The sequence below is a fragment of the Dendropsophus ebraccatus genome, chromosome 7 (genome assembly GCF_027789765.1).
Source record: "Dendropsophus ebraccatus isolate aDenEbr1 chromosome 7, aDenEbr1.pat, whole genome shotgun sequence".
NCBI classification, from domain to species: Eukaryota; Metazoa; Chordata; class Amphibia; order Anura; family Hylidae; genus Dendropsophus; species Dendropsophus ebraccatus.
This window is the reverse complement of record NC_091460.1, coordinates 105110435-105220431: the sequence shown is the minus strand read 5'-3', so window position 1 is coordinate 105220431 and position 109997 is coordinate 105110435. Positions and strand designations below refer to the sequence as shown.

General features: G+C 43.8%; 4 protein-coding genes across 5 annotated transcripts in view; 2 read left to right on the top strand and 2 right to left on the bottom strand.

Annotated features, from left to right (window-relative positions):
* Positions 1 to 30539: 30539 nt before the first annotated feature.
* On the top strand, positions 30540 to 77244 carry LOC138797644 (17-beta-hydroxysteroid dehydrogenase 13-like). The gene is made up of 7 exons (XM_069978063.1): positions 30540 to 30844; positions 63198 to 63305; positions 64936 to 65067; positions 66813 to 66919; positions 71834 to 71971; positions 72348 to 72464; positions 73981 to 77244. The coding sequence occupies exons 1-7, from the start codon at positions 30635 to 30637 to the stop codon at positions 74069 to 74071; spliced, it is 903 nt and encodes a 300-aa protein (XP_069834164.1). The 5' UTR covers positions 30540 to 30634; the 3' UTR covers positions 74072 to 77244.
* Positions 77245 to 84442: 7198 nt separating this feature from the next.
* On the top strand, positions 84443 to 95369 carry LOC138797645 (flavin reductase (NADPH)-like). 2 transcript variants are annotated; one of them, XM_069978065.1, is made up of 5 exons: positions 84443 to 84548; positions 87964 to 88111; positions 89042 to 89243; positions 91899 to 92066; positions 94931 to 95369. In XM_069978065.1, exons 2-5 carry the CDS (start codon positions 87977 to 87979, stop codon positions 95089 to 95091), a joined length of 666 nt encoding a protein of 221 aa, XP_069834166.1. In that variant the 5' UTR covers positions 84443 to 84548; positions 87964 to 87976; the 3' UTR covers positions 95092 to 95369. The 2 variants fall into 2 exon arrangements, with proteins under 2 accessions (XP_069834166.1, XP_069834165.1); XM_069978064.1 differs by lacking the exon at positions 84443 to 84548 and adding an exon at positions 85347 to 85480.
* Positions 95370 to 98677: 3308 nt separating this feature from the next.
* On the bottom strand, positions 98678 to 99574 carry LOC138796943 (transcription factor Sox-3-like). The gene has a single exon (XM_069976689.1). It carries the CDS (start codon positions 99572 to 99574, stop codon positions 98678 to 98680), a length of 897 nt encoding a protein of 298 aa, XP_069832790.1.
* An 8992-nt stretch (positions 99575 to 108566) lies between these two features.
* The window catches only part of METTL18 (methyltransferase 18, RPL3 N3(tau)-histidine), a 3876-nt gene continuing 2445 nt past the window's right edge, over positions 108567 to 109997 (bottom strand). Inside the window, exon 2 of the mRNA XM_069976687.1 lies at positions 108567 to 109730. Coding sequence (XP_069832788.1) covers positions 108614 to 109666 — 1053 coding nt within the window. The 5' untranslated portion in view covers positions 109667 to 109730 and the 3' untranslated portion in view covers positions 108567 to 108613. The remainder of the gene's footprint in view (positions 109731 to 109997) is intronic.

Below are 109997 nucleotides of genomic sequence, written 5' to 3'. Positions count from 1 at the left end.
AAAAAGATAATATAAAAACCCAGGCAGTAAAAAGCAGACAGCAGTGGTGGAAAAAAATCTTTATGAAACAGATACACTACTCACGTACGTGCGAATGCAATGAGTCATTATATAACTGGAGAAATTTACATAACCTGAGGCCATTCTTAGGCCTGTAGTTGCCATGCTCACCATCAGCACCCTAAAATTTCTATGTGGGAGCTGATGGAGAACAGAGGCCAGCAACCTTTCTGCTGGTAAGTACTCTCTGTTAGCTTCTGTTTCTCCCATTCAGATCACAGATGGCTCCAAGGACTTTCCCTAGAGCCATCTGTGATCTCAATGTGAGACACAGATGCAGATTCCCCCACACACTTACACCATTATACCTTGGGGGGCAGGACAAGTTAGCCACGTCTCTGCAGTAGGCCATATGATTAGATTGCTGCCTTTGTCCATCTACAACAAACATGCATGAGACATAAGTTGCATTTACCACAGGTATATGAGTGATGATGAGCATCCATGGGAATACACACAGTGGTATACACAGATATTATGCTATCCTGTAACCCTGCTATCCATGTAACAAGCATGATCTCTAGTTGATAAATATAGACTGTAAGATAACAGCAGGAAACATGAAAACACATCGATATACAGAAAGATGCAACTAAACATTGCTGATTAATTTGAACATACTGGCAATTCTAGTGTGATCTAGATGATGACTTTAGATGAAGCTGGCGCTTCAGTTGATTATGAGATTAATGATTGAAGATAATGCAGACTACAGTGTATGCAAATGACCACTAGATGGAGCTATTATATACAGAACCATTACAGCATGAATACACGGTACAGTAGGTAATAATATTTATTTGTATAGCACCAACAAATTCTGCAGTGCTTTTTTATACATACAGTACAGAGGTTACATAATACACAGTTAAATAATTAAAATAAAAATACAAAGTGTATACGTGACCTGCTCGTTGGAGCTTACAGACAACAACTGGGGTTGACACCAGGCACAAGTGCTTTATTTGTCCACGGTCCAGCCATTGTACATAGTCGGAAGGAACAGGATGAGCCAGTGACACACCAATGTCTGATTGCAGGTAAAACGTATAAAGTGCATGGAACCGTCAGAGATATAGAGTGAAGGGGGAACAAGTTTAGGGAATGTTATAAGCTAGCCTGAAGAGAGAAGTTTTCAAGGCACGCTTGAAACTGAGTATTGGGTATGAGTCTGAGGTCTTTGGGTAGGGCGTTGCAGAGAACTGGTACAGCACGAGAGAAGTCTTGGAAGTAGGAGTGAGAGGTTCTGATTATTGAAGATGTTAAGGTTAGATTATAGGTTAGGTGTACAGCATTATTATAGCACACAATGATTTTAAATAGCAAAGACAGCTAAAGGAATGACAGAAGCAGTACTCATTGTCACCTATGGAGAACAAAATAACACATTTCCCATATGTGATACAAGTCTTTGGCGCTAATACATCTGACATATCCTTTTGGGTACTTCACAGTTTTAACATCTGTAAGAGAAGCAGCCTTGCATACAAAGTAACACTTGTTCCTTTACACCTTGTAACCTCTAGCACAAATAATTAACATTGGAAGGTTGAAGAACCCCTCGGTAGGGAGGGGTGGGTGAAAAAATAACAAGTGAACTCATCCGTTCCTGTGCCTCCTTTGCGCCGCTTTGGGTTCCCGTTCACTGCTGCCAGCTGTCATCTCTACCACCCTTCCCCTTTAAAACATTTGAAATTTTTTTGGTTCTAAAGTAATAATAATTCCAAAGGCTTCAACAATGCAGATCAATGATGATCTTTTGGTCCATACAGGTCTCCACGGGATCCAGAAAAGGTTTAAGGTATCCATAAAAGGCTTTAAGGAGAAGTCTGGTGAAAACTTTTTGTTAAAGTATTGTATTGCCCCAAAAAGTTATACAAATCACCGATCACCTATTACGGGACATGCACGTACAGTGCTTTTTTCCCTGCACTTACTACTTCATCAAAGCTTTACTTCCTGGATAAAATGGTGATGTCACGACCAGACTCCCAGAGCTGTGCGGGCTGTGGCTGCTGGAGAGGATGATGGCAGAGGGATGCCCAGTGTCACTCCAGTGCCCTGTGTCCCTTAGTGTCCCCCTGCCATCATCCTCTCCAGCAGCCACAGCCCGCTCAGCTCTGGGAGTCGGGTCGTGACATCACCATTTTATCCAGGAAGTGAAGCCTTAGTAAGTGCAGGGAAAAAAGCACTTTGGGGAAGATTTATGAAAGGGTGTAAATGTGGTGACCCCCCGTGCGGAGGAACGGCTGGTCACTTGACAGATGGTGAGGTGTGACGCCAGTTTTATGGTGGTTGGCCGAGATACAGCCGGGCCCAGTGATGTTGTGTGGTGACGCCAGTGCCGGTTGGGCACACAGGTATGATAGCACACCTGCTTTTAGTTTAAAGGGCCGGTTGTGCCTTGTTCCCCTTTGGACAGTGTCCTGCCGGGCCGCTGCGGGGTTCCTTGGGTTGATATCATGGTGGGCCAGAGTGGTGTAGTGACCCTCCCGGACTATCGGAACTGCCACCTACAGAAAGGGAAAATGTCCCAAGGCTGTAGTGTACACTGTGTTGGTGTGGGGCAAAGAATCACAGAGTCTCTTCATCATAAATAATCTAGTTTTACTTTGGAAACTACTTGTGTGCAGCAAGTTATACAGCTTTTCCTTGACAGGGTACGGTACACTTGATGAATCCCTTGATAAGACACTTGATAATACAGCAACCAGATCTGTAATAGGGATAAAGTGAGGAGTACAGTCGTGCTGACTGAGTTGCATGCTGAGAAATACAGAGAATCAGAGTAGCAGAGAGGAGAATGTCATGAGAGTACCAACCTAAGTAGTACTGTGCTCTGCTGGGATGTTGGAGAATGGGGTAAAGGAATACTTAGAAGAAGAAGAGAATACTTGTGCCTGTGTTTAACCTTTGGGTCTTCACACCACCTAATGCCCTACCAGTGTCGGGGGACCCATCCTAGTTGGTTATACAAGGCCCTAGACCTTGTAACCTGGGATGAGCGGAATGCTGAGGATTTCCTGCTGACATCCGTGCTGCGAGATAGAGATCCTAGGCTCTTACCAACTTTGCTCTATCGGGATCAGTGTCTAGCTTACTGTTGTCTGTGGATACTGTCCTGCACTGTGACTCTCCTAGTCCATGGCAGGGGTTGAGATGATCTCTGACTTGTCCTCTCCTGTAAGAGTTTAACACTGCATAGTTTTGTGTTGTGTAAACTGAGGAGAAACTGTTAGCTGTGTCTTGTCTTGCTTCCTACTCATCCAGGAACCTGACTAAGACTGAACTCTTCAGAGTAAGGGGTCTTGGCAGAGGGCCAGGGCCCAAGAGGACCACTGTAGGGAGCTTTCTAGCTTGCGTCCTTCCTCTACAACGTCCAACACAAAAGACTTATGCACTTCCTCTACCGATGTGACTTTGTATCCCAAGCGTATCTAAGGTGTGCTGTGAGTGGGTGAAGAGTGCAGTAGAAGAAGTAAAGTGAGAGATGATAGGATAGAAGAAGAAAAGATTCCCATAGGTTCACAGATCCATGTGACACACACACAAAAAAATAACCCTTTACATACTTCAGCCGTGCAGCATGTAAGTACACATACCTAAAAGCGACATCTAGTGGTGAAACTTTATCACTACTTTATCACCACTTACAATAAGTACAGGCTTTTACGAAGGGTATAACCAATAGCAACACCCCTGGTGGGACACCACATAGATATACACCTAGTGTAAACTGCCACAGCAACCAGTCACAGCTCAGTTTCCAGCTCTGGTAGACTAAAAGAGGAGCTGTGATTGGCTGCTGGAGAGGATGATGGCGGGGGGGGGGATGCTCAGTGTCCCTCCAGTGCCCTGTGTCCCTCAGTATCCCTCTGCCATCATCCTCTCCAGCAGCTACAGCCCGCACAGCTCTGGGAGTCGGGCTGTGACATCACCATTTTATCCAGGAAGTGAAGCCTTGATGCAGTAGTAATTGCAGGGAAAAAGCACTTAATGTGCATTTCCCGAACTAAGTGTATATTGGTGATTTGTATAACCTTTGGGGGGCAAAAGTCTGGCGAAAATTTTTATTAAAAGGTATCAATTTAACCCCTTCACATCAGCCACATGGCTATATACATTGCTGCTACCAATGCCCCACGCAGTAGGAACATGCGTGGTGTCCCACCACGGTTGTTGCTATTTGTTACACCCTTCATAAAAGCCTGTACTTTTAAGTGTAAGTGGTAATGTAGTAGTACCAGAGTTCTGCCACAAGATGTTGTTGTTATAACTGTGTGTATTCAGATATTGCACAGCTGTAGGAACCAAAGGGTTGTTGTTTGTGTATCACAAGGATCTGCACACCAATGAGAGTCCTTTATTCTCTTCACCTATCCTCTCTCTCTTTACTTCTTCACAGGCACTCCTTACCCACTCACAGCACACCTTACATGCTCTTTAGAAAGGAAGTCACACGGGTAGAGGAAGTGTAGGGTTTTTTGCCTTTAGACTCTGTAAAAGTAGAACGCTTCCTAGAGTTTCTTCTCAAGCAGCCTCACTACACACAGAGGACAAGCCAGGGATCATCCTAACCCACGCCTGGGACCAGAGGAACACAGTGCAGGACAGTATCCACAAAGAAGTAAAGGAACTGATTCAGATAGAGCAGCATCTCGCAATGTGGGTGTAAGCAGGAAACCCTTAGCATACCGCTAATCCCAGGTAAAAAGGTCTGGGGCTTATGTTACCCTCTAGGACGGGTTTCTTGACACTGGTGAGCAATAGGTGATGCAAAGACCAAACAGTCAAAACACAGGCACAAGTATTCTCTTTACTCTCAAGTATATTTTTATTTCTACCTCTGAAGTTCTGACAGAGCACAAAACTACTTGGGTTAGGACTCTCTCGACATCCTCCTCTCTGCTCATCTGATCCTCTCTTCTACCTCTCATCACGCAAATCAATCAGCACAGCTGCATCACTTCTTCTACTCTCAGGTTACTTAATACTATCAAGTGTAAAGTATTGTATCAAGGCAAAGCTGTATTATCTGCTGCCTACCTCAAGTATCTTCAGAGTAAACAAGATTATATTTATGCTAAAGAGACTCTGTGATTCCTTGTTAAGCACCGACACAGCACACACACCTTCCTTGGGTCATCTTCCCTTTCTGTGGGTGGCAGTGCCAATAGTCCGGGTGGGTCACTATTCCACTCCGGACCACCGTGATATTTACCCAAGGGACCCCGCAACAGACCGGCAGGTCACTGTCCACAGGGAAACAAGAATATGCAAAAGAAGATCCCGTGGAGCCTCATTAGAGAGTCTCGAAACACCTAGCACCTAGGATTTCACTGCATTGAGCGCTTTCACTAGCAGCCGAAAGTGTTATCGTTTGGCTGGTCTCCCTGAGATCAGCGATCTGATTCTCACAGGGCAACAAGGTATAGTCAGCCCACTAAAATAAAAGCAGGTGTGCCACCATACCTGTGTGCCCAATCGGCACTGGCGTCACGACAAACTACCACCGGGCAGAGCTATACCTCAGCCAACCACCACAGGACTGGCGTCACGCTTAACCATCTGGCAAGTGACCGGCCGCACCTCCGCACTGGGGGTTACCACACATGTATAATAATAATGCTTTTATTTGTATAGCACACACAGATTCCGCAGCACTTTACATAGTTATGCCAATTATTGCTCCCTGTCCCCATTAGGGCTCACAATCTAAATTCACCTATCTGTATGTTTTGGGTGTGGGAGGAAACCCACGCGAACACGGAGAGAACAAACAAACTCTTTGCAGATGTTTCCCTTGGTGGGAGTTGACCCCAGCGCTGCAAGGCTACAGTGCTAACCACTGAGCCACCGTGCTCCCCTATAATATTCTTGACATGAGGAAGGTTTTAATGTGTGTGGAGCTGCTTCAGTGTGATCAGCCCCGCACAGTGTCACAGGAGCCGGAGATAATGACATGCAGCCACAATCACTGAGCTGCCTGCCAATAACCCCTTAAACCCCTATAAATAGAAAAGAAAGAAAAAAAAAACTTTGGTAGCGGTAAAGTCTTCTGTGTGAACTAGTCCTTAGAAATGGTGAACTTACCACTTTTCACCACTCCTAAAAGTAACACCCAAAGATAATTATGCAAGGCTCGCTGCGATCCTCCCGGTGTGAACTCCCAGTTCCCCGGTCTCCGAAATACCAAACAAAAAAATATAAAAAAAATAGGAGAGCGAGCTTTACATCTGATAAAATCATAAATATGTATCGTTAAAAAGGGAGCACAGATGTTACTCACGCTGAGGAGGGGAGTTTTGGAACGCTCCCCTCCACCTCCAGGTTCTCCTTCAGAAAGATCTCAGCAGGCATCCAGATCAGTCTTTGTTTCTTGTAGCTACCTTTCAGCATCTGGAGAGAAACACTGGGATTCCTGTATCGATTTCTCAAGTAAATTAGGGTTCTGTATACACTTTACTAGGTTTTATTCATAGCCCAACGCATATCGAGATATCAAATCTCTTTCTCAAGGACAATGTTCAACAAACACACATGCAAGCTTAACCCCTTAACGACATCGGGCGTAAACTTACGCCCTCGCGCCCTGGTACTTGGCGCATCAGGGCGTAAATTTACGCCCGATGTTTCCCCGATCGCTGCGTGTTCACACACAGCGGTCGGGGAAGATGGCCTGCTATAAATCATAGCAGGCCATCTTAGCTTCACGGCACGGGGGGTGGTTAACACCCCCGTGCTTACGATCGCCGCTATAGGTTGATCAATTCAGATCAGCCAATAGCGGCGATCGGAACCTTTCCGGGTCATCGGCGACCCGATGACCCGGAAAAAAAATGGCGGTCGGTGCTGTCCGAGGACGGCACCGACCGCCATTACTGTAAAAAGTAATGGTGATCGCCGTGCCACCGGCCCGATCGCCATGAACGGCCGGCCGGTACCGGCCGGCCATTCACGGCGATCGGGCCGGTGGCACGGCGATCAGAGTCCCACAATATAGTAAATACCTGCCCTGGACCCCTCAGCTAGGTAGCCGAGGGGTCCAGAGCAGGTATTTGTACATTACTCACCTGTCCCGGGCTCCTGATCGGCGTCTTCCGGGTTCGCGGCATCCTCGTCTTCGTTCGGGTCTTTGGCTTCTTCCGTGACGTCACGTTCGGCTTCTCTCGGCTATTTTCGGCTCCAGCGTCGGCTCTTTCCGTATTTTGCGCTCTGCTGCCCTCTAGCGGCTGATATGTGTAATACACTTATCAGCAGCTACAGGGATGTTCAGAATGTAGATTTTTTTTTTTTTTTTTTTTTTCAAATTTTTTTTTTTCTATTTTCCGCACCCTATCGCCGCTGAGTGTTGATCAGCATCGCACGAAAGTGCGCTGCTAATCAGCAACTCCTCCTTTTTGGCGTAGGGTGTTTTTTTTCTATATTTTACTGCCACAGTCTGCTAATAAGTGCCGCACATAAGTGCGGCATTTATCAGCAACTCCTTTGTTGGCGTAGGTTTTTTTTTTATACTTACTGTAAAAAAACACGTAAAAAACACTATATTACACCACACTACATTGAATAAAGTTTGACACTACACCACTACATACCCCATATACCAATCCCCGTATACAAATGGCCCCCAGGGTGTTTTCGGCGTCAGAGGGATACGTTATTATTGCCTCCGACACCGAAACAGCCAGTGAGGATGAATGGGGGGGATCCTTCTTTCCTCCATTCATCCTCATCATACTCATCATCCAGTGACGTGTCTGGGGGTAGCGTAGCGTACGCTGCCCCCCAGACACGTCTTTTCCGCCAGTACCGTCCCAATAAGAGATGACGGTATGGTGTGAAATTCTACACACTCTGTGAGAGTACCTCAGGGTACACTTACAGATTTAGGGTACGTGCACACTGCGGAATGGAGAAGGATAACCCTTCGTGCATTCCGCAGCTGGCACCCACCGGCGGACTGATGGAGGCGCGCGTCTCCACCCGTGTCATAGACTCCATTATATGCACGGGCGGATTCCGTCGTCCATCCAAAGAATGAATACGTTGGACGGAGAGCGGAATCCGCCCGTGCATAGAATGGAGTCTATGACACGGGTGGAGACGTGCGCCTGCATCAGTCCGCCGGTGGGTGCCAGCTGTGGAATGCACGAAGGGTTATCTGTCGCGATTCCGCAGTGTGCATGTACCCTTAGAGTGTATGTAGGAAGGGACACCCGAATCCAGCCCCAGATGCCCCCAGATGCCCCCTCCACCCCCCATCCTCTGAGTTAGTGGGGAGATCGTTTGGGAACTGATCTTCCCACTGCTGGATAAAGGTCACCACCTGTACGGGGATAACTTTTATACCAGCACCCCCTCTTCTGGTCCCTCGCTGCCCTGTAGCTTGCGGCACGATCCGAAATATCAGAAGTAGTAATAGAGCCCTAATATTTAGCAGCCATGGAGCGGACCCAGCGCTTCTGGATATGAAGGACCCCGTATCGCACCAGGACAACATTTTCCAGGTGACGTCCCCCACACTGGAAAACAGGAGACCCCAGAAGAAGTGCAGAGTGTGGCGTAACAGGGGGATCAGGAAGGACGCCATTTTCCCGTGTGACACCTGTCCTGATCCCCCCGGCCTCTGCATACTGGATTGCTCCAAGGCGTACCACACGTCATTGGGGTTCTACATTTTCTAAATTCTGTCCCTTATTCCTATTTTAGGGGTCACGTTGATCCGGGGATTATTCTGATCGCCATTATGGAGTCGGGAAGGAATTTTTCCCCTGTGATGAGGCTACTGTCGTCTGCCTCACGAGGGTTTTTTGCCTTCCTCTGGATCAACACAGGTTGAGTTTGATGGACACCTGTCATTTCCAACCTTATAAACTAATAATTGGCATAATACCCCCAAATAAATTAGAATGGTCCCTTTTCCCCAGCTAAGTAGGTATGGCCGCCATTCCCATTAGAGGATGCCATGATGCAATTACAAAGCCTCTGTGCGGCCAGGACAGTAGAAACCCCCCACAAGTGACCCCATTCTGGAAACTACACCCCATAAGGAATCTAAGAAGGGGGGCAGCGGGGATATGGCCCCCTGGTGACGGCCACATTTGGGACGTGAAAATGAAAAAAATTGTATTTTTTATTTTCTCGGCACATGTTCTACGTAAGTGCCCGTCACCAGTGGGGTCCATATGCTCACTGCACCCCTTGTTAGATTCCTTATGGGGTGTAGTTTCCAGAATGGGGTCACTTGTCGGGGGTTTCTACTGTCCTGGCAGCACAGGAGCTTTGTAATTGCGACATGGCCTCCATCCTCCATTCCAGCCTCTAAATGGCGCTCTGTCCCTTTGGTGACTTGCCCTGTGCCCATATGGCACATTATGCCCACATGTGGGGTATTTTCGTACTCAGGGGACACTACCCTACACGTTTTGTGTTCATTTTCTTTTTTAACCCCTTGTGGAAATGGAAAAAAATCAAGGCTAGACCAACATTTAGTGTAATTTTTGTAAAATTTTTACTCTAAATCATTAATCTTGTCATGTTTTTTCATTTTCACAAGGGGTTAAAAGATAAAAAAAACATTTAATGTGTAGAGCAATTTCCCCTGAGTACGGAAATACCCCACATGTGGACATAAAGCGCCATGCGGGTGCAGGGAAAGCCTCCGAAGGGAAGAAGCGCCATTTGGTTTTTGAAGGCTGGATTTGGATGGAATGGATTTCGAGGGGCCATGTTGCATTCAAAAGGCCCCTGTGTTGCCAAGACAGTTGAAACCCCCCACAAGTGACCCCATTATGGAAACTGCACCCCTCAAGGAATGTAACAAGGGGTGTAGTGAGCATATGGACCCCACTGGTGACGGACACAAATGTGGAACAATGTGGCGTGAAAATGAAATATTACATTTTTTACACTATAATGTTGGTTTAGCCTTGAATATATCATTTTCACAAGGGGTTAAAAGAGGAGAAAAAAAAGAAAATGTGTAGAGCAATTTCCCCCGAGTCCGTAAATACCCCACATGTGGACATAAAGCACCATGCGGGTGCAGGGTAAGCCTCCGAAGGGAAGGAGCACCATTTCGTTTTTGAAGGCTGGATTTGGATGGAATGGATTTTGAGGGGCCATGTTGCATTCAAAAGGCCTCTGTGTTGCCAAGACAGTTGAAACCCCCCACAAGTGACCCCAATATGGAAACTACACCCCTCAGGGAATGTAACAAGGGGTGTAGTGAGCATATGGACCCCACTGGTGACGGGCACAAATGTGGAACAATGTGGCGTGAAAATGAAATATTACATTTTTTACACTATAATGTTGGTTTAGCCTTGAATTTATCATTTTCACAAGGGGTTAAAAGAGAAAAAAACACACAATATGTGTAGAGCAATTTCTCTCGAGTCCGTAAATACCCCACATGTGGACATAAAGCGCCATGTGGGCGCAGGGCAAGCCTCCGAAGGGAAGGAGCGCCATTTGGATTTTGGAGGTTGGATTTGGCTAGAATGGATGATGAACGCCATGTCGCATTTACAGAGCCCTCGTGCTGCCAAAACACTGGAAACCCCCCACAAGTGACCCCATTCTGGAAACTGCACCCCTCAAGGAATCTAACAAGGGGTGCAGTGAGGATATGGACCCCTTGATGACGGGCACATTTGTGCCATGAAAGTGAAAAAATGAAATTTTTCCCTTTCACGTCACATTGTTCCACATTTGTGCCCGTCACCAGTGGGGTCCATATGCTCACTGCACCCCTTGTTAGATTCCTTGAGGGGTGTAGTTTCCAGAATGGAATCACTTGTGGGGGGTTTCCAGTGTTTTGGCAGCACGAGGGCTCTGTAAATGCGACATGGCCCTTGAAATCCTTTTCAGTGAAATTCAGCTTCCAAAAGCCAATTGGCGCTCCTTCCCTTTGGAGGCTCGTCCTGCGCCCCCCCTGGCACTCTATCGCCACATGTGGGGTATTTCTGTACTCGGGAGAAACTGCGCTACACATTTTTTGTCTTTTTTTGCCTCTTATCCCTTTAAGAAAATGAAAAATTGAAGGCTAGAACAACGTTTTAGTGTAAAAAATAAATTTTTCTTTTTTCACGCCATATTGTTCGGAAAATCTGTGAAACACCTGTGGGGTCCAGATGCTTACCGCACCCCTTGTTACATTCCTTGAGGGGTGTAGTTTTCTAAATGGTGTCCCTTTAGGGGTGTTTTTTAGGTTTTGACACCCCAGAGCCTCTGCCAACCTGAAGTGGTACAGTCAAAAATGACCAAATATAACAGAGGCGTTGAAATTCACTAGGCGCTCCCTTATATCTGAGGCTTGTGGTTGCGTCAAATAGCGCAATAGGGCCACATATGGGGTATTTCTATAAACTGCAGAAATGGGGCAATAATTATTGGGGTGCATTTCTCTGGTAATAGGTTTATAATTATGAAAAATATTGGATTACAATAAAATCTCTGCACAGAAAATTAAAATTTTCAAATTCCTTACACACTTAGCTTTTATTTCTGTGACTCCCCTAAAGGGTTAAAACACTTTCTGGATGTGCTTTTGCAGAGTTTGGGGGGTGCAGTTTCTGAAATGGGGTGCTTTGTGGGGCTTTCTAACATACAGGCCCCTCAAATACACTTTAAATCTGAACAGGTCCCTAAAAATATCTGATTTTGAAATTTTACTGAAAATTTGGAAATTTGCTGCTAATGTTTTAAGCTTCCTATCGTCTAAAAAAAATGAAAGATAGTTTAATAAATGCCGCCAACATAAAGTAGACATGTTGCTAATGCTATTTAATATATAATTTATGTGGTATAACCACTTTCTGTATACGCAAAGAAGTTTCAAAGTTGGAAAAATGCATTTTTTCACATTTTTTCACATTATTTGGGTTTTTTTCATAAAGATTTGTTATGAGTATCGACTCCAATTTACCAGAAATGTAAAGTACAATATGTCACGAGAAAACAATCTCAGAATCAGCCGGATAGGTAAAAGCATCCCGAAGTTATTAATGACTAAAGTGACACTGGTCATATTCATAAAATTTGTCTCTGTCATTAAGGCCATTTCAGGCTCTGTCCTTAAGGGGTTAAAAAGCCCTCCCTTTGCTCCTCCCTCTCATGACCTCATACTGGAACCATTTTACAAAAAAAAACCACAATGTTAAAAAGGTATAAATACATAAAAACAATAAACATCTCTATTCTTATCAATGTGGTTACACTCTTTCCAACATTTCATTTAGACCATTTGTTGTTAGTGTGTTAAGCCTAAAAATCCAATAACTCTCTCGTTTGCATAACTTTGCAAATCTATGTAACTGGCTTTCTATTCTTTCTACTGGATACACTTTTAGCAGGCTGGCGTCGGCATTGTGGAACTGAGCAAAATGCTGTGATACACTATGCTTGGCAAATTTGTGTACTATGTTAAATCTGTGTGTATTTACTCGCTTCCTCAGAGTCTGACACGTCCTACCTACGTACTGTAGGCCACAAGGGCACTCCAGTACGTATATAACAAAGTCACTGCTACATGATAAGAACTGTGAAATTGCTATTTCCTCTCCTGACACCTTACTTTTTAGCATTTTTGTTTTGTTAGCAATATTCGGACAGGTTTTACACACTATTTTTCCACATTTGTAGATCCCTGAATTTTTTTAAAAACTTCCATTTTTAGATTTTTGGGTTTTTAAATTGGGATAAGATGGAGCTATCAGTTGTCCTAAAGTTTGAGATCTTCTAAAAATCATACGTGGGCCCTGGGTCACTGATTCTGATAAAAATGGATCTCTAAGTAGAATTTTCCAGTTTTTTTTTTCAGAATTTTTTCAATACTTCTATGGTTACTTGTGAACTTAGTAATAAATGAGACTTCTTTTTTCTCTCTTTCACCTTCTTTTTCCTCCTTTTTCCTTCCTGTATTCATTACCTGTAGCTTTCTATCCAAACCCTCTGCTCTTTTCTTTGCTCCTTCAATAATTTTTTTGGGATAGTTTTTTTGTTTAAATCTTTCTTCCAGTACTTTGGTTTGTTCTTCAAATACTTCCTTTTCTGTGCAGTTCCGCTTTATCCTTAACATTTGACCGAACGGAATATAAGTTTTCCAGTCCTTTTTATGTTCACTGTGATAGTGTAAATATCCGTTCGCGTCAATAGGTTTAAAATATGTTTTTGTATTAATTTTACCATTCTTAATATAGATATTCAGATCCAAAAATGAAATTTCAGTATAGCTACAATTTTCTGTGAACCTCAGGCCCCATTGGTTATTATTTAAAAAACTCATAAAATCCATCAATTCATCTTTAGTACAGTTCCAAAATATTAAAAAAAACATCTAAAAATCTTCCATAAAAATTAATATATTCCATAAAATTACTGTTGTATACAAATTCCTGCTTGAACGCTCCCATATATAGATTCGCGAAAACTGGCGCGCATTTCGCGCCCATTGCGGTCCCGAGATGTTGAATAAAAAACTTGTTTTCAAAAACAAAATAATTATTTTCTAAAATGAACTTTAAACCATTTAAAATAAATTGTTTCTGATTATCTGGCATTAAAATATCTTCTTTCAAAACCTGGCTTACTGCTGCAATTCCTTTATCGTGTGGTATATTTGAATATAACGATGCTACATCTAATGTAACAAGCAGGTCTCCTTCCTTCCAATTCACATTTTCCAGTTGGGATAAAAGATGTCCTGAGTCCTTTAAATATGAAGGTAAAGTAATTACATATTTTTGTAGCAATCTATCAATGTACTCACCCAAGTGACTGCTGAGGGATTCGACCCCCGCAATAATGGGTCTTCCCGGGGGACATTTCTGGTCTTTCTGCAGCTTTGGAAGAAAATAAAAATAAGGAACAGACGGATTTTTTACCAATATATACTCTTGTTCTTCTTTTGTGAGGGCTTCCATTTTTTTGCCCTCTTCCACTAATCTTTTTAGGTTTTCCTAAAATATCACTAGGATCACTATCTAATTTTCTATAATATTTTTCATCTCTTATTATCCTATATGTCTCTTCTAGATAGTATTCTTTATCCATTAGCACAATCCCCCCTCCCTTATCAGCTTTCTTTATCACTATTTTTTCATTTTTCCGTAAATTCTTCAAAGCAACTCTCTCCTTCCTATTTAAATTGGACTCTTTCATTCCTTCTTTTTTACTTTCCAGCGTTTGGTTTGAACACTCCAAATCTCCGAGATCTGCTAGCACCATCTCATAAAATGATTCAATATAGTGACCTTTACTCTGATTCGGATAAAAGGTAGATGTCATGAATGCAACTTTGGCGCAGTCCTCGGTGCGTAAGGTGCGACCGAGACTGCGATTTTGGCCATAATCTTTCATTTATTCTGTGTTTTGTTTGCCTTTGTTTGTGCCCTGTCTGAACTGTGTCTTATTCCTTCTGGTCTGCTAATTGTTTTCCCTGCCCCACCCGTGTCTGTTCTGCTAAGTTTCTTCTGGTCTTGTAACAGTTAACCTGCCTTTGCCTCAGTGATTGACAGCTGGTCCCTCCTATCACTTTCTGGACATGGTTCCTGGTGTCCTATTTAAGATTTCAGCTTCTGCCTGTGCCTTGCCGGTTATTGACTTAGTCTTTGCCTGCTTGTGGTTCTGTGTCTTTGCTTCTCCTGATTTCTGCCTTGTATCTTTTGACCTCTCTTGCTTGCTGCCTGCCCCCGACCATATTGCCTGTTATTCGATTACTCTTTTGAATCCTGATTTTGTACCTTTGCTGCCAGACCGTTGTGACCCTGATTGTTGACTATTCTTATTGTGTTTGTTTGTTTTGTCTTGTCTATTGTATCACGTATCCAGGCCAGGGATCGCCGCCAAGTTGTCCGCTGCCATTTTAGGGCAGATTGCGGCAATTAGGTAGGGACAGTGGGAGGGGCTGAGCTCAGGGTTCACTGTCTCTTTGTGTTTGGTGTGACTGGTCGTGACAGTAGACTTGTTTTTCAAACCTGAGGTGATAGGAGTATTTAACAAAAAATCTGCAGTTTGTTCTGGATTCATATTCTCTACAATGCTTTCTGTCTTATTCTGTGCAAAAATCGGGCCTTTTTCCTTTTTCCTATTCATTGCAAAAAATCTCTTAAGTGTTAATTTCCTCACAAAATCATTCAGATCAATAAAAACTTCAAATAAATCCATATTAGTTGATGGACAGAATGAAAGTCCTTTTTTTAACACTTCCAACTCATCCCAAGTGACCTGATGGGAGGAAAGATTAAAAACTCCTCCTCTCCTTAAATCACTTACTTCTGGGAAGACCTCCTCGCTTCTTTGTCGTTTCTCTTTTGCTTTTTGGACTCGCTTGCCTCCTCTTTTCCTTTTTCTTCTCCTTCTTCTAATTCCAGTTCCAATCTCTTCCTCGTCCTTATTCTTCCCACCGGAGTAAAAAACTGAGTTAGTTTCTTTGGACTCCCTAAAAAAACCTGCATTTTTCCATTTTTTCAATCACTTTAAGGGTAGGTGTATTTTTGGTTTCTTCTTCCTTTCCTGCTGGCACTTCTAAATTTCCTTCTAGGATATCTTTCCTTATTTCTTTCTCTTCTGTCCTTATAGGTACTTCCAATACACTGCTTTCACTTTGTGGAGAATGATCTCTGATTTTCTATTCTGAGAGGGTTAAAGGCAGCCTTAAAAAGGATGATGATGAAGTATTATGGACTGATGTTTCTGACAATTCTCCTGGGGAGGTGGTGATTACCTTTATTTCTTGAGATTCAATGGGGCTGCTAACTATCTCTCTACTATTTTCTCTTCCTTCCCTTGGTTCATTTTAAAATGTTGCCACCTCTCACTATATTGTGTATTATAGAAAGTTCTTGTGTAAATTGTTTGAGAGATTCTAGCATTATTTTTATACCTACATTTTCTGATAGTCTGAACAGGGCACTTATATGGAATGCAGTTTTTCTTGTGAGTGCAATTATTTATTTTTCCATTTGCTTCTATCTTTATATTCCTTACACTTTCTAACTGCTCTTTCCTTTTACTTTTATTCACATCTTGGTTTCTTTGTACTTCTGTCTTCCATCCAAAATCCCTATTAATTTTATTTATCTTTTTATCAATAAATTTCCTCTCTATTTTCCTAATTTTCTCTTTTCCTTCATTACTAAGTGAGACCCCTATACTTCTTATTTCTAAAAGCAGACTTTTACATAATGCTTGTCTTTTTGCCAACAATAAATGCATCAGATTCTCAGATAAAAACCTAAACTGGGTGTGCCACCAATAGGAGAAAAAAAAGCATCATTCTCAAAGCTTGATTTCACATTAACCTCTTAAAGAGAACCAATCACCTAAATATAACTGTCCCTATTATGACAGTACATCTCTCCCTAAGTCTATTCATGAAGATACAGACTGCCTTTGCAGTCTGTATCTTTATACTTTACCTGATCCTCTGTTCCCTGGCTGTTCCGGTGAGCGCCGCCATCTTGATGACGTCACTTGCGTTCCAGCTGTGCGTTCCAGCGTGACGTCATCAAGATGGCGGCGCCGCCGGAACAGCCAGGGAACAGAGGATCTGGTAAAGTATAAAGATACAGACTGCAAAGGCAGTCTGTATCTTCATAGATAGACTTCATGAGGATACAGACTGCATTTGCAGTCTGTAGCTTTATACTTTACCAGATCCTCTGTTCCCTGGCTGTTCCGGCGGCGCCGCCATCTTGATTACGGGCCTTGCGTTCCACCGCTGGAACGCAAGTGACGTAATCAAGATGGCGCCGCCGGCCTTGCTGCACCGAAGAAGAGGATTAGGTAAAGTATAAAGATACAGACTGCAGAGGCAGTCTGTATCTTCATAAATAGATTAGAGAAGAGGGATTTTAGATAATACACAGCGATCTTGCGCTGTATAGCGCGAGATCACTGTGTGTTAACAGAGCGGCAGGCAAAGGATCATGGGAACCTTTCCTGCCACTCTGCATGAGGGGAGTTTCCTGTCTCGCGCCGGCTCTTTTGAAAAGAGCCGGCTCGAGACAGGAAAGTAAAAAGGGAATAATTCAAAAACGTGACAATAAAAATAATTAATTATATTTGCAAATGTCAATTAAATTATGATTTGCATCTAATTAAGGAATAAAAAAATTTTAACTTTCGTCCATGATTGGTTCTCTTTAATGACGCATGACGGGTATACCCGTCATGCGGCCGTTAAGAGTAAACAGAGAGAGCTCCCAGCGTGAGCCCTCTCTGCAGCGCGCGGTCCCCGGTTGCTAAGTGCAGCCAGGGACCGCGTGTATTAGCCGTCGCGGCCGATCGCCGCGGCCGGCTAATTAACCATTCAAATGCCGCTGTCAAAGCTGACAGCTGCATTTGAACAGTGAATGTGGCCCCTCTCCCTGGTGTCTAGTGGGGGATCTCCCCCCCCACGATGCGATCACGGTGCGGAGATCCGTTGTACTGAGCCGGCCGGGGCTCAGCGTCGCTCCGACGCTGTTCCCGGCTCGGCAATCTATTTAGATGGTCTGCAGCAGACCATTATAATAGAGCCATGATCTGATGGATCATTGCTCTATTATATACACAGGATTGATCTCAATGGGAGATCAGTTCTGTGTATATAGAAGTCCCCCAGGGGGCTTCATATTACTGTAAGTGAAAGTAAAAAAAAAGTGTTTTTATTAATAAAAAATCCCCTCCGCTAATAAAAGTCTGAATCACCCCCCTTTTCCCATTTTAGAAATAAAAACAAATAAATAAATAAACAAACATGTTTGGTATCGCCGCGTGCGTAATCGCCTGAATTATTAATTAATCACATTACTGATCTTGCATGGTAAATGGCGTAAGCGCCAAAAAATCCCAAAGTGCAAAATTGCGCATTTTCGGTCGCATCAAATCCAGAAAAATTGTAATAAAAAGCGATCAAAAAGTCGCATATGCGCAATCAAGATACCGATAGAAAGTAAACATCATGGCGCAAAAAATGACACTTCCCTCAGCCCCATAGGCCAAAGGATAAAAGCGCTATAAGCCTGGGAATAGAGCGATTTTAAGGAACATATATTTGTTAACAATGGTTTTAATTTTTTACAGGCCATCAGATACAAGGAAAGTTATACATGTTGTATATTGTTTTAATCGTAATGACTTGAGGATAATATATAACAACTAAGTTTTTCCATAGGACACACGGCGTAAAAATGAAGCCCCCCCAAGGAAAAATAATTGCAGGTTTTTTTCAATTTCACTGCGCATATAATTTTTTTCTGGTTTCGCAGCATATTTTATGGAAAAATTCAGCCTGTCATTGCGAAGTACAAATAGTGACGCAAAAAATAAGGGCTCATGTGGGTCTGTAGGTGTAAAATGCAAGTGCTATGGCCTTTTAAGCACATGGAGGAAAAAACGAAAACGCAAAAACGAAAGTTAGCACGGTCCTTAAAGGGTTAAACTGCAATCCTTTTGGGACTTTGTTATGAGTTACATAAAATTCTAGATAACACACATCAATTTTATGTCGCAAATAATCTTCCATCTTTCTAATAAGTCTCATTTCATCTCTTTCTACTAGTATACATGTATTTTTCAGCACTCCTTTTAATTTGTCCATACACAGCATACTTAATCCTTTTGGTTGTGCTGTGTCCTCACATTCAGTTCTTACCCCTCCTTGTGCTGTTAGTACAAAGCGATTTCTCACATTCAATAATTTCTGTAAAATTTCCATATTTCTTTTCAGTCCACAATCGTAGGAACAAAACCGCTTCTACCAGGTAATCCAACAATTCAAATGAATTTGGAAATGGTGCTAAAAATAGAAAAGAAAGAAAAAAAACTTTGGGAGCGGTAAAGTCTTCTGTGTGAACTAGTCCTTAGAAATGGTGAACTTACACTTGGTGAGTGGTGAGGATTTCACCACTCCTAAAAGTAACACGCTCTCAGGGAGGAGCAAAGGGAGGGCTTTTTAAGCTTGCATGTGTGTTTGTTGAACATTGTCCTTGAGAAAGAGATTTGATATCTCGATACGCTTGGGCTATGAATAAAACCTAGTAAAGTGTATACAGAACCCTAATTTACTTGAGAAATCGATACAGGAATCCCAGTGTTTCTCTCCAGATGCTGAAAGGTAGCTACAAGAAACAAAGACTGATCTGGATGCCTGCTGAGATCTTTCTGAAGGAGAACCTGGAGGTGGAGGGGAGCGTTCCAAAACTCCCCTCCTCAGCGTGAGTAACATCTGTGCTCCCTTTTTAACGATACATATTTATGATTTTATCAGATGTAAAGCTCGCTCTCCTATTTTTTTATACTTAAACCCCTATAGCAATCATAGCATTTAAAGTGTCGCTGTTGGGGGCTTGGCCTGAAGCTCCTGGAGTGAAGACGCGTCTCCTCTGAGCTCCCGGGCTGCCTTGCTTCATACGCCTGCAGCACCCTGCTCACCGCTCTCTTATGGGGAACAGGCGACATCAGAAGCCTCCCAAGACCCTCCCTACCTCCCGGGCAAGCCGTTCCGCGCAGCTGACGCTCCTCCGGTTCCTGGCCCCGGAGTCTTCACCCGCGGCGCCGTGTTCCAACATGGCGCCTGGCCCGCCTGAGGCACCAACAAGGTCTGAGGCGGACGTTTCCACCGGCCAGCAGCCACCACAGGACCCTGCAGATCCCCGGGACCGCATTCCTGTCACCAACTCCACTTGCCGCGGGCGGCAGGGCGACAACCCGCAGGACATCAGGAGTGAGTCCACCATTACCTTCTCCCCCAGCCCCACGTGCTCCAGTTATGAGGCGCAGTACCCGCCGTTGGAGCAATGGCACTTCACCCGCAGGCAGGTGTCCAAGGAAAGGGCTGCCATACACAATGCCACAGCTCAGCACCAGTAGGACCCTCCACCTGTCACCCCTGTATCACCTCATCTGCCCCTGCTGACTTCACACTGACGCCCGCCATTTTGCAGACCCCGAGCGGCCCTTGGTCCTCCCCCCTCCTCTCATTCCTCCATGGAAGACTACTCTGTCCTACCACAAGACGCCTCTGCCCCCTGGGCACACTACCTAAGAAAAATCTGCCCACTAAGCAGGACTTACAGGCTCTGATATCTGAGGTCAGCTCTGCCTGTAGGGCAGAGATTACTGCTGTGAGGAATGACATAAAGGCCATTTCTGACCGTGTAGAAATGCTTGAAACTGACCACGAGCAAACCAGAGCACTAACATCTAACCTCCGCAACACCTCTGAGGCCCAAACACAAGCTCTTAGAGAAATGCGCTGACGGAGGACCTCGACAACTGTGGTCTCCGCCACAACATCAGGTTGAGGGGCTACCCCGAGGCGTCCGGACCCGAGGACCTGCATGTTATTCTCCAAAAGTTGTTTAACCAAATCCTGGCTCTCCCAGCAGACTCCCCCCTGAAACTGGAACGTGCTCATAGGGCTCTGCACCCAAAGGGAAGCTCTGCCACACCCCGTGATATTATCTGCTGTGTTACAGATTTAATGACTAAGGAGGACATCATGCCCAAAGCGCGACTGTCGCGCACTATTGTCTTTGAGGGATCTGAAGTTCAGCTTTATCCGGACCTCTCCCGCATTACTCTCTTACAACGGCGCCTGCTGCGCCCCCTCTTGGACACTCTGAGAAACAACGGGATCCTCTATCGCTGGGGTTTCCCTTTCTCCCTCACTGCTAGAAAGGACGGTCGCTCTGCAACGCTTTCCTCTCCTGAGGACCTCCCCAAGTTCTGCGATGCCCTCTAGATTACACCCCCATCGCTCCCAGACTGGGACCAGCTTACTCCGCCCCCCCTGGACTCCGGCTCGGCATAGGGGGAAGAAGACCCGCAACTCCGCCCCCTCCTGCCTCGATCCAGCTTGACTGATGGGAGACCATAAATGAAATTGCCAGGAGGCGACTCCTCAGTAGCCTCCACCTTTTTTTTTTAGGGTCCGATCGTTCGGGTCCATAACTGTTACATACTTATTTTTGCTGCATTATTCTGTGGTTGCCTACTAGGCTGCATATGTTGTTCTATGCTGTCCCTTATTGCTCAGTTTGTACCTTAACCTATTTCCTGCCCCCTCCCTCTCTCCCCTCCCCCATTTCCCCTCCCTTCCTTCCCTCCCTCCCCCCCCCCACACTCCTCATTACTTAGTTCTTATGGCGAATTCTATCCCCTTCCCCCCACCCTCCCCCCCCTACCTCACCTTACCCTTCTTTCCCCCTCTGCCCTGCCCCTTTTGAGACCACATTTTGGGGGGGGTGTTTCTTGTGACATTGCACTGTTTTTCCTGCCATTATAGCTGTGTTGCAGGCTCTTCTTATCCTTGCCTTGGGGGGGACGGAACTCGACCTGTTGTTGAGCTCCCCGGCTCCTTCCACGTTCCCCACTTGATACAAGTGGACCGTTCTGTTTGTGCTCATCACCTACTTTTCACTATTGTGGACTGTGTTCATAGCTGTTTGACATTTTCCAGCAATGGTCCGGTATCTCACGCCTGGCTGGGCGTACGGTTACTCAATTGTTTTCTATGTTTCTTCTTTTTCCATTTCTTCTCCTCCTTTCCTTTTCCCCACCCTCTATTCCTCTACCTCCCTCTCGGACGCTGTCCCTCCTGGCTCCGCCGGCTACTTCCTCTAAGGGGGGGCTCTCTGGCATCCTCGGGCCCTGACTCGCACCACACCCTCCACTTTGGGACCACTATATCCATGTGCAACCCCGCTCCTCTTCCCCCTATGACAATGGTTAAGCTGGTCACCCACAATGTTAAGGGCCTGAACTCCCCGGCTAAACGCAGACTCGCCCTTCAGGAACTGCGCCGCCTTAAAGCCGACATCGCGTTCCTGCAAGAAACGCACTTTGATGCTAGCTCCTCTTTTGCCTTCGCTAAGAGCTGGTATCGCCGCGCTTATCATGCCTACCTTTCTACAAAGAGGGCGGGTGTTGCCATATTGCTGGGGACTTCTTGCCCTTTCCAAGTCCTTAAAGACATAACCGATCCGCAGGGTCGATACATCATCCTACACGGCTCACTTTCAGGGACTAAATTTACTCTCCGCAGGGTGTGTCGGCTGCTCGAACCTTTTCGTGATACTATACTAATAGTTGGTGGTGATTTTAACCTTGTCTTTTCTCCTACTGCAGACAGACACGCTCCATTCTCTCCACTCCTTCCCCCCCCCCCCCCCCCGGGTCTCCCAGCAGTCGCAAAGTTTCCGTCAAGCCGTCCATGCCTTCCAGCTCTTTGACCTCTGGTATATCCATAACCCCTCTGCCCGCCAATACTCCTTCTACTCGCAGCCCCACAGGACGCACACCAGGCTGGACCACTTCTTTGGTAACGTACTTGCCCTGCGCACCCTCACCTCCTCCCACATTGAGCCCATCACATGGTCAGACCACGCACCTGTGCTCCTGGACCTTGCTACCTCCCACCAAGCATCGCGTAGATGCCACTGGCGGCTAAATGAGAGACTTCTTAAGGTCCCGGAGCACAGAGACGTCCTGGAACAAAACTTATCTTCCTATTTCTCCCTAAATGGTCCCTCGGTCTCCTCCTTTGCCTCGCTATGGCAGGCACACAAGGCGGTCATGAGGGGTCACTGCATCTCCCTGGCGTCCCACCTCAGGAAGAACAGGCTAGAACAAATGGCTGACTCACCTCCGGTCCTCGGAGGCTCGGATGCTTCTGCGCCCCGCGGTCCCTGTCCTGCGTCAGATTGTGGAGATTAGGGCGAAGCTTAAAGATCTGGCTATGTAGCAGGTCGAGAATCTCATGCACTATTCTAGACGCCTCTACTACGAGAGGGGTAATAAGGTCCACACTCTCCTTGCAAAGCAGCTTAGGGACCGCCAGGCGCAGACAACTCCTTTCAGTATCCGCTCCCCGTCTGGAACCCATATTTATGACCCGGATGGGATAGCAGACCTCTTCCGCGATTACTACACCTCCCTCTACTCTCTCCCCTCCTCCCTACCAGACGACCCCCTTGAGCGACAGTCCCTTATCTCCTCATTCCTTTCTACCCTCCCCCTCCCTAGCCTCCCCTCGGAAGCCCAGGACCATCTTAATTCAGCCATTACCTCGGAGGAGCTGGAGGAGGTTATTAAAGCCCTGCCCAACGGCAAATCTCCCGGTGCGGATGGGTTCCCTTACTTGTATTACAAATGTTCGGAGAGGTCCTCAACCCACACCTCCTGAAATTGTTTGCTTAATTTTTTCAGGGGGACCCCATCCCAGACACTATGCTCTACTCACACATTGTCGTAATCCCCAAATCGGGAAAAGACGGAACAGTATGCGCCCATCACTCTCCTCAACTCTGATTTGAAAATTTTTGCTAAAATACTGGCCAATCGCCTCAATGCTTGGCTTCCCCAGCTCATTCATCATGATCAAGTGGGTTTTGTCCCTTTCCGCCAAGCAGGAGACAACACTCGTCGGATGATTGACCTGATTGATGTAGCCGATAGACAGCACTCCTCCATGCTCCTCCTAAGTCTTGACGCCGAAAAGGCCTTTGATCGCCTTTTGTGGCCGTTCCTCTTTACCACCTTGCATCACCTGGGCTTCCGGGACGAGTTCATCACCGCTCTCCATGGACTATACTCCGCCCCGATGTCTGCAGTCCGGCTCCCCCACGCCACATCCTCCCCCTTCCCTGTGCGTAACGGCACACGCCAGGGATGTCCGCTGACCCCATTGATCTTCACTCTATGTATAGAGCCCCTTGCGGCTGCTATTCGAGCGCACCCGGACATCCATGGGGTCCGACTACACGACAGGGAATTTAAAATCGCCTTCTATGCGGATGATGTTCTCCTCACCATTACTCAACCGTTGATCTCCCTACCCTCCCTGCACAACCTCATTTCCTCCTTTGGCAAGCTGTCCGGTTATAAAATTAACACTTCCAAGACCGATGCCCTCCCCATTAATATCCCTAGTCCCCTCCAGGCCTCCCTTCAACAATCCTTTCCGTACACCTGGCAATCTTCTTCCCTCTCGTACCTTGGGGTTCAGCTTACTCCCTCATACTCTCTCCTCTTCCAGGCCAACTTCACTCCCTTAATCACTGAGGTTTCTTGGCTACTAAACTCATGGACACACCTTCCTATCTCACTCATAAGCCGCATTAACACAATAAAAATGGCAATCCTGCCCAAATTCCTCTATCTCTTTGAGACCCTCCCTGTTATGGTACCCTGCCCCACCCTCCGACGCATCCAGGCTCTTTTCCTCAGGTTTCTTTGGAAGGAGGGACGCCACAGAATCCCTCTCTCGGTCCTCACCTCGCCGCTTCATAGGGGCGGGCTGTCGCTACCTGATATATCTCGCTACTACCTGGCCGCACATCTGCGCACTATCGCTGCCTGGGCGTCCCTCCGCTCCTACAAGAAATTTGTGGAAATTGAAAAGCTCTGGATAGCCCCTATTCATCCCTGCGCCCTCCTTTGGGCACCACGACGTGTCCTGCCGGACTCTGCGCATCTGGCTACCATGGCCTTCCTTGTATCAATTTGGTCCCAATGCCGCTCTAAATATGACCTCTCTGCCCCTTCTTCCCCACTCGAACCTTTCCTCTTCATTCCCGACTTCCCAGTCAGTATCACCTCCTCCATGACCCAACCCTGGTCTACTGCAGGCCTGTTCAGGTTCTATGACCTAGTCAACCCGGTCACCCGGACATTCCCAGACTTCTCAGCACTACAGGAAAAATACGGTTTAACACAGCGCACCTATTTTTCCTACCTACAGGTCCACCTCTTCCGCTCCCGTTTAGGCTCGTTGACCTGCCCGCGCCCTAACCAATTTGAGCTCTGCTGTTTGAGAGGTGCATCCTCCAAAGGGCTGATATCAGACCTTTACCGTCTGCTCTTTCCAGCAGACCCCCCCCCCCCAGGCTTGGACATGGCTATATGCACAAACGGGAGTGGGACCTGGGGCTCACGATCACGCCATCCATGTGGCAGGTCGTGTGGCATAAAGCGGCCAACTCTTCCTTATGCACACAATACAGGGAAGCTCAGTACAAACTGCTCACACGATGGTACCACCCCCCCACCTCCTCCATAAATTTAACCCTGCTTTTCCCAACACATGCTAGCGATACCTGTCCGTCCCCGGGACACTACTCCATATATTCTGGGACTGCCCCCTGATCACTCCGTACTGGACGATGGCACGAAACACTATACGAGATACAGGTCCCGCTGACCCCCCTACACCTGCTCCTTAATGTCCCCCCGAGGTCTATCAGGGCTCGCACTGCCAGGATGCTCCTCCATATCCTCACAGCTGCAAAGTGCCTTATTTCTCTTCACTGGAAGAGTACCTCCCCCCCGTCCTCGCTGGATCTGCTGTCGAGGGTTAGAGATGTCCGCAGTATGGAATCCCTTACGGCCATCTTGAATAATACAGTAGACAAATTTAACAAGGTTTGGGCACCGTGGGACGCGTTCTGGGACAGACGTCTGAGATAACTCCCCCCCTCTGCCCCTTTCTCTCCCCCTTCCCTCTGATATTACTATTAACCCTTTTCCCACGCTGTTCCCTCTCTTTTCTTTCTCTTCTCTTCTTACCCTAGTCTTACCCGGAGTCGGGTCTGCCCTTACACTGCATTACCTGAGGGGCCTTGGTTGATCCCCATGCTCTACTATCAGTCGTTGGGTCAGTTTTGCCCCCCCCCCCCCCCCCGGCCCACCGGGTCATGCAATCTCTCAGTGTCTATCAACCCGGGCTTCTGCCCTTGACAGGCCCTTCTCCGGACAATCGCTTGGTTCTTGTTTGCAAATTGTTTTTGTTCTATTGCTTGACTAAAAATCTGCCTTCAGGAGACTGGACCTGGATTTTTGGTAAGTATAGCTTTGTTTACAGCATGATAGCAACAAAAAAATAATGTAAATTGCAAACTTGCTTTATATTACATCTACTGTTGATTTAGATTTTGAAAGTTATAACGACAGGTACACTTTAAGTGAGTCAGGACTCCTGCAGTGTGATTGCAGGGATCCTGATCACTTATACTGACATGTCCTTAAGTGTATATGGGAAAAGGAGCTAATGCGTAATATTAATCTGTAGAGAGGTGAAGAAGTGGTGACAGTATGGAAGAATATAGATATGGATGACATGACAAATAGACAAAGAAATGTAGTATGGATGAATGTACAGCGCGACCTGCCCGTCAGAGAAGGTTATAAGACCAGTTTCGATGTGATGAAACAAAAAAAAATAATTAAAACTTCTTGTTAACTTATACCATGTTTGTCCAAAAATAAGGCTGTGTCCTATATTCTTTTTTGCTCCCAAAGATGTGTTAGGTCTTATTTTTTATGAAGAATTCAGGAATTTTCAGGGTATGGCCAAATTAACACACTGTCTTTTTTAAATAAACAATGTTGCAGGATGCAACAACAGCCGTTGTTTATTAACAGTTTGAAATTACAATAGGGTGTATGGCTCAACTACCACAGTGTATACACTCTGTATACACTACGGTCGGTGTTCTCTACGGCTGCACAAAATAATTGACAGGTCTATTTTGTGCGGCCACTATTCAGTGAACAGCAGCCGTACAAAATAGCCTGTGCTCACAGTGTAAAGTAAGGCCCTCCCGGCCGTACTTTACATTGTGATCTATGGCTAATTGGAATGCGGGCACACCCAAATGTGCCTGCATTCCTTTATAAATAAAGTGGTGTTCATCCGGCTGATACTACAGTATCGGCTGGATGAACATGTGAGTCAGCCACCGTTGTTGCTACCTGCACTGCAAACAACAACTGTGTCAAATAACCTGACATAGATCCATAATGTGATTGACTGGTGCCATACACACTTATGCTGAAGTTCTAGGTGTGTTGCAAAGAAGGGTTCCGTGGAGCCTTAGTTACGAGTCTCAAAACACAGGAATAGCCAGATATCCCTCTCTCCAGAGAAGGAAGCCCGTTGCCAAGCGGTGCCTCCTAGTGGGGAGAGCACCAAACCACCCTGATACGTTTTCCCTCAGGTCCTCACTCTGTAGCGAGCTTTGGGACCTAAATAGGGAAACACCAGGGTGGCCCCTATAAGTCAAAGTCTAACTCTGTGGTGAGTATAACAACATTAGACAAGGGTTACCAAGGCTAGGCATCCATCCACAGACTGCAGTTTTGTGGTATTTACCCCTCGTCAGTGTGGAGTAGGATTCTGGCTACCGGGGGCAATGAAAAATAGACCAACAAAACACAACAATCACTGAACTCAGGGAGAACAGTGAAAAAAAATCCAATGGAGTACTCATTTACGAGTCTCCACTGATTGCCCCCTACAAAATTTGAATATGCAAAGAAGGGATCCATGGAGCCTCAGTTACGAGTCTCAAAACACGGGAATATCCAGATATCCCTCTCTCCAGAGAAGGAAGCCCGTTGCCAAGGGGTGCCTCCTAGTGGGGAGAGCACCAAACCACCCTGATACAGAGTCCCTCAGGTCCTCACTCTGTAGCGAGCTTTGGGACCTAAATAGGGAAACACCAGGGTGGCCCCTGTAAGTCAAAGTCTAACTCTGTGGCGAGTATAACGACATAAGACAAGGGTTAACAAGGCTAGGCATCCATCCACAGACTGCAGTTTCGGGGTATTTGCCCCTCGTCAGTGTGGAGTAGGATTCTGGCTACCGGGGGCAATGAAAAATAGACCAACAAAACACAACAATGACTGAACTCAGGGTGAACAGTGAAAAAAATCCAATGGAGTACTCATTTGCGAGTCTCCACTGATTGCCCCCTACAAAATTTGAATATGCAAAGAAGGGATCCATGGAGCCTCAGTTACGAGTCTCAAAACACAGGAATAGCCAGATATCCAGAAGCCCGTTGCCAAGGCGTGCCTCCTAGTGGGGAGAGCACCAAACCACCCTGATACGTAGTCCCTCAGGTCCTCACTCAGATTTTTTTCGCTGTTCTCCCTGAGTTCAGTGATTGTTGTGTTTTGTTGGTCTATTTTTCAGTGCCCCCGGCAGTCAGAATCCTACTCCACACTGACGAGGGGCAAATACCCCGAAACTGCAGTCTGTGGATGGATGCCTAGCCTTGGTAACCCTTGTCTTATGTTGTTATACTCGCCACAGAGTTAGACTTTGACTTACAGGGGCCACCCTGGTGTTTCCCTATTTAAGTCCCAAAGCTCGCTACAGAGTGAGGACCTGAGGGACTACGTATCAGGGTGGTTTGGTGCTCTCCCCACTAGGAGGCACCCCTTGGCAATGGGCTTCCTTCTCTGGAGAGAGGGATATCTGGCTATTTCCGTGTTTTGAGACTCGTAACTGAGGCTCCACGGACCCCTTCTTTGCATATTCAAATTTTGTAGGGGGCAATCAGTGGAGACTCGTAAATGAGTACTCCATTGGATTTTTTTTCGCTGTTCTCCCTGAGTTCAGTGATTGTTGTGTTTTGTTGTTCTAGGTGTGTTCCTTTTGGTGCAATAACTATAGCTGTTTAGTGTTTTACAGATACGTATGAGTGACTGTGTAGATAAAAAGAGTATCCCCCCTTTGCTGGGGGCTGCAGAGATCCTCCCAGCAGCATGCGAGGCTCCTGGATTGTGCAGGCCCATTACAGTGGACAGGCAGCAGGGATTGAATGCAGCAGCTTGTGTGAGATATGGTTTGGCCTATAAATGATGCAGGGGGCCCCTTAATTGGGAATCACACCCAGAAAGGTGTCACTACAGCCCAGGAACTGTGGTTAATATGGACCTGAACAACCTCCTGATGCCCAGATAGCAGTAATTTGCACAGGGCGCAAGAGATAATAAAACTGCCATCTAGAGCACTAGCAGGGGCACGGACTGAATACATAGTGGGACAGATTGTTATAATGTTTAATATTCCTTTTTCTTAGTTTACAAGCCAAAAATGTGGTGACTAGTTTCCTTTAACCCCCTACAAGACAGAGCCCCTTGATTCACGGATGTCCAGGTCAAATTAATGCAATGTTCCTCCCCGCCTTCTAAGCCATAATGCTTTTTTTCCCACCTACAGGGCTGGTTAGGGAGTCATTTTTTTGCACCAAGATCTCTGGTTTTTATTAATATCATATTGGTGTAAAAGAAAAATTTTAATCGTTTTATATAAATTTTTTTCTGAGAAATAATTTTTTACAAATCTGTAATCCTGGTGTTTCTTTTTTGTTTACACCGTTCTCCGTGCGGGAACAATAATGTTATATTTTAATAGATCAGACAACAATACGATCTACAATATTTTTTTTCAAATATTTTTACTTTTTAATGGGCAAGGGGGTATTTCAAACATTCAAAAACACTGAAAAATGCAACAGCTCATGGCAAGATACAAACCCGCTACAGACATGAAAATAGTTAAAAGCAGCCCCCCCCCCCTTCCGACTGCTAAAAAAAAATTCCCACAAAAATAATGAGGCTCTTGGTTACCATTTGCAAACAGCGTAAACCACCCCACCACATTACGGTGGCCTCATGCTCGGGGCAAACCCTACACTGTACTCTCGCCTCTCCATGGCATGTAATACGCCTATGCTCTAGGCATGCAAGATCCATCTTATACTTAAAAAGTAATTACACCACCTCGATGGGATGGGTGGGTGGAGTGCTTGACCAAGTAGAGGCAGCCACTCACCCCACCTGGAACATAAGAAAAAAGACACATTTGGTCAGCTCTCCTAGAACACCATTCATGCTAGGCAGGACATGTTGATATGGCTGAAATTGCAACCACACAAAAACACAGAAAAATGCAACAGCTCACCGCAATGGCAAGATACAGGCCCACTACAGACATGAAAATAGTTAAAAGCAGCCCCCCCAACTGCTAAAAAAAAATTCCCTTAAAAATAATGGGAGTCTTGGTTACCATTTGCAAACAGTGTAAATCACCCCACCACGATAAGGTGGCCTCATGCTCGGGGCAGACCCTACACTGTACTATGGCCTGAGAAATTTGACTTGGTAAATTTTGCCTTTGGAGCACTGGGGGCGTTCCTCAGCCCCCTAGTGCACTGTTCAGCGTGCCACTACCTTTCAATACTTATGCCTACTTATGCATATTCAACAATGCATAGGCAGGCCGGTGCATCAGTAGGCGCGACCTAAGGAGCTGGCTAATCGGTGCACTGGGGGGCCTTTAATGTAACTATGCTTAAAGGAGATGTCCCACAAAGCAAAAAGTGGTAAAAGCAAATGTGTACATAATTTCATTGAAGTGCATATGTGCGGTTTTGAAGCAACTATTTTTGTCCACCATAGCCAAAAATATTTAAACATTTTTCTGCTCACAAAAGGCAACTACTTGTATAGCAAAATGATAAAACAGCATTGTGATCATTTGGTAAGAACCAAGGGTATACAATTCCCTTAGAAATGTTTTTGTTTGTTTGATAGATTTCAAAGCTCTTTTAAAGAATGTTCTACAGTAAACAGATGATTATTCCAGTGTCTGGTGACTAATGGTTACATGGTGTACCTGACTGCACTAACATTTTGGCACCATCACAAGTTTATTCAGGGAAGGCAGTGCTGTTTTATAATCCAGCTAAAAACCTCTTGACGTGGATATTTGTGAGGTTAAACTTCAAGGGGAAACATGAATGTCATACTAGATTATATAGCTCTTTTTTTCATTGCAATTTACTCGTATCTGGAAGCACTTATCAAGTTGTTTATACCAGAAAAAAGGAAATCTGTCAGTGGAGAGATTGTCTTGATCACCGGATCTGGTCATGGTATTGGACGACTAACTGCCCTTGAATTTGCCAAATTGCAGAGTATTCTGGTTTTATGGGATGTCAACAAGGTAACAATATTTTATCAACTCTTCAAACACTCTTATTCATGCATTTATATGTACTATCTACATTTGTACATTCACTTACACTCCTTTTATCCTTGTTAGTTACAAGCACCTTTGTTTCATAGTTTACCATGTAATATGGGAGATAATGTTTTCAGGCTTATAGCACCAAGAGAGTTTACACTCAGACTAAGGGAACTTAAGGGGTTACGGGGGAGAGCAGAAAGTTAAGTATCTTCTTTATTGTTTGATTTACACTTGCAACGTTATAGAGAATGTTTATTTTTATCTGGATAACCCCTTTAACCAGGTGCGTAACTACTTCTGTAGCAGTCATAGCAGCTGCTACAGGGCCCGCCTCATCATGGGCCCAGTGGCTCATTCCTGCAATACACTCGGCTAGTGAAATGTCATCATTTGCAGCACCCAGTGACCAAGCAGATTTCCTGGGTTCTGCAAATATCCCTTTAACTGCAAGCTCTCCTGATGAGCACTTGCAGTCAAATGTTAAAGGTTATGACTACAATTGATGTGTTTGTAGTCAGTCGGGGGGCCCAATCAAAGGTTTGCTATGGAGCTCAACTATTTCTATTGACACCCCTGCCTTTAACTGAGCTTTTTAGAGATTATCATTAAATAAATTTTTATCCTTTAATATGTTTCTAATGATGTTGTAGTATAATTTACATGTGGCTGGAATGGCTGCTGGTTGAAAAGGTAGAATATCAACTGTTGTCAAGTGTTTTTTTTTAAGATTGATGACACAGCTATGCAAGTTGCATATGTAAGCTTTTAATGGCGTCAAAAATCTGCATGCATAGGCAGATAGATAATGGGAAAATATAACAAATGCTACCTGTCCTTTAGGCCATGGCTGTTTGCAAAGTTATAAAAGCAGGTTTTCATTCCAAGCGCAAGTGTAAAAGAGGGGTGTTGAGCTTCAATATGCAAGCTTCCTCCCTCCTCTACTCCTCCATGCACTCCATGATTGATCTACAGGGTTGGGCTTCCAGCACTCAGCCTTGTACATAATATGTGCATGACAGAGAGCATTGGAGGAGGGAGTAGGCAGGTATGCTGCAGCTTAGCACAGTCTCTAGGACACACTTGGAGGGAAAACATGATTTTATAACTTTGCAAGCAACCATCAGCCAAGGGATTGGTATAATTTGTTTTCTCTCCTTATGAACACACATCTGCAACTCTGACCAAGATAGAACCAAGAGATACCCTTAAAGGAGAAGTCCGGAGATAATTTTTATTAAAGTATTGTATTGCCCCCCAAAAGTTATACAAATCACCAATATAATATACACTTATTACAGGAAATGCTTATAAAGTGCTTTTTTCCCTGCACTTACTACTGCATCGAGGCTTCACTTCCTGGATAAAATGGTGATGTCACGACCCGACTCCTAGAGCTGTGCGGGCTGTGGCTGCCGGAGAGGATGATGGCAGGGGGACACTGAGGGACACAGGGCACTGGAAGGACACTGAGCATCCCTCTGCCATCATCCTCTCTAGCAGCCACAGCCCACACAGCTCTGGGAGTCGGGTTATGACATCACCTTGATGCAGTAGTAAGTGCAGGGAAAAAAGCACTTTATGTGCATTTCCCGTAATAAGTGTATATTGGTATTTTATAGAGATTGTCACGGCCGCGGCGGCGTCCCGTGTTCCGGGCCACCGCCGCAACCTCCTCCTGACCCATGCAACCGCCGGCGTCCTGGTGCGGGGACCCGGCGCTGCTGCTAGTTCGGCCCCTGGGGGCGCCTCACCTCTCCTCCGCTCCTGTCTCCGTCTGTGCCGGCCGGCGCGCGCGTCCCCGCCTCCTAGGGCGCGCGCGCGCCGGCTGTCTCAGTTTTAAAGGGCCAGTCCGCCCTTAATTGGTTAATTGCACCAATCACTCCCTATAAATCCCAGCATGCCCTGTCCCTCGTGTTGGAGCCTCTACATGCTTCCCATAGCGTTTGGCCCAGCCCCCTGTTGTTCCTGATTCCTGTCCGCTACTTGGTCCCTAGTCCTTGTTCCTGATACCTATCCGCTACCTGGCCCCTAGTCCTTGTTCCTGGTTCCTGCTCCCCTGTTACTCCATTGCTCCTGTGTTCAGCCTGTCACCTGCGGTCACGCCTACTGACCTCTGCCAGTACCATCTCCTGCCTACTGCTCCTGCCACGCCTCGCCTGCCGTCACCAGCAACCAAGCCAGGGGTAGCGACCTGGGGGTCGCCTGCCGCAGCAAGTCCATCCCGCCTTGCGGCGGGCTCTGGTGAAAACCAGTGGCCCCTTAGACTCCGCTCCCTGGTGAGGTTAGTGCCATCGCTGGTGACGGTCCAGTGGATCCACTACTCCAGGCGTTACAGTAGGCTCCAACCATGGATCCCGGCGAGGTGCCTGATATCCGTGACATAGCCCGAGTGGTCGCCCAACAGGCGCAACAAATCCAGCAACAGTCGCAGCAGATCCAGCAACTCACTGCCGCCTTACAGCAGCATACTACAGCCCAGCGCACACCACCTCCTGCTGCTTTTTCTACACTCCGACTGGCTCTCCCAAGCAAATACTCTGGTGACTCCAAGTTGTGCAGAGGATTCCTGACTCAGTGCACCATGCATATTGAACTTTTAAGTAGTCAGTTTCCCACCGAGCGCTCTAAAGTGGCTTTCATCATCAGCTTATTGGAAGGAAGAGCTCTGGCCTGGGCCACACCACTGTGGGACCGTGATGATCCTGTGGCTGCTAATCTCCGAATTTTCCTGGCCGAGTTCCGCTCTGTCTTTGAGGAACCTGCCCGTGCCTCTTCAGCTGAAACTGCTCTCCTCAACCTCTCTCAAGGGAGCTCCTCTGTTGGTGACTACGCCATCCAGTTCCGCACCCTTGCGGCAGAATTAGACTGGAATGAGGCCGCTCTTATAGCCACCTTCAAGAGGGGTCTGTCCAGTCGGGTGAGAGACGTGCTTTCCGCCCGAGACCTACCTACCTCCCTGAACGAACTCATCCTACTGGCCACCAGGGTCGATACTCGTTTTTCTGAGAGGGAGGAGGAGGTCTGGCATGAACGGCGACTAGGCCTGTCCCGTCGCCATCACCAGCTGGCGCCAGTCTTCCAGTATCCTGACGTTCCGGAGTCCCAGTCGACTCCTGAGATTCCTATGCAGGTGGAACGGGCTCACCTGACGCCTGATGAAAGACTTCGTCGTCTGGAGCTGAATCTCTGCCTCTACTGCGGTGGTTCGGATCACTTTCGGCTGAGATGTCCCCAACGTCCTCAAGCGTCCGGGAAACTCCAGCACCTAGGTCCGGTGGGAGAGGTCTCCCTGAGTGTGAATGCCACCTCTCCAAGTTTGTCTGTGCCAGTTTCCATCCAGACACCCTCAGGACAAACTCACCAAACTACTGCCTTTCTCGATTCTGGGTCAGCAGGCAGTTTTATTGCGGCTACATTGGTCCAGAGATGGCGGCTACCCGTGACCCCACTAGCCAGACCCCTGTCTATCTTCTCGGTCACGGGCGAGATTCTTACCGACCATGTGCACTACCAGACCGCACCTCTAGTCCTCCAGGTGGGCACTTCACATCTGGAAAAGATCTCCTTCTACGTCCTGCCCCATTCTTCTTCCACCATCCTCTTGGGACTCCCCTGGCTGCAATTACATGCCCCTAAACTGGACTGGAGAGCCGGGAAGATTCTCAGTTGGGGTCAGGACTGTTCCAACCAGTGTCGGAGGTCACCTCAGCCTAGGCATTCTGTGTTGTCACCCGAGCCCGCCAAGCCTTTGTCCGGCCTACCGGCAGAATACCAAGATTTGCCTGATGCCGCCTTCTGCAGGCAAGAAAGAGGGGGAGGCCAAAGGGGGGGGGGGGGGGTACTGTCACGGCCGCGGCGGCGTCCCGTGTTCCGGGCCACCGCCACGACCTCCTCCTGCCCCATGCAGCCGCCGGCGTCCTGGTGCGGGGACCCGGCGCTGCTGCTAGTTCGGCCCCTGGGGGCGCCTCACCTCTCCTCCGCTCCTGTCTCCGTCTGTGCCGGCCGGCGCGCGCGTCCCCGCCCCCTCGGGCGCGCGCGCGCCGGCTGTCTCAGATTTAAAGGGCCAGTCCGCCCTTAATTGGTTAATTGCACCAATCACTCCCTATAAATCCCAGCATGCCCTGTCCCTCGTGTTGGAGCCTCTACATGCTTCCCATAGCGTTTGGCCCAGCCCCCTGTTGTTCCTGATTCCTGTCCGCTACTTGGTCCCTAGTCCTTGTTCCTGATACCTATCCGCTACCTGGCCCCTAGTCCTTGTTCCTGGTTCCTGCTCCCCTGTTACTCCATTGCTCCTGTGTTCAGCCTGTCACCTGCGGTCACGCCTACTGACCTCTGCCAGTACCATCTCCTGCCTACTGCTCCTGCCACGCCTCGCCTGCCGTCACCAGCAACCAAGCCAGGGGTAGCGACCTGGGGGTCGCCTGCCGCAGCCAGTCCATCCCGCCTTGCGGCGGGCTCTGGTGAAAACCAGCGGCCCCTTAGACTCCGCTCCCTGGTGAGGTTAGTGCCATCGCTGGTGACGGTCCAGTGGATCCACTACTCCAGGCGTTACAGAGATGAGCGAACCTCGAGCATGCTCGAGTCGATCCGAACCCGAACTTTCGGCATTTGATTAGCGGTGGCTGCTGAACTTGGATAAAGCCCTAAGGCTAAGTGGAAAACATGGATATAGTCATTGGCTGTATCCATGTTTTCCAGACATCCTTAGGGCTGTATCCAAGTTCAGCAGCCCCCGCTAATCAAATGCCGAACGTTCGGGTTCGGATCAATGGAACCCGAACCCGATTCGCTCATCTCTAGTATTTTATATAACTTTTGAGGAGCAGTACAATACTTTAATAAAATTTTTTACCAGACTTCTCCTTTAAAGAAAAGCCTAAAAAATGCCAGTATTTTATTTAGTACTAGAAGATTCATATTGTCATGATCGCGCCTGAAAAGGCATCAGTGCCACCCTCTGCGCCAAAGACTGCGCTTTTGGCATTAATCCGTTCCTGGTTTTACTATGTTCTCTGCTTATGTCATCTGTGTTCCGGTCCATGTTTTCTTAGTTCTCCCTGAACTTTCCTTTCTGTGGTCTGTTAACTGATTGTTGTCTGCTGTGTTGTGATGGACAGGTCTCCTCACCTCCTGGCTTTCTGTGATTTCTTGTGTGTTTCTCCTGTTCCACCTATCAGCTTGGAGTCCGGGACTTCTGATCCCTTATACCTGTGCCTCTCCCTTCACTCAGGGCTCTTGATAGCACTGTTCAGCTTGTCTGTCAGCTAGATCCTGCCTTTCCTCAGATTGTCTGTATTCCTGGTTTCCTGATCCCTTGCTTATTACCTTCTTTGTCTTTTGGTTCAGTGTTCTCCTTTAGTCCTCAGTGTGCCTTGCTTGTCCTCAGTGTGCCTTGCCTTGTCCTCTAGTTACCTGGTTATTGTCTCTGGTTTCTGTTTCACCGTGTACCTTGTTTACTGTCTGTTATTGCGTATAGTTCCTTGTACCTTTTCCTTGTATCTCCGTTCCGTGTTTATTAGTGTTTCTGACCTGGATTTCGTGACCTCGACTTTGCTTGTGGATTCTGACTCTTTACTTCTGCTGCCCGTTTGTTGCCAACCTTGCCCGCCGACTATTCTTTATTGTGTTAGGTTGTCTTGTCTTGTTTTGTATTTGCGTAGGGAACGCCGCCCAGTTGCGGACTGTCGTTTAGGACCTGCACTGCAAGTAGGTAGGGACAGTGTGGGGGGTTGTCAGCCATAGGGCCCACTTGTCCAGTGTCTTTGTTCCCTGGGGCCCTGACACATACCATTATTGTCGTGTTATTCTAAAATAACAAAAGAAGAAAAAAAAGAACAAAGGAAGTAAAACCTTACAAAAAAAGCATTGTAGGTAGAGAGTTTCAGTTTGATGTTTTGGTGTTTTTTTTTTTTTCAAACACATTTTTATTAAGTTTTACAAATTTACAAAACATAAGGGTAAGTTGACGAAGGAAGCCTCACGTCTGGGTCCTTCTAGGCATATACAAGCGGTAACAGAGCAATTTAGCATACCAAAACACAATAACTCCCATCCCTCCCTCCCCCCCCCCCCCCCCGTCCCCCCTGCTCGAGGCCGAAGGCTCCCTAGCTCCATAACTATCAAGCTAAGCAAAGCTACCTAATCAGAAGGACGTAGTCTGCCCGAAGTACCAGCGATATCAGCCCTCATATACCACTTTGTATTGCGAAAAGGTCTAACCACCTTCTGCCTTCCCGCCACATCTAGGAAATTCTCTATAAATGTCTTCCATTTTCTAAAAAAGGGCTTAGCCCTCTTCTCTCTAGATGGCTCAGCCTCTAATTGTTCCATTAACAAATAATGTTTGACTTGCTGTACCACATGCTCGACCGTGGGCACAGGGGCGGATTAACTTTACCATAGGCCCCGGGCTGTTCACCAAGCCTGGGCCCCCCAACCCCACTGTAACTATGGCAGCACTAGCCTGGCGTTCATAGTACAGGACAGATAATGTCATGATGTCCTGATATGTGCAAAATTGCCATAAAAAAAACCTGTGATTTTTGAAAATCATGGCGGAAGTGTAGCCAGGAGACAGTACACCACTGAAAGTATAAGTCTTTTTGGGTGGTCATGGGCCTCCCAGGAGCTCAGGGCCCAGGGCTGCCGCCCGAAACGCCCCTTTTATAATCCACTACTGCGTGGGAATATCTGGGATGAGCCACCGAGACAGGGAACAGCGTTTTGCTACTAGTAAAAAGGTGTGATCAATAGAGGTACCTTGCCCTCTCCGGGTGGAATATGCAGAATCATAAGATGAGGGTCTATTGGAACTGTGCAATTCAGTTTATCCTGGAGAGAGACCACCTCGCCCCAAAAAGTGCGTACCAGGGGGCATGTGAAGAGCCGATGGTATAAATCTGTTCTATCTTCCCCACAATTTGGGCAAACGATAATACGGTCCGGATGCTCAGGGGTTCTAGGGAACGTAAACCCGTATGTGGCATGATGCAAAATACGGAATTGCGATTCCCTCCATTGTTCGCAAATGATGGCCCTTCGCACTGTGGCCCACCCCTTGAGAATCAGAGCGTTTAAATTAAGTAAGGGTAGTTTGTCTCCCCAGTATTTAAACAAGGAGGGTTCTATCCCCTTCAGTGCGGCTTGACGTAATGTGGTATGCAAGTAGGCCACAGAGTGAGTCGACATAGAAGTCCGTATATATACTGATATAGGATTGGATGTCAACTCACTCTGCAGGTCTCGCAGTCTAGAGGATAGGAACCCATGTATCGGTCGATAAACTAAAAAGTGGTTCGGGGGGGAGAGAAAAAGCCTCTTGTGTTTCCACAAATGACAGATACCTGTGTTCCGAGGTTTTCATGAAGTCATAAGCCGTTTTTACTCACCTCAATTTCCAAATCCGGAACATTGGGTTAAGTTGTCCCTGGGTAAATTCCAGATGTCGCCATAAGTCCATATGCAAACTCATCAAAATAGGGAGGCCCAGGAGCTTCCGACTTTGTTGCCAAGCTTTAACTGTATCCTGGAGGAGTTGGCTCTGTTTGACTATTGGGGGTAGGGCGGCATATCTTGTGTGTAATAGGCCATTGAGTGACCAAGGGGCCGCCAGTTGAGACTCCAACTCGTAGTTAGAGTATGAACTAGTGCCCTTCACCCAGTCTATCCCGTGGCGGAGTAGACAGGCCAAGTTGTAAAGGTGGACATCGGGGCAGCTGAGGCCTCCTTTGTCCTTAGGGAGGGACAGCTTTTTCTGGGAAATACGAGGCCGTTTCGAAGCCCAAATAAAAGTGCTAAATGTTTTCATAAGCAGCTTGACATCAGTATGTTTAAGAAGTAATGGGACTGTCTGTAACGGGTAGAGAAGTTTGGCAAAGCCCATCATTTTCAGTAGAGAAACACGCGCTAGTAAAGAAAGAGGCAATTTAGACCATCTCTGGAGATCTCCCTGAATTTTCCTAATAGGGGGGAAGTTCATAGTGTAAAGAGAACTCGGATCTCTACCCACCTTAATTCCCAAGTAAGTAATTAGTGTTGAGGCCCATTTTACTGAAAGATGGAAGTCAGGTGGGGGGTGGCGTCCTTGGGGACAAGGCTAATAATTCACTTTTGTCAACATTGACTTTAAAGCCTGAGTGACTACGAAATTGTTCTAGATACTGTAATACAGTTGGCAGATCTTTCCTATAGTCATTTAAGAATATTAATAGGTCATCTGCGAAGAGCTACCCGCTGTTCCCTTCTATCCAACCTCAATTCCTCCCACATCAGGCGCAGATTGTAGTCTGCGGGATAATGGCTCTATAGCCAAGTTAAAGAGCAGAGGGGACAGCGGGCAGCCCTGGCGCGTCCCTCTAAAGAGAGGGAAAGAAGGGGAGAGAAACCCCGGGATATGTATCCTCGCCAAAGGGGCAGAGTACAGACTTTGTATATAAGTAAGGAAAGATCCAGTAAAACCCATCTTTCCCATTACCTCCATCATCCATCCCCAGCTCACACTATCGAAAGTGTCTATGGATAAGAAAGCTGGGAATGGATAACTTTGAGGCCTGGATCTGACTTCATCTAGTACTGCCAATACTTTTCTAATATTCATGACTGCTGCTCGCCTTTTTATAAACCCCACCTGGGCTGGTGAGATAAGGCCTTGTTACCATGCCTAAAAAGAAGGGCATCAAAATAAGATCTGTCAAGCGCCTCCTTCCTTTCCATCCATTGTTCATAATCCGTACATGTTTGTTGCCACTCTTTCCTAGCCTGGTCAGATGGGGCTGTCAAAAAACCTGTATACGCACGCCTAAGGGCGAAGCTAAATTTGTCTATGTTAGCAGAGATCTTCTTTTGAAGGGAGTATTTATACGCCATAATTCGACCTCGCAGGCCAGATTTGGCAGCGTCCCAGAACAATTGTGGCTGGTCAGCGTGGGCCGAATTATGGGTAGAGTACTCCAGCCACCATCCCTTTAAGAGGGTTTTAAACTCATCATCCTTGGCTAACCCTATAGGAAACCTCCAGAGAAAGTCCCGCCCCCTAGGAATAGTCGTTGCAAAGGTACATAGTAATGGAGCATGGTCTGAGATTATCAAGTCCTCTATCGTGTGAGATATCAATTTAGGGAAAAAGGTGGATGAGGAAAGTACATAATCAATTCTGGACCAAGAATCATGGTAGGCGGAATAAAAAGTATACTCCTGTGAGTCCGGGTGTAGGTGTCTCCACGTATCAGACAGTTCCACAATCTGGGTCATTACTTCTAACGGTGAGGGTCGATGGGGTGATGAGGGTGGGCCTGACAGTTTACGAGACCTATCTTCCATTACCGACATTACTTCATTGAAATCCCCTGCCACAAATTTATTGGGGGCAGGGTCCGCCAGGAGTTTGGAGGAAAGCCTAGTAAAGAAAGCAGTGTTATTCCCGTTAGGGCCGTAAATATTGTATATCTTTACATCTTCATGAGGCTGGGTTCACACTACGTATATTTCAGTCAGTATATGTATATTTCAGTCAGTATATATCAGTCAGTATTGCAACCAAAACCAGGAGTGGATTAAAAACACAGAAAGGATCTGTTCACACAATGTTGAAATTGAGTGGATGGCCGCCATATAATGGCAAATATTTGCTGTTATTTTAAAACAACGGCTGTTGTATTGAAATAATGGCCGTTATTTACTGTTATATGGCGGCCATCCACTCAATTTCACCATTGTGTGAACAGATCCTTTCTGTGTTTTTAATCCACTCCTGGTTTTGGTTGCAATACTGACTGAAATATACTGACTGAAATATACATAGTGTGAACATGGCCTCAACTGTAATTTCACATGTAGGGAACATAACCGACCCTCATCATCATGTTCAGAACCCAGTATTTCACCCCTGAAAGCTCTACTTATCAAGATCACTACCCCTCCCTTGCGTTCCACTGCAGGAGATCCATATACCTCCTTTACCCAGAATTTTTTCAGGCGGCAGAAATCTTCCTCCTCCAGATGACTCTCCTGCAGTAGAACTATGTCTGGTTTCAGTTTTTTTTAGACGTCTGAGGATCATGACCCTCTTTTGAGGGGACCGTAGCCGCTTTATATTCCATGAGATCAGGCGTAACATTGTCTCTGGTCAATAAGGATGTGAAATCTGCTGGAACTATGTGAAAACCTACCATCCGCGAGCATCCCGAACCCCCCATCCCCTCCCCAGCCCAACTTCTAACATAAACAACTTGACAGGCTGCTCCGATGGCTGTGCCACAAGTACCGCGGATGGAGAGCAACGTCTGCTAACTTCACTTCTTTCCATGCCGTGAGGCATCGACTTACACATGTTACCTCTACCAAACCTGCCGCCGCCACCCACCACTACCGGCAGCCGGCACAGAGGAAAGAGCATAGCAGATAACAACTATAGTTACAATATAACAACTCAGTGTAGTAAAAGAAAAAAGAAAAAAAAAAACAATTAACTAGGGAACCAGGTGGGCAATGTCCCAGGACATAGATCATGTAATTCCTTCACAGGGGGGACCACAGGGAATCATGGTGGCAGGGAGGACCTCCTGCGTCGCTGCTCTTTAGGAGGATTAAACCACTCTGAGCCTCCTGGGGAAGTGGGGTCATCAGCGTCTATACGACGTCCTGGAGAAAGTGACGTGCGACAACTGGGGCGCCTCCTTTCTTCGGCTAGCAAAGGATCATCATAAAGTTGTAGGTCCTCCCTGGCTTTATCCAGGGATCGGTATGTGGAGTAGGAGCCGTCTTGGTGAAAAACACGAAGTATTGCAGGGTAAAGCAGGGCAAACTTAATCTTCTTCCGATATAAAGCAGAGCAGACAGGAGAGAACATTTTACGCTGTCTAGTGGTTTCAGCAGAATAATCCGCAAATATGAGTAGCTTGGTGTTCTCATATACTATAGCTTCACGCTGACGGCGGAATGCTTGTAGGATTTCAACTTTATCAGAGTAGTCCAGGTATTTGACAATAACCTGACGAGGATGGGACCGCTGCTGGAGAGTCGGGTGAGAGACCCCCCGGTCCACACTTCTCCTGTCCGGTCCAAGTCTATGTGCCCGCTCTACTTTGCAATCATGGGAGAGGCCCAGGAGGGAAGGTAAGGTGGACTCGCATAGCGAGAGAAGATCTTGCTGGGCCACCGTTTCCGGGACCCCTATAACCCGAAGGTTGTTCCGCCTTGTGCGGTCCTCAAGATCTTGTAGTTTGTACCAAAGTTTGCGGTTTTCTGCTATCAGATCTCTAGAAGTGGGAACCAGAGAGTCCATGCCTTCTTCTAGCTGCTGAATTTGAGTCTCCGCCTCTTCCAGGCAGTCGCCATGTTGCGTGACCTCTGCCTGTAGATGCTTCAGGGCGACATTAACAGTAGCCGTGAGTGTGGACTGGATCGTGGAGGAGAGGCGTTTAGCCACCGCAGCGGCCAGGCGGTCATAATCTATGTTTAGAGGATCCTCTCCGTCCGACACATCGCTGCCCGATCTGGCTGGTGAACTGCCTCTGCACTCTGCCGCTGGCGGGCCTTTTCCTTCACTGGTCTCCCCGGCGCATTGCCGCGTTTCCTGGGACCCATCGCCTGCACAAAGTGGTCCATACAGCTTAACTGAGTTGTGCTGGTAAAAGTTCACCAAGCTGTGGGCTGTTGTGCGGGTATGAGGCGGCTTAACCAGCGCGGCAGGCATGGAGATGAGTCTCCGAGCGTCCTCACCACATGGCGCCGGAACCGGAAGTGATGTTTTGGTGTTTGGTCTGTGGTGTGAACCCTGCGTTACAAACTTAAAGGGTTAATATATTTGTTGTTGTTTTTTTTAGCGGAATCTTCTCAGTATGTTATATTCCATGTTCACAAACAGTAGTATTCTTTGTAAAATGATTGTGTTCCCAGCCATAATCCCTAATCCATTCTTTTCTTCTCATTTTACACTTTACGCTTGGTTAAAAATGACACGGCTATTACTCTGGATTGCTAAACCGTGATATTTGAGATATTTTTCTGTAATCAAATGTGAGGTGTGCAAAGCAAATAAAATAAAGCCATTGATTTAGGATAGACGAAAGGGCATCTAGGGATTGTACTTGTTTGTTTTCAGAATGTCAAATATGACTGTAACCACTTCATGACCAAAGGTCATTGATGCACAGATGTCCAGATCACACTGAAGCACTGTTCCTCTGCGCCTTCTAAGAGCCATAACTCTTTTATTTTTCCACCTACAGGACTGGTTGGGGGCTTATTTTTTGAGCCATGTTATAATTTTTGGTATTGTACAGTGCAGATGGGAATTTGTAATTGCTTTTTAGTAGTTTTTTTTTTTTTAGATATATAATGTAATTAAAAAAAGTGCAATCCTAATATTTTTTTCTTTATTTTCTTTTAGGCTTCTTGACATGCTGTAACAAACAATCTCATAGTTTTGGCAATTCAAGACACTGCAATACCAAAAGTTTTTATTTTTATTTTTTTATTTATTTTTTTGTTTACACTTTTTAAGTATCCCTAAGGGAATTGTATAAGCAATTGTTAGATTGCTTATACCGATTGATGCTGTTGCATAGCAGTGATCAGTGAGTTTGGACAGCATAGACATTGGTAAGCTACAGTGAGTACGATATAGTTCAGGGTTTTATATCATATTGGGTGGGGGATCATAATGTTTTATATCTAATAAACTGGGGGCATTGTATATTACATCTCATTAAGGGGCCCCACAGTGCATTAAAAAGCAAGGGAAACTGTCAGCACCCAGGCCTACCCGAGGTGCTGACAGTGTGCTGTAGTAGATTATGCACAAACTGTGATATGACTGCATTTTGATGGTTAGAACTGACAGTGCTGTTATTTTGGTAGGGTAGTGCTCTGCCATTCAGCAGTTGGAAGGAGGGAAGCATTCACGCTATTCGACTATAGATTTCTTGATACACAGTTTAGAAAACTAAATGTATGTGTATTGGCCTAAAATGATCTGGTTGTGAGTAAAATTTACATTCCATCTACTTTTCATCCACAGCAAGGGCCAAAGAAACTCACACAGGATTCTAAGTCTTCCAAGCTGTCATCACCAAACCCTACAAAGCGTACATTCACACTATTTATTTAGCTTATCGTTTCCAGAGTGATTTATTACTTTCTCCAGTAATATGAGCACTGGCATGGTTTACTTTTCATTATCCCTGCACTATTACACCTAGGAATATCTAGACAAGCATTGCAAAAAAAGACGGTTGAAACAAATAAATAACGTTTGTCAGAATTTTTCATGTGTTTAACCCCTGACAAGCATATTAAACTGATAATACATTTCAACCTATATTATAAAAATGAATGACTGTCCATCCTCTATAGGCATACATGCTGTGCATTTAAAATTATCATTAGGTGCAAGTGCCTTTTAGGTTATGTTCACACACCGTATAAATTCACAAGACAACGGGCATTCTTTTCTGAATTTATTGATTAACATTAAGTTCAATGGGAACTACGACCGCAGATTTACATAGTGCATTGAACTACTGCCGTTGTTCAACTGTGGCCGTCAAATTAATGTTAATGTCTATTTTCTACGGCCATGGTTGCGCGAAAAACAGTTGTAGTTGTCACACACTTCCTTTCCCATTAAAGTCTATGGACCTTTTTAATTAGACACATCCAAAAGGGCCTATTAGTAAAATAATGTTCCTACACCTGATATTGCCGATAGGAACATGCAATATTTGGTACGCAAAATGTATGTCCGTTATTTGTACATAAGGTGAACATAGCCTTATATTGATGTAGTGTGCAGCATCCAAAAAGCAGCATGAAATTTGCAATGGATTAAGTATGTGTAAACAAACCCTTAAAGCGACTCTGTACCCACAATCTGACCCTCCCCTTGTACCTTCAGATAGCTGCTTTTAATCCAAGATCTGTCCTGGGGTCGGTTCGGCAGGTGATGCAGTTATAGTCCTAAAAAACAACTTTTAAACTAGAAGCCCCGTGCCCAACGGCCGGGGCTTAGATTGTGTATGCATTAGGCTGGAAAAACCTCTTTGTCCCTCCTCACCGCCCTCCTCATCATAAGGAATGCCCCAGGCAGATTTTCTACTATTCCTCACCTGTGTCAGTACGGCACATGGGCTGGATCGTTAAGGCACCTGTTCAATGTTCAGACAGGAGAAAATTTTCTAGGGGCATTCCTAATGATGAAGAGGGTGGGGAGGATGGATGAAGGGGTGTCGCAATGCTAAGGCTTGTGTACTCATGCCGGCCCCCCTCTGCCGAGTCATAACTGTGCTCAGCTGCGATTGGCTGAGCACAGTTATGCTCAGCCAATGGCGGCTGAGCAGCTGATGGCGCAGCAGAGGGGGGCCGGCATGAGGGACGGCAGGAGCGGGTCGGCCGGCCTCCTGAAGATTACATCACTGTCAGAAGAAATGCGGAGGGGGGTGGACACGAATCAGGTATGTATAGTGCACCACACTTCCGGTTCCAAGGGCGGGGGTCGGGGAACACGGGGAAGGGGGCCATTCACATACATAACATACATTACAAAGTTGTATAACTTTGTAATATGTGTTATTTTGTGAATAATTTCTTAGCGCCACACTACCCCTTTAATTGCTTCAGGGGTGATTTTATAATGGTAGAGTAGAGATGAGCGAACCTCGAGCATGCTCGAGTCCATCCGAACCCGAACTTTCGGCATTTGATTAGCGGTGGCTGCTGAAGTAGGATAAAGCCCTAAGGCTATGTGGAAAACATGGATATAGTCATTGGCTGTATCCATGTTTTCCGGACAACCTTAGAGCTTTATCCAAGTTCAGCAGCCCCAGCTAATCAAATGCCGAACGATCTGGTTCGGATGGACTCCAACCCGAACCTGGTTCGCTCATCTCTAATACATAGTCATTTGCTAATTGCCAGGAGACTGCAAATAAGTCACTTTGCTTTTACCCTGGGTGAAGAAAAGCTTTTTGGCAGGAACTCGTGCTGACTAAAACCTAGAACTAGTGTAAATATTTAATTTTGTATTTCAGTGTTATCAGCCATGTTCCTGCCTCTTTATATCTAATGATTACAACGTCCTGGATACAGTACCTTACACAGAAGATGGCCTTTGTCCTGAAATCCTAATATTTAAAGCAACTACTTAAAGCGACTCTGTACCAATAATCTGACTTCTCCAACCGCTTGTACATTTGAATAGCTGTTTTTAATCCAAGATATGTCCTGGGGTCGGTTCGGCAGGTGATGCACTTATTGTCCTAAAAAACAACTTTTAAACTTGCAGCCCTGTGTCAAATTGGCGTGGTCTAGAGTGTCTATGCCCTAGGCTTGCAATGCCCCTTTGTCTCTCCTCCTTGCCCTCTTCACCATTAGGAATGCCCCCTGCCAGCATTTCTCCTAATCATCACTTGTATGAACACTGCACCTGTGCTGGATTATTAAGGCACCTGTGCAGTTTTCAGACAAGTGATGAATAGGAAAAATGCTGCCTTGGGACATTCCTAATGGGCGGGGAGGAGGGATGGAGAGGCGTTGCAGATCTAGGGCATAGCCACTCTAGGACATGCAAATTGAACACATGCGCTGCAAGTTTAAAAGTTGTTTTTGAAAGATGAGGGTGAATAAAGCCTGAGGACCGCCTGACGTCATTTAAAAAAAATAATAAACAGAAAGGAAAAAACGTCCTGTGAACATAGCCATAATTTGCTTTGCTTCCTTCTGTCTAATATCTATACCTCTCTGTCAGCTACACTTCCAGTCTCTTTATACCTCCTATAGGCTGACTTTTTTCCGTTACTATCTCTACTAAACCATAATGGTTTCTTCTTCCTTTCACTTTGGCTAATTTCTTAAACTTATAGGGGGAGATTTATCAAACTGGTGTAAAGTAGAATTGTCTTAGGTTCCCCTAGCAACCAATCAGATTCCACTTTTCATTTTTCACAGTCTTTTTCAAAAATGAAAGGTGGAATCTGACTGGTTTCTTGGGGCAATTCTACTTTACACCAGTTTGATAAATCTCCCCTATAGGCCTCATTCACACCGCTATTTATTGAAAGTATGAAATGACATTGTGTTCTATGGAATCCCAGGCAGAGTGTATACTGTATATATTCCAGCCAGGATTCCATGTGGCCACACTGACAACTGATGTCAGTTTTGTGCGGCCGCTATTCATTGAATAGCGGCCACACAAAATTGACTGTGCAGACAATGTAAAGTGTGGCTCCCGCCGTACTTTACATTGTCTCCTATGGTTAATTGGAACACAGGCACACCTGAATGTGGCCACATTGCAATTCAAAAAAAGTGATGTTCATCCAGCCGGTACTGCATTACCAGCCAGAGTGAACCTCACAGGCAGCGGCCGTTCTGTGACACAGCCACTGTCTTACAGCATGTAAACATAGCCTAATATGGCATTTTTAAATACTGCCCCCTGAGCGCTTACTCACAATGTTTTTTTCTCACCCTTTTAATTCATTATTTAAATACTCCTCCAATTCTTTGTCTTTCTAAAATCCAATATTGCGTTATAGTGTAGGATTAGTGTTGAGTGAGCATGCTTGGATACTGCTTGAATACCTGATGACAAAACAATTGTTCGTCCGTCAGTTATAGCTCCGTGAAAAAAAAAAATTTTTGTTCTTATATTTGTATATTTTGTTCCTTCGGGGGATGCTTTTTGAACGAAAGCATGTGATAGCTTTATGCAAAAAAACATAATGCTATTGTAATGTGCTTTGCATAAAGCTATTTATTTTTTTTGTTTGTTTGTTTTTTGTTTTAATTTTTGCATATTTTGTTTAACCCCTTAGTGACCGCCATGCTGCCTTTTCACAGCGGCCACTAATGGGCTTTATTCTGATGCGTACGCCTTTTAACGGCGTACGCATCGGAACGAACTGCCGCCCGGCGGCCGCGGCAGTGCGGGGGATCAGCGGTCAGTGTGACCGCTGACCCCCTCCTGTAACTGCCCGGAGCAGGGGATTCTCCGCTCAGGACAGTTTAACCCGATAAATGCCGCTGTCAAAGCATGACAGCAGCATCTAACGGGTTCCGGTGTGTACCGGACGGCGCCGCAGGTCCACTTACATGATCGGAGGTCCCGCGGCGCCGTCCGGTCCCCCCGACGTCTCCATGGCAACTCCAGGGGCCTAATGAAGGCCCCCGGGCTTACCATGGATAAGCCATCCTGCTGACAGGGGTGGCTGTGCTACTGCCTGTCAGCAGGATGGTCACATTATACAATACACTGTACTGCAGAAGCAGTACAGTGTATTGTATAATGTGATCAAAGTCTTACACTATTGTACAGTAATGTACACTAGTGTAAAAAAGTAAAAAAAGTGCACCAAACACAATCCCCCCCAGCCCCCCCCTCCCCCATAATAAAAATGCATTACATTCCCCATACACTATAAAACATTACATAAAAGTGATCAAAAACACTAATCCTATACATATTTGGTATCGCCACATCCGTAACGACCCAATCTATAAAACGATATCAATAATTATATCGCACGACACACGCTGTAAAAAAATAAATAAAACAACAGTACCAGAATAGCTGTATTTTATCAATCTGCTTTAGAAAATACGTCATAAAAGAGATCAAAAAGTCATATACATATAAAACTTGGTATCAATAGAAAATAGAGCTCTTCCCGCATAATATAAGCCCAAAACAAGCTCTGTCGCGCAAAAGATAAGAACGCTATGGATCTTGCAATGTGGCGACAAATATTGCGCCAAAGTGGTAATAAAACCTATACAAATGTGGTATCGTCGTAACCATAGTGACCCAGAGAATACATATGCCGATATGAATTTTTACGGCGATCACTAATGGGCTCTATTCTGCTGCCATCAGCTCTTTATGGCGATGGCGCAGAATAGTGCAGCAGCGCCGGTAATGCCCGCAGCCCCCTCCTCTCAGCTACCGGAGGTCGCTGAGAAATTGGGGCAGAGTGTGGGCTCAGTCCCGGCCAGTCCCCGCACCGGTGATCGCCGTTATTACCAGTATAACGGCGGCCACCGGTAACGGGCATTGCATGCTTTCATGTCCTCTCACCGTTAATCCACAGTGAGAGGAGATGAATACATATGTCCCCCCCCGTCCCCCCCGAATAACCTTAGCGTTCACAGTGATTAATTCCTTAGGGTGCAAACACACTTGCCGCATCGGCAGTGAGTTTCTCGCTGCGTATTCGCAGCGAGACTCGCTGAGGATCCTGGCCCTGTGTACTCAATGGCAGACAAACTCGCAGCCGGGATGTACATCCCTGCTGCGAGTTTGTCCAAAGGCCGACCCGTTAACCCCCGGCCGCCGGAGACTATACATCACCTGGTCCCGACTATACATCATCTGGTCCTTCGCTTATTCCCGGCACGTCCCGCTCAGCCAATCAGTACGCTGCCCCACCGCAGCACTGATTGGCTGAACGGCCGTGAAGACGTCGTGAGCCCCGTAGCCGGGATTAGCTGGTGTATAGTCTCCGGCGGCCGGGGAGTTAACGGGGTGAGCTGCGGACAAACTCGGAGCAGGGATGTACATCCCTGTTGCGAGTTTGTCTGCCATTGAGTACACATGGCCGGGATCCTCAGCGAGTCTCGCTGCAAATACGCAGCCAGAAACTCGCTGCAGATACAGCAAGTGTGTTTGTACCCTTAAAAAAAGATCAAACTCTCATTCTCTCCACTACCAGAGGTGGCGGAGAGCATGGGGCAATGATCAGGGACTAGCCGATGTGGTCCTGGTACAAGTGATCAGCGGTATATACTATATACCACTGATCACTTGTTTCAAATGCTGCCGACACTTTTTGTCCCCTGTCACCAAAAATCATTGGTAACAGGATAAAAAGTCAAGTGCCCCGGATTACCTGTAACCACCTCGCATTACCTGTAACCACCTTGCATTACCTGTAACCACCTCGCATTACCTGTAACCACCTTGCATTACCTATAACCACCCCGCATTACCTGTAACCATCCCGCATTACCTGTAACCATCCCGCATTACCTGTAACCACTCCGCATTACCTGTAACCACCCTAGATTGCCCGTAACCACCCCAGATTACCTGTAACCACTCCGCATTACCTGTAACCACCCCAGATTGCCTGTAACCACCCCGCATTACCTGTAACCACTCCGCATTACCTGTAACCAACCCAGATTACCTGTAACCACTCCGCATTACCTGTAACCACCCCAGATTACCTGTAACCACCCCACATTACCTGTAACCACTCAGATTACCCGTAACCACCCCAGATAGCCAGTAAACACCCCCAGATTGCCTGTAACCACCCCAGATTACCTGTAACCACTCCGCATTACCTGTAACCACCCCACATTACCTGTAACCACCCCGCATTACCTGTAACCACCCCACATTACCTGTAACCACCCCACATTACCTGTAACCACCCCGAATTACCTTTAACCACCCCACATTACCTGTAACCACCCCACATTACCTGTAACCACCCCACATTACCTGTAACCACCCCGAATTACCTTTAACCACCCCACATTACCTGTAACCACCCCACATTACCTGTAACCACTCCGCATTACCTGTAACCACCCCAGATTACCTGTAACCACCCCAGATTATTCATAACCACTCCAGTTTACCTGTAACCGCTCAGATTACCCGTAACCACCCCAGATAGCTAGTAAACACCCCCAGATTGCCTGTAACCACCCCAGATTGCCACAGGCTACCCATAACCACCCCAGATTGCCCGTAACCACCCCAGATTGCCCGTAACCACCCCAGATTGCCCATACCCACCCCAGATTGCCTGTCGCTCCTCCCCCAGATTGACCATCACCACCCCAGTTTGCCTGTGACCCCCCCCCCCCAGATTGCCCGTCACCAACTCAGATAGCCAGTAAACACCCCCAGATTTTCCGTTATCACCCCATATAGGCAGTAAACACCCCCATATTGTCCGTTACTACCCCATATAGCCAGTAAACACCCCTAGATAGTCAGTAAACACCCCCAGATTGTCCGTTACCACCCCAGATAGCCAGTAAACACCCCTAGATAGCCAGTAAACACCCCCAGATTGCCCGTAACCAACCCAGATAGCGAGTAAACACCCCCAGATTGCCCATAAATACCCCAGATTGCCACAGACTGCTTGTACCACCCCAAATTGCCCGTCACCACCCCAGATTACCTGTAATCTCATTTAAAACATTTTTTTTTAGCAATTGCGCTAATTTAATAACCAATACTAGCTGCGGTTTTGCACCAGCAAAATGACGCTCTTTCCCTTCTGAGCCCTGCTGCATGCCCATACAGTGGTTTATACCCACATATGAGGTACCGTTGTACTCAGGAGAACCTGCTTTACAAATTGTGTGGCGCATTTTCTCTCCTGTTTCTCAAGAAATTGAGAAATTTCAAACTAAACAAACATATTATTGAAAAAATTCATTTTTTTCATTTTTACTTTCTAATTTTTAATCCTTTCCTCTAATACCTGTGGGGTCAAAATGCTCACTGCACCCCAAGATGACTTCTTTGAGGGGTGCCCTTTCCAAAATGGGGTGACTTTGGGGGGGTTCTCTTCTGCGGACACTACAGGGGCACTGCAAACGCACCCGGCGCTCAGAAACTTCCTCAGAAAAATCTGCACTGCAAATGCTATTTGGCGCTCCTTCCGTTCTGAGCCCGGCTGTGTGCCCATTCAGTGGTTTATGCCCACATATGGGGTACCGTTGTACTCAGAAGAACCTGCGTTACAGATTTTGGGGTGCATTTTCTCTCCCTTTCCTTGTGAAGTTGAGAAATTTCAAACTAAACAAACATATTATTGGAAAAATTCAAGTTTTTCATTTTTACTGTCTAATTTTGAATACTTTCCTCTAATACCTGTGGGGTGAAAATGCTCACTGCACCTCAAGATGACTTTTTTGAGGGGTGCACTTTCCAAAATGGCGTGACCTTAGGGGGGTTTCTCTTCTGCGGACACTACAGGGGCTCTGCAAACGCACCTGTCGCTCAGAAACTTGTTCAGCAAAATCTGCACTGAAAATGCTAATTGGCGCTCCCTTCCTTCTGAGCCTGGCTGTGTGCCCATACAGTGGTTTATACCCACATATGTGGTACAGTTGTAATCAGGAGAACCTGCGTTACAGATTTTTGGGGTGCATTTTCTCTCCCTTTCCTTGTGAAGTTGAGAAATTTCAAACTAAACAAACATATTATTGGAAAAATTCAAGTTTTTCATTTTTACTGTCTAATTTTGAATACTTTCCTCTAATACCTGTGGGGTGAAAATGCTCACTGCACTCCAAGACATATTCTTTGAGGGGTGACTTATGGGGGGGGGGGGGTCACTCTGCTAACCCTACAGGGGCTCTGCAAACGCACCCGGAGCTCAGAAACTTCTACAGCAAAATCTGCACTGAAAATGCTAATTGACGCTCCCTTCCTTCTGAGGCCTGCTGCGTGCCCATACAGTGGTTTATGCCCACATATGAGGTACGTTTCTACTCGGAAGAATCTGGGTTACAGATTTTGGCGTGCCTTTTCTCACTTGTTCCTTGTGAAATTGAGAAATTTCAAACTAAACATACATATTATTGGAAAAATTCTAGTTTTTCATTTTTACTGTCTAATTTTGAATACTTTCCTCTAATACCTTTGGGGTCAAAATGCTCACTGCACCCCAAGACGTATTCTTTGAGGGGTTAATGTTCCAAAATGGGCTGACTTATGGGGGGATTTCACTCTGCTGGCACTACAGGGGCACTGCAAATGCAACTGGCGCCTGAAAACTTGTACAGCAAAATCTGCACTGAAAATGCTAATTGCCGCTCCTTCCCTTCTGAGCCCCGCTGTGTGCCCATACAGTGGTTTACGCCCCCATATGGAGTATCATTGTACTCAGGAGGACCTGCTTTACAAATTTTGGGGTGCTTTTTCTCTCCTGTTTCTTGTTAAAATTAGATACTTTAATCTGAACAAACATATTATTTGAAAATTTCTATTTTCTATTTTTTTCCGGTCTAATTGTGAATACTTTTCTCCAGCCACTGTAGGGTTAAAATGGTCATTATACCCCTAGATTAATTCCTTAGGGTGTGTAGTTTCCAAAATGGGGTCATTTATGGGGGTTTCCAGTATATAAGCCTCCTAAACACACTTATAAAAAGAACTGGTCCCTAAAAAAATTAGTTTGGGAAATTTCATGAAAAATTGATAATTTGCTGATACATTTCTAAGCCCCGTAACACCCAAGAAAAGTAAAATATGTTTACGAAATTATGCCAGAATAAAGAGGACATATTGGTAATGTAACCTAGTAACTAATTTATGTGATATGACTTTCTTTTTTTAGAAGCAGAGAATTTCAAAGTTTGTAAAGTGCAAATCTTTCTAAATTTTCATGATATTTTTATGTTTTTTACAAAAAACACACAAGACAGTGACCAAATTTTGCCACTAATATAAAGTGCCATATGTTACAAAAAACAATCTCAGAATCGCTAGCATATGTTAAAGCATCACTGAGCTATAAGCGCATAAAGTGAGACAGGTCAGATTTTTAAAAATGAGCCTGGTCATTAAGGCTCAAATAGGCTTGGTCCCTAAGGGGTTAAACATCCCCTGAAGGAACAAAATAGTCAAAAAAAAGAATAAAGAAAGGGAAATTCTTCTGGGTAGACTCAAGTATTTTACTACTCGCTCAACTCTATATAGAAAAGCCCACAGTCAGTTTGTATGTCCAACAATAAACACTGGTGATCCCTGGAACATACATTTTCTTCCACCTTAGGCTATGTTCACACTACGTAAAACTACGGCCGTAGTTCTCGCCGCAGGGGTGGGACATAGCCTTATTTTCAATGGGATCGTATGCGCTCCGGCCGGGATCCCATGCGGCGTCAGAAAAAACTGACATGTCAGTTTTCTGCGGCCGAAATTCAGTTAATTACGTCCGCAGAAAGCAGAAAGACCTGCCAGTTCACACAGTGAAGCAAGCGGCTCCGGCCGCTTGCTTCACTGTGGGCTGTGGGAAGCTCTGATGCCGGGCTGGCGCACGCTGGTCACGGAACGTCCGGGTGTTCACGTTGTGTGAACATGGGCTAAAGCGGGAAAGCTTCCCTGTTTCCCTGCACGGGCACCGTACTTGGAGCCCACTATGCATATATGAATATGCATAGTAGGCGGGAGGGAAGGAGACGGGCTGGGCGGGAAGCGGCAGTGCTCGGAGCCTGCAAGCAACGTCTCAAATGATCTTAAGCAAGTAATTTGCATGAGAGCAATTACCGATTTACTAAACAGTACAGGGGAGCAGGGCCGTATTTACCACTAGGCACCCGTGGTCCGGTGCCTAGGGCAGCACCTGTCAGGGGGGCAGCACCAGGGAGAAGGGGTAAGGGAATAACTTTTTGTTTTGTTTTTATTTTTTAAGTCTCCCACCTCCTATACAGACTTGCCAGTAAATCTAGTGTCTTTTCGAGGTAGGGATGGGGGTATGGTGGTATTGGTCAGGTCTGGTATGGCGGTGTTATCCAGTCACAGTGTGGTGGTATTGATCAGGTCTGGTATGGCGGTATTATCTAGTCACAGTATGGTGGTATTGGTCAGGTCTGGTATGGTGGTGTTTAATGTGACTCCTGGAACTATTAACAATATGATCAATACGATGTTCAGAATCTAGAAAATCCTGATGCTAATTGGTGAGTAAGGCGTCTTCAGGTTTAGTGCCTAGGGCAGCAGCAGCTGGTAATACTGCCCTGCAGGGGAGCAGAGACACCTAATTATCAGCGATCTGCTACTGAGGGACACAGCTACTGCGGCATATCAGCAGGTTCTCTGGGAAGAACCTGCTGATAGTGTTTAACTTCAGACACCCAATCTTCATTTATTAATATTAAATCTAGAATTCTCTCTGTCCTGTTCTTTCCTGTAGAGAATATATCCTGGTATGGTATATCCCCATCATTACAGTCTTTGAACCATGTCTCCCTAGATATAACTGCTGTTAGCTCACAGATTGTGTTGCCTAAGCTTTGAGCATTTGTACACATTACACATTATCTCCACCCGCATCCACCCTATCAACAACCATGTCTTCAGAAATCCCAGTACACTTATTTAATCTTCACTGGTCAGAGACAAAAAAAAACTTAATCAATTATATTTCTGTCCCTTTATCTAGTTTAAAGCGACTCTGTACCCACAAACTGAGCCCCCAAACCACTTGTACCTTCGGATAGTTGCTTTTAATCCAAGATCTGTCCTGGGGTCCGTTCGCAAGGTGATGCAGTTATTGTCCTAAAAACAGTTTTTAAACTGGCAGCCCTGTGCCCAACGGGCATGGCCTAGGTTGTGTATGCATTAGGCTGACACACCCTCTCTGTCCCTCCTCCCCACCCTCATTAGGAATGCTCCAGGCAGATATTCCCCATCTGTGTCAGCCCGGCACATGGGCTGGATCGTTAAGATACCTGTGCAGTGTTCAGCATGGAGAAAATAGAAAAGAGGGTGAGGAGGAGGGACTGTGGGGTGGTGCAAGGTTAGGGCACAGATATTCTAAGCCACGCCGGTTGGGCACAGGGCTGCATGTTTAAAAGTTGTTTTTAGGAAAATAACTGCATCACCTGCCAAACAGATCCCAGGACAGATCTTGGATTAAAAGCAGCTATCTGAAGGTGCAAGTGGTTTAGGGGGGACAGATTATGGGTACAAAATCACTTTAAAATGAGCATACCACTTTGATTAGTAATAACATTTTTTCCTACTTTCTGATCGCACTGATACGCACATCCCAGTGGCGCAGTCAATTTTTCAAACCACCTCTGCTGTCTGTGCCAGTGTCTGATGCCCCTAGTTCTCTGATATCCCCTACCATTTGTGACGTGGCCAAACCTGACCAGAAAATGGCACAGATGGCAGGAATCGGGTGGCATTTTTTTAAAAATATACCGCACCACTGGGATGTATGCACTGGTGCTGACCAGGTAGTATGAAAAACAAAAATTCACTAATGAAAGTGGTACATTCACTTTAGATGTCTGTCCTATAACAATCTGAATTTCTCACCAAGTACATGTGTACCTGTATATAATGGATGCAAACCATCCCTTGTATATATCACCTTATTGGACCACCTGCTAGAATCATGACTAGCATTTTTTTTACTATACCTATGTAAATTACAGGGAAAAGTTATCATTGACAAAAAGTAAAACTCATATGACAGATACAATAACCTATGTTGCAACAGTTGCCCAGGATTAGAAAAAACACAGCTGCTTTTTTGAAAAAACAAAACAAAAAAATAGTGCCACCCCTGTCCTCAGGCTGTGCATGGTGTTACAATTTGTTTCCATTAACTTTAATAAAACTGCAGTGATGCTGTTTTATTAAGTCTGGATAATTCCTTGAAGAATAAGAGTTTAAAGCAAATGTATCACAAGAGTTAGTCAATAAAGATTTCCATAGAACTTTATCGGTGCCGCTGCACACACTGTAATGGTGCCCTCTGTTCCTCATACCGCAGCACAGTTCCAGAGATCTCTCTCAGTTTGTATATCTGCATAAGTGCTAGTTTGGTGCACTGGAGGTGGGCCCAGCACCACTAGTGCACACATATCTCCTCACACAGTGATGTACCACCTTCAGAATGAATTCTGTCCCCGGCCTGGTGCATCACTGAGGGAAGAAGCTATTAATGGGTGCTGGGCCCATCTCCAGTGCACCAAACTAGCACATATGCAGATATAGAAACTGATAGAGGTCTCGGGAACTGTGCTGCGGTATGAGTAATGGAGGGCACCGTACAATGTGCACAGAGGCGCCAATCAGGTTCTATGGAAATCTAGCGGTATATTCGCTCCCAGTAATGTCATGACATCGTTAATAAAGGGGAACTCCGGATAAGAAAAACTTGTTTTCTATTAAAAGTACATTAAAAGTTATCCACATTGTCTCCTGCTCTTTCTGCTGTCCCCCCTTAGGAGACAAATCTTCCATGCCTCTGTCTCACATTGTGTGTGTTTGCTGAGCACAGGCTGATGATGCAGACAGGGGGCAGGGCGTGATGTCCCAGGAGGCTTGGCTGGATTCCCCAATCCCCTGAGTGATTCACCATCTCTGACCGGCCAGAAGCAGGTGCTGCACTGATTTCTCTAATTGTGCAGAAGTGTGCAGTGAAATTAGGGCTGTGTTCACAAGATGTTTTTGATCCTACATCGGCCTCCGTATCCACTATAGTGACGTCACTCAAACGTGGACTCCTTTGGACTCACTCTACCACGCCGGGTGTTAGGTAGTAGCAGAGCCGCCGGCCGGAGCTCACTCCCAACTCCGACAGCAAGAACTTTCTCCTGTACATTTGCAAGACTCTCTAACTACAAAAAATTGCAACTAACGGACATCGCAGTGGATGACAGGTAGGAAACTGCTGCATCACTGAATCATATACACCAGTGTATCGCTATCTTTAGATCTAGCACCACGGTCAATGCGGCAGGACTACATGAAGTTTCTACTTATTTAAACTTATGAATATTCTATATAGGAATTCTGCAGCAGCTATTATTACACATATATCACCTCCGTATCAGCTACAGCGCTAAAGATCATCATTTTTTTCACTTGTTTGTATAACTATTTATTGAGGAAACGGAATCCTCGAGATCTACACAGCAGCATAGTAGCCAGATATCTGCAGTGCAGCGCCGATTAGTGTGTATCTGCACGGAAGTACACACTTTTTGTATTTAATTCTGTGTTCACACATGTTGGTGTGTCATTGCAGTACTGCAGCGTATTCACAAAAATGATGCAGTAACACAAGTAAATGATGCTAAACGCCAGAGAGGATCAGAGCCTTATTGTGGGGCTCAACTTCAAAGATTGAAGATCATAATATGTACGTGGAAATGAGAAGAAAAAAAAATTCAAAAAGTTCTTTATTCCAATATCAGCGTTACAGGTAGAGAATACAGTGTGCTGTGTGGTGTTACAGGTAGAGAATACAGTGCTGTGTGGTGTTACAGGTAGAGAATACAGCGTGCTGTGTGGTGTTACAGGTAGAGAATACAGCGTGCTGTGTGGTGTTACAGGTAAAGAATACAGCGTGCTGTGTGGTGTTACAGGTAGAGAATACAGCATGCTGTGTGGTGTTAGAGGTAGAGAATACAGCGTGCTGTGTGGTGTTACAGGTAGAGAATACAGCGTGCTGTGTGGTGTTACAGGTAGAGAATACACCGTGCTGTGTGGTGTTACAGGGAGAGAATACAGAGTGCTGTGTGGTGTTACAGGGAGAGAATACAGCACTGTGTAATGTTACAGGTAGAGAATACAGCGTGCTGTGTGGTGTTACAGGTAGAGAATACAGCGTGCTGTGTGGTGTTACAGGTAGAGAATATAGTGTGCTGTGTTGTGTTAGAGGTAGAGAATACAGCGTGCTGTGTGGTGTTACAGGTAGAGAATACAGTGTGCTGTGTGATGTTACAGGTAGAGAATACAGTGTGCTGTGTGGTGTTACATGTAGAGAATACAGCGTGCTGTGTGGTGTTACAGGTAGAGAATACAGCGTGCTGTGTGGTGTTACAGGTAGAGAATACAGTGTGCTGTGTGGTGTTACAGGTAGAGAATACAGCGTGCTGTGTGGTGTTACAGGTAGAGAATACAGCGTGCTGTGTGGTGTTACAGGTAGAGAATACAGCGTGCTGTGTGGTGTTACAGGTAGAGAATACAGTGCTGTGTGGTGTTACAGGTAGAAAATACAGCGTGCTGTGTGGTGTTACAGGTAGAGAATACAGAGTGCTGTGTGGTGTTACAGGTAGAGATTACAGTGCTGTGTGGTGTTACAGGTAGAGAATACAGCGTGCTGTGTGGTGTTAGAGGTAGAGAATACAGCGTGCTGTGTGGTGTTACAGGTAGAGAATACAGCGTGCTGTGTGGTGTTACAGGTAGAGAATACAGCGTGCTGTGTGGTGTTACAGGTAGAGAATACAGCGTGCTGTGTGGTGTTACAGGTAGAGAATACAGCGTGCTGTGTGGTGTTACAGGTAGAGAATACAGCGTGCTGTGTGGTGTTACAGGTAGATAATACAGCATGCTGTGTGATGTTACAGGTAGAGAATACAGCGTGCTGTGTGGTGTTACAGGTAGAGAATACAGTGCTGTGTGGTGTTACAGGTAGAGAATACAGCGTGCTGTGTGATGTTACAGGTAGAGAATACAGCGTGCTGTGTGGTGTTACAGGTAGAGAATACAGTGCTGTGTGGTGTTACAGGTAGAAAATACAGCGTGCTGTGTGGGTGGGTCCACAATGAAATAATAAATTACTGCAAATAATTCAGTAACACAATGAAACTGCAATGTGTGAACACAGCCTAGATGTTCTGCAACAGCTTTGGGCGGGGAATAGGCAGGATGGAGGACTGTGATGAACAGCTGAGGGAAAGCATTGCATTCTGGAACCTGTAGTACTGTGTACAACTGATAAACCAGGAAGTGCAGAAACACAAAACAGAACAAAACCCCCCAAAACAAATGGATTTTTGGTAGTTTCAAAACTGGAATAGATAGGTAAGTAATGCTTCATGTTTCTGCAGAAGTTTCATTTTTTTTAGTCTCTACCTGGAGTTCCCCTTTAAAACTTGTGATACAGAAGATAAAATTTACACATCTTTGTAGGATAAAACATGGCCATGGCCTTTTTTTTTTTTATTAAAGGTTAAATTAATTACAAATAACTTTGCATAAGAAGCATGAATACAACAGGTATATTCTATCAGAGCATGAGAGCAGGCATTAGTGCTTAGAAAGTCCTGCAGTTCCAAACACATACGTTGGTGGCTTTATAAGAGCCAGTGTCTCCCCTTTTGGCTGCCACTTACACTACCGTTCAAAAGTTTGGGGTCACCCAAACTTTTCTATGAAAAGTCACACTTATTCACCACTATACGTTGTGAAATGAATAGAAAATAGAGTCAAGACATTGAAAAGGTTAGAAATAATGATTTGTATTTGAAATAACATTGTTTTTACATCCAACTTTGCTTTCGTCAAAGAATCCTCCTTTTGCAGCAATTACAGCATTGCACACCTTTGGCATTCTAGCTATTAATCTGTTGAGATAAGCTGGAGAAATTGCACCCCACGCTTCTAGAAGCAGCTCCCACAAGTTGGATTGGTTGGATGGGCACTTCTGGCGTACCATACGGTCAAGCTGCTCCCACAACAGCTCAATGGGGTTCAGATCTGGTGACTGCGCTGGCCACTCCATTACCGATAGAATACCAGCTGCCTGCTTCTGCTGTAAAGAGTTCTTGCACAATTTGGAGGTGTGTTTAAGGTCATTGTCCTGTTGTAGGATGAAATTGGCTCCAATCAAGCGCTGTCCACTGGGTATGGCATGGCGTTGCAGAATTGAGTGATAGCCTTCCTTATTCAGAATCCCTTTTAGGCTGGGTTCACACTACATATATTTCAGTCAGTATATTTCAGTCAGTATTGCAACCAAAACCAGGAGTGGATTAAAAACACAGAAAGGCTCTGTTCACACAATGTTGAAATTGAGTGGATGGCTGCCATATAACAGTAAATAACTGCCATTATTTCAATATAACAGTCGTTGTTCTAAAATAACAGCAAATATTTACCATTAAATGGCGGCCATCCACTCAATTTCAACATTGTGTGAACAGATCTTTCCTGTGTTATTAATCGACTCCTGGTTTTGGTTGCAATAATGACTGAAATATACATATACTGACTGAAATATACGTAGTGTGAACGCAGCCTTACCCTGTACAAATCTCCCACCTTACCAGCACCAAAGCAACCCCAGACCATCACATTACCTCCACCATGCTTAACAGATGGCGTCAGGCATTCTTCCAGCATCTTTTCATTTGTTCTGCGTCTCACAAACATTCTTCTTTGTGATCCAAACACCTCAAACTTGGATTCATCTTTCCACAACACTTTTTTCCAGTCTTCCTCTGTCCAATGTCTGTGTTCTTTTGCCCATCTTAATCTTTCTTTTATTGGCCAGTCTCAGATATGACTTTTTCTTTGCCACTCTGCCCTGAAGCCCAAAATCCCGCAGCCGCCTCTTCACTGTAGATGTTGACACTGGTGTTTTGTGGGTACTATTTAATGAAGATGCCAGTTGGGGACCTGTGAGGCGTCTGTTTCTCAACCTAGAGACTCTAATGTGCTTATCTTCTTGCTTAGTTGTGCAACACGGCCCCCCACTTCTTTTTCTACTCTGGTTAGAGCCTGTTTGTGCTGTCCTCTGAAGGGAGTAGTACACACCGTTGTAGGAAATCTTCAATTTCTTAGCAATTTCTCGCATAGAATAGCCTTCATTTCTAAGAACAAGAATAGACTGTCGAGTTTCAGATGAAAGTTCTCTTTTTCTGGCCATTTTGAGCGTTTAATTGACCCCACAAATGTGATGCTCCAGAAACTCAATCTGCTCAAAGGAAGGTCAGTTTTGTAGCTTCTGTAACGAACTAGACTGTTCAGATGTGTTAACATGATTGCACAAGGGTTTTCTAATCATCAATTAGCCTTCTGAGCCAATGAGCAAACACATTGTACCATTAGAACACTGCAGTGATAGTTGCTGGAAATGGACCTCTATACACCTATGTAGATATTGCACCAAAAACCAAAGATTTGCAGCTAGAATAGTCATTTACCACATTAGCAATGTATAGAGTGTATTTGTTTAAAGTTAGGACTAGTTTAAAGTTATCTTCATTGAAAAGTACAGTGCTTTTCCTTCAAAAATAAGGACATTTCAATGTGACCCCAAACTTTTGAACGGTAGTGTATATATAAATAAAAAATTGTAAATCTATTTTAATGCATGAGGCAGCTGCAATGTTACTCTTGGAAACACTTTGATTAAATATATTTCCTTTTTGCTTCACTAATATTGTGGTAAACACCCCTGGTATGGAGGCGTTATGGACGGTCACTTGCCAGATGGTGAGGTGTGACGCCAGTTCTATGGTGGTTGGCCGAGGGATAGCCGGGCCCAGTGATGTTATGTCATGACGCCAGTGCCAATTGGGCACACAGGTATGGTGGTACACCTGCTTTTATTTTAAAGGGCCTGTCATACCTTGTTAACCTGTGGACAGTGTCCTGCCGGGTTGTTGCGGGGTCCCTTGGGTACTTATCATGGTGGTCCGGAGTGGAGTAGTGACCAACCCGGACTATTGGTACTGCCACCCACAGAAAAGGGACATGACCCAAATAGTGTGTGTGGACTGTGTAGGTGCTTGACGAGGAATTACAGAGTCTCTTTATCATAAATAAAATCTTATTTACTCTGAAGATACTAAAGGTAGGTAGATCATCCAGCTTTGCCTTGATACAACACTTTACACTTGATAAGACACGTATCACATTGGGATCCAGATCTGTATTGAGAGTAGAAAGAGTTGTACAGTTGTGCTGACTGAGCTGCGTGCTGAGAGGTCATGATCATTATTTACGGCCGTAATTGTCAAATACAGCTGTATTTTTGCTTAAAAAAATGCTGTGTAAACATATCCTTAAAATGACTATGCAAGGTATTATAGTTATGTCTAGATCAAATGAATGTGAAGAAGCTGCTGTGCAGAATGAATCAGCATATATAAGAAGAGGAGACAGCACCCACTGGAGAACTTCCTCAAATAGCAGACCGTCAGAGAGTGCTAAGATTAAAACCTCCACTCTACCTATATTGATGGTTATTAAAAAAAAGATAACACCTTTAGTTGTTTTTTTTAACTCTGGCCCCTTAAAGGGGTACTCTGACGACTTTTTTGTCTTTCGAATCAACTGGTGAAAGTTATGTAAATTTGTAATTTACTTCTAGTTAAAAATCTCCAGTCTTCCAGTACTTATCAGCTGCTGTATGTCCTGCAGGAAGTGGCGCATTCTTCCCAGTCTGACACTGCACTCTCTGCTGCCACCTCTGTCCATGTCAGGAGCTGTCCAGAGCACTAAAGGTTTTTTTTTTTTTTAATAAGGATTTGCTACTGATCTGGACAGTTCCTGTAACGGACAGAGGTGGCAGCAGAGAGCACTGTGTAAGACTGGGAAGAATGCAGGACATACAGCAGCTGATAAGTACTGAAATACTGGAGATTTTTAAATAGAAGTAAATTAAACATCTATTTAACTTTCTGAAACCTGTTAATTTGAAAGATTTTTTATGCCAGATTACCCTTTTATGCAATTTCCACTGTGTTCTATATACTATACGGTACATGTATTGTAAAGGAAAAGTTGCCAAAAGGGGTTAATGTATATTAAAATGTTTTTCTACAGAATGGGATAGAAGAAACAGCAGAACAATGCAGGAAACTAGGAGCTAAAGCTTTCACATTTGTGGTAGACTGCAGTAAAAGGAATGAGATTTATGCCGCAGCAGAAAAGGTGGGGATCCATATTTTGCAAATACAGTGATATTATTATATGTCTATAACTAATACCCTGTTTCTATGATATTATTATATGTCTATAACTTATACCCTGTTTCTATGATATTATTATATGTCTATAACTTATACCCTGTTTCTATGATATTATTATATGTCTATAACTAGTACTCTGTTTCTATGATATTATTATGTCTATAACTAATACTCTGTTTCTATGATATCCAAAAATGTAGAGGAGACAGCACATCCAAAGAAAATCTTCACTTTTAATCACACAAGTGTAACGTTTCGGCTATAACACCAGCCTTTCTCAAGCAGTGGCTGGTGTTATAGCCGAAACGTTGCACTTGTGTGATTAAAAGTGACGATTTTCTTTGGATGTGCTGTCTCCTCTACATTTTTGGATATCCTAACACGGACCTAGGTCCGGTCCGGTAAGACAAGCACTCTGACCCTCATATTGTATCACTGGTGCTGCTTCAATATTTGTTTGAGACTGTTTCTATGATATTATTATATGTCTATAACTAATACCCTGTTTCTATGATATTATACATCTATAACTTATACCCTGTTTCTATGATATTATTATATGTCTATAACTGATACTCTGTTTCTATGATATTATATGTCTATAACTAATACCCTGTTTCTATGGTATTATTTTATGTCTATAACTAATACCCTGTTTCTATGATATTATTATATGTCTATAACTAATACCCTGTTTCTATGATATTATTATATGTCTATAACTAATACCCTGTTTCTATGATATTATTATATGTCTATAACTAATACCCTGTTTCTATGATATTATTATATGTCTATAACTAATACCCTGTTTCTATGATATTATTATATGTCTATAACTTATACCCTGTTTCTATGATATTATTATATGTCTATAACTAATACTCTGTTTCTATGATATTATTATATGTCTATAACTTATACCCTGTTTCTATGATATTATACATCTATAACTTATACCCTGTTTCTATGATATTATTATATGTCTATAACTAATACTCTGTTTCTATGATATTATTATATGTCTATAACTTATACCCTGTTTCTATGATATTATACATCTATAACTTATACCCTGTTTCTATGATATTATTATATGTCTATAACTGATACTCTGTTTCTATGATATATGTCTATAACTAATACTGTTTCTATGATATTATTTTATGTCTATAACTAATACCCTGTTTCTATGATATTATTATATGTCTATAACTAATACTCTGTTTCTATGATATTATTATATGTCTATAACTAATACCCTGTTTCTATGATATTATACATCTATAACTTATACCCTGTTTCTATGATATTATTATATGTCTATAACTGATACTCTGTTTCTATGATATTATTATAAGTGTATAACTGATATACCCCATTTCTATGATATTATACATCTATAACTTATACCCTGTTTCTATGATATTATTTATTATATCTATAGCTAATACACTGTTACTATATTATACATCTAGACCTTAAACCCCGTTTCTATGATATTATACGTCTATAACTACTAACTAATACAGTGTTTCTATTATATTATTATATGTATATAACTAATGCCCTGTTACTATGATATAATGAAGGTGAAGACAACCATTGGGGATGTGGATATTCTGATAAATAATGCAGGAGTAGTGTTTGGTGTAGAATTTCTGGAACTACAAGATCATCAAATTGAGAAAACTTTTGAAGTTAATGTTCTTGCACTTTTCTGGGTAAGTCATATAATGATTAAGTTTTAAAGATTGGTAGTTTTGATGTTGATCTAATATTCATGGCCTAGTTTATATAGGAACTACATATAAAGAGCATGAACCTGATAAGGACAAGGGGCCTCCCATATGTTGGTTAAAGGAGAACTTTGGTCCTTGGTGATTTTTGGCAGAGTGCTGGGGGAAGGAAGAATAAAAGATTTTTGGCAGAGTGCTGGGGGAAGGAAGAATGAAAGAAGTAAGGGAGCCTTTACACAGAGAGGTTTATCTGACAGATTTTTGAAGCCAAAGCCATAAATGGATTTTAAAAGTGTAGAAATCTGTCTTTCCTTTAAGACCAGTGCTCTGTTTATAGTCTGTTCTTGGTTTTGGCTTCAAAAATCTGTCAGATGCTAACATGCTCTCACCTCCCCCGCTCCAGTGCTAGTGCCAGTATAATGCAGCTCCGGTCCCTTGGTCCTGGTCGCTTCTGGGTCTGAAAAGGGGACCTGGGACCTGATGTGTTAGGCCTGCTCAGCCTGTTAGCGGCTGAGGCAGGACCCTGCTACGGCCATTGATTGGCTGAGTGGGCCTGGCGTGTCATGTCCCAGGTCCCCTCTCTTACCATGGAGTGGCCAGGGACCATGGGACTGGAGCTTCATTATACCAGCACTAACACTGGAGCGCGGGAGGTGAGATCATGTGACTTCTTTCATCCTCCCCAGCACTCGCCAAAAAATCACCCCAGCCCTAAGTTTTCCTTTAAAGAGAACCTGCTTGCTTTTAGGTGTAGGTTGTATGAACATACAGACCTCTGCAAACAGCATATTCAAGGCCATGCTTACAGCTTGTGTTGCCCTACGCACTGGATACACCTCGATGGGGTGATTATACAAGCGTCAGAATTTTTTACATTTTTATTTGTACAATGTACCATAAAGCAATGAAAGGTCATCTGATCTGATGACTCATAAGAGCCTGCAAACTTCCTTTGCTCTATAGACTACAAAGTCCACAGTACACTCAAAGTGACATAGATTTATTCACACGTGATTTTCACAGTACATTACAGTCTTAGTACATCATGCACCAATCCGGTGCTAAATGCTTATAATGGAAAATTGTGCATATTAGAATGCAATATGTGCTGCTCTGTATGCTGATAAAGAATGTAGGAGTCAGTTGTAATTTTTTTCTCAGCTTAAAATGTATTGAGGCTGTGGGACCAGATCCTTATTAGACTGAACTTAAAGTCAGCCTAAATGGCTGTCTCCCTTGCCAGGAGGCATCTAGTTATCTATCAGACAGACTGTATACAAAGTTGCTACAAAGTTGCAGATAGTTTACATCAGCTGTCTCAGAAGGGAGGTGGGAGACACAGAGAAAAGCTCATATACTTTTTTTGTTGTCTCCAGCAGAAAGCAGCAGCTCAGAACTAGAGGAAAGAGACTGAATAGATAATAACAAGTATGGAGGGAATTGTTGGTCTCATCATGGGCAGCAACATATGAAAAGTCATGTTTAAATGGAATACCCCCTTAAGAGCTCCTAAATGTGTATTGTGTAGGTGTCCCAATACTTTTTGTCTTTATATTCTATTTGAAATCTGTGACATTTCAGGCACCCAGACGTTATAGTAATTCAGTTATGTTTTTCATGATAAAAGTGTTTATTAAATTTGTCATCTGCTTTTTCTTTTAGATTTATTGCATTAGTGTATTCATGTATATGCCTAGATATTTAGTAAGTACTATTAATTTCTTTTCAAGACTACCAAATCTTTCTTGCCCGCAATGATGAAAAACAATCGTGGTCACATAGCTACAGTGGCTTCTGTGTGTGGTCATGTCGGCTTAACGTATCTGGTAGATTATTGGTGAGTTAAATTTATTTTAGTGGAAAACCATAACTCTTTCCTCTACCTGAAAATTACACTACATCAAAATGACTACAGAAAAAAAGGATTTTTTTTAAAGATTTACCTTAGTTTGACTGTGTTAGAACTTTAAAAACGTAGCTGTTTTCTATGCTTCTCCTATTTACCATTGTGAAGAATTTTTGATCTTGATAACAGACTTGGTCCACACCAGAGAGCAGAGTCTAAGTGCCCTCTATGTTTTCACCCTTTTATCCTGGATGTAGAAGCTGGACCTCTGCAGCTAGAGGAACCAGGTCACTCCTAAAGTGTGGTCTCGATGTGAGCAGCAACTGGTTCCCAAGGAGTCGGTGCAAGGCTTCGGGGAACAGGCTGAGTATACATAGTAAGCAAGCTGGGTCAGCGCAGTACCAGGGATGAGACAGGAATCGTAGTCAGACAGGGGAAGGGTCAGGGCAAACGGCTTCAGAGGCAGGTCAGACAATTCGAGTCAGCAATGAGCAAGGCAAACAATACAGATGAGGGTCAGGCACAAATGTAATCTAAAGAACAGGCACAGGTCAGGATACACGGGAGTACTACAGCTGGTTTAACATCCTCCCGCCGCTGCACAGTAAATTAATGTTGCCGCAGCCTATGCCTGAGGCTGCAGAGACGTTAATTTACAATTGAGGATAACACAGGCCCAGAAGCTGCATCTGTGTCATCCCTGGCGGGTCCTGGCTATTAGTGATAGCTGGGGACCCACCGCAACTCTCAGCACCGGAGCCGCTGCATTCTCTGACTACAGCTCTGGTCTGCTGTAGTCAGAGAATGCCAATATAATTTATTTCTTTTCTTTAAAGAAAAATGTGTAATTTTTTAATAAGTAGTAAAACATGATGAAAACTAAGCAAATAAGATTTGATTGTAATCGTACCAACATGATGAATATAGATAACATGTCAAACTGCACAGTAAATAGAATTAAAAAAAAATAAAACATTGCATTGTTTCTTCCAATTTTACCTCACAAACAAATTTTTCCCTCTTTCTTAGTAAACTTTATAGTAAAATGAACAGTGTTCTTATAAAGTACATTTGGTCCCACAAAAAACCCTTATATGGCTCTTAAAGGGGTTATCCAGCGCTACAAAGACATGGCCACTTTCCCCCTACTGTTGTCTCCAGTTTGGGTGGGGTTTTGAAACTCAGTTCCATTGAAGTAAATGGAGCTTAATTGCAAACTGCACCTGAACTGGAGACAACAGTAGGGGGAAAAGTGGCCATGTTTTTGTAGTGCTGGATAACCCCTTTAAGGCCGTTTTCACAACAATGGCTGTTATATACATAGTGTGAATATAGCCATTAGCTGGGTTCACACTACGTATATTTCAGTCAGTATTGTGGTCCTCATATTGCAACCAAAACCAGGAGTGGATTAAAAACACAGAAAGGATCTGTTCACACAATGGTGAAACTGAGTGGATGGCCGCCATATAACAGTAAATAACTGCCATTATTTCAATATAACAGCCGTTGTTTTAAAATAACAGCAAATATTTGCCATTAAATGGCGGCCATCCACTCAATTTCAACATTGTGTGAACAGATCCTTTCTGTGTTTTTAATCCACTTCTGGTTTTGGTTGCAATATGAGGACCACATTACTGACTGAAATATACGTAGTGTGAACCCAGCCTTAGGCTAGGTTCAGACTATGTAACTGTGCGGCTGTATTTGCGGCTGTATTTTTGGTGGTTCATGCGTACGCTGGAAAGTATACGATATACGGCTGCACAGTGCACACTATGTATGAATCTACGGCCCGATCGTAAACGGACCCGTAAAAATGAACAAGACCATTGTTTGCGGCTGGAAATGGGGCCGTGGATTGACAGGCGGTCCGTACGGAGTACTTCAAAAATAGCCGGCAATGATGCCGAATGCCGATGGCTCTAATAGTTAATATATTAAATTAATAAAACACATTTTCTTTGTAATAAAGTCCCTTTCGTTGTTCAATAATTTAATTCTAACGAATCCATCATTGTGCAATTAAATATACTGTTAAAATAAATATATATATAAATAAATGTATATTTATATATATATATATTTTTTTGACAGTATATTTAATTGCACAATAATGGATTCGTTAGAATTAAATTATTGAACAACGAAACTGATTTTATTTCCACGAAAATGTGTTTTATTAATTAAATATTACTTAGTACAGGAAGCTCCAGTAAGCCGTTAATTCATATTGCCGGCAATAGAGCTTTCTGTACTAATCATCACTTTACTTTAATGAAAACATTAAATGTTGTGCAGTCTGACATCAGTCTGGCCCCCAAGGGGTTAAGGGGGATGCAATACATCCTCCCTTAACCCCTTGGGGGCCAGACTGTAAGCAGCGATCTGTAAAGATGCTGCATACTGTAAGGTGCACAACACCGCTCACAATGATGGGTGTTGTGCTCCTGTTTGTGTGTTTTTTGTGTGTTTCTCCCTTTTTGTTTTTCAGATATCGGTATCCTGGGGATTACGTCGGATTCCGTTTACTACGTCGATGACCAGCGGTTGTTTGTTGTTTTTTTTTAATAAAATGGTCAATGAGGGGTGTGGGGGTGTTTTTATTTGAATAAAAAATTTTTTTAACTTGTGTCTTATCTTTATTTCTTTACTTTATAGACTTAGTAGTGGAAGCCGTCTAATAGACGGAATCCATTACTTAGTCGAGGCCTAGTGTTAGCCGGTATAAAATGGCTAACACTAACCCCCCATTATTACCCCAGTACCCAATGCCACCAGGGGTACTGGGAAGAGCCGGGTGCCAGTGGTCCCGGAGCGTCAAAATTGGCGCTCCTGGACCGGGCGGCAGCAGGCTGGTAAGATTTAGGCTGGGGAGGGCCTAAGCCAATGGCTCTTCCCACCCTGGTGTTACCAGGCTGCTGTCGTTTGGTTTTTAACCCGGCTGGTTATAAAAATAGGGGGGACCCTATGCAATTTTTTTAAATTATTTATTTATTTTAAAAAAACGCATAGGGTCCCCCCTATTTTTATAACCAGCCGGGTTAAAAACCAAACGACAGCAGCCTGGTAACACCAGGGTGGGAAGAGCCATTGTTTTAGGCCCTCTCCAGCCTAAATCTTACCAGCCTGCTGCCGCCCGGTCCAGGAGCGCCAATTTTGACGCTCCGGGACCACTGGCACCCGGCTCTTCCCAGTACCCCTGGTGGCATTGGGTACTGGGGTAATAATAGGGGGTTAGTGTTAGCCATTTTATACCGGCTAACACTAGGCCCCAACTTAGTAATGGATTCCGTCTATTAGACGGCTTCCACTACTAAGTCTATAAAGTAAAGAAATAAAGACAAGACACAAGTTAAAAATTTTTTTTATTCAAATAAAAACACCCCCACACCCCTCATTGACCATTTTATTAAAAAAAAAAACAACAAACAACCGCTGGTCATCGACGTAGTCCACGGAATCCGACGTAATCCACAGGATACCGATATCTGAAAAACAAAAAGGGAGAAACACACAAAAAACACACAAACAGGAGAACAACACCCATCATTGTGAGCGGTGTTGTGCTCCTTACAGTATGCAGCATCTTTACAGATTGCTGCTTACAGTCTGGCCCCCAAGGGGTTAAGGGAGGATGTATTGCATCCCCCTTAACCCCTTGGGGGCCAGACTGATGTCAGACTGCACCCATTCCAGCAAGGAAGGGGTTAAGTGACCCCCCTTCCGTGCTGGGAGGGGTGCAGTGCTGGGGAGGGGGTGGGGAGAGCTCTATACTCACCCCGATGTTGTCTCTTCGCTGGTCCGCAGCACAATGAAGTCACTGTACTGCGGACCGGCTCTTTATATGTGCGCTCAGCCGATCAGCCAATCAGCTAAGCGCACATATAATTCAAAATGTTTCTTCTAATAATGCTATTGTGATAACATAATTAGAAGAAACATTTGATGTTTTAATTAAAGTAAAGTGATGATTAGTACAGAATGCTCTATTGCCGGCAATATGAATTAACGGCTTATGGAGCTTCCTGTACTAATTAATATTTAATTAATAAAACACATTTTCGTTGAAATAAAATCAGTTTCGTTGTTCAATAATTTAATTTCAACGAATCCATCATTGTGCAATTAAATATACTGCCAAAAAATAAATATATATAAATATACATTTATTTATATATATATTTATTTTAACAGTATATTTAATTGCACAATGATGGATTCGTTAGAATTAAATTATTGAACAACGAAAGGGACTTTATTACAAAGAAAATGTGTTTTATTAATTTAATATATTAACTATTAGAGCCATCGGCATTCGGCATCATTGCCGGCTATTTTTGAAGTACTCCGTACGGACCGCCTGTCAATCCACGGCCGCATTTCCAGCCGCAAACAATGGTCTTGTTCATTTTTTACGGGTCCGTTTACGATCGGGCCGTAGATTCATACATAGTGTGCACTGTGCAGCCGTATATCGTATACTTTACAGCGTACGCATGAACCGGAAAAATCCGGCCGATGATTTACCGCCCGCAATACAGCCGCACAGATACAGAGTGTGAACCTAGCCTTAGGCTGTAAACACACACAGCAGTGGCAATTTTCTAAAAAAAAAAAATGCTGTTTTTATGCTAAACCCAGAAGTGGATTCAACAGGAAAGATAAGTCCTACCTTTATATTCTCCATCCCATTTGATTACACTTAAGGCTCTGGCACAAAAACTGCAGTGGCAGTTTTTAAAAAAGAATGCCATATGTGTTTACAGCCTAGAAGACAAGAAGTTACAATTGAAAATGGTAAAATTGAAATTTCGAAGGTCCCTAAAGGGTTAAGGTGGGATGGACCTCCAAGGCCTGTTTGAAAGAATCGTTTCACATTTGTTATTTCTTTTTATTTAGTGCTAGCAAATTTGGTGCCGTTGGATTTCATGAGTGTATGACAGTAGAGCTTGCTAGCCTTGGAAAAGATGGTATTAAGACAAGTTGCTTATGTCCAGTATTTGTAAACACTGGATTTGTCCAAAACCCAAGCACCAGGTAAGAGTAATGCAGTTTTTTCTTTCCATGTGTGGACAAATTTGTTAAATGGAATGTATAGTTTAGAAATCCACCACTCCCCTTGTCCAATTCTGATACATAGGGATAGAGGACCCGGCCTGCAAGTGCTTACATTCTATGAGGTAAGGGGAGAAAGGCGGTAAAGAAGGTAAAGTGCACCCCGTCTGGTGCAGAATTATAAGTGCACATTATTTTTGTTACCTATCTCCTCTGCGGCAAGTTTGAGAAAAATGTCCCTACCCGGACTTTTCTTTGAGAAGTCATTCTCTGTCATCTTTGAGACACATTCACATATAATTAATTTTTTTTTTTTTTCATTTCAATTCAATCATTTTCAATTTCTCTTTGTTTTCAGGTTGTGGCCTGTTCTAAAACCTGAGCATGTCGCAAAATGTTTTGTGGACGGCATATTAACTAATAAGAAGATGATTCTTGTTCCTTCTTCTGTAAAAACCTACCTAATGCTATCAAAGTAAGAATTTCTTAAAATTATCAATAGTTTCAACTCAATACTATATTCTTCCTTCTTCAATCTAATGTGCACAGGCATCTGCCACCTTCTTTAGATCATATATGTAAGCAACAATGTTTTTCTGACTCTGCATAGTTACCACAATCAGATGTGTACCACTGCACATAGAGCAATATTCAAGTATTCCAGCAGAAGAAAGGACATGCGGCACTCACCAAAATTCATCTCAGCCAACTTTATTTTTCAAACATTGTCTCGGGACTCTGAAAGGAGTACTCCAGCGGAAAAAAAAATTCAATCAATTGGTGTCAAAAAGTTATACAAATCTGTAAATTATTTTTATGAAAAAGTCCTTTCTGCTGCCACCTCTTTGCGTGTCAGGAACTGATCAAAGCAGGAGAGATTTTCTATTGGGATTTGCTACTGCTCTGGACAGTTCCTGTCATGGACAGAGGTGGCAGCAGAGAGCACTGTGACAGGCTGGAAAGAACACACCACTTCCTGCAGGACATACAGCAGCTGATAACTACTTACAGGTTTGAGATGTTTTTAATAGAAGTAATTTACTTTTGAAAAACTTTTTGACATCAGTTGATTTGAATTGGTCAAATCCCACATTTGTGGATTTTGCAAGCAACATGCTGCTCTTAGCCAATTCTCCTATCTGTTATGATCAAATGTAAACTTGACCTACCCACACCGGTACACAAACATTTATGACATAGCGATCCTTTCTTATAAGTACTGATCACCCAGATGCAAACGCATTTTTCCTTACCAAATGTTAACCCAACATTTCATATACTGTTGACAACAATCTTTGTTCCTCCGTTTTACTCTACTCAGTTTTTCAGTTGTTTATTACTTGAAAATACTTGTTGTCTTATATGTTTACAAAATATAAAACATTAAATAAAGAATGTTATCATAAAGAATGTTTATCAAACATGGTGTAAAGTAAAACTGGCTCAGTTGCCGCTAGCAACCAATCAGATTCCTCTTTTCAAAGCTTTCAGATTGTTTGGAAAATGAAAGGTGGGATCTGATTGGTTGCTAGGGGCAACTGAGCCAATTTTACTTTACACCATGTTTTATAAATCTCCCTCCATATGTGTAAGGAATATCATAAACTTCCATGGCATTTTCCTGAGATTTTCAGGAAATGTTAAGCCAGCCAAAGAGCCTCAAAAATGCTATATCATAAACTTCTATTGACTTCCAGCTAACATCTGGTCACTGACATTTTTATTGGCGTTTCTCTAAGATTTTAAGGCAGTGTGAAGCCTTAAAATAATAAATTATGATCTAGATTTTCTTGGAGACCATATAAACTTTTCTTGTCGTATTCTAGATTGGTGAAACACTGGCATAAGCTTTGTTAATGCGGGCCAATTATTTTTTTTATTGCTGTTTAGTATAATAGCTCATCAGACCTGTACGTATAATGGAACATAGCATGTGGTTGTAGCCAGTAAGTGATAGGTAAAGTTAATTCTTGTCTTCAATTTCTTTGCAGATTTCTTCCTCAGCGTGTAATAAGGAAGATAAGCCAGATGCAAGATGTGCAGTTCAGTACTAAGTTCAGAAGTGCAACCAAAATGGATTAATATAAGATGGATTAAGATAAATAGCAAAAGCAAGGCAGATATTTTGATGCTTTTTATTCCCATTTCACTAGAATATGTCATTATATTATGATCTGTCCAGGAAAAAAATGCGAAGAAGACCACTGTATCCCCTTAATTCTGACAATGAGTGGGGGGCTTAGAGGATTGGGAAGAAAAATGTCCAGGTAGACCAGTACTTTTACTGGTCAGTGCTGACCAGTTCCACCACGAAAATAAGCCCTAGTTTTTTAGAGTAGGCCGTAAAAATAGTACTCTAAAAAGAAAAAGCTACTTCATGGACTACAAGAAATCAAGAATAAAGTGTGATCATTGCTCACTGGAGAATAAAAACCTACTTCGAAAACAAGAAAAAAATAATATAAGACCCCGTTTTATTTTCAGAGAAACACGGTAGATGTTTTCTATTGCAATAATATCTACATGTTACTGTTAGGCCAGGTTCACACACTGTATTTTTAAGTAAAATAATGGCCGCCATTTTAATTTAAAATAATGGCTGTTGTATTTAGTTTTCAATAGTTTCCATTGAACTCTATAGAAACAACAGCTGTTTTTCCCACAATGTATAAAATAAAGTTCATGTCATTAATTCGCGGCCGTTATTGCGCAAACAGCGGCTGTTATTTTACGTTGTTAAAACAGATTTTTTTTTTCTGCCATCCTTTCACCATCTTTTAAATTAAAGGAGAAGTCCGGCGAAAATTTTAATTAAAGTCTTGTATTTCACCTAGAATAGCCATCTCGAACCTAAACTAGAGTAATCTACCAGAAGTATGTTAAACAACGGACATTATTTTATACTCAACAGTAGTTGAAAATCGTTGGCTGGTCTAAGGCTGCATTCACACGTTCCGGGAAGTTGTCCGTGCTCACGGATCCGTGCGCACGGACAATTTTAAAGTCCATTGCTTTCTATTGGGCTATTCAGATGTTCCGTGATTTCACGGATCCGTGATCCGTTAAAAAATAGGACATGTCATTACTCGGAACGGATGCACGGTAAGGATTCCCCATAGAAATCAATGAGATCCGTGTTTTTCACGGATGTACACGGATGTGACATCCGTGTTCATCCGTGAAAAACACGGATGTGATGTAATCAATGTAATTTAAAATGCTTTAACACAGATCCGTGAAAAAAACGGACACGGATGCAAAACGGATGAAAAACGGACTGTTTTGCACGGATCACGGAGGTAGCTGCCGGACCACAATCACAGACTGGGAAAAACACTGAACGTGTGAATGCAGCCTAAGGCTATGTTCACACTGCATACGAATCCGTACGCAGGTCTTACGATGCCGTACATGTGCGGCTAAAACTACGGGCGTGCGAAAAATCGACATGCGGCCGGATGCGTACGCAACGCGAACATACGCCCGTAGTACAGTTATGCTTCCCTACCTTGTTTTGAAGCGATCTGAGGCAGGTCATTTACTTGGAAATCTTCGCCCAGCCCGTAAACCACACAGAACCTTTTGGATCGAAAAATCAAAAATTTGGCTGAAATAAGTACTCCGTACAGGACCGCATGGAAATCCACGGCCATGAGTTTCAACATTTCCGTCCTCAAACAATGGTCTTGTTCATTTTTCATGGCGCCGCATACGATCCGGCCATAAGCTCATACGTAGTGTGCATTGTGCAGGCGTATATCGTATACTTTCAAGCGAACGCATCAATCTCAAAACTACGTGCGTATATTCGCGGTTCGCACTACGGACGGATTCATACGCAGTGTGAACATAGTCTAAGACTTTCATATTATGTGGGTATAACTCACCCGCATTTACGGTAGCTTCACACACACAGTATCACAGCGCATTTTCTGCTGCGGATCTGATTTAATCTAAATAACTGAACACAGCATCAAATCTGCACCATCAAATCTGCTGCGGATCTGCTGCGGATCCTGTAGGTGTGAAGGCACCCTTAGCATCCATTTTATGGCTATTCCTCTCAGATCAGTTTACTTTAATTGAACCAGAAACCTATGGAGGTCTGTTTGTTTGAAAACCTCTGAAGGTCCAGGTTTTGCAGTTTTAGGCTATGTTAAATGCTACCTACAGTTGGAATTAAAGGGGTAGTGCAACGTTTAAAAATTATTCAATAAATAACACACATTACAAAGTTATACAAGTTTGTAATGTGTGTTATGTATGTGAATGGCCCCCCTCCCCCGTTCCCCCCACACACACACACACACACACACGCTAGACCCGGAAGTGTGATGCACTATACTCACCTGATTCGTGTCGACCCCCGTCTGCCATCTTGGGACAATGACGTAATCTTCGGGAGGCTGGCCGAGCCGCTCATGCCGGCCCCCCTCTGCCGCGTCATCAGCTGCTCAGCCAATCGCGGCTAAGCAGCTAATGACGCGGCAGATCGAAGATGACATCGTCCCAAGATGGCGGATGGGGTCGACACGAATCAGGTGAGTATAGTGCATCACACTTCTGGGTCTAGTGTGGATGAGGAGGAACACGGGGAAGGGGGGCATTTACTAACATAACATTTATACAACTTTGTAATGTCTTTGTAATGTGTGTTATTTAGTGAATAATTTTGAAACGCCGCACTACCCCTTTAAAGGAGACCTCTAGGCTAGGGTGATTTATTTCAGAGTTCTGGGAAGGATGAAAGACGTAACCGGCTCTCACCTCCCCCTCTCCAGTGCTGATGCCGGTATCCTGCAGCTCCTGTCCCGGTTGCTTCTGGGTCTGAGTAGGGACCTGAAACGTAATGTGTTAGGCCCGCTCAGCCAGTCAGTGGCCATGGCAGGACCCTGCACTGGAGCGGAGGAGATGAGAGCATGTTATGTCTGTCATCCTCCTCAGCACTTTGCCAAAAATCACCACAGCCCGGAGTTCTCCTTTAATGATCATGATCATTAATTCCGTCCGTAGGTAACTTTAAACAATGGCCATTCACACGGAACGGCCGTTGTTTGGACACTAAAATATTATCTGTACTACAGCTCTCCCAGTTTTAATACAGTGGAAATAAAATCAAGTTTGCTTTGCATTTCATTAGACAGCCATTATGTAGGAATTATTAAGGAATCTTAACATATTAATACACAATTATACATCAGTTAATAAATGACATGATGACTTGATGAATAAAACATTGCTGTGTTCAGTAGAAATGGAGTGATAACAGTTATTGTTTCTATCGTTGGATAAGAGATATTACCCTGACATAGTCTTTTAGATTGCTCTCCTATATAATCTTTTTCTCCCTCATTCCTCTCCCGTTTCTTTATTCTTATGATATTGCGGCTAAGTCCATTCTGCTATGAATGCCATTATTTCATCATACTCTAACATGTCCACATAATTACTTACTTTCTTTACTTATTTTTATTCATGCAAGGCGATGTGCAGGAAAAGACATTATCAATTGTCCTTCTTGTGTGTGGGTCACGTGATTTCGCAATGTGTCTACTTTTTCTCTATTTTCTTTCTTTTTTGTATTTCTTTCTTTTCACATAAGGCTATATGCCCAAGCGGAGTCAGCGAATGCTCCATATGTTCCTGCGCAAAAAAAGTCAAGTCTTAGGGCCCTATTCCACTGGACGATTATCGTTCAGATTATCGTTAAATCGTTCGAATCTAAATGATAATCGTTCGGTTGAAATGCACTTAACGATTAACGACCGAACGAGAAATCGTTGATCGCTTTATAAGACCTGGACCTATTTTTATCGTTGCTCGTTCACAAAACGTTCGCAAATCGTTAGCATTGAATAAGACATCGTTTGGTCGTTCGCAATACATACGAACGCAATAGCGAATAAATAGCGAAGAAAAACTATCGCAATTACGATCATAAGTAACGATTATCGTTCCATGGAAATGAGTGAACGTTTTCAGGTCTTTCGCAATAGCGGTCGTTTGAGATCGTTAATCGTTAACGATTATGCAAACGATAATCGTCCGGTGGAATAGGGCCCTTATACCTACTTTTGCTCGCTTATTTAGTAGTTAATTTTACATGTGTTGCAATGCAATTCTTGTATTGGTTCCTTTATGTTTTCTTTAAGATAATAGATATTTTTTTGCTCTCAGGTCTATTGTTAATATGAATCTCTCATCGATGGTCCATTTATCTTATATGCCTCAGGATGCTCGTGGGGTGTCTGCCTCTTATGCTTCCATTTACTTTTGGTTTTTATAAAGATAATTTCTTGAAATGAAAATTTAAGCGACTCTGTACCCACAATCTAACCCCCCCAAACCACTTGTACCTTCGGATAGCTGCTTTTAATCCAAGATCTGTCCTGGGGTCCGTTCGGCAGGTTATACAGTTCTTGTCCTAAAAAAATATTTTTAAACTTGAAGCCCCGTGCCAAACGGGAGTATCTGTGCCCTAACTTTGCACAACCTCTTCGTGCCTCCTCCCCACCCTCTTCATCATTAGGAATGCTGCAAGCAGATTGCCTCCTATTCCCCACCTGTGGCAGACCGGCACATGGGCTGGATCGTTTAGGACCTGTGCAATGTTCAGCATGGAGAAAATGTTTCAGTGGCATTCCTAATGATGAAGAGGGTGGGGAGGAGGGATGGAGGGGTGGTGCAAAGTAAGGGCACATATACTTCTGTTTGGCACGGGGCTTTAAGTTTAAAAGTAGTTTTTTTAGGACAATAACTGCATCACCTGCCAAACGGACCTCAAGACAGATCCTGGATTAAAAGCAGCTATCCGAAGGTACAAGTGGTTTGGGGGGGATCAGATTGTTGGTACAGAGTCACTTTAAATATAAATGTAAATTTTGTCATGCTGAAAATCCAATCTACAGGCAGTATGTTTTACATCATTATGTGCTGACATGATATACATATTATGGGTAAAGATTCAGGATAACTAGTATCTTAATCATGTAATCCTCTGCTCAAGAGCCCAGTGGGTGGTCCTACTCAGTTTTCCTGGTATGACTTTACATACAGAAATAGCTGTCAATCACTGATTAAGGCCGCCTGCTGGACTCCTAAGGTAAGAAAAAGCAGAGGAATACATAGGTAAACATTCAGTATTGGTATATCAATCTCCTCTGCTTCTCCCCCCCCTATAACTTACTGTTCAATCATCAGGCCAGGGCCGGACTGTGCATCTGGCACTTTTGGCAAATGCCATAGGGGCTGCTGTGCTATGTGGGCCGGTCTCCTCTTCCCCTGCACTCCCTGCATTTCACAGGCTGGAAGACTGTGTAGTGCAAACTGGGCCCTGCTGGGGAAGAACGGCCCTTAGACTTTATGCAGCTTCTGATATTCTCATCTCCAGCAGGCCCCCACCTCCTCAGGGAGGATGATAAAAGGAGATTTTTTTGTTGTTAAAAACCGCTATTCTAAAGGATGGGGTTTAACCAATGGACGGGGCTTAATTGAGGGGCGGGGCTCAGACGTGGAATGATCCTGCCACGATTCATCAGAAGACAACAAAAGGATAAAGCAGGTGAGTATAGCTGTGTGTATGTGTGTGCCATGCTGACTGATATGTATAGTGTGAATGATGGATTGTTGAATAGTATGTGTCCATTATGTGAGTGGCGCATGCGGTATACAGTGGGTATGCTAGTGGCACATATTGTATGTAGTGGGTATGTTAGTGGAACCTGTGATATGAAGTGGGTATGCTAGTGGCACATATGGTATACAGTGGGTATGCTAGTGGGTATGTTAGTGGAACCTGTGATATGAAGTGGGTGTCCTAGTGGCACATATGGTATACACGGGGTATGCTAGTGGCACATACGGTATGTAGTGGGTATGTTAGTGGAACCTGTAATATGTAGTGAGTATGCTAGTTGCACATATGTTGTGCAGAGGGTATTTTAGTTGCATATGCAGTATATAGTGGGCATGTTAGTGGCACATATGGTATGCAGTGGGTATTTTAGTTGCATATGCAGTATATAGTGGGCATGTTAGTGGCACATATGGTATGCAGTGGGTATTTTAGTTGCATATGCAGTATATAGTGGTCATGCTAGTGGCACATACGGTATGTAGTGGGTATGTTAGTGGAACCTGTAATATGTAGTGAGTATGCTAGTGGCACATATGTTGTGCAGTGGGTATTTTAGTTACATATGCAGTATATAGTGGGCATCTTAGTGGCACATATGGTATGCAGTGGGTATGCTAGTGGCACATATGTTGTGCAGTGGGTATTTTAGTTACATATGCAGTATATAGTGGGCATCTTAGTGGCACATATGGTATGCAGTGGGTATGCTAGTGGCACATATGTTGTGCAGCGGGTATTTTAGTGGCACATGCAGTATGCAGTGGGTATGCTAGTGGCATATATAGTATGTAGTGGGTATGTTAGTGGCACATGCGATATGTAGTGAGTATGTTGTGTCCCCAACGGCGGAGGAAATGCTGCTGGGGACACTGTGCGGGGGGGGGGGGGGGGGGGTGGCGGTTACATAGTAATAGTGCCCCCTGTGCCTCTTGCAGTAAACATGTTGAACATTCATGTTTTCTCTGTGAATTCAACAGTGTAGTGTTTAAGCGTACCAGAGCTCATTATAATTATAAATTATGATACAGGGAGTCCCGTAGAGTTCAATCCATGATATACAGCCAGCTTATGGATCTTATATCAAGGACGTGTGAATCTGGGCTAAGGGCTGTTAGAGTATAGAACTTTTTGCAAGAGGATATGGTAATGCTAAATTCACTAATAGAGTTCAAAAGAGGTCAGGTTGTAATTCTGGAGTGCCATAATGTTTCAGGTTAGAGTTACTAGATTCTGGAGAAGAACCATTGATCCAGGCATTTATTCTGATTGCCAGAGCTTTTCTATGGGGATTTGCTACTGCTCTGGACAGTTCTTGACATGGACAAAGGTGGCAGCAGAGAGCACACGTGGTGTAATCTTTCCAATCTGACACAGTGCTCTCTGCTGCTATCTCTGTCCATGTCAGGAATTGTCCAGAGCAGAAGCAAATCCCCATAGAAAACCTCTCCTACTTTGGACATTTCCTGTCATGGACAGAGGTGGCAGCAGAGAGCACTGCTACTACCTGCAGAACATACAGCAGCTGATAGGTACTTGTGGTTTTTAAATGGAAGTAATCTACAAATATATATAACTTACTGAAACCAGTGGGTTTAACCAAAAATCTCCAGAGTACCCGTCACTTTAACCCCTTGACGACCCTGGGGTAGCCCGGGACCGCTATCTCATTGATCTAGGCAGTATATACTGCATAGATCTTAATGAAAGATCAGTGTACTTATACTAGAAGTCCCCCAGGGGGGCTTCTAGTATGAGTGTAAAGAAAAAAAAAGGGTTATTATTAATAAAAATCCCCTCCCCTAATAAAAGTTTGAATCACCCCCCTTTTCAAATGTTATAAATAAAAATAAATAAACATGTTTGCTATCGCCGCGTGCGTAATTGCCCGAACTATTAATTAATCACATTCCTGATCTCGCACAGTAAACTGCGTAATCACAAAAAATCCCAAAGTGCAAAATTTCCCATTTTTGGTCACATCAAATCCAAAAAAATTGTAATAAAAAGTGATCAAAAAGTCGTATGTGTGCAATCAAGGTACTGAAAGAAAGAACACTTCATGGCGCAAAAAAATGACACCTGACACAGCCCCATAGACTAAAGGATAAAAGCGCTATAAGCCTGGGAATGGAGCGATTTTAAGGAACATATATTTGTTAACAATGGTTTGAATTTTTTACAGGCCATCAGATACAATATAAGTTATACATGTTATATATCGTTGTAATCGTAAAGACTTGAGGAACATGCATAACAAGTCAGTTTTACCCCAGGGCAAATGGCGTAAAAGCAAATACCCCCCAAATAAAAGAAATGCTTTTTTTTTTTCAATTTCACCACACATTTAACTTTTTTCTGGTTTTGCAGTGTACTTTATGCAAAAATTCAGCCTGTCATTGCAAAGTACAATTAGTGACGCAAAAAACAAGGGCTCATGTGGGTTTCTAGGTGAAAAACATGCAACTGCTATGGCCTTTTAAGCACAAGGAGGAAAAAACGAAAATGCAAAACTTTAAACTGGCCCGGTCCTCTAAGGGTTAAAATATGAAAAAGTGTCTTCTACCTCTTAGGGGGCTTTTTTTGCTCGTCTTTAGCACTGCTCTAGATCAATACTGCAGGGTTCTTTGGTGAACTGGATGGACAAGCGTATTGTTTTCAGCTTTATGAAGTATGTTACTATGTAACATTGCATGGGGAGGTGGGGGCTGTAGTGCATGTATATGCATAACCAAAGTACAGGAGTAAACTGGAAAAACCTTCCTGCAAAGAAAGTACCGTCCTCATTGTTCTAAGGGAGAGCATGAACTGAATAGTGACTCAGCTTGTTCTAGGCTCCTTCACCACTGATCTGGCAGAAGGAAACAGTAAAGGAGTGGTAGTATCCAAAGTTTGTCTCTTCCATACATACCTATTAATAAACTAAATATGGCAAGTTGTGAGTACGAGTTCGATCGCTCAGCTTGAATACCAGTGACCAAAGAAGTTGGATGCAGCCCTAGGAAGTCCAGGATACAGCCTAAGAACCCCTAGGGCTGCATCCAACTCCTTCAGCCACCACTAATTTAAAATGCCGGACTCAAGCATGCTCCCGTTGCGCTCATCTCTACTCCTAGCATAACAAATAAAGTAACACATGGAAAAGTATTTTTATGCCTTAAAGGGGTTATCCAGCGCAACAAAAACATGGCCACTTTCTTCCAGAGACAGCACCACAACTCAGTTACATTGAAGTGAATGGGGCTTAAAGGGGTATTCCCCCGAAGAGTTAAAAAATGAAATGCTCCCAAACCTAGCTGGTCTTGCTCGCCAAGTCCCCATGAATATTTTGAGCCATCCCTGTCTTTCTAGCTGCTGCCGTTCCTGGGTTACAAGTTTTTTTGAAAGCCTGTCGATATCCAAGATGGCGCCAGCCAGGAAACATTTCTCATCATGCATTGCTCATTGGTCCGTTTGTACCCGCTCTCTTTGCTTTTTTTCTGACCACTACTGGTCATTACTACATTGCACAGTAAACGCAGGAATATAGGATTGTATTCACTGTGCAAAAGCAAACAGAACAAACACGGTGATCATTGGGAGGGGGTCACACAGTGATTATGGGAGGAGGTCACTAGCTGCATCAGAGGGCGATGTTCCCATAGTTCCTATCTATCCTGCAGCAGGCCAAGGAGGCAGTGAGTGATCCAGCTGGAGAAGCGGGCACCATTGCTCACAGCCTCAATGACCTGCTGCAGGAGAGATATAAACTTTGTCCCCCTGTGAGACCGGAGCACCTGCAGGAGAAGGAGCTTGCCTGGTCACTGCTGAAAGCCGCACCAGCTACTATGTTGAGCACCATTCCAGTTCCAGGGCTCTGCTCATGGGCTTTGAGGAGGCGGAGCTGCAGCAAGACCTTTGTGCGTGTCCGGCACCAGAAATCTCTCCAAACTGCTGCGGGCCTGGGACGGGCACAGGTGATTTCAACACTGATCGACAAGCAGGTCGGTTCTGCAGGGTGACATTCTGCCGCTGCTCCAGAGTGCAGCCTGCCCAGACATAGTAATAACAGCCCCGACACAGTGGATCACATGACCTTCCTCTCTTCAGTAGGCAGGGTTAGAAGCGCTAACCCAGCCCATTGAAGAGACGGAGGACATGTGATCCCCGACATAGAGAGTGAGGGCCAGGAACAGGAGGCAGAGTCGGAGAGGACTCAGTTTAGATGATTCCAAGGGTCCAGAAGGGGTGATTGCACTTAAAAAGCAGGAAAATGGTACAAAAGCCATAATAAGTTGATTTTACCAAGATGGAAAGTTATGGGTGGGCTATTTATTAATGCAAAAATGATTATGGGGTGAATACACATTTAATTGAAAACCTGAACTGGAGACAAGAGTCAGGTTATTTTTGTAGTGTTGGATAACCTCTTTAAAGTGGTTATCCAGGATTAGAAAAAGAATAACTACTTTCTTGCAAAAACAGCACCACCCCTTTCCCCAGGTTGTATGTGGTATTGCAATAAAGCTACACTACTAAGCTGCAAGACCCACACCAAAACCGGGGACTGGAGTGGTGCTATGTCTGGATGAAGCATGTTTTCTAACCCTGGAAACCCCCTTTAATAAAAAGCCATTGACCAAGCATATCATCTTGCTAATACTATAAAATTAATAAATTATGAAATTTAACATTATACTATCAGCTGATGGTTTAAAATTCTAATCCTCTGCAGAATACACAACACCCATGAAAACCAAACGCTAAAGGCAGGGCAGTGGGAGTGTCTCCTAACCGTGCACAAACCCTTGATATACAACATGTAACGTGACACTTTGAACATGATTGTGTAAGTGTCCCTCCCCTTTAAGGATTACATCACTAAGACAATATACAAACACCCTGAAAACCTCGGTCCATTCAGAAGGTGTTGGCTAGCCTGCTGTGGTAAGTGTCCAGCTCTCACATGTAATAGCTTTATATTTGCTTGGAAAGTTTACAGGGGAAAAAAAGGTTAAACTAGTAATCCAGATGTGCCATTATCCATGCTATTGTATGAGGATTAGGAAATACTTACATTGATCACATACTCAGTGATCATACCCTGGGGCGGTTTATACGGAGTGTTGATGTCTTAATGTTACATAGCTGAGAAACAAAACAAGAATATAATGTACAGTTCGATAAACCAAAACCAGACACGCCTGCATTGTGCTTGTTGGCTTACAGCGCCATCTTGTGGACACTCTAAATCTGTATATATGTATGCCACATAATAATATGCATATTTAAAGTGGTTATCCAGGCTCATAAAAACATGGCTTCTTTCTTCCATACTTACATACTGTAAGTGTAGGTGAATGGTGAATGGACATACATATAGTTCTATAGCCCTGACTTGTAAGGATAATAGGACTATATAGGTGGTTTGTACTAAGCCCTATTGAGTCCCTGCCTATAGGTCATTTGGACCGCCTGGTACGGGCGTCCCCTTGGTCAGGCCAGACTGACCCTACATGTCCTCAATATAAGTCAAGATGTAAGCACCTGTTGATAATAGTGGGTGTATTGTAGGGTATGACCTGGTTTGTAGTGATGTTACATTTCTTAAAATATATTGTATGAGAGATATAGACTCACTAATCCCCCCATGTGCTGCTTAGTTTCATAACTTGTTGCCCTTGGTTACGGCCTCATGCTTAGTTTAATCTCAGTCACATGATCTGCCTGATCAGTACTGGCAGTTAGTTTTCACTTCACATGCAGCAAGGGGGATTGTGGGAAAGTGTCTGCACTGTTGCATGGCAACTGCAGGGTCCAGTTCAGAGAGGAAACCAGGAAGTAATCAGATGCACAGAGAAGAAAAATGGCACAGGGATGTAAGTTATTTTTACTAAAAACAGCACTTTTGTTCTCTTTTGCATATATGTATGTGGTACACATCTCATTTTACCTTCTGTGCTTCGTGGCACAACCCCTTTAACGATTAGGACCCGGGGTTGCTAGATGGTAACAGCAGTGGGCGAGCTTCTGTTTTACTTTGACATTTGTCACGGTAGCCAGGGTTGATGATACCCACACCCGGATATACTAGCAATGGGCTTTGTAAGGGTAGCACAAATGTGTGCGTGTAAGGACACTAGTGGGTTTCAGCTGGCTCAGGGTAGTGGGGCCCTGTCTAGACTCAAAGGCTCTCACCTGTGGGGGCTCTACTGTAGTGATGGCAATAGACTTACAGTTGTAGTACCTCATGCCAAACTTTGCAGTGCTTCTGTAGTACCTCCTGTAGACTTGTGCAGTGCTCCTTTAGTACCTCCTGCAAACATGTGCAGTATTTCTGAAGAAAGAAAAGTAGCAACTAGGGATGGTCCGAACCGAGTTCGGATCGGGTTCGTACGAACCCGAACCCTCAGTAATGATTACCGCTGTCTGCCCGCTCCGTGCAGCGGGTGGATCCAGCGGGAGGAAAGCCTGGAAAAATGGGATACAGCCATAGCCATAGGCTGTATGCCATTTTTCCAGGCGGTCTTCCCGCTGGATCCGCCCGCTGCACGGAGCGGGCAGACAGCGGGAATCCGATGCCGAGTGTTCGGGTTCATCCGAACCCGAACCTCGGCGGGTTCGGACCATCCCTAGTAGCAACCCCTTCGCAAGCGTAGACAGGGTGGTCCTGTTGTCCCTTTAACCATAGCTTCACCACTTTTGGAACTAACCAGACGAGATAAGACTTGTAAGAAGTATAATTCGTACCATAAAGTCTCGTACAAGGGTCCTGACCCCTAGGCCAGGGCTGGATATAGGCTTCAGCAGGAGCTCTAGTCGTTTATCTGTCTCTCCCTCCACTATCCACTTTAGAAGACCCTCCCGCCAGGAACTGAGGAACCTTCATGGGGGGTGACAGGACTAACCTCCCATTGGTGGGAAAAGTGCTGAAAAAAAGTGGTTTGAGTGTGTGATAGGGTGAAAGAGTGTGAGGTACCTGAACCAGTGATCAGCAATGAACAGACAAGTTAAGCCTTTCCATTCCTTCAGCTATGCAAAGACTAGAGGGAAAATGAGACAAGTGGTGATGGTACAAAAAGGCTCCCATCTTCCCAGAGTTACCATTTGACAGGTGGAATAAAGATTTAGTGTAACACCTGTACTGGGACACTACATCCATACCAGCTGGTCCTTACAGAACACAGGTACAGTGAAACCTCTGAACCAACCAACCAATTTTGCACAAAACAATCTGTTTTTAATGGAGAAAGAAAAAATGGTCAAAGGAAAAAAGTATAGTAAATGCAGAATTAAGTGTCTAATTCAAGCAGGAACATGTACCGCATAAATTTATCAGCTCTTTACACCATTCTATTCCATAATTGGTGTCAGCTGTTTAGACCATTCTATTATATCACTGGTGTCAGGATCTATAGACCATTCTATTACCTCACTGGTATCAGGATGTTTACACCATTCTATTACATCACTGGCGTCAGCTCTATACACCATTCTATTACATCACTGGTATCAGGATCTATAGACCATTCTATTACATCACTGGTATCAGGATGTATACACCATTCTATTACATCACTGGTATCAGCTCTATACACCATTCTATTCCATCTCTGGTATCAGGATCTATACACCATTTTATTACAGTACATCATTGGTATCAGCTGCCAGTGGCAGAGAACAGGGAGGAGGGGCAGAGATTGTGGCAGTGCACACTGCCAGCCCTCCCCTCCCTCCCTTTAAGCCTCAGTAAGCAGCCAGGACACCCCTCCCCTCTCTCCCTATCGGCCTGCATAAGCAGCCAGTACACCAGAGGCCTGAGGCCTCCGGTGTCCATGACAAGGGTCATCATTGTTATTCACTATGATGTCAGGAGCTCTGAAACTGTTTAAATATTCAAGCTACTGTACTGACTGTACTGTTAGAACAGTAGTGCACATATTGAAACAGTTTTGGAGCTCCTGACATCATAATGAATGATGATGCCGGGAACTCCGAGGTCCAGTTTGCAGAATACTGACATGTAAATGGACCCATAATTTTACATAGGCTCTTTACAGTGTGTGTCTGTCTATTGTGCCTAAATGTTTTAAAGGCTATAAAACACCTCCCAAGAAAAGTTCCTCTGCAATATCTCCAATAATAAAAAATGCAACTATAGTAAATACAATTATATACAGTATATTTATTCATTTTTGTATTTGTTGTATTTATTTGTGGGGATATTGAAGATTGGTAGCAATAAACTGCCCATCTGCCATTGCAGAAGTTGTCACATGTAAATATACAACATGCTGCCCCTGCCAAGGGTTGTCATTAGCAAGCTCATCATCAATAACAAATATAAATATTGTCATCATAGACAGGAATCCAAAATGAAGCTGTCAGTCCTTGGAGCAACTGGCCAGACAGGTGCAGCCCTGGTAACCCAAGCCCTGCAGAATGGACATGAAGTAACTGCTCTTGTGAGAAACAAAAGCAAAATGACCATCCAGCATGAGAATCTTAAGGTACTGTATATAATCTTATCACAAATACGTTGGTAGAGACCTATTATTACTGGCACAAACTTTCTCCTAAAAATCAAAATGCAACAGAATTGTCAAATCATCTCTAAAGTATGTATAATTGGTATAATTGTATGTGGCGGTGGTGCAGGGTCCTACTAAATATTATGAGCCTATACAGTATAAATTCACTGATACAAAGTATAGCTTAAAGCGACTCTGTACCCACAATCTGTCCCCCCCAAACCGATTGTACCTTCAGATAGCTGCTTTTAATCCAAGATCTGTCCTGGGGTCTGTTTGGCAGGTGATGCAGTTATTGTCCTCAAAAACAACTTTTAAACTGGCAGCCCTGTGCCCTATGGCCGTGGCTTACATTGTGTATGCATTAGGCTGGCACAATCTCTCCGTCCCTCCTCCCCGCCCTCCTCATCATTAGAAATGTTTCAGGATTGTCTCCAGTGTGAACATTGCACAGCTGCTTAACGATCCAGCCCATGTTCAGTATTCACACAGCTGAAGAATAGGAGGCAATCTGCCTGGAGCATTCCTAATGATGAGGAGGGTAGGGAGGAGGGACAGAGAGGTTGTGCCAGCCTAATGCATACAAAATGTAAGCCACGGCCATAGGGCACGGGGCTGCAAGTTTAAAAGTCGTTTTTTATGACAATGACCGCATCACCTGCTAAAGGGACCCCAGGACAGATCCTGGATTTAAGCAGCTATCCGAAGGTACAAGTGGTTTGGGGGGGTCAGATTGTGGGTACAGAGTCGCTTTCAGCAACTCTTAGGCCAAAGTAACACCCAAACTCCTTTTGAAGATTATATACGTGTATTTGACCTCTTGTGCAAATTTGTGACGTGACCATGTTCCCATAATGATAAGCTTTATGTTGCGGTATCAGTCTATGAAAATGTATGTGTTTTTTTTAGGTAGTAGAAGCCAATATATTTTCACAAGACTCATTAGCTGAACATTTTAAAGGACAGGACGCGGTTGTATCTTGTCTGGGATTCCCGTATAAAATGTTCTCATCGATAAGTGGCTACACAGACTCCATGACTGCCACTGTGGGTGCCATGCGACAGACTGGAGTGAACAGGATAGTGACAATGACCTCCTGGTACACAGATAGTAGGTATTTGCAGTATAGACGTTCCGATTTTCTTCTTGTGGTTGGTGGACAAGGAAATTATTTACAAGACTGATTATGGTGTTTTTTTTGTTTGTGAAAATTTCTGCTTACTAGAAAATAGAAAAAAATTCATGGAAAAATATTCAGCATCAAAGTAAAATTTTTCAACAAAGAACGCTTTCTATTATGAAAGGGGCACTACTGCTAATAATAAAGTGATGTACAGTGGTGCCTTGGATTACGATCATAATTCGTTCCGGGACCATGCTTGTAATCCAAATCCACTCTTAAACCAAAGCAAATTTTCCCATAAGAAATCATTGATATGCAGACAATTGGTTCCACACCCCAAATATAATGATTTATTATTCTGAATAACATGTAAAACAGATGAAACAGACATTCAGAAACAGCAGAATATGTGATATTATAAGTTACTGTACAGTAATAGAGAGGATGGAAAACACAAGGGCGGACAGAGACTGCAGGGAGCATGAAGGAATGAGCAGGACATATGTGGGCACATACATGCATACATGTTACAGCTATTAAGAGATTACCTCCACAGTCCTGTCCCCTGATGTGAGCCCCAGCCTGAAGTGGATCTGCTATGATTTGGAAGGTAAGGGAGACTTCCTGGGTCAGAGTACAGTGCTGTAGACCCCGCTATGCAGACCATGCCCCCTCCTCCACTTCCACCCAGTACAGGGAGCAATGCTCTTAAACCAAGTCACAATTTTGAAAAACTCTGAGCTCTTAAACCAAAACGCTCTTAAACCAAGTTACTCTTAAACCAAGGTACCATTGTACTAGCTGTGGTAAATATGCTGAAGAGGCTGCAATGCTCGCACGAGCACCATCGCCCATTAAAGGGGTATTCTGCTCAAACATAACTTTTAATTATAGCCCCCCCACAGTGAGAAAATAACAGGCAGCCTATTCTCACCATTCCATGCTCCCCCAATGTTGTCCTACAGCAGGTTCAGATTCTGGCAGCGCAATCCCACCTCCACCTCTGAGACGGACGTGTTGGAGGGTGACAGCCTGCTCAGCCAATCAGAAGCCGTGGTGCTGTCCCATCTCAGCCAGTGATTGGCTGAGTGGGCTGTCACCCCCAGACAAGTCCATCTCAGAAGTAGAGGTGGAATTGTTTAGGCTGGGAGCCAAACACGCCATAAAGGACATCAGAAGAGGATGTAAAGGTAAGAAATGGCTGTTTCTTTTCTCACTATGGACGGCTATATTTGAAAAGTTATGTTGGAGCAGAATACCCCTGCTAAAAAACAGGTGAACAATCCCTAACAATCTAAAATGGCTTATTCTGTGTAAAGGCCACAAATTTGGCTAGATAACCCTCTAAATTTTTGTATAAAGAACCAGCTATTTATATCAATATTTGGCGGCAATAACACATTGCAGATTGTGGCAGTGCCACAGATTGCGCCAAGAGTGGTTCCAAAATGAAGCATAATGAAGTATAAGGCTATGTTCACACTACGTAAAAGTACGACCGTTGTTGCCATCGGCAACAACGGCCGTACTTTGTGAGGTGTGGACATAGCCTTATCTTTTGTGGGATCCCGGCCGGAGCGTAAACACACCGTATACGCTCCGGCCAGGATCTCGTACTGCGCCGCAAATAACTGACTTGTCAGTTCACACAATGAAGGGAGCGGCTCCGGCCGCTTGCTTCATTGTGTGCTGTGGAGTGTTCTGAACCCCGCCCGCATCAGAACCCTTTGGCCGGAAAGATCATCCAGACGGTACTTTAGTACCAGCCATTCCGTGACTCGGCTGGGGTCACCGAACGGCCGGTCTCTTACGTTGTGTGAACATAGCCTAATAGTATTTTGCATCTACATCTGTGCTTAGCTCTGCTAGTGTAATTTCAGCCTTTGGAATATCTTGATCTTTATGTTGTCTCAATGACAGACGGTCCAGATATATCAACCTGCCTAAAGCCAGACTATCTGGTTCTGCCCCTAGCGACCAATCACAGTTCAGCTTTTATATGTTAACAAGCTCTGATAAAATGAAAGGTGAGTCGTGATTGGTCGCTATGGACTGATAACTGATAACTCTAGGCCATTGTTGCAGGTTTAGGCCTCATCCACATGGCCGCATTAGGACTTTATATACAAGCCCTAAATTCTTCAATTGGGTCCCACTAGTACCTCACATTTCTTTAAGGGTATACAATGTTTTCTTCCAGATCCTAGTCTTAAATCAATTAATCATCAATTAATCTCATTGCTGTTTATGCCATTATGGTACACAACTGCTTGGGTTAGGGTATTCCATAATTTGACTGTAGACAACCATTTATATGTATTGATGTCTAAAACGCCATTGCTTCCCAGATGTCAAATGCTACCTGGTCCATGGCACAGTCAGATGCCTTATCATGAACCTTTTCTTCCCTACAGAATGCAATGCTGCATGGAGCATTATATGTGCTATGATTCCATTCAGTATCTGGTACATGATTCTGCCATGTGCATGAGGCCTTGCCTGTGGACCAACCTAATATACACTATACACTGTATCATATAGCTGGCTGGCTTAAAAGTATGTAGAAATGTGGAAAATAAAAGCAGTGTTTCATTTCTTCCTGTTTTAGCTAAATAAGATCTTTTTTCTACTTTCTCTTACAGCGAGCTCAGCACAGAATGCCTCGTTCTTCGTGAGGAATCTACTTGTACCGCTAATTAAAAGTGTCCTCATAAACATGCGGGAGATGGAAAACTATCTAGAAAAAGAATGTTCTGATCTTAACTGGACTGTTGTAAGACCACCAGGGCTCCAGAATACACCAGTGACAGGTAGGCATTCACATTCTTCACAGCTGTGTATGAATATATAAAATTTATCACAAAAGTTTTAAAAACGTTTCTCCAGGTACTGATATTTCCATTGATTGTTAAAACAATGGGGCAAAAGCTCTCATATTAGCACTGTCTATGAGCCCATCCTCAGCTAGGGAAGAGAGACAATGTTTTGCTTAGCGCTTTTGTAATGTCCCAGTACAGGGGCGCTACAAAGTCCTTATCACCACTTGGTGTATCACTCTCCCCTGTTCTCTGAATCAGCTGCACAAAACAGTGTAAGGGTATAGGCACACCTCAGAAAATAGGAATCCGCCACTCGCGCCCGCTCACGGACTGCGGCGGGCGCATGCGTTTCCGCCCGTGTCGTAGACTCTACTCTATGCATGGGCGGATTCCGTCGTCCGTCCAAAGAACGAATGTGTTTAACCCCTTAACGACATCGGGCGTAAATTTACGCCCTGATGCCGGTAAGGGAGTTCAGAGCGGGGCCGCGCGGCGACCCCGCTCTGAACCGCGGCGGTCCCGGGTGCCGCGTGTAGCCCGGGACCGTAGGTATTAGCGGGCACGGTCCGATCGCCGTGCCCGCTAATACAGTAATCAGATGCAGCTGTCAAACATGACAGCTGCATCCGATTACCGGATTCAGCTGTTCTCTGGTGTCTAGTGGAGGAGATCGCTCCTCCGGGATGTTATCCCGGAGGAGCGATCTCCGTTTCTGAAGCCGGCCGGGGACCGCTCCAAGATGGCGCCGTCCCCGGCTCGGCACTCGTTTACTTCCGGCTGCAGCAGCCGAAAGCAAACAAGTGCCGATCTCATGGATCTCTGCAGCATATCTATGCTGCAGAGATCTCTATGAGAGATCAAAGCACTTATACTAGAAGTCCCCCAGGGTGGCTTCTAGTATGAGTGTTAAAGTAAAAAAAAAAGTGTTGTTAATAGTAAAAAGCCCCCTCCCCTAATAAAAGTCTGAATCACCCCCCTTTCCCCAGGTTATAAATAAAAGTAAATAAATAAATAAATAAACAAACATGTTTGCTATCGCCGCATGCGTAATCGCCCAAACTATTAATTAATCACATTCCTGATCTCGTACGGTAAACGGCGTCAGCGCAAAAAAATCCCAAAGTGCAAAATTGCGCATTTTTGGACGCATCAAATCCAGAAAAATTGTAATAAAAAAAGCGATCAAAAAGTCGTATATGCGCAATCAAGGTACCGATAGAAAGATCACATCATGGCGCAAAAAATGACACCTCACACAGCCCCATAGACCAAAGGATAAAAGCACTATAACCCTGGGAATGGAGCGATTTTAAGTGACGTATATTTGTTGACAATGGTTTAAATTTTTTACAGACCATCAGATACAATATAAGTTATACATGTTACATATCGTTTTAATCGTAACGACTTGAGGAACATATATAACAAGTCAGTTTTACCCCAGGGCGAATGGCGTAAAAACACATTTCCCCCAAATAAACAAAATGCTTTTTTTTTTTCAATTTCACCACACTTTGAATTTTTTTCTGGTTTCGCAGTGTACTTTATGCAAAAATTCAGCCTGTCATTGCAAAGTACAATTAGTGACGCAAAAAATAAGGGCTCATGTGGGTTTCTAGGTGGAAAAATGCAAGTGCTATGGCCTTTTAAGCACAAGGAGGAAAAAACTAAAACGCAAAAATCGAAATTGGCTCTGTCCTTAAAGGATTAAGCACGAGCGGAGGATTCCCCGATGGATCTTTCGTCTATTTCCCAAAGTGTGCACATACCCTAAGTGATACATCATTCTGTTCAGCTTCTCTGTCACTAGTTTATGCTACCCATAGCTAGAACACTATAAACCAGCTGACAGAGTCTCTTTAAGTGCTGGACTCTGTGCTAATTATTATCCGCCGCACCTTTACCTTCACCCACACATACCCAGTGCTACCCTTAAAAAGCCCAGTGCCAGTGTCCCTAGGGGTGGGCATCACCACTCCTGGCTACCATGACATGAGTCCATTCAAAACACCACCTAGCCCACTGCTGTTACCACCTAGCAACCCCAGGTCACGCACTTCTGCCCCTTGTTTCATTGATTGGTGAGAGTTGAGCACCCAGACATGGCCTAAACAGAACTTCTAACATGTCTGACATATTGAAAGTTTCTAAAAGTGCAGTTCACATGGTGTATATTCAGCCTCTGAAAAAATTATTTTGGTAGCTAATAAAAAAAAAAGAAAAGAAAGTTAAATGGTAACACCCAGTAGTCAATTTAATCATACATTTCTAAAAGGAATAACAGAGGAACGTTACATAGACTTGTAAGTAAAGATGCTCCACAAATGTAATTTCTCTGGGAATAACAACTATTAAAGGGGTACTTCAGAGACAAAAAAATTTTGTTAAATCAACTTGTGCCAGAAAGTTATTTAGATTTGTAAATTTCTTCTATTTAAAAATCTCAAGTCTTCCAGTACTTTCCAGCTGCTGTATGTCCTTCAGGAAGTTTTGTATTCTTTCCAGTCTGATGCAGTGCTCTCTGCTGCCACCTCTGTCTGTGACAGGAACTGTGCAGAGTAGGAAAGGTTTTTTTATGGGGATTTGCTAATGTTCCTGGACAGGTCCTGCCATGGACAGAGGTGGCAGCAGAGAGCAGTGTGTCATACTGGAAGGAATATACCACTTCCTGCTGAACATACAGCAGCTAATAAGTACTATGAGACTTGAGATTTTTAAATAGAAATTAGTTACAAATATATATAACTTTCTTACACCAGTTGATTAAAAAAAAATTAAAAAAAAGACAGGAACAGATGTAAAATCCACCTTAGCGTTAGTACCTACAGACTAAATACTATCTTTATCTATTACAGAAAAAGAAATATTGACCCATGATGGATATTTTGTTCCTGATGAAAAAGGTTACCCAATAACCAACACAGTATCACGAGCAGATGTTTCACGCTTTATGCTCTCTACACTCACTGATGACAGATGGACAAGGAAGCTAGTCGCCATGTGCTGTAAAGGATAAGGAGGGATTTGGAGTGGTTATTGGATTTACTTACAGCAAATTACTTTCCTTTGCAATTTTGGCCACTTGGTTACTACAGGTGACTGAGGGGAACACTACTGGCACATGAGATTACACACTTGAAATAAATTTGACATTTGCCTTTCTGTTTCTATGGAAATGATCACATCTTTCTCTGTAAAATGTAAATGACATGTATCTGTTCTTATGTGCCCAATTACAAATTGAAGTATTTCATATTTTTTCTAGTACAGAAATAAACTTTAACAGGAATTTGACATGCATGGCATACGCTTATTACTAGTTTTGTGTTTTTAACTTAACAGGGTTTTCCAATTAAAACTAACTTGTCAACAGAATAGGGGACAAGTTCGAGATCGTGGGGGGTCTGACCTCTGTACCCTCAGTGATCTGCATATTGGCATTTGTCTCCTTCGTTTTGAATACAGCTGTGGGTCAGCTTTCTCCAGCGGCTCTATAGAGAATGAATAAATGCTTTACACCGCACTACCCCTTTAAGGAAAGTATATATCATGTTTGCCCTCTACATTTGGCATGTTTGTGTACATGTTGGCAACCTGTCAAAATAGGAAGTCGATGTATACTGTAGCATAAAGACAGCCGCCCCTCAAGTTTAATTAGTACATGTAGTCAGTTGAGACATAGCACATTTTCTGAATGCATGTTTATTCTATGGGTCTGATAAGGGCTGGGAGCTACTTCATTCCTGCCCAATAAATGTACAAATTCAGAAAAAGGGCTGAATGTATCACTGGTTGACCATCTTTAGCCCATTAAGCTTAGTGGTCCTGCTTTTAAACCAAAGTATACCTCGGGCTGCCTGAAAAAGCTGGATCCAGCTTTTCCAGGCACCCAGAGTCAAACAATACAGAGTTTAAAGGCAGCAGACTGATAAGCCGACTGCCGAGCCAACAAATCGCTAAATACAGTACAAGCATGAGGCTGGCTTCACACTGCCTTAAGATCTCTGAAAAATGCCAATAAAAACACCATCCAGTATGTGTGAAGGCACCCCAAAAGTACTCTCTGCATTATAATTCACCCTGAACAGCTACAGCTGTAGGCTACCAAGCTGGCCTGGCTGGGCCAGGGAATCCCATAAAGTTTGGTCTATGATATACAACCAGCTTACAGACTGAATATAACAGATGTGTGAATCTGGCCTAACATTAGAAGGACACTACTTAATGCAGTCAGATGCCAGATTGCTTTACTAAAGCACAATGGTGCGTTTAAACAGACAGATTTATCTGACAGATCTTTAAAGCCAAAACCAGGAACAGACTATAAAACAGGGATCAGGTCATAAAGGAAAGACTGGGATCTAACCTCTTTTCATATCCATTCCTGGCTTTGGCTTCCAAAATCTGTCAGATAAATCTGTGTAAACACACCCTAAAGTCAGCTCATCTCAGGCTGCAAAGTGCTGATAGTAATGGTTCGTTTACACATACAGATTTATCTGACAGATTTTTGAAGCCAAAACCATGAACAGACTAAACAGAACAGGCCATAAAGGAATGACAGACTTCTCTTTTCAAATCCATTCCTGGCTTTGGCTTCCAAAATTGGTCAGATAAATCTGTGTAAATGCACCATAAGGGTTCGTTTACACAGACCGATTTATCTGACAGATTTTTGAAGCCAAAGCCAGGAACAGACTAACAGGGAACAAGTCATAAAGGAAAGACTGAGGGGGAGATTTATCAAACTGGTGTAAAGTGAAACTGGCTCAGTTGCCCCTAGCAACCAGCCACTCCACCTTTCATTCCTCAGATTCTTTGAAAAATTAAGGTGGACTCTGATTGGTTGCTAGGGGCAACTAAGAACTCTGTTTTACACCCAATTGATAAATCTCAGTTCCCCCAACCTTTTTCCAGATTCATTGCTGGCTTTGGCTTCAAAAACCTGCCAGAACATGAACTGCAGAGAAAAAGGCTCAGTTTACCCATTAGCATGTCTTGTGCTAAGTGCACTTTTATTTTGTGTTTGGGGGGGGTAACCACAGACAGCACCCCAGCTAAAATTGAGTAACTTAAGGACTACTTACAGAGTCATGCTACCCCCAGCAGCATGACGTCACAGCATGGCTGCGTTCCAACACCACCATTCTGTGCCACAACTTGCACCAAGAGATTCCCACTGCAGCAAACGTCATAGAATGATGGCACTGGAAAGCAGCTAAGCTCTGACGTCACGAGAACCTTTGTGTGCCATTTTGCAAAGTGACAAATGCTCAGCATTTGGCTCCCAGTGGCTGGAGAAGATGGATGAAGCTAGGGCTGAATCACTCTTCTCCAGCCACCAGGAGTGAAATGCCAAGTGGTAAGCTCCTTGGTAAACAGCACGGACTAGTTTTGCTGATGTCTAAAATACATTCTTGGGCAACATTAGAGTTGTGCCGCAGCAATATTACATTGCTTTGATGCGGTTTCCAGTCATTGGATTTCTGCAGATTTCACACATGGCAGTTTTAGAAAACTGACATTGCAGCTTGTGAAAAAAAAACAGAAGTGGATCCAGAGAAGTACAAGCTCTCCCTTTATATTTTCCATCCCATTCAAATCCACTTAGGATTTTGGCAGTAACAGTTTAAAAAAAAAAAAAAGCCATGTGTGAACCCAGCCTTACTGATTACATAAAACCACAGCCAATAGATGCAGTATTAGGCTACAAACACACACGGCTTATACGCTGCATATTTACTGCTGCGATAAACAGCAGATTAGATCTAAATAACTGAACACAGTATCAAATCTGCTGCGTATCTGCTGTGTGTGTTTGTACCCTTATGGTGCGTTCACACCTACAGGATCTGCAGCTGATTTTCTGCAGCAGATTTCATTTAAATAACTGAACACAGCATCAAATCTGCTGCAGATCCTGTAGGTGTGAATGCACCCTTAGGGTACAAACCCACACACCGTAAACACTGCAGATCTGCAGCAGATTTGATGCTGTGTTCAGTTATTTAGATCTAATCTGCTGCGTATCGCAGCAGTAAATAAGCTGCGTATACGGTGTGTGGGTTTGTACCCTTAGGCTACTAACACACACACACACACACACACACACACACAGTATACGCAGCAGATTTGATGCTGTGTTCAGTTATTTAAACCTAATCTGCTGCGTATCACAGCAGAAAATACTTTGCGTATACGGTGTGTGTGTTTGTGCCCTTAGACTTTAAATAATCACATTTGAAACAAGTATTAAAAAGTTTTTCAAAATTTTATTGGTGTAGAGGTTAAAGTCCGAAATATATACAGAAGTAAAGACCATAACCAAACTAGTAAAAATATACCCATTTTCTAATAAAAAGGTTAGTAAGTATCAAATACAAGTGACAACTCAAACATGTTAAAAATACTAGTACACATGGCATTTTTGTAGCAGACTGGATGAGGGACAGCATTTAAAACCCAGAGTCCTAAAAGTCAGTAATTATGCTTTAAGTAGCTTTGTGCAAACTTTGTCCAGAATAAAATCAGCCCCTTTGTTCATCCAGCAATTGAGAGCATTACAATGAACTTGTCAAGCACACAGGGGGTGTCTGAGCATCTTAAAGGTGAGTTAAAGATACATTCCCATTTACCCCATTTGTCACACTTTGGAAATGGGGATGGCTAGCGTGTAGCCTGCCGTTATGGACAGTAGAATGGTCACCTTCATCGCCACATGGAGGCATGTACATGCCAATCATATCTCTTGAGCAGACTCTTTGAATCTGTGGGGTTATTGCAGGAGGCGGAGAAACAGATTCAGTCTTGACCCCAGACACCATGCTCATGGCAGCTGAGCCTTGTGGGTTGTATTGTGGCGTTACATTATATGTAGAGGATGCGTTCATAAAGGCTTGAGCAGTAGGCGTCACATGGTTATAATGATAGCCATTGAAGTCATACCTGTGCGCTGGTTGGACCGGAGGACTGTTTAACCCTTGGTGCTGAACATAACCAAGCTGCTCCTGCATCAGGGCATAAGGGCCATTTGGCCAGCTGTTCAGATGGCCATAAGGATCTGTCCTTTGTGCTACCCCAATAGTGCCAGATAATGGGGTTCCATCTAAAGCCATAAGATCCCCAGGCAATGAATATCGGTCCTTTTTCTGGCCCCTTTGCTTCCTCTTTGGTTTATACTTATAGTCCGGATACTCCAACATGTGCTCGGCTCTTAGTCTTTTGGCCTCATCTATGAAGGGTTTCCGTTCTTTGTCACTAAGAAGCTTCCAATTCGCTCCCAACCTTTTGCTGATTTCAGAGTTATGCATTTTAGGATGTTCTGTCATCATCTTCTTCCGCTCTGCTCTAGACCAAACCATAAAAGCATTCATAGGCCTCTTAACTCGGTCTCGGTCTGGAGTAGCAGCATGGTCTTTAAACGTTGAAACCGCTTCTACAATCTGAGGTTTGCATTCCCTTCGAGGGCCTTTCATGTTGGTATCCAGCATGGTAAACATTCAAGACCAATGTGGTAAATAAACTGGAACCCAACCTCTCCAACAGCTTCAGCTACCTGACAACCCCCTTTGGTGCAATTTATAATTGTCTGCATGCTTGTCCCTTGAAGTCAGCCAATGAGAGCCAAACTTCATGGTTCAGCCCACCAGCCCAAATTTTAGGTTAACCTTTTCCAAACCAGATTTATATAAGCTATAGTGCTATATGGACTTATTTACACACTTTTATTTTGTTTCTATTTCTTCCAGTTTTTAAGGTGTGAACCTGTTAGTTTTAGATCATATGTGTATTTGATTTTTCTATTTTAATGTTGTGCTCCCCAATTTCAGGCCCACCAACAGGTCATGTTTTGAGGATTTCCTATACAATATAGTATAATTATATACTTGGTGATATACAGGTGATATAATTATATCACCTGTGAAATTATAAGGAAATCCTTAAAACATGACCTGTTGGTGGTACTGGAGGACTGGAGTTGAGGAACTCTGCTCTAAACAGCTTAAGGCTATGTTCACACACTGTCAAAATGACGCCAATTTACAAAAAAATACAGGTGGTTATTTTATAGCACGAATAACGGCTGTTATTTGTTAGTAAATGTCAGCCGTCCGGTACAAATACCTGTCATTGTCACTGTGTCTGAACATGTAAAAAATGTACACTATAGCACTTCCCCACACAGACCCTCCGGTCTAAGTGTACTATCAAGCACAAAAACTATATAAGGAGATGCAAAAGTTACCTGTCCCTGTGTCCTGTAGGGACAAAATAATTCAAGTCCAGTAGCGTGGTAACAGCATCTCACTCAGGCGGAAATATGGAAAAAAGAAACTTTATTCCAGCATGGCAAACAGAGCGACGTTTCAACCTTATAGGTCAACCTTATGCTTGAGAAAGACCTATAAGGTTGAAACGTCGCTCTGTTTGCCATGCTGGAATAAAGTTTCTTTTTTCCATATTTCCGCCTGAGTGAGATGCTGTTACCACGCTACTGTGTCTGAACATAGCCTAATAATTATTTCTCCTCATTGAGATTACAGATTCTTAAACATAGAACAGGTCATAAAGGAAAGACTTATATATTTTTTTTATTTCAAATCCATTCCTGGCTTTGGCTGCAAAAATCTGCCAGATATCTGACCCTTAGGCCCCGTTCACACTGAGCAAGAACTGTGGAATTCCGTGGTGGACAGAATCCCGCCATGCTCAGTGTCCTGCTTTGAGTGAATGAGAGGGCTCGCACTCCTCCGCTGCTGCCGCTCTCCGCCTAAAGAACTGACATGTCATTTCTTTCAGCGGAGAGCGGCAGCAGCGGAGGAGCACGCGCCCTGTCATTCACTCAAAGCAGGACACTGAGCACGGTGGGATTGTGCATGGGGGGCTTAAATTCTGCCTGAAAACTTTCTGCTTCAATTCCTCGAGAATTGCTCAGTGTGCATATACCCCAAAGAAGTAACATGTAAGGGTGCGTGCACACTACGGAATACTCGTGTAAAGGCTGCGGATTCCGTCGCTGGCCCCTGCTCGGGGCAGCACCCATCTCCGTCCGTGCCATAAAATTCTTTTAATGGATGGCGGAATCCGTCTTTGCCTAGAATGGAGTCTATGGCACAAGCAGAGATGCGCGCGCCCGCGAGCAGTGGCCAGCAACGGAATTTGCAGTGGCCTTTACGCGCGCATTCCGTAATGTGCACGCACCCTCACTTCTTTTGGCAGAATTTGCTAGAGGAATCCAATAGAAGTCAATGGGGCTTGAATTCTGATTGCATTCCGCTTGAATTCCACTCGAATTCAGCTCCTATTCTGCAGGAGCAGAATAGAAGAGGAATTTCAAGCAGAAATTCCTCGTCTATTGCTCAGTGTGCATGAGCCCTTAGGGTATCTTCACACTGAGGAATCCACACGCATCACCCGCTGCATACATCTCCACACGTGTCATAGACTCCATTCTATTGTTGGGCGGATTTCAGAATGAACCGGTACATTCTTTGGATGGACAGCGGAATCTGCCCGTACATAGAATGGTATCTATGGCATGGGCGGAGATGTGTGCGGCCGTGACAAAACCAGCGACAAAATCAGCTGGAACATTTCCGCGCACATTCCTCAGTCTGTACATACCCTCAGGCAGCATTCACACGTTCCGTGCCGCGTGGCTACTTCATTATAGCCTGAGGTGGGGGGACTCCGTTACAGGCCTTCCACACCCATGTTCCGCATGCAGAGTTTTTTTGCCCCTTAAACTCTGTTAAGATGATGGACAGAAAACCTGACAGACCCCATTAAATTCAGGATCCATTCTTGTGCATTGGTGCGGCAGTTAATAATTTAGCTCCGTAAGGGGGCATTCACAAGTTCCGTAAATATGGACGATGTGCTAGGGAACAGATTTCGAGGTTCACTGAGGTTTCTGTACAGTCGACCACAACCCAGTTGATGGACTGCCTGCTCAGCCAGTCAGTGACTGGGGCGGGTCAGGCATTTTCCCCCAGAATTTGGATGGAAAACGTCTTCCCAGCAGGAGTCCTGAAGCCTGTCACCTGGCACTTTGGGAGCACAGGGAGAGGTAAGTAGGGGTTGTTTATTATGTTACCCCGTCCCTGCCGGCTCAACTTCTTTTTTTTTTTTTTTAAATCGCCAGACTGCGATGGAGGCTCTGAATGAAGCTGCTGGTGTGGACCTAGCCTGAAGAGGGACGTTTTATACACACAGCTTATGTAGCAGGTTTTCATTTACCTTTTTGATAGGAATAGGTCAAATTTCACATGCTGTTTCTTTGGTCCATAAAACTGCCAGCTGTTTTTACTGCACTATTCTTTCATTACGTGACTCAAAAAATTCTATTGGGGAAAAAAACATCAGAAAAAAATGCCAACATGCTTACAGATATATTCTTTCTGGCATTTTTCCCCACCTATACAAGTCTAGGGAAGAAGAAAACTTCACTACTTCTTAAAATCAATGGGCGGATTGTCCCACACTGTCCACAAATGAGAAAGCCAAGCAGAAATGGCTCACACGGGCACATCTTGTGGCTGTGTGAGCATATAGGCAACATTTACACTGCGACAATGCACAGAAAAGTTTAACGGATAAACAATCATTTGATTACTTACACACACATACTGACCTGTTATCGCTGGTAGTTTGCCTGAACAGCCGATTGGCATCCTGACAGGTGTAGAACTTGTCATTTAGGTGTATGGGCAGTTATCTTCCCTAGAGCTGTGGCTCTCAACCTGCAGTACACGTACCATAAAGGGCAGGTTGAGGGGGTATGTGTTGTGTCTTAAAAAATATAAAAAACCTTTTGTAGTTTTGACAATGGAACATTGTTGAATGGTAGTGTAGCATTCTGCAACGTCCCGAAGCTTCTGAGGCCGACCTGGATATTCACCTCTTCTCAGCAGCGTCATTACCCACTGCCCCACACTTGCTGGACTCTGGAACACCCTCTTACAGCCTTTCCTAGCAGCTGCCAAAGTCCCCTGCAACACTCCTCCTGTTTTATATGTGACATATCTTACTTCACAGGTTCTCTGGATACAGGGGTAATACATGGATACAAAATGTAACTTTGGCTACAGTGGACATACATGGCTACAATGCAACTCTGGCTACAGGGGAAAATACCTAGCTACAAGGGGGAACTGGCTGCAGGGGCCTTACCTGGCCAAAGGGGGCAACTCTGGCTATGTGGGGCATATCTGGCTATAGGGGTCATACCTGGATACAGGGGCATACCAGTCTATATGGACATTATTATCATCTACATGGTGTATACTATATCTGGCTAGAGGGGTTAACTGGCTACATGGGGTATATCACTATGGGGTATAACTACATGTTGAATACCTGGCTACTTGGCAATAATTGATGGCTATATGGGGCATTATTACTAGCTACACAGAGGAATATTTAGCTACAGGGGACATACCTGACCACATGAGGGATACCTGTCTCAATACGGCATATCTGAAACGTCAATTATTTGGGCGGACAGCGGATTGAGCTTCAGAATATCATTGAGTCTCTGGGACAGGCAGAACCTCAAGCAGAGTCTGCCGCGCAGCTTCCACTTGAAATTTCGGCATGTTTTTCATAGTGGAAACATACCCTAGACAATACCCTAATGTTCCTACACAGAATTATGCTCAGTATTCAGTAAACAAAACCAGGAGTGGATTAAAAACACAGAAAAGGTTATGTTCACACACTGTTGAAATTTAGTGGATGGCCGCCATTTAACCCCTTCACGTCAGTAATATATACATATACGTTTCTACTGCAATACCCCGCGCAGTAGGAATGTATATATACGTTCCTGCGTGTCAGAGGGGTTTAATGTGTGCGGGACAGCTGAAGTGAGAGCGGCCACGCACACATCAGTGTCCCGGGAGCCGAGGGTAATGACAGGCAGCTGCGATCCCGCAGCTGCCTTCCAAGGTACTCAGTGACAGGACAAGCTCCTGTCACTGAGTAATCGGGACCCCTGCGGGTCCCGATCACTTATACCAACGGGCAGGGGTAGTCCACTTACCTCCATCCTGTTGGATCGACGTTCCATGTATAGAGTCTGCTCTCAGGCAGACTCTATGCATTGATTGCCTATAACACTGATCTATGCTATGGTATATAAATGTATATGTAATCTAATGACTGCATGTTTTACTGTGAAATGTGTTTAAAAAAAAAAAAAGTTTTTAAAAGTAGTAAAAACCGGTTATAAACCTTCCTCCAATAAAAGTTTAATATACCTCCTTGCCCATTATAAAAATAAAATATATAAACGTAAAAAAATTAACACATTACATCGTAGCGCGCGAAATTGTCCTATCTATTAAAATATAACATTATTGTCCCACACGTTAAACGGTGTAAACAAAAAAAAAAACACCAGGATTGCTGATTTTTTAAAATGAAATATTATAAAATAATTAAAAAACGATCATAATTTTTCTGTTACACCAGTATGATATTAATAAAAACTAGAGATCATGGCGCAAAAATGACACCCCAACCAGCCCTGTAGGTGGGAATAAAAGCACTATGGCTCTTAGAAGGCGGGGAAGAACATTTCATTAATCTGACCCAGACATCCGTTCATCAATGGGCTCGGTCTTGGCAAATAAGTAGCGTTATTTTAAAACAACCACCGTTGTTTCGAAATAATGCCGTTAATTGCTATTAAATGGCAGCCATCTATTCAATTTCAACAGTGTGTGAACATAGCCTTTATGTGTTTTCAATCCACTTCTGGTTTTGGGTGAGTGCACACTATGGAATGGCAACGGAAAACCCATTGAGCAGTGTGCATCTCGCATCCAATCGCGGACGCGTATCACCACCCGTGTAGACTCCATTCTTTGAACGGGTGGATTCCGTCGTCAGTCCAGGTTCATTCTTTGGACGGACGACGTAACCCGCCCGTGCATAGAATGGAGTCTATGACACGGGCGGAGATGCGCGCCTGCATCAGTCCGCGATCTGGTGCGGGCTGCGGAATGCAACGGGTTTTCGTTACCATTCCACAGTGTGCACGCACCTTTTGGCTCGGTTCACACGTTGTAAGAGTGCGGCTGTATTTGCGGCTGTAATTGTGCGGCGGTATTTTTGGTGGTTCGTGTGTATGCTTGGAAGTATAGGATATGCGGCTGCACAGTGCACACTATGTATGAATCTACGGCCCTATCGTAAACGGACCCGTAAAAAATGAACAAGACCATTGTTTGCGGCTGAACATGCGGCCGAGGATTGACAGGCGGTCCATACGGAGTACTTCAAAAATAGCCGGCAATGATGCCGAATGCCGATGCCTCTAATAGTTAATATATTAAATTAATCAAACACATTTTCTTTGTAATCAAGACACTTTCGTTGATCAATAATTTATTTCTAACGAATCCATCATTTTGCAATTAAATATACTGTTAAAAAAAATAGATATATAAATAAATGTATATTTATCTATATATTTATTTTTTGACAGTATATTGAATTGCACAATGATGGATTCGTTAGAAATAAATTATTGACCAACGAAACTGAATTTATTTCAACGAAAATGTGTTTTCTTAATTAAGTATTAATTAGTACAGGAAGCTCCATAAGCCGTTAATTCATATTGCCGGCAATAGAGCATTCTGTACTAATCATCACTTTACTTTAATGAAAACATCAAATGTTTCTTCTAATTATGTTATCACAATAGCATTATTAGAAGAAACATTTAGAATTATATGTGCGCTCAGCTGATTGGCTGATCGGCTCAGCGCACATATAATTAGCGGGTCTGCAGCACAGTGACTTCATTGTGCTGCGGACCAGCGAAGAGGACACATCGGGGTGAGTATACAGATCTCCCCACCCCCTCCCCAGCACTGCACCCCTCCCAGCAAGGAAGGGGGGTCACTTAACCCTTTCCTTGCTGGGATGGGTGCAGTCTGACATCAGTCTGGCCCTCAGGGGGTTAAGGGGGATGCAATACATCCTCCCTTAACCCCTTGGGGGTCAGACTGTAAGCAGCGATCTGTAAAGATGCTGCATACTGTAAGGAGCACAACACCGCTCACAATGATGGGTGTTGTGCTCCTGTTTGTGTGTTTTTTGTGTGTTTCTCCCTTTTTGTTTTTCAGATATCGGTATCCTGTGGATTACGTCGGATTCCATGGACTACGTCGATGACCAGCGTTTTTTTAATGTTTTTTTTAATAAAATGGTCAATGAGGGGTGTGGGGGTGTTTTTATTTGAATAAAAAAATTTGTAAACTTGTGTCTTGTCTTTATTTCTTTACTTTATAGACTTAGTAGTGGAAGCCGTCTAATAGACGGAATCCATTACTAAGTCGGGGCCTAGTGTTAGCCGGTATAAAATGGCTAACACTAACCCCCTATTATTACCCCAGTACCCAATGCCACCAGGGGTACTGGGAAGAGCCGGGTGCCAGTGGTCCCGGAGCGTCAATATTGGCGCTCCTGGACCGGGCGGCAGCAGGCTGGTAAGATTTAGGCTGGGGAGGGCCTAAACCAATGGCTCTTCCCACCCTGGTGTTACCAGGCTGCTGTCGTTTGGTTTTTAACCCGGCTGGTTATAAAAATAGGAGGGACCCTATGCGTTTTTTTTTAATTATTTATTTATTTAAAAAAAAAACGCATAGGGTCCCCCCTATTTTTATAACCAGCCGTGTTAAAAACCAAACGACAGCAGCCTGGTAACACCAGGGTGGAAAGAGCCATTGTTTTAGGCCCTCCCCAGCCTAAATCTTACCAGCCTGCTGCCGCCCGGTCCAGGAGAGCCAATTTTGACGCTCCGGGACCACTGGCACCCGGCTCTTCCCAGTACCCCTGGTGGCATTGGGTACTGGGGTAATAATGTGGGGTTAGTGTTAGCCATTTTATACCGGCTAACACTAGGCCCCAACTTAGTAATGGATTCCGTCTATTAGACGGCTTCCACTACTAAGTCTATAAAGTAAAGAAATAAAGACAAGACACAAGTTTACAAATTTTTTTATTCAAATAAAACACCCCCACACCCCTCATTGACCATTTTATTAAAAAAAACATTAAAAAAACGCTGGTCATCGACGTAGTCCATGGAATCCGACGTAATCCACAGGATACCGATATCTGAAAAACAAAAGGGAGAAACACACAAAAAACACACAAACAGGAGCACAACACCCATCATTGTGAGCGGTGTTGTGCACCTTATAGTATGCAGCATCTTTACAGATCGCTGCTTACAGTCTGACCCCAAGGGGTTAAGGGAGGATGTATTGCATCCCCCTTAACCCCCTGAGGGCCAGACTGATGTCAGACTGCACCCATCCCAGCAAGGAAGGGGTTAAGTGACCCCCCTTCCTTGCTGGGAGGGGTGCAGTGCCGGGGAGGGGGTGGGGAGAGCTCTATACTCACCCCGATGTGTCCTCTTCGCTGGTCCGCAGCACAATGAAGTCACTGTACTGCGGACCGGCTCATTATATGTGCGCTCAGCCGAACAGCCAATCAGCTGAGCGCACATATAATTCTAAATTTTTCTTCTAATAATGCTATTGTGATAACATAATTAGAAGAAACATTTGATGTTTTCATTAAAGTTAAGTGATGATTAGTACAGAATGCTCTATTGCCGGCATATGAATTACCGGCTTATGGAGTTTCCTGTACTAATTAATATTTAATTAAGAAAACACATTTTCGTTTAAATAAATTCAGTTTCGTTGGTCAATAATTTAATTCTAACGAATCCATCATTGTGCAATTAAATATACTGTCAAAAAATAAATATATATATAAATATACATTTATTTATATATATATTTATTTTAACAGTATATTTAATTGCAAAATGATGGAATCGTTTACATTTAATTATTGAACAATAAAAGGGACTTTATTAGAAAGAAAATGTGTTTTATTAATTCAATATATTAACCATGAGAGACATCGGCTATAGTGCAGAGGATCGCAAACCCCGGTAATAGCAATTCATGTAAACTGTTTCCCTGCTTTCCCAGATGCATCCAGAGGTGTTTGCATCACTTTCTTAAGATTTTATTTGTTATTTTCAGTTGAACCAGATTTCCAAGTAAATGACCGTATGTTTTGAGCCGCATGTCTATTTTTTCCCACGGCCGTAGTTTCACCCGCACATTTACAGCCGCATAAAAAATACAGCCGCACAGTTACAGCGTGTGAACCCAGCCTTAGGTTGCAAAATACTGAGCAAAAATACTGTGTGGGAAGTAAGCCTTAGGCTGGCTTCACAGATAGTATTTTCATCAGTATTTGCAGCCAAAACCAGGAGTGGGTCAGATTCTTGTTTTTCCCTGTGTCAGTTCCACTATTGGTTTTGACTACAAATACTGACCATTGTGACTATACTCTTTGTGACCTCAACCTAACATCGATTAAATTCTGGGACACACAATTTAATAAATTCCATAAAGTCATCAAACTAAATATTTACAATGGATGTAAACAGCCTTATAATATAAAGTATATTTTTTATTGTTTTATACACAATGCAAATATCAATTATGATTTTTAAAGGCTAAGCTGAGGAGCATTCTCTGAAGCCCATCGTTGTGGACTTTCAGAGTATGAACATTAAACACTTTACTCTCTTTAATAAAGTTCTCAAAAAGATGAACACCCCCTCCAACCCCAAAGTAATGGGATTTGCTAGCCAGGTAGACAATTCCATCATTAACCAATAAATTCTGCAAGACCTCGTGCAATGCATTGTAGTATGTAGGATTGTATATGGTCTCGGATGTGAGAATAATATCATATTTCATAGGAGGCACTTGATTTTGCATTAACTGAGTAAAATGAGACCACTCCCCAGAAAAAAAGCGACACTTGGTTAACAGTTCAGGCTTCACAGCAGATTTTTTTGTTTTTTTCCCACAAGGTTCATCGTCAATATTATTGGCTGAATTGTCGCTATCACAGTTCACCAGTGCATTGGGAATGGTGATCTCTTCGATTACTGTGCTGTTGTAGTCTTGAAAATGAACGACCTTGGCTTTCTGTGTCAAGGAGAATATCCCTAATAATCCGGCGCCACAACCAAGATCCAAAACACATTTATCTTCAAAGTTAACGCCTTCGTCTTCCAAGTATCTTATAAGGTCGAAGGTGCACTCCCAGATTTTCATTCCTCCTTCATACACACCAGAAATTAGATCAGAGTTGGATGTAATGGATTTCTTGACTACGCACTCACTCCATATATCTGAATGAGACAAGGTCATCTCTACAACAGAAACATTGACATACCGGAGGCCCAAGCTGCTCTCCACAACCTTATTCTCTAACGCCCCACTAACATCTTCAGGGATTTGGTGCTCAACAGCTGGTTTGCACAATACTGTTTTATCACCATCTGTAGGATGAGTGCCGTGGTTTCCATGTTCATTTTTTTCCATGCACTGTTTTTGGCTTGATCCATGGAGGTCATTGAACCCCTTTGGTTGTACGTCTTTGGTTTCTATGATCGGTGTGCTCTTTGAAAGGCTTATTTCGCATTCACCAGCACTGCTTTCCGTCTCTTCAATGTTGAAATTAAACTGAAATGACATTGTACTATACAGGATGTCTCCAAATGGAATTAGGTGAGCCCTTCCGTGTCCAACATCTGCCGTCCTACAGAAACAGGAAGTAAATTTAATGACATACTTTACAATACAGATTGACAATAAAGTCAATAATATCAAAGCAGTCCTATGTTCACGCGTTTTTGTTTTTTTTTCAGAAAAAAATACGGCTCTATTTTAATCATTATGGACATAAATATTGACTAGAGATGAGCGAACCGGGTTCGGGTTCGAGTTCAAGTCCATCCGAACCCGAACTTTCGGCATTTGATTAGCGGGGGCTGCTGAACTTGGATAAAGCTGTAAGGTTGTCTGG

Bases quoted from the DNA above. Each gene is read 5' to 3' on its own strand.
- LOC138797644 (XM_069978063.1), top strand. From the start codon at position 30,635: ATGAATGTCATACTAGATTATATAGCTCTTTTTTTCATTGCAATTTAC. The intron at 30,845-63,197 runs GTAACAATATTT...GTTTTTCTACAG, and splicing joins TTTTATGGGATGTCAACAAG to AATGGGATAGAAGAAACAGC. The intron at 66,920-71,833 runs GTGAGTTAAATT...CTTTTTATTTAG, and splicing joins ACGTATCTGGTAGATTATTG to TGCTAGCAAATTTGGTGCCG.
- LOC138797645 (XM_069978064.1), top strand. From the start codon at position 85,362: ATGCAGCAAGGGGGATTGTGGGAAAGTGTCTGCACTGTTGCATGGCAA. The intron at 85,481-87,963 runs GTAAGTTATTTT...TTGTCATCATAG, and splicing joins AAGAAAAATGGCACAGGGAT to ACAGGAATCCAAAATGAAGC. The intron at 92,067-94,930 runs GTAGGCATTCAC...TATCTATTACAG, and splicing joins CCAGAATACACCAGTGACAG to AAAAAGAAATATTGACCCAT.
- LOC138796943 (XM_069976689.1), bottom strand. From the start codon at position 99,574: ATGTTTACCATGCTGGATACCAACATGAAAGGCCCTCGAAGGGAATGC.